The sequence below is a fragment of the Bos javanicus genome, chromosome 19 (assembly GCF_032452875.1).
Source record: "Bos javanicus breed banteng chromosome 19, ARS-OSU_banteng_1.0, whole genome shotgun sequence".
Classification (NCBI taxonomy): Eukaryota; Metazoa; Chordata; class Mammalia; order Artiodactyla; family Bovidae; genus Bos; species Bos javanicus.
In genome coordinates, this window is record NC_083886.1 from 36,525,753 (window position 1) to 36,661,471 (window position 135,719).

The window sequence follows — 135,719 nt, forward strand, 5'->3', positions numbered from 1 at the left end:
TGAAGCAGTGTGCCTGTGTGTGCCCTGTACGTGTCTATGTGCAGCGCTGCCTCCACCAGTCAGGGGCGTGGGGTGGACAGAAGCTTCAGCCCAGGCATCAAGCTGCTTGGAAAGCCTGGGACCATGCCATGAGTTGACAGGCAGGAGTGTGCTCATTTAGACACCAACCTGCACTACTGTTCAGCATTTTTCTTTACATCAACTTTTCTTTCAGACCTACTTGGTAAATTTTATGGATTTTGACTGGTAACACTGTATCTGAGCATTCACAAATTTTTGATGTTACATATATTTTACGTGTGTGCGTAGTCGCTCAGTCATGTCCGACTCTGTGAGTCCATGGACTGTAGCCCACCAGGCTCCTCTGTCCATGGGGATTCTCCAGGCAAGAATACTGGGGTGGGTAGCCTTTCCCTTCTCCAGGAGATCATTCCAACCCAGGGATCGAACCCAGGTCTCCTGCACTGCAGGCTGATTCTTTACCCTCTGAACCACTGGGGAAGCCCATATGTTTATACCAATATCTATATGATACATATATTCTCTGTATATTTATATATATTATACATATATTTTATATCAATATGAGCAACGAAACCTATATTTTATTAGCATTTAAACCTGAGAATACCAAACTATTCTATGCAGCTACATAGATAAACACAAGATTATGCAAACCATTCATCCTGTATCTCCCCAAACTGCCTGGCACACTTACATGCACCAAAGGTTCACACACACATTCCTGGAGGTGCAGACAGGCAAGACACTCCCTCTTTCCCCATCCCGTTAACAAGCCCTGTCTGCTTCCCAGACTGGGCAGTTTCAGCTCTGGACCCTCCTGCCTCCCCACCTAGGTGTTGCAGGGCTGTTCCTGCCACAGCAGTGACGGGAAGGGCTGCCCCGCCCTCATCCTGGGGTGCAAACAGCCAATGTGTGTCTCTGTCCAAAGTTCCCTTTATAAGGCCACCAGGGCCCTCATGACCTCACTTGAACTTGATCATGTCTGTCAACCTGCAAATAGTGTCGCGCTTAGAGGTTCTCAGGGTTGGACCTCAACCCTTGAGAATGGGGGATCGATACATCCTGCCCAAAACATGGTTCTTCCAGAGCCTGGCTCTGCTTCAGCTGTCTGAAGGCAGAGCTCTGACCTGCTGTTCAGGGGGCCCCCTGTGGCAATGGGGACGGCCTGGTGCAGCGTCTCCGGGCAGCCCTGCTGGATGCCGGCAGAGTCCTGGCACAGCTCTGAGCTGCACCAATGTGCTTGTGACATGAAAGTAGGCTTGTTCCAAAGGTGTGCAGACTCTCCTTCCCTCTGCAGCTCTCTGAACCCCGTCTGAAGCGGGGGGTTGGGGGGGAGTGGGAGCTGCTGAAAACACAGGGAAATGCATGCCTGACCTGACTATATAGCTTTCCACAGACAAAAATAATCTTTTGGTCATTTTTTCCACTGGTCTTTTGTGTAAGTTTACGTGGGGTTTTTTGGCATCCTCTCCCCCTTGCCTTTTTAAGACCGAGTTTCCTTGCTGGAAAGAAAATCTGAAACTTTAAGTACCATTTTATCCATGTTTTCTGTTTGATGGATCTGATTCCTGCTGCTTGCTGCAGCTCCAGCCCAGTTCCCGGGATACCAGTCCCCACTGGCCTCCCTGAGGCCACCCTGTCTCCCAGGCCCAGAGCTCAGCAAGCTCTTCTGAAAAGGTAGGGATGACAGAGTCTGCAGCGACTACTCAGCACTCACCCACTGTGGCCATACTTACTGTGGCTATAACCAGCAGGCCAGGATGAGGCAGTGGGTCAGCCTGGGCTCCAGGGATCCAGCTCTGACTGCCTGCCCCATTTCACTGTCTTTAGGTCCACCGTCTTTTTACTGAGATGTAACTGACAGGTAACACTGTGCAAGTTGATACATGACACATTTATACATTGGGATATGCTCTACATGGCGTCAGGAACACCTGGACCCCCGACCACAACCCTCCCAACCCCTGAGATGATCTCTCATGTGATACAGCGTCACAGCGTGTCAGTCTCACCCGAGAGTTCATGCCTTTAGCCAGCATCTCCCCCTTCCCCAATTCCAGCCCCAGGTGACCACCACTCTGCACTTTCTCTAAACACTGGTCTCTATGCTTACCCCTCTCTACATTTTTGAAAGAGCTATTTGCAACACACACCTTTACTTGATGTCAGTTAACCCACAAACAGACTCACTTCATTTGGCTGCCCCGTCTTCGTGTTGCTGTCCTGAAGCCCATGATACATCAGTATTATTTTTGCTTTAGAAACTCAGTACTTTAACAGTGATTAAAAATAAGAAAAACGACACCATGTATATTTACCTTCAAGTCTAGAAATCATTTTCTGTGTGCAGACCCAGGTCTGTCAGAAGAGCTTCCTTCAGCACTTCTTGTGCGAGTCTGCAGGTGATGAGTTTATTCAGTTTGAAAGTCTCTTTCATTTCTGAGATTTCTTCTGGGTAGATTCTGGGAAGCCAGTTTCTTCCTTTGAGCACCTCAGAGACATTGCTCCACTCTCTCTGGTTCCGTTTCTGATGAGACAGCTGCTAGAATTCCCACTTTTGTTTCTTTGCAATGTGTGCTTATAAATTCTGTTTTTTTAGCAGTTTGAAAATGTGTTCTGGAGTTTTCTGCTGTGGGCAGGTTTGTTACTTACCCTGCTTGGGGTTCTCTGAGAAAGCTTGCATCTGCATTTTTTTTGTTTTTCATTATACTGTCATCCCTTCAAACTGCTGGGTGCTGCCCCACACCGCAGGTACCCTGTTCTTTGGGGTTTTGCCCCATTCCTCTCTTTGGGTGGTCCCAGTGCCGCCTCCCTCGGCTGAGGCCCTTGTCATGCAGTGCCGTCACGTTTGTCAAGAGTGTCCTTCTTGTCACCATGATTGGGTCTCCTAGACGGTCCTTCCAAGCAGCTCCCCCCACTCCACTGAGGGCCCATCTGTTCCACACGGTTTCCGAGGGCCTTCAACACATTAACCCTCATGACTCAGAATCTCCGCCTGACAGTTTCAACATTCAGGTCATCGGACTCTGGCTCTGCTGCTCTGTCTCTTGGCAGGAAGCTGTTTTTACTTGCTCTTTTTGAGTCCTGTGCTTTTCTTACCGAACACCAGGTCTGTATACAACGCCAGAGACTGAGATATGAAGTTTCCATGCCTGGAACTGGCCAGCCTTTCTCTGCCCGGCCCTCAGTGAGGGGCTGAGTCGCTGCGTCACTGGCTGAGTTGGCTGGGTGGTTGTTCCTGTGTTCACCCTGGGGCCCCTGGCTTCACCCGCCCTCGGGGTCATGCTCTCGGGGGGAGTGGCTCCCCAGGTGCTGTGTGCCTTCCTGCCTCCCTCAACAGCGCACACTGTGTCACTCAGCGCTTCCTCCCATGGGGTCCTGTCTCAGCTGCTCACCACCCCACACCCGCCAGAGCAGGAGCCCTCCGCGTCCCGCCTGCTGGAGCCTCAGGGCCACACTGACCCCCAAGCTGACAACGTTCTGCAGACTGGTTTTGACTAGTTGCTACTTTAGTAACAGTGAACTAAATAAAGCGCGATGTTGGAAAAAATGTACAAGTGAACTTATTTACAAAACAGAAATAAGAGTCACGGATGTAGAAAAAAGGATAAACTGGGAGATTGGGACGGACATATACACACTCCTAGACAACTGAAAAGGACCTACTGTGAAGCACAGGGAACTCTACTCAATACTCTGCAATGGCCTACATGGAAAGGTAATCTAAGGAGAGTGGGTATGTTTATGTATAACTGATTCACTTTGCTGTGCAGCAGAAACCAGCATGACACTGTAAATCAGCCATACTCCAATAAAACAGCGAATAAGAATTTAAACAACTATAAACACATGAGAAACCCCCATACTCAAGGGCCCCCAATTTGGTGGCATTTCCAGGGTGTCCACGGTCTGAAGCAGAAGACAAGGTGCCACACCCCCACACCTCCTGTGTGAACCGGCAGCCCTGCTGACACGTTCGGGCGTTAAGTCCACCTGTCCACACTGGCAGCACATGGCTCCCAGTGAAAGCAGGACCTGCAGGAGCACAAGCGTGCTGCACCACCGAGCCTGAGGACGCATCAGGAGTCCAGCAGGAACCCCGGGGCACCAGCACAGGTGCCGCGAGCACACTGACCTCATCCCCCCCGAGGGTCCATCCCCCCCGAGGGTCCATCCTCCGCCACAGGAAGAGCCGCTGCTTGGGCCAAGCACCTGACGCGGACACAGAACCTCCGTCCCGGGAGGGATGAGCGCTCTGCACACACGAGGGTGAGTGTGCGGCAGTGGACACGCACGGGCAGCAGGCATGGCGGCTCCAGCATCCACACACACCCTGTGACCAGGGACCGAGGGGCATCCCAAAAGACCGCAACAAAGGGAAGTCCTCGCTCCAAGCAGAACTCTGAGTACTGTACCTGGTTACCCACCTTGTCAGGAACCAGACTGGCCCCAAGTACTGACCTATGTGGACTCCTGGGGCAGCGCCAACAGCTCGCTGGACAGTTAAAGACTCAGAAGGAACAGGATTAGAAGGCCAGCGACAGAAGATGTGAGTGGGGACAGACCTCAGGTCAGGAACAGATTGTGCTCACCAAGAAGCCTGACCAAGGACGCTCACCAGGTGGACAAAGCCACCTGTTCTGGGTGCCGATGGCTCACTGCCCCCACGCCATTGCTCCAAGGGCCCACAGACAAAGGGGCCATCAAAATGGGGTAGCGGGGGGATACTGGAACAGGCTCCACGGCAGGCCCCGGGCCCAGCTCACCAGTCACTCCTGTGGGATGCCTGCCCAGCCCGGCCCCTAAACCAGCTCTGAAGCCTGGAGGTCACCTCCCGTATCACAGCAGCAGGTGGCCACCTGCTGGCTGGGCGACTACACGGGGGGGTCAGCATCTGTCTTTGTGGGATGGACCCATCTTCTGGACTCAGCTCCGCCTGCCCTGCCTGTCCACACTCCCCAGGTCATGATGCTCCACGAGTCCGACCGCTGAAGGCACAACTTCCAGGACAACTTAACACTTTTAACCAGACCATGGTCAGAGCACACAGGTCCCGGGATGGAGGGCAACAGCCGGGGCAGGACTGGAACACTACAGCTTTGTACCAACAACCCCATTGTAGGTCTTCATTCCCGGCCTGGACAACGCTGGATTGAAGGTCTAAGACCCTGGGGGCAGTTTGGGGTGGGGGGGGCCTTTCTGCAGGGATACAGCAGTGGTCCTGGTTAACGTGGAGAGACTGTGGGTAAGGCACGGACGGCTACTCTGGAGCCCCGGGGACTTGCTGGCGCTTCCTGCTATTTCCACGTGAGGGAACTCAAGAAGCCTGCACCTCAGGCATCTTGAAAGGGATGCTTCGGAAATGAAGGGTCCACGGGCTGGAGGGGCCAGAGCCCATGACAAGCGCAGAGTCAAACAGCACTGACCAGGCCAGGGACCTTCTCTGCTGACTCACACCTGCCACCTGCTCAACCGCAGGGTGGCCTTCCCCACATCCCAGGTCCTGTGCTCAAAGTCTCCAAGGATTCCTGCATTTAAAGCCCCTCAGGTGACATTAAATTCAAAATCTGATGGACCACAAGGCCCTGAGCCCCAGGCTCCTCAAGTCGCCATCATGGCCAGGATGAGGAGATGCAAACATGGGCTTCCTGGCCCAAAGCAGGTTGGGGCTGAACAAATAAAGGGGCTCAGGAGGGCCTCGGCCGCAGAAATGGGAGACCACCAGCTTTCAGAATAAAATGTAGCTTTATTACGACACATGAAAGACTACAAGCCATTAGGGAGGAAAGGAGCCTAACAGTCCCTCAGAACAGCAAGGAAAGGGACATGGAGACATCCCCATGATAAAATCCACAGCACAATCACTGGCATCTTGTTCTTATGATTTGTTGTCAAAGTTATAGTAAATCAGTTACCTGAACTGTCAAAAGAATGGCAATTTGATACGATGGGAGCATCTACACTGAGCAAGCTACGACAGCACGAGTGTACACACTGCAGAAGGGCGAGTCCCAGGCGCGCTGGTGCAGGCAGGAGGGCCCCACTCCCCAACTCAGGACACCCCAGAGAGCGAGCCGCCGCCTCCCCGCGACGTGTCGACACAGCAGCCGACGTCTCAGAGACACAGTCACTTTGATACACGAGTGCAGGGGGAGGGGTCGCCCAGGAGTCCTCCGTGGTCCAGACGTCAATGCAAGTGGTTTTAAGAAACGGGAAACTGTTTCCAGCAGCTGCATTGGGAGCTGAGAGAAAGGACTCCCAAACGCAGCCTCTGTTCCTGACATCACGGCAGGACCTCGGCACAGCCGAAGCGTCACGCCCACCCCGCCTCCACCCCACGTGGCTCTAACAGTCAGGGGGCGATCTCGTCAGCAGACACAGAGCTAAGTGCTCAGAACAGCAGGCCAGAGGGAGTAAAGAGCATTAATCCGGATATAAAAATTCAAAAATAACATTTCGAAAAGAGAAACCTGGCTTCACTGTCTCCCCATCCAGGAGCTATGGACGTGAATGCAGGGCCCAGAAGGGGTGCAGGGAGGGACAGAGTGAGCCAACAGAAACCCAAAGCAGAACATCCACTCTGCCCCGACTTAACATGGAGGCCCCGGGCCCAGAGCTCCACAGTCACCTCCAGCCCAGGGCCCGGCCCGCGAGGCCTCTGTCCAGAGCCCTCAGAGCAGGCATAGTGCACGGGCCACGCAGGGTAGTTTCTGAGAACGGGCGCCCACCTGCATGTCTGATGATGCTCACGGCTGTTTCAAAATAAGCTTAACAACTTGTGTTCCTGAAATACAGAAACACAACTGAGTGACCCTGGCAGGCACTTGGGCCATATCCGCCGGGTATGATGACCCGGCCTAGGAACCCCAGCCAGCACCTTCCACCCTGCACAGCAACCACGCCGCTCCTGGACCTAAGCAGCTGATGAGCTGGACCCAGTCCACTGCCCGTTGGCTGAGAACTATGTGCACACCTTTACAGAGTGAAAAAACTTAACACCCTGTAACATGGGAAAAGTATGTGATACTCATATTTCCACGCTCCTATAAAGTTCTCCAGAACACAGCTACATCTGTCTATGTGTCAGCTATGAAAGAAACCACAGGGCCCACAAGCCGGGAGCACCCACCACCTGGCCCTCTGCAGAAAGCCCGCGGACCTAGCTGCAGGGGGATGTGTTCCTCTCCAGGAAGTAGCCCTCACAGTTCAGGACAGATGGGCTTGTCCCCGTCTCCAGGTTGGACCCTCTCAGAATGGACAATCTAAGTCAGGGTGTGGATAGACGGGTGCATCTGCTCCTTCAGCCCGTCCCACTGGCTCTGTGCCGGCAGTCTTTCCTGCTGCAACAGAAACAAGCAGAATGGAAAGCAGAGACCCCCAGCGTAGAACGCAGCAACACCCCCCCAACCCTGCAAGGCCCCCCGACGCCATCCAACATGTCCACTGCCCAGCAGCGACTGGGAGAGCTCGTGGGCCAGGTGGCCAGGAAGGAGACACGGGAGAGAAGCAGTGAAACCACTAGACACACTTGAGTTAAAGACAGAGACTGTACCCTGCCCAGCCCGCTCCTCACCCGTGGCTCTGACACAGACATGGAGGTCCCTGGGGATGAGGGGTGGGGGCAACCAAAGCAGCACCAGTGAAGAAGCAAGACCCACTCTCCAGAATCAAGGGAAAACGATCTAAGGTTCAGTCTGAACTCGGTAATTCATTCACATCACTATCACTGCATTCATGAAATTCACGATCATGGAGAAGAGAGAAAGAGAGAGAATAAGAAAACACCTATTTCTAGAAAACGGGGAGGTCCTTCCGCATGCAGGACAACGCTGGCATCTGCAGGACAGACAAGCTGGAGGCCGCGCAGGGCTGTCAGCTCCGCAGGCTCCGGGCCCTGGATCCACGCTACGCACACTCAAGACCCCAAATTCACCAAGAAAGAGATCGCGAGGGCGCGATCTCGACCCGCTCTGGAGCCTCCAGCCTGAAGCCGCTGGAACTCCAAGGGGCATGGGAGACATGCAGGCACTGTCTCCTTTGCCCCCAAGCCCTGGGCCAACCTCCTGCCAAGCGTCTGCACAGCGTGGCCCCGGGCGTGCGGGGGCTCCCGCAGGGCTACTCGTACTCCAGGAACTGCTTGTGGTAGAACAGCAAGTACCTGTGGAGGAGAAGGCAAGCTCACCTCCCACCCGGGGTGGCCATGGGGCACCTGTCCCTGCAGAGCTGAGGCCCCCAGCCCATGCCCCAGCCTGAGACCGCTCTCCCTTGGCTGGGGGTCCCTCTCTGAAGGATGCCTGCCCCAGGTTCCACCCACCCAGCCCTCTCAGGGCCACCACAGAATCTCAAGGCTGCCCTGCTGCCTGGAACTCCAAGCCCAAATGCTGTCAGGGTCACAGCAGGTCATCTGGGGCAGGAGCCTCCCAGATGGGCACAGGGGGAGCTGCCGTCAGGGGACCTTGGCCCTACAGGACGCACCCCTCGCTGTCCAGCACGTCCGCGATGCTGGCCTTGGTGATGATGGCGTCATCACATTTGAACCACTGGTCCTTGTGCTGTCGGATGAAGCTGGTGTAGTGGCCGCTCTCCAGGGTCCCCTGGTGGTTGACCACCGCAAACAACGAGTACCTGAGGGGATGGCAGCAGGGACACGGAGATCACTCAACCCTGTCACCACCCGGGACCACAGTCCCCACAGCAGCAGCCCAAGAATGAACGCTGACAGGGAAGGGTAAGGGGACAGGCCGCCTGGGAGACACTGGAGCGGCTGCAGCCTCCCTTCGGCCACCAGTAGGAAGGACGGGAAAGGAGGACAGGGCCTAGTCAAGGTGCCGGGAAGGTCAGGCTCTTGCAAAAGGAGGCCAGCTTAGATGCAGGTGGGGGGAGGCCCTGCCCTGACAGAGGAGTGCAGCACTATAGGAAGCCAGCCAGTGACCAGAAGACACACAGCCTGGCCACCCCCTCCCCATGGCCACACACACACACACACACACACACACACACACTCTCTCTCTCTCCCCCCCCCCCCCGCCCCGGGCAATGCAGGTGGGGCCTCCCTAAGGCCCAGGGCCAACTCTCACTCAAGACGCTGGCCCGCCCGCCAGGTGGAGCCACTCACTTGTTGTCATTGTTGAGACTGTCTGTCGGCTGCTGGTACTGTCCGTTCATCCTGCTCTCTTTGCTGTAAGGACAGCAGGACACTCAGCCTTGATCAAAATGTTAACTGATCACCCTCACCAGGGACTTGCGAGGCATGACTGTGTGGCTTCCACGTGTCTGGTTCTCCCAAAAACTCTGCCTCAGGCAGAGACGGCCCCAACTTACAGTGAGGAAACTGAGGCCCAGGCTGGCCAAGTGGACCATCCACACCAAGGCACAGAGCTGGAGTCAGCCAGGACCCACGGTTCCCCCAACCCATCCTGTCTCCCCACTCCACCCCTGGCCAGGGGGTCAGCCTCACTGGACCCTCCTGCGGCCTACATGGGCTCAGGTCTCTGCTGCTTCGACACCCCCCGGAGTCCTCCACCACAGCAGCCCTCGTCTGACACACTAGTAAGTGTCTGGGCATTTTGTGAAGGTAAATTTTAAGTGGTCCAGAAAACACAGACTTGAAAACAAAGCAAGTGACATCTGCAGCTGCAGAACCACCCTGCTGATTTGTATTCCACCCCAATGCCTGCGGCTGAAATGCTGCCTACGGGCAGATAGCCCAAGTCTGAGCCAGTGCTACAACAGCTAGTCGGGGGCCAGCCTCCCTCACACGGGGAGGGGTCAGGGGCTTCCATGACGTCAGGGCTCACTGGGGCCTCATCAGGGACCTGGCACCACCCCCGCCCGCCCGTGGACAGAGAACAAACCTGGAGGCCATGAAGGGGGTCATGTCCAGCTCCAGGGGGAAGGACACGTAGGTGGTGATCTTACGCCGGAGTTTGGCTGAGTGTTCAAACCGCTGCAGGAACGGAGGGATGGGGGAGATGGGTTAGGGCTCCTCCCACCGTGTCTCCGGGGCTTCTAACATGCCTTCCTGTGTTTTCTTAAGTGCCCTGCTTCTGCCCAGAGCCAGAGCTCAGAATCCACAGCACAAACCCCATGGGGCTTAGCCCCCCACCCCTGAAACAATGGGCCTGATGGCAGGTGTGGACGTGACACAGTGTCTGGCAGGAAAAACAGGGCCCACACCCCATGCCCTGTGCCCCCTGCCAGATAGGACGCTTCCCCACAAAACGGGACACTGGACCAGCAGCAAGGCAGGGCTGGGGTTCTGGGTTGTCTTACACCTTTAAAGGGTCACAAAGCGGAAGAGTAAGCAACAGAGACCATTAAGGAATGCCCAAGAAGAGCAAACACAGCAGCCCTGCTGCTCTTCTTTCTCAGCTCGTCACTCAGGACTCATGCTTGCTACTAGCCCCTCACAGAAGGCATGCTGACCCCAGGATTCGACCTCAGTGCAAAGGGTCTTTGCTTTTAAGTAAATCAGAAAACTTGGGGTGAGGATGGAAGAATTTGGAGGGGAGGAGGAGTAAACCCCTACCCACCCCTACCCAGAGTAACTTGCCCTGTTTCAGTTAAAGTAACTCCTTTCTGATTCACAGCAAACCTCCTGACAGCAGAGAGAACAGTCACTCACAGGAGGCACTGGCCTACGTGCTCCAGAGGCAAGGTGGGCACTGCACAGCCACCTCAGGCCCGGGGCGTGCTCAGGGGACTCACTTTGAGGTGGAAGCAGGCCACAATGGGCAGCTTCTTCATGGTGAGCTGCTTGGTGGACTCCTGGTAGCTATGGCAACCGCTGCATTTGATCTTGGCACTGCTTCCTAAGTGCTCCGGTCTGGTAAATCTGCAACATGTCAAAAACGTGTACTTTTAGTTAAAAAAGAAAATGAGAACACTAAAAAAAGAAAGAGAGAAAAGTTTTTTTTCATCACTTTCAGTGGGTTCATTTTGTTCCTAAACACATGCACAATTAAGGACGCTTTTTAAGGACGCTTATAAGCTTACAATGAAAAACAAAAAAGCTCCTTCTTCCTCTTCTCTATCATAAAGAATTCTCATCCTAAGTAATGATTTTCTAACTACTGTAAGACAGCAGCAGTCAAATTACTCCCTGAAAAGTGAAAACCAGCATTCACACAAAACTGTATGTGAGTGGTTACTAACTGCAGCTTTATTTGTAAGGGCCAAGAAAAACCTGGAAACAACACAAATGTCCTTCAGCAAATGAGTGGTTAATGCATGCACGCTGCAGAATACTACTGAGCACTTAAAAGGAAGCAACTGGTGATACACGCAACCTGGATAAACCTCCAGAGAATTAGGGTGAGTGGAAAAGTCAACCCTGAGAGATTACAATTCCACTGATACAACATTCTTAAAATGTGCCCCCTCAGCTCCTATGTGGGAACGTGGGGCCCGGGGAGGTTTGGCTTTCTCAGGATGCTCCCCAAGCAGCCACAAGAAGGGCCCCCCTGCCCATGAGGCGTGGCCACCTCACCTCCGCAGGCAGTCGGTGAGGGTCGTGGTTCCTGACACGTGGCTCTCCCCATTTACCACACTGCTCTCGCTTCCAGGGCTCAGCGGCCAGAAGGGCGTGGAAGAGCCAGGGAGGTCCAGGCTGATGTCCCAGAAGGGGTCGATGGTGGTGGAAACCCCACTAGGAGCAAGCAGGGGCACATGTGAGCAAGGATGGCTCTGTGGGCAGCAGAGCGACAAGGCCCCAGAATCCCTGGGCAGGGGGGGAGCACTTACTGGCACACCTGGCAGGTGACGTCAGACTGCAGCCCTCCTGTGAAAATCTGGTCTATGATACAGTTGCAGTGGTTGGGGTTGTTGGCCTTCTTTCCGTTATCGTCACCTGGGGAGACCACGGCTCTGTGACCCTGGGCCCCAAGGCAGCTTGCCATCAAGCCGCTGAGCCCAGGGACAGGGCTGGTCCCCTAGGGAAGGTTGCTGCAGGAGGACCTCGGTGGACCCGCAGTATGTTCCGTTTTCTCCCCTTGTTTCTCCCTAAGACCTTCCTGCCGTCTATCTGACACTAAATGTATCTCATGTCCAGTAACTGGTCCAGGAGCAGCCCTGTCCTCACCCCTGCTGGGCCCTCACTTTTGCAGCCCACACCCCTGCAGAGCCCACCCTGGAAGGTGCACCCCTGCAGAGCCCCTGGAAGGTGCACCCCTGCAGAGCCCCTGGAAAGTGCACCCCAGCAGCCCCACCCCTGCAGCCCCACCCTGGAAGGTGCACCCCCGCAGCTCCACCCTGGAAGGTGCACCCCGCAGCCCCACCTTTGCAGTGCCGGTGCAGGACATCCAGGGCTGCGATGAGGAACTCGTGTGCGTCCTGCTGCTCGTAGCCTGCCAGGTGCCGGGCGTGAGTCCACACGAGGTGCAGCAGTTTGTACGGGATGTGGGGGGAACGGTGCCCCGAGTAGAACTGTGCAGAGAGAAGGAGCGGCAGCCTCGTCAGGAGCAACACAGAGCCCCTACGTGCACACCCGACAATGAGTGGGCAGGTGGCCATCTCCTCTCCTTCTTGTGCAAACTGTGTTTTTACCTGGAGTCTGCACATAAGTTTTCTCCATTCCCACCATCCGTTTTCTAGAAATACATCAAAGTGATGAACTGTGGCAAACTTTCATCGAAACAGAGGAGGGCATGGCAACCCACTCCAATACTCTCGCCTGGGAATTCCACTGGCACAGGAGCCTGGTGGGCTACAGTCCATGGGTCCGCAAAAAGCTGGACACAATGAAGCCAGTAACACTTTTACTTTGGTCAAATGTGAATAAAAAGGTTTTTTGAAACACACGATCATACATATACACTAAAAGGTGACTTTTGTTCTGTGTAAATTGTACCCCCATAAACCGGAGCCTAAAGACCAACGTGACAAGATGAACTGACCACCACCAGTGCCTGAATGAGACCCCCACCAGACTGCTCCGGCCCAACGATACCACTCAGCTTGTTCACTCCTGTAACGCCAGCCACTGCTGGCAGGCTGCAGGAACATGGGCACTGGATGGGCCAGGGATCGGGAGACTTCTGAAAAGGGCCAGATGGTGAATAACTCCAGCACCGAAGTCAGGCAGGCTCCAGGCAGCCGGGGTGCACCAGGGAAATGAGAGGATGCAATCAAAGGCCTAGGGCCATCACCTGAAGACACCTGGGTCCTTGCAGGACCCTGTCCTGCATTCGGGCCCTGAGCCTGGAGGGTCAGCTTGCGAGCCCATCAGGGACAGAGACCTCTGGTGACACAGTCAGCAAGGCTGGCAACGAGACCCACCACCCTGTGGACAAAGCGGCAGGTGACGGATGGGGGCTGAGGGGGGCAAGGGGGCCAGCGTCCGCTGCTCACACCCCGTCTATGGCAGCAGTGAGCCTGAAAATGACACCGAGTCTCTCGGCTGGAGACCCCCTTGGGAAGAACACGTGGTTTCACAACAGGGGCGTATACGAGATGTCCACCGCAGGGGAGGTGACAGAACCCCCCTCCGCCCCCTCCCAGCCCCGCACCTCCTGGAACAGGGAGGACATCTCGCAGACCAGGCAGGAGCTGGGGCTCTGCATCTCACAGCGGTGCCGGTCGGACAGGAAGAAGTCGCGCAGCAGGGGCGTGTGCGTGAGCGCCTGCACGATGCAGTTCATGAAGCACGTGTTCCCCAGGTTGATGAGGCCGCGCAGACCTGGCGGCGGAGGGCTGGGTCAGCCAGCATTAGGACCCCACCAGCCCACGGCCCCACTCATGTGAGAACGGAGCTTCTGTCCAAGGCTTGTGCTCCTCTTACAAGAAAAGGCCCCGAGGGGTGCTGATCCCCAGCATTTGGCCCCTAACTTCAGCATCAACCATTCTGGCAGAATTGCCTGAAGGCCTCTGGTAACGAGGGAACAGGTCAGAGAGCAGTCTCCCCGACAAGCTGGCAGCCACACCGCGTCCCCTGCAGTCTCAGCAGGGCCAGGGAGACTGCTCACACTCACACCTGCTTCCTGAAGAGCCCCACCCGCGGGCTCTGCCCTGCTGGGCACACCCCTAAGGCCCCACCGGGCATGTGTCCACCCACCAATAGTGCAGTTGGACGTGATCTTCCGCCGCTTGGGGTTGTGTTTCAGCAGCTCGAGCTCCCGTTTGGTCGGCTCCCATGTTGAAAACTTCTCCCCGACACCTAAGCAGGAGGGTGCCGTTAGCTACACTGTGTGTGTGAACCAGTGTGGTGGTGGCAGTTTATTAGGCTGTGTTTCAAAGATGGGGCAATGTGGGGTTCTTCTAAGACCCTGTTCCAGACACTTAAAGGAGTTTCCTTCAGGGAATGTGCCGTGAGTAAGCCACGTTCCCGGAGGAGAGGAGAACAGAACCTGTTCAGAGCGGTGTCAGCAGTCCAGAGACCAGCATCTCCTCAGCCTTAATCCCTGAGTAGAGGGACCAGGGCTGAACCCCTTGTGGCAGTCGCAGGCCCGTGAGGACCCAGGCAAAAGCACAGGTCCAGGAAACTGTGGGCTCCGCACCTGCCTCCCTGGGTGCCCCCCCGAACTTGCAGGAGGTAGCAGGCAGGTATGGGGGCTCCTCCCCACTCCCCCTGACAGATGAGGGGCAGGGGATGCAGGCGAAGACACAACCAGGCTCACAGAGCTCCGGAAAACCAAACCTTGCATCTTCCAAGCTTTCCGCTGCTCCTCTTTGGCAAGGATTTCTATGTCTTTGTCATAAATGTAGTCCTGACACAAAAAGCAGTAGATACCTCCGTACATGAGCTCGATGGCTGAAAGAGAAGAAACAAAACTAATTAAAGATGGAAAGGTAATGCTTCAAGACACAAACACACATGTAAGCTTTCTAGGTAGCATTTCTCTAACCAGAAAATCCCACTATTACCAAAGGCTGTGCCCCCGCTTCAGACGTGTGTCCAAAGCAGGTGAGGCACGTGAATTCTCCCTGGAAGCTCCCTCAAGGGTTGAGCAATCTGAGGGAGAAAGAGGTGCCACGTCTGTACTCTACAAAGGACCCAACCCCTCGGTACCAGGACTCTCTGCCTTTCCTGTGAAACAAGGGAAACCTGCATTCCTATCAGCCCACAGAGACTCCCGGGACCAGAGCTCTGTGACCCGGGCGCCCAGCAGCCCTCACTGTGCCAGGATGCAGGCAGCACAGCCGCCAAGCAAACAACCTGGACCTGTGCCCAGGGCTTCCCAACACACACACACACACACACACACACACACACACACACACACTCTTCCGTAAAAATGTAAACCTGGCACATGCACACACACACACTCTTTCTCTCCTGTGAACATGTAAACCTGGAGCACCTTAAGTGGACACACACACACACACACACACACACTCTCTCTCTCTCTCTCCCATAAACATGTAAACCTGGAGCACCTGAGGTGCGTGCACGCGCACACACACTCTTACTCTCTCCCTCTTCTGTAAACGTGTAAACCTGAAGCACCTAAAGAGCACACACACACACACTCTTCAGTAAACCACGTTCTAACCAGCAATGGCCAGAATCTTGCTCCTGTTCTGTGCTTTTGTCTCTTGAAGCAAACTTCCTAAAACTGGCTCATTCTGGCAAAAGTAGAGGCAGAGCTTATCAAGCAGGCTGATAACATGAACAAATACCACGTTTCTAAAGTGACTTTTGTAGACAACACTGGGTTTCAGTAAGATTCTTCATAAAGTCTTTTAAGTGTAAAAGTGTTCCCACTTCTGCACAGCCCTCCTAACCACACAGACTCCCAGCCCACATGTGAGAGCCCTACATGGGTCTGGTCTGAGAGTCAGATTACACGACCCCTGTAACCACAGAGACTTGCAGCCCACATGTGAGACCCTACATGGTCTCATCTGAGAGTCAGATGGAATGAAGCACGAAGTTCTCTACCACACACCAGAGGATCCCACCCCCACCGTGACCATCAGCCCTTCTCTCCGGTCCCTCTGGGTGAGATCCCACTGCTGACTGCTGGCCCCACTGGGCGGCCACCCACCCACAGCCTGTGAAGCACCATCAGTGTCATCAGCTCTCCTTCGAAAAGGCCAGTTAACGCCTCGTCCTGGGCTGACCCCTCCCCTGCCTGGTTCAGGCTCTCAGCTAGAGATGAAGCATGACCTCTGGAAACGACTGAGTTCGAACGCCATCTCCACACAGGAAGACTGGGTCACAGGAAGCTGTGTTGTAGGAAAGGGTCTGTGGCCTGGACCTTGTGAAAGCGAGTTCCTTACAGGAATCCTCACCATCGTTTGACAGAAAACATAATCCTCAAGGAGAGAAAAACTTATTGACAGCAGTCAGAAAGTAAAGACTAGAGCAAAACTCAGCTTCATGTAACCCCACCTTGATGCCAGCACCTCCAGCCTCTCCATGAACAAACAAGCCAACCCCTCACAGACAGTGCTGAACTCACCCGGTGCCCCCAACCCCATAATGATACCAATAACCTAAAGCTGCATGGAAGGCCTTTGCAGATTTCTGCCTAATCTAACACCTAACCATGCTTTTCAGAGGGAAAGACAAGTCTCCGATGTTCCATTGCAGGAAATGCACTCTTCAGAGAAAGTCGTCCTTTAGGGTCACACTCTACATGACCTCAGGCAAGCGGGGCAGTAACACTTGTGGGCTCAGTTTCTCTCCCCTCCCCACAGGAGTTCCAAGGAGAGCACAGACCACTTCAGATAAGGGCAGACTCCTGGGAGAGCGGAAGGTCAAAGTCAAAGAAGCGAGTTGGGAAGATGACCCCAAAGCCCCGGAGGTGTGCATCAGGAGGGTCTTACCCAGGTTGTGCCTCTTGGACTTGGCGTGCTCATGAATGTGCTTCTTCGTGAAACAGCCGAAGAAGACACAGTGGAGGCAGGAGTGCAGCCGATTCAGGTGGAGGCCACACACATGACATACGCACGACTTCGCCTACAAGTCAGAAAAGAGAATTGGGAACCTGGGGTTCTCAGAGTCACGGGAGCAAGGTAATTCCAACAGGTACAGCTAGAGAGGAAGTGGAAGCCTAGGTTTTCTCTCAAGGTCTCCCCACCTAAAAGATCTTTTCCTTAATTTTGTCAATTGACCCAAAAGGCATGTAGGTCACTTAGCTCAGACTGGCTCCTCGAAAGAGGACTGAGGCCAGTATCAACCACCAACCCGAAGCCACTCAAGACCAAGCGTGTGAAGCTTCAGGAGCAGAAAAGGTCCTTCTGCATCCGAGGGCCCCTCCACCCCCAGGGCACCGGTAACCAGCACGCCATTTCAAGTTTGATATTCCAGGTTCCGAGACCACAGCAAATCTATAATCAATCAAGATGGATATGAATCAAAGCAATACACAAAAACAAGAAAAAGAATGGTTTGTGGGTGAGAACTATACCACAGAAACCCAAAGTTTTATAACCTCAGCAATCACGAGCACTGTGGTAAACAATTCTCTTCCACCCAAGCCTCCCAAGTGCCTCTCCCCCCCCAGCAGGAAGCCCTGCTCCAGGGCAATTCCACAGGAGTGGGAGACTCAAGGGAAAGACTTCTGAAATGTTGCAATACAAGAAATAGTACTTGTACCACCTATTTATTCTGCCAATGATCAATCTAAGGAATTAACTAATTCTAATTGTTCTCAGTAACACAAGGGAAGTTTTAAGTTATATAATGGTTACTTGGATGTGTAACAGTGAATGGTTCCCAGTAGCCTGGAAGTTTTCTTTTTATAAAAATACCCTTAGGAACAGACCCCTGGAATCTGTTTACTGCTCCCTATGGCTACAGATGTAAAGAAAAGATTAAAAGGTGTTCCTTGTTTTTATCACTCTGGATACATTAAATGCATGACCATGGTTTTATTAAAAAAAAAAAAAAAAACTCTTCTACGACCTTAATAAACAAAAAATCCAAGAAAAAACTCAAGAGCAGACTCAAAAAATTCAAGAAAAAACTCAAAACCAGCATGACTCTTAAAATATATCAGGTTAAGTACATAACTTTAACTCACTATTTCCCCTTAAAACACACAAAAGTTTTAAAAACAGATAAAAATTTAACTCCTGAATTTTAAATCCAAATCTGTGCCACCTGTTCTTTTGCAGCACCTCCCCAAAGAAAAATCTGCTGAAAGAAAAAAGGCATCAAGAATTTTAGCTACACAAACAGGGAACCACAAGAATTAAACACAGGCAGATGGGCTACAACAAGAAAGAAAGTGGTCACATCCTTAAACTATCAAGATCAGGGAAAGAAAGCCTGAGGTAACACAAACACAATTGACTAAGTCTTTTTCACACAAAAAAAGCCCATGCTCAGGACTCATTTTAAGGCCCTGATTCAGATTTTACAACTAGGGCTCCACTGGCAGGCAGTCCCAAGCATGAAATCCAGTTTCCGTAAACACCAAGGATTTGCCATATACCCCAGAGTAAACTACTCTTGGATTAACTGGTGCTCTGCAAATAAAAACAAACACAAACCGCACCTCTTACAAGCCACTGACTCCAGCCAACGCTGATGGGCCTGAGAAGGAATGGGAGCTGCTTTTGGAATTACCCGAGGAAATTCTGGCCCGATTTGAGCATAAAAATGAGTAACAAAAGGAATGGATTATACACCCAACAACAAAAAATACCCAAGTCCACTCTGCAATTATACCAATACACACACTGCACAGTCTTTTCATTGTGTTACATAAATGTAACAATGTTTCTAACACTAGGATCCCAACAGGACTGCAACAGCTGTGGGCCATCAACATTTCACAATGGTTCATTCATTAGTGCACAGGTACCCACAGGTCAGTACCTCAGTACTGACCACCTCAATCAGTCCTTAATTCACATTTCGATCACCTTCCCCACTGTCAATTCGGAGAAGGCAATGGCACCCCACTCCAGTACTCTTGCCTGGAAAATCCCATGGATGGAGGAGCCTGGTAGGCTGCAGTCCATGGGGTCTCGAAGAGTTGGACATGACTGAGCGACTTCACTTTCACTTTTCACTTTCATGCATTGGAGAAGGAAATTGGCAACCCACTCCAGTGTTCTTGCCTGGAAAATCCCATGGACAGAGGAGCCTGGTGGGGTGCCGTCTATGGGGTCGCACAGAGTCCGACACGACTGAAGCGACTTAGTAGCAGCAGCAGCTAGGGACCATCGGGTTCTCCTAGGACCTCATGCAACCTGCCCGTCCCACTTCATTCCCTAGAACTTGGAACAGGTGATGAAAGTGACTGACAGGCCCACTGCCGCAGGAGCTGCCAAGGTTAAGATGAGGCAGGTCAGCTCAGTCCCTAGAAACCAAGTTCCCTTATGTGTACCTCACCTCTGAACATCTGCTGGACACCTGCCCCCTTAAGTATGGGTGCTCAAGACAGTAGAACCTTCGGGAAAGACACAGCACCACTCCAGATCTTGCCAGAGGACCAAACTCAGGTCTGATGGAGCCTCTGATTTGGCTGCCAACTTACAGGAAATAGAACAAAACATGAAACCTAAGCCTGCAGCCAGCAAATCCAGACCCAGGAATGATCCTGGCAAAGCCTGGAGCTCTTCAGCAGGTCCCTGTGGGAATGAGAGGGGCGAGGAGACCGAGACACAACACCCACACCGGGACAGCACCCAGGGAGGATGGGCTGGCGGGGGCGGCGCTCTGACCCTGCATCGGCCGCACAAAGCACGGACCTTCACAAACAGGGCTCAGGATTCCCCCCAAACCTGGAACCACAGCTGTGAACCCTGAGAACACATCAGACAAATCCAAGTTGAGACACATCCTACAAAATACCTGATTAATATTCCAATACTCCTCAAAGCCACTGCGGTCATTAAAAGCAAACAAAAGGCAAACCTGAAAAACCATCACAATCCAGAGGAGCTGAGGGCGGAAAACAGGGGAGAGGAAAAGACAAAAGGACTTCCCTGGCGGCCCAGCGATTAGGACTCCACTGCAGGAGGTGCTTGTGGGAACTACGGTCCCACAGGCAGAGGCGACAGAGGAGCCTGCGGAGACACGGACTAAGTATCTCCTGAGACAGGACGAGAGAAAAACTAATCAGATCTGAATAAAGTATGATCTTTAGTTAATAATGATATATCAAGCTTGTGCATTAGTTGTAACACAATGTACCACAGAAATGTAAAAGCTTCACCATCAGCAAGATGTTAGGGATTGATTCAGGACCTCTCTGTATTATCATTTTTTAAAAAATATTCGCCTACATTTTGGTTTTCCTAAATAGATAATCATATCTGTAAACAACAAGATGTTTGTTTCAGCCCCAACTCCCAATTCTTTGTTCTCATATATCGTCTAGAACTTCCATTGTCACTACTGTTATTTAGCTGCTAAGTCGTGTCCAACTCTGCAACCCCCTGGACTGGGGCCCACCAGGCTCCTCTGTCCATGGGATTTCCCAGGCAAGAATGAATACTGGAGTTGCCATTTCCTTCTCCATCTGTATTATTTCTGGTAACTTTTCTGTAAATCTAAAATCTGAATCTAAAACTACTGTTATTAATCTGCATAGAACTAAACACACACACACACAAATGAGCAAAAGTGGAAAACAGGAAAATCAGGAATAAAGCTGTGGTTGTAGCCACGTGGGCAAGTGATTTTAACAATGAGTTAGTCTTGCTAGATGTTACCATATGGATAAACTGCAAAGGTTCTCTATTTTTCACAACAGCAGGTTAATCTACATTACTTCACAAGGAACAATGTTTTCATTTTAGATCTTTTACTTGGAACCGTCTGGCTCCTCGGAGAAGGCACTGGCACCTCCCTCCAGTACTCTTGCCTGGAAACTCCCATGGCCGGAGGAGCCCGGTAGGCTGCAGTCCATGGGGTCGAGAAGAGTCGGACACAACTGAGCGACTTCACTTTCCCTTTTCACTTTCATGCATTGGAGAAGGAAATGGCAACCCACTCCAGTGTTCTTGCCTGGAGAATCCCAGGGACGGGGGAGCCTGGTGGGCTGCCTTCTATGGGGTCACACAGAGTCGGACACGACTGAATCGACTTAGCAGCAGCAGCCTGTCTCCTGCTCCCTGTGAGTGCTGCAATGCTCAGGTGTATTAACCTGAAAGAACTAATTCATCAATAAATAAAGCACAAGTTAATTCCTCAAAGCAAGAAGTTCTGAAAAAGAAAACCTTATACCTAAAAGAATGGACATATCCAAAAAATGAACTAAAAAAACTGAAGGGACAGGAGACAGCTGTCTGCAGCATTCTCACCATCATCCAAGCGCCTGGTCGAAAAAGACTAGTCACTGCAGTCAGTAACACTGGACGTTTAACAGCTAAGTCTACCATCTATCTACCAGACGCTGTAAGCTGTAAGCTCCAGGTATTCTGTCTAAGCCAGTGACAGCACAACTGTTACTTTCCAAAGATGATTTCTACTAAAAAGTTCAAACATAAGAGATTCATTCAGATCTCAGACTCTAGAATTGAAGCAACACTGATTAAAAGAGGTGACCAGTAAGAACCCTAGAGTAAACCTTTTTCTAAAATACACGGTAAAGTAACACTGACTCAAGATAAATAAGACCATTTTCCATCTGAAATGCCTCCCTCAACCAAAGGCTTGAACCATGCTTCTAAAATACTGACTACCCAGAAACAAAAAGACAATGTCTCCAGCCCCTTTTCTCAAAAAACCTCTCAGATATTTCCAACCCAAATGATTAGGAATCCTGTCAGCAAACGTTGTACTGAGAAGACTTCAAAAGCGGTTTGTCATCCTCCAGATTACTGCCCAAACTACACCAGAATCAGCAATGGCCCAAGAGTGCTGATGCTTCCTCACCTGTGGTGAAGTATTTCAGTAAAAACACTTACTATGACTACAAAAAGGTCTGTGTTTTTTGAGGACAAGTTTCTGGAAAACTTCAGAATCACAGAAACAGTTCAAAAAGAGAGAAATGATTGCTTAAAAAACATTACCTGTCCCCCCCACCCCCAATGTCTACATGTTTAAACATAAAACAGACTGGGCTAACTCATAACCACCAGAGGAACTGAAAATCCCTGCTGTCCTCATTGCTGGCTTCCGTCTTCACATACGATTCCTCAAGCAGCAAGAACCACGCCAGAAAAGCAAAGCAGCACGGAGTCCTCAATTCTCAAATCTGATCGAGCCCACCAGGAGAAGCAGCAGAGTTTGGATACAGAAGTCATAACCCACCTCTACTTAAAGGACGGTTTGAACTCCTGTAGTTACACTATAGCTGAGACTTCAATGTAGCTTCTTTGAGCAACTTCAATGAAGTTTAACTTAGGTTGAAGTATTTTATAGGCAACTTTTCAGCGTTAAAACCAAACTACTAAGCCTGCACCTCTTCTGAGAAACCTTTGCAAATTACCAAACGTACATTACTGTTTCTCAAACCAAACTCCGCCTTGGCTGGGCCACCAGGATTCTAGAAGTGCACGGAGTCCCCAACATTCAGGGAATAATGGATGGAGGACACAAGGATTCACTGGCGGGATATGACCATAATGCAAGGCAGCACAACAGACTCGAGTTCTCAAAGAGGCTAATACCTCACTTCTTGTCTCTCTGCAGCTCAAGTTCTCACTATCGAGTAATACAGACGTGTGTCAACAATTTTCAAACTAAGCAATTAACATTAGAAGATTAATCCAAGTCACATGTAACAATAACAAAAAAAGTGAATCTTTCCTCAGGAAATTCGGCAAAGTTAACGAGGGGTTAAACTTGACTCCTTGAAGCGGTATTTAAAAATTACATATCTTAACCAACAACATAGAGCAGTAAGTAACAAGATTATCGCCTTTAGAACAGAATCAACCAAGTGATTTATTTTAAGGGCACACAACTCCATAAGCAAGAACCTCCTAGCACTCCCATCCTAGTAGAAGCCTGTTTTATCTCCGATTTCGGTTCATCCAAAGAGCCAGTTCTTCCCAACACCCACACTGATAAAAAGAAAGAAAACTGGTGCTTAACATTCCCTACGTGCTCAGCAGATGTTAGTTTTACCATAAAAAAATGTTATTCAAGGTGGACATTGCCTAACAGCGCCTGCCCTCGGGCTGCGAACTGCAAAATCGCCGTACACGAAACAACATACTTTCTTCAGGTAGGAAGAGGGAATAACGCCATTTTCTGATTTCCAAATAGCTAACAAGCCCAAAGGCAGGACACTGAGTACAGCTCCCTCGGGGAGGCGCCCGCGTCAGATAGGAAGCACGTCGGCCCCCCGTGCCGTCGGACAGGCCCCCTTTACACCGCTCCTGCGCAGCGACAGGTGAACTGCAAATCCCCTCATGCCAAGAGCAACGCGACTCGAAGCGCAGAGCCGGCGGCGCTCTGCATCCGCGCACACCTGGAGGGAGGGGCCGCATCCTGGAACGTCCCTGCGGATCTGGGCCGGGGGCGCCCCGCGCTGAAATGGGGGGGGGGGGCGTGTTGTGCACCCTGCGTCCCGAGGGCGCCCGGCGTTGAAATGGGGGGGGAGGGCGGGCGTCCTTGTGGACTCTGAGCCCCGCGCTGAAATTGGGCGGGGGGGGGGGGGTGCGTCTTGTGGACCCTGCGTCCCGAGGGCGCCCGGCGTTGAAATGGGGGGGGAGGGCGGGCGTCCTTGTGGACTCTCAGCCCCGCGCTGAAATGGGGGGAGGGCGTCCTTGTGGACTCTGAGCCCCGCGCTGAAATTGGGGGCGGGGGAGGGTGCGTCTTGTGGACCCTGCGTCCCGAGAGCGCCCGGCGTTGAAATGGGATGGGGGGGCCGGACGTCCTTGTGGACTCTCAGCCCCTCGCTGAAATGGGGAGAGGGCGTCCTTGTGGACTCTGCGCCCAGAGCTGAAATGAGTGGCGCGCGTCTCTGCACACGCCAGGCGCGTGGCGGCTGTACTCGAGTCCCCGGGACCCCGCCCGACCGCCAGTCCCCGGCCCAGCGACCCCCAAGTACCCGCCAGGACCGCGGAGAATTAGCACAGCGTAGGCGGCACAGGCCGCACCCTCCGCAGCTGCGTCCCCGCCCCGCCCCCACCGGAGGGTCCCCAGGACACGCCCCGAGCGGCGACGTCTGAGACCCTCCCCCTCCCACCCGGCAGCCCCGGGAAAGACCGCCCCCGACGCCCACCCCGCCCCCGCCGGGCGCAGGCGGCGGGGGAGGGGACGGCGGAGGCGCGACCCCCGCCTCGGAACCGCGCCGCCGGGGCGCACCTTCCGCTTGCGGGCCTCGGCCGAGCCGCTCCACACGAAGCACTGGTAGATGGCGCGCAGGTTCTGCTTCCAGTTGTCCACCTTGAAGCTGCCCAGGTGCGCGCAGCCCGGCGGCGTCACCACGAGCTCCGCGTCCATGGCCTCGCCGTCCGGCTCGGGCCGGGGCGCCGGCGGGGACGAGGACGACGCCAGCGCGGCGCGAGGCTGCAGGCGGCCCGGCTGACGGACGGGCCCGGGACAAAGCGGAGCAGAGCGACTGAGTGGCGGGCACCGCCCGCGAGGCGTTTGCGGGTCGCCGAGGCCCGGGCGGCGCTACGTCATCGCGGCCGGCGCGCGTGCGCTAGGCGCGCCCCTCCCCCACGGGCTGGCCCGGCGGGGTGGGGCTGCGGAGGCCCCGCCCCGTCCCCCAGCCATTGGTCGGCGGAGGAGACTTCTGACGGGAATTGGTGACTTCCCGCCGTCCGAGGAGGGGCGCGGGCGCAGGGGAGACGGGGCTGGTTTGCGCCAGCTGGACTGCCGCAGGGACTGGCGGGCAGGGGAGGGCGGGTGTTGGGCGGGGCCCGGTAGCGGTCCGCTGAGCCGGATCCGGGGAGTTCGTACTGGAGCGCCATATAGTCAGGGCTTCCGGTTAGGAAGCAGAGCATCACACACAAGCGGACTCGGTCCGGTTCGGCCCACGCGTCGCCATCCCGCCGGGCAGCACGTTCGCAGCCCGGGGATCGCGAGTCCCGCGACCTCCGAGCGATCCTGTCCACCTGCGGGCCGGCCCCGCTGGTATGGGAGTTCCGTGAGGGCAGGTGCGGGTTTCTTGGGGCCGGTCAAATGGCGCTCCGCGCCGGCCCGCATCCCGAGAGAAAAGACAGAAATAAAAGATGCTGTCTGGCAGCTAGAACTCGGGGCCCGGCGGCATGGGCCACCTGCCCGCCTCCTGCTCGGCGTCCTTTCTTCCAGCCTGTTGGACATTACGACACGCCCCCCCCCCCCCCCGACCTCCGACGCCGCAATCCTTCATCTCCTTTTACCCAAAGAACTTACTTTTTTAAAAAATTAACTATTTTCCTCAGTAGCACGAAAACTCCATGATGGTAATTATTTTTCTGTTTTATTAAAGTCTGTATCCAGCAGTGCCCACTGGTTATATCAGGTCTTCAAAAATAAATGTTTAATTGGCTAATTAACCCAAAGAAACTTTTATAGGAGAATCTAATGCAGTCATCCTCAGACTAAAACACGAGTGAAGGCACATTACGGATATGTTAAAGGAGTGTCAGTCTAAAAAAGGTGAACTCTGAAATTTTAAGTTAAGAATTACAAGTTCTATGGGATCTATCTCTATTGATGTTATGTATGATGAGTATTCCAGTATTGTTGTTCTTACAAATATGACTCGGTTTCAAGAATGTGCCCTTAGAATTCAGGCCCCCAGTATCAAGCACATTTTTTATGAATTTGGTCATCCAAACATGAGAGAATTTCTATGCTCTCTACTTGAATTGTAAGTAATGATTTCAAATGCCCTGTAATCAGAACAGCCTTATACATAAATAAAAGTAAAGCACAATAAATATCCTTGGAAAGCAGTTCCCAACTGAGTCACGGTTGACATTGTTTTAACACTTTTTTTTTTTTTCTAATGGGAAAAAAGCTGAGAACATGCTGCTACTACTGCTAAGTCGCTTCAGTCGTGTCCGATTCTGTGCGACACCATAGACGGCAGCGCACCAGGCTCTGCCGTCCCTGGGATTCTCCAGGTCAGAACGCTGGAGTGGGTTGCCGTTTCCTTCTCCAATGCAGGAAAGTGAAAAGTGAAAGTGAAGTCGCTCAGTCGTGCCCGACTCTCAGCGACCCCATGGACTGCAGCCTACCAGCCTCCTCCGCCGATGGGATTTTCCAGGCAAGAGTACTGGAGTGGGGTGCCATGCTAACTGACCATTAACAGGCAAATGAATGATTCAGTAAACTGTTGACTTTGTAGGGAACGCTATGCAGCTGTTAAAATGGATGACGTAGGTCTCTAAGTGCCTAGTATCAAAGCTGTGCTGTGCTCGGTCTGTCAGACGCCTCTGGCTCTGCGACCCCAAGGACTGCAGTGCGCCAGGCTTCTCTGGCCATGGGAGTTCCCAGGCAAGAATACTGAAGGGGATTGCCATTTCCTTCTCCAGAGGATCTTCACCCCTTAGATGGAACCTGCGTCTGCTGCACTGGCAGGCAGGTTCTTTACCACTGAGCCGTCTGGGAAGCTGATAATAACACTAATACGGAAATTATATAACATATATGAATAAAGCAAGCTGCAGAAAAATACAAGTAGTATGGTAATATTTATTGAAAAATAAGACTGTATGTAGGTGTATATTAAAGGGCTGGAAGAAACAAACAAACCCATCAGTCATAGTTAATATCTGGTGAGGGAGAACTTCACCTGTGATATTTGAGTTATTTTATAATAAGAATTGGAGAAGGCAATGGCACCCCGCCCCAGTACTCTTGCCTGGAAAATCCCATGGATGGAGGAGCCTGGTGGGCTGCAGTCCATGGGGTCGCTAAGAGTCGAACACAAATGAGCGACTTCACTTTCACTTTTCACTTTCATGCATTGGAGAAGGAAATGGCAACCAACTCCAGTGTTCTTGCCTGGAGAATCCCAGGGATGGGGGAGCCTGATGGGCTGTCTATGGGGTCGCACAGAGTCGGACACGACTGAAGTGACTCAGCATAATTAGAATTAATTATATATTATTTCATACTTAAAAATCACTAATGGGGCTTCCCTGATGGTCTAGTGGCTGACTCTGCTTCCAATGCAGAGGACTGAGGTCCATCTGTTGTTAGGGAACTAGATCTCACATGCCTGCAACTGAAAGATCCTGCCAAATAAATATTTTTTAATAATTTAAGGCATTTATTTTTAAAATGTAAACTAATAAATATGCATGTTTATTTTTTATCACATTTGTGTATATTAAATCAATTTTGGTTTTCTTGGTTGCTCTTTTCCTCAGCTATTTTAGATAGAAAAAGTGGTGGTGATTAATATCTTGAAATGTTAAAATTTCTCCAAATTATGTTATGAGTTTCTAACCATAATTGTGTTAATAAAGTCATTCCAAAAGTATTATTTGGTTTTCAGTTTGAAATTAGTACTGCCCACTATATTCAAACACTAAAACTGTGGTGTCAGGGGAAAAGTTTTTCTAGATGCTACTGTCAGCTTCTGTCCTGAGCAGTTTGAACGATCACAATTTCTTAATCAGCAGAGTTCATACTCTTCATCTAAACTCTCAAACCCATTGTTAAATAATAATCCTAGGAGAGTTGGACATTTCCTGTCATGCATGTGGGAAAAGGGAAGTGGCCAATGATCCTTGTGGTCAGATATAACAGATAAATCCTATTAAGAATACACAGATTTCAATTACAAGACTCCCCCAGAGCCACAAACTAGCAACTAATATAACCCTGTAGAAATAACATCCTTACTATAGGGTTTTTTTTTTTTTTTGCTTTTGCAGAATGTGGCAACAATTTCTAAAGATTCTGTGTTCAAATAACACTTGCAAGAAAAATTTATTTTAATCACAAACAAGTCATAGTCACTCCAGTCCCAATTTTGCATCAGAGGATGGGATCTTATGACCACTCTCAACTCACCATCCTATCAAACTAATTATTTTAAATTGTGATTATAACAAACTGTTTAAAGACTACATTATTTAAGATCGGTTATTTTAAATAGATTATTTTTAAAATATTTTATTATTTATTTGGCTGTGCCAGGTCTTGGTTGCAGCATGCAGGATCTTTGAACACCATTGTGGCTTGCAAGATCTTTAATTGCAGCGTGAGAACACTTACAGGCAGCATGTGGGATCTAGTTCCCTGACCAAGGCCACCTGCATTGGAAGCATGGAGTTCTAGTCATAGGATCACCAGGGAAGTCCCTAAATAGATTAATTTAAATACTTTATGGTGCAGTACATTCTCTTTAACACTTACATCTTCAATTCTTTCTGAAGCTCCCTTTGTTAACACGTAAGACTTCCAGTTTTTAAGGCTTGGCTCTGAAATAGTCTCCTACTCAACATCACATGCAAAGAACATATCTATAAAGTGCCTTTTTGCTGGCAGAAATGGAGCAAAGACTGAATATGGATCTTACTTAATACTGACATGAAACTGAGGAGTGTATTGAATTTTTCTTCTTTGAAATTAAGCTATCCTGCATTTAACTTTCTTTAGGAAAACATACACGATAGTAATAACCTCTTATATTTCTTGATACAACCATTTTACCATCCACACTTTTGTGTAATTGTCACAACAGCCCTGTGAAATAGGCATTAATTTCCCGTGAGGGGCCCTGTTTAGGCTCAGAGCTTTTGAGGCAGAACGAGGATTGGCAGTCTGGTTTTGTCAGCCTTTGAGGACTCGGTGATACAAATAGTAATGGCAACAACTAATGTTTATTGCATACTTACTCTGTACCTGTGCTTCCCAGGTGGGTCTAGTGGTAAAGAACCCGCCTGCCAGTGCAGGAGACACAAGAGACACAGGTTCAATCCCTGGGTAGGGAAGATCCCCTGGAGTAGGGCATGGCAACCCACTCTGGTATTCTTGCCTGGAGAATCCCATGGACAGAGGAGCCTGCCGAGGTACAGTCCATAGGGTCGCAAAGAGTTGGACACAACTGAAGCAACTTAGCACACACTCTGTACCAAGCAGTGTTCCATTAATATAAACACCCTCCTGACAGATCAATGAAGTGATTACGGAAACTAGCTCTATCTTAATCCTGATGGCACCACTCTTAAGCCTGCCACACCAAAATATGTTTATACTACAAAAAGTAAAAAGGTTTACATTTCTAAAATGCTTGGATTCTGAGACAGGCCAAGATAAAGAAGCCTCCCCAAATCCTTGAAGCACAAACACCAAAAACCTGGCATCTCAGACAAACCATGTCCTGATTTTAATAAGACAGGAATATCTGGTTTTCATAAAAAAGACTACACTACCCCATCAGATTTGATTGTATGTAATAATCTGAACTCTATACAATATCCCTGTTCATCCAGTTTTTCTGGAAACCAGACTTTGTATGCATTACATGAAAGTAATATATGCATTACTTTCACTCAGTGCTCAAATTTGTACACAAGGAGACTTCCCTGGTGATCCAGTGGTTGACTCCTCACTTCCTTTGCAAGGGGCATCGCAGATTTGATTCCTGGTCAGGGAACTAAGATCTTGCATTTCCCACATCGGCCAAAAAAACTACCTCGTACACAGGGTTTTTTCCTTCAACCATTATCATAGTCCCAGAAACTGAACACAGAACAGCTAGGTAACTTACCTGGGGTTGCCCAGCTAGAACAGGGAACTAGGCAATCTTTTCTCTAAGCCCACTCAGACCCTCTCTGCCACATTCCAGCCATTGCTTGACTGGTAAGCCCCTGCTTTTATTTTTTGGTTGCTCCATGAGGCTTGGAGAATCTTAGTTCCCCAACCAGGGATGGAACCCATGCAGTGGAAGCACAGAGTCCTAACCACTAGGAAGCCAGGGAAGTCCCTAGCTCCTACTTTTTTTTTCTAGCTCTGTCCTAGCCACTGGGAACGCAGAGGATAAAAAATGCAGTCACTGTCCATAGAAGTTTAGTTTTAAGTGGGGGCATCCGACAATTTGACAGGGGTTATCAGGCCTGGTGGAGACATGACAGAGGGGTGCACAGAGGCCAAACAGGTCCAGGTGATGGGCAGCTCACCCAGTCACAGAGGTCAGGGTGGGTCCCTGGGACCAAGTCTTCAAAAACAAATAGGATTATCCAGATAGGGAAAGACAGGGTGGGAGGAGCACCCATGAAAGCCATTCCAGTTATCTGTTTCTGTACGACAAATTCTCATGGTTAGCGGGGCTGGCCAGCATGTCCTCTCTCAGGATCTCTCATGGTTTCACAGAGGTGGCTGGCACTGGGTTCATCCTTGAAACATCGGATAGTTGACACCAGCTGGAGCTACAAATAGGGTTACCAGGAACTTTCATGCAGCCTGGATGTCCTCAGCTGGATTCCAAGAGTAAGCATCCTGAATGAACCAGGACAAAGCTATTCCACCTTCACCTGGAAGTGAATGGCCTCATTTTGCCAGTCACATGTCCTCCCAGGTTTGAGGGAAGAGTCTGCTTCTCTCTCTCTCTTTTTAATTGAAGGATAATTGCTTTACAGAATTTTGTTGTTTTCTGTCAAACATGAATCAACATGAATCCGCCAAGGTGAAGAGTCTGCTTCTCAGTGGTGGTTATATCGATGTCAGTTCATCAGAGGATGTAGGATGGGCAATATCTTTGTGGCCATTTTGGAAAATACAATCTGCTCAGAAGGTCTGTAAGAGGCCCAAGTACTGGAGAGACTATGCTGTGTCTCCTCCCACCACTGAAATGTAACCCAAATACAACTCTAGGCCACAATACAGGTGCATTGCGGTTCAGTAAAGTATTGGCTTTCCCATAATAACTCCTACTCCATCCTGGGGGTTGGGGGGATGGATATCAACCATCAAACACCTTATGTATTTTTTCCCTCACTTTCTTTTTTTTGGGGGATCCCTGCTTTGCTGGTGTTCAAACTACATGTTAAGTGCTCCAGTGTGGGGGAACAGTATTCCAGGTAGAAGGAGGGGCACAGGAAAAGACAAGAAGTAAAAGAGCATGGGTAAGTTCACTTGAGCGAGTGGAGACTGGAAGGTGAAGGGGGAGAGGTGATGGTGGGAGGCTGAGAAGGGGCAGATGATGAGGGCCTGGAGCACCAATGACAGCAGCATGCACTCCTCTGTTCTTGACATCCTGAGCACTTTTCATACAGTAACTCATTTAAGTCAACATTCCTGTGAGGTATGTTATATGAGTATTTCATCTTACAAATGAGGAAACTGGTTAAACAATTTCTTCAGGCCTATTCCACTAGTAGGAGGCAGAAATATGATTTAAGCCTAGGAAGTCGGGCCCCAGAACCTGTGCCTTTTAATACGATATATTTATTTATTTGGCTGCACAAGGTCTTACTTGTAGTTGGATCTTCGGTCTTCATTGTGGCATACAGGATCTTTTAGCTGCAGCACGTAGGATCTTTGACTGTGTGGATCACAATAAACTGGAAAATTCTGAAAGAGATGGGAATACCAGACCACCTGACCTGCCTCCTGAGAAACCTGTATGCAGGTCAGGAAGCAACAGTTAGAACTGGACATGGAACAACAGACTGGTTCCAAATAGGAAAAGGAGTACGTCAAGGCTGTATATTGTCACCCTGCTTATTTAACTTATATGTAGAGTACATCATGAGAAACACTGGGCTGGAAGAAGCACAAGCTGGAATCAAGATTGCCAGGAGAAATATCAATAACCTCAGATATGCAGATGACACACCCTTATGGCAGAAAGTGAAGAGCTAAAGAGCCTCTTGATGAAAGTGAAAAAGGAGAGTGAAAAAATTGGCTTAAAGCTCAAGATTCAGAAAACTAAGATCATGGCATCCAGTCCCATCTCTTCATGGCAAATAGATGGGGAAACAGTGGCTCACTTTATTTTTGGGGCTCCAAAATCACTGCAGATGGTGACTGCAGCCATTAAATTAAAAGATGCTTACTCCTTTGAAGGAAAGTTATAACCAACCTAGACAGCATACTAAAAAGCAGAGACATTATTCTGCCAACAAAGGTCCATCTAGTCAAAGCTATGGTTTTTCCAGTAGTCATATATGGATGTGAGAGCTAGACTATAAAGAAAGATGAGCGCAGAAGAATTGAAGCTTTTGAACTGTGGTATTGGAGAAGACTCTTGAGAGTCCCTTGGACTGCAAGGAGATCCAACCAGTCCATCCTAAAGGAGATTAGTCCTGAGTGTTCATTGGAAGGACTGATGTTGAAGCTGAAACTCTAACACTTTGGCCACCTGATGTGAAGAGTTGACTCATTTGAAAAGACCCTGATGCTGGGAAAGATTGAAGGCAGGAGAAGAAGGGGACAACAGAGGATGAGATGGTTGGATGGCATCACTGACTCAATGGACATGAGTTTGGGTAAACTCTGGGAGTTTGTGATGGACAGGGAGGCCTGGCATGCTGTGGTTCATGAGGTCGAAAAGAGCCGGACACAACTGAGTGACTGAACTGAACTGAAGTGTAGGATCTTTAGTTGTGGCATGTGGGATCTAGTTCCCTGACCAGGGATTCCCAGCCTCCTGCACTGGGAGCACAGAGTCTTAGCCACTGGACCACCAGGGAAGTCCCAGAACCTGCTCCTTTAACCACAATATTATATCACTAACCAACGGAATTTGCACTTCAGACTGAAAATGATAGGGAGTAATTTATTGAAAAATGAGACTTGATTATAACAAAAGCAGAAAATTTACACTGAAACCTCCTGGCCTAGTTTTGGAGGATATGGGAAGACTGACTCAAAGAAGAAATGTTCCATCTTTCACTTTTTTGGGGTGTACTGTACACAGTTGTAATACACAAACAATGAAGTGCACTAAACTTAAAGTACAGCTCGAAGGACTTTTCCATGTGTTCACTTGTACAACCAGCCCCGCATCAAGCTGGAAAGGAACTCCCACTCACAAGGCTCTCTCAAGACCCTCCCCACTTCTCTGGCCCTTGCCGCCTCCATCACATGCTCTTGGACTTCATGAAGTGACGCCCTGTGTGTCTGTGAAAGACCCCTGCCACCAGGTCGGCTGTTCACCCATGACCTGTGTTGTGCCCGTCACTGAACCCTGAGTAGGTAAGGCGTGAGATGGGGAGATTGAAGATTTCTGACGTGCTTTATTTGTGGGTGGCTGGGGCAGCAGCCAGGGACTTCCGCACGACCTTGTACAGCTCTGCAAACAAAAGTGGCAGCTCTCTGAAGAGTTATATGGTGGTGCGCAGGTGCCATACTCTCTACGAGTTCATCTGATACAATAGCATGCTAAGTCATTCTCTACAGGAAATGAGGTGGGAACCTGCCACCTACCGCCGCAATCTTGGTGTAGTGACACTTCTCTACATTCCACCCCTTCAGGGTCTCTTGCCTCACAATCCACCTGCAGTCCGTCTTCCACGATACCCCCTTGGTGAGTCACACCAGCCCCTGGGCCTGCACCCCACAACAACAGGAGAGGCTCAGCAGCCCACTACCAGGATGCCGGCTCTTCCACCAACGCACACTAAAGTCAACGCCAGGTGCTGGATGATCCGGTGCACAGCTCCTGCAGGGCGCCTCCAGGGAGCTGCTGTACTTTCTCCATTTCCTGCGTCATACCTTGCAGGCCCATTTTCACGTTCTTACAGTTACCTGGCATATACACACAACACTCAGCACCAACAGTGCACATATGCTGCCTTGAGCGACTGTTAGAAAATCTAGGGCCATTTAGTTCTGTAAAACCATTTTCCTCATTTGATATACTTCTTCATCTGACAGTGTTAGTGCTTGATGCATGTAATTCAAAGCACAGGCAATGTGCAATATACTATGGCCACTCCTTGGTGTACAAATAAGGCCAGTGGGTAATATCACCATGGTGTCCATTTCACCCTAAATCATGTATAGACCGTGTCCCAGTTGGCAGTGTGGTGTGGAAAGGTTGTATATACCAAGGAAGGCAGGTACAGCCGGCCTCATGTACATCACCCTGTTTAGTTCCTAGGCAAGTATGGTCATCCTTATGGCTCACATATCCACAAGGTCCCATGGGGAACAGGAACAACACTATTATTCGAATGATGCCCTTGGACGATGCTGATGTTAACACAGAGGGTTAGGGGAGGTCCAACCTGCTGGGCCAACCTGTCTCTCTTTTCCACACAAAGGAGACTATGGTTGGTACTTCAACACTTACAGCAGGTAGCCAGGAGAACCCGCCCCACGTCACATGATCCCCCGGGGTGGGATATATTCTGCCGCTTCTTCACATCCTGCACGGAAGAGCTCCTTGTGCCATTCCACTCAGCTGTCATTGAGTCTGGTCGAAAGAAGGTTAACTTCCAAGCCCAATTTGCCAGTGTCATGGGTTGGATTGCCTGGAAAATCCCATGGTGGCCCCAAAAAGCTGACAGATTTTGTACTTCTGCCTAAGTGTGGGTCCAATCTATGACTGGATTGCCATGACACACCTTTGGACAAGGGACAAAGACATTAAGAGTACCAACACAGGTAACTCGATTATTTAGTCAGACACAGGCAAGTTTCTTATCCTGGGAGAGAACAGTTCCTGGCATCAGGGACATATGCACAGTATATACCCTTGCAGGAATTTCCCCAATTTCCAAAGGTAAGGACACAGCCTTAACCTCAACTGTCTGGTCGCCATATCCATCAGGTCCTGCACTAGGGCCTGGAAACTGTCCAGATTTACCATAGATGAGGCTACATTCAGCACTGGTTTCAACCAAGGCCATTACTCTCTCTGTATGTTGGTCTAAGACCAGTGAACTGCAAGTTCTACATGGTGCCTCCAGTCCCCGCTTACTCCTTTTGGGCAAGAACCTTGGCCTAAGCCCTATTCAAATTGGAAACGGGCATCCAAAGAGGCATCCTTGGGTGCCATGTAATCTAACTGTACTGCCCGTGTCTCTTGCATGGCCATGTCCCACACTTGGTGAACTGTTGTTCTGGTCTCAGTTGCCTCCATAATTCTAGGAGCACAGCATTGGGCTGCTTATCAATTTTATTTCTGTCAACTCCCACTGCAAACAAATAGGCCCACATTTGCATCCGTATGACCCAGATGGGGCCGCTTTAGGGGTCTTCACATCACTGGTACCTTTTGCCTGACACTCTCCCTCTCCCCTCCACCTTTCCTAGACTTGCTATAATTGAGGCCACTTCACAGAGAGGGCACTCCACAGAGGGCACAAGAACTGAAGTCAGGGATCCAAAAGAGGTGGACAGGGCATTGTTCAAAATGGCATTTTGCATGCCGCTTGTAAATTGTTCATCATCCGAGCTCTTTGTGTTCAGGTTAAACACTCAGGTTCAGGTTAGACTGTTTCATGCCTAATTCCCTTATGACCTGAGTCAATTTGGCAAACGTATGCCATTTACTTAAACAGTATCTGGGAATTCCCACATTAGTCCGAACTGTTTGGATGGTTGGTCCATTCCATCAGGGAGCGTGTTTGGTTGAGAGGCCCCTGCATATGCTGCCTCGTGTTATTCAATCTCTGCTGCAATAAGGGGTCATAGATGCCAAACGCTCTATTTCATCCCCTGTGCAGATAATACTGTCTACCCCAGTGTCCCAGAATTATAGGAGCCATGACACTAGATGCCCCCCCTGCGTCTGTTGAATGCTCCACCCAAATAGAACAACTCTGCTTGAGTAATGGCTGATAGGTCATAAATTCAGTCATATTAGGGGCCCCCTGGGATGATTCCCCTTGAGCCAAAGGTTGTTTATGTTTCATCTTCTGCTGTACCTTGCTGTCTGAGGTGCTGGGTTCATCAAGGCCACACATCTTTTGCTCCAGCAAAAGTTCGTATACACTGTTCTAGCTCTTCCGCCTGTCTCTGCAACTCAAAACCTGTGCAGCATCATGTAGGGCATTGTCCATATTCACCTTCAAGGCAGTCAAGAATATCCAGCCCAAGGTGCCAGCGGCAGTACCTGCCGCTGTATCAAGTAAATGGGAACTCACGGCCTGCAACACTTTTTCAAGGGTAGTAGGCGTCCCGTCCTCTGGCTCCCAGCCTTCTAATGGGGCCCACGCCAGGAGGACCATGGCCACCTGGTACCACATGCTGAGTGGTGGCCACTGGCTTCCTCCATCCATTGAAGCCTCTGGCTCTCCTACCTGCTGGGAATCCTGCCAACTACACCAACTGTCATGCTGATCACTGAACCTCAGGTAGGTAAAGTGTGGGTTGGGAGGCTGGAAGAAGACTTCAGATATGCTTTATTTGTGGATGGCTGGTACAGCAGCCAGGGACTTCCTGTATACGAGAAGATAATGGCACCCCACTCCAGTACTCTTGCCTGGAAAATGCCATGGACGGAGGAGCCTGGTCTTATATAGCTCTGAGAACAAAAGTGGTGGCTCTCCAAAGGGTGATATAATGGTGTGCATGAGTTGTAATCTGCACGAGCTCATTTGTTACTTAAGTGTGTTGAGTCATTGCCTACAGGAAATGAATTTTGCAATAAGGAATTCATGATCTGAGCCATAGTCAGCTCCCAGTCTTGTTTTGGCTGACTGTATAGACCTTCTCCATCTTGGGCTGCAAAGAATATAATCAATCTGATTTCGGTATTGACTATCTGGTAACGTCCATGTATAGAGTCGTCTCTTGTGTTGTTGGAAGAGGGTGTTTGCTATGACCCATGCATTCTCTTGGCAAAACTCTGTTAGCCTTTGTACTGCTTCATTTTGTACTCTAAGACCAAACTTGCCTGTTACTCCAGATATCTCTTGACTTCCTACTTTTGTGTTCCAGTCCCTTATGATGAAAAGGACATCTTTTTTTGGTGTTATTTCTAGAAGGTCTTGTAGGTCATCACAGAACCATTCAACATCAGCTTCTTCAGCATTAGTGGTTGGGGCATAGGCTTGGATTACTGTGATGTTGAATGGTTTGCCTTGGAAATGAACAGAGATCATTGTGTCATTTTTGAGATTGCACACAAGTACTGCATTTCAGACTTTTTGTTAACTATGAGGGATTTCTTCTAAGGGGTTTTTGCCAACAGTAGTAAATATAATGGTCATCTGAATTTAATTTGCCCATTCCGGTCCACTTTAGTTCACTAATTTCTAAAATATTGATGTTCACTCTTACCATCTCCTGTTTGACCACGTCCAATTTACCTTGATTCATGGACCTAACATTCCAGGTTCCTATGCAATATTGTTCTTTACAGTACTGGACTTTACTTTCACCACCAGACACATCCACAACTGGGCATTATTTCCACCTTGGCTCAGCTTCTTCATTCCTTCTGAAGCTATTTCTCCACTCTTTTCCAGTAGCATATTGGAAACCTACCAACCTGGGGAGGTCATCTTTCAGTGTCAGATACTTTTGCCTTTTCATACTGTTCACAGGGTTCTCTCGGAGAAGATAATGGCACCCCACTCCAGTACTCTTGCTTGGAAAATCCCATGGATGGAGGAGCCTGGTAGGCTGCAGTCCATGGGGTCGCTAGGAGTCGGAAATGACTGAGCGACTTCACTTTCACTTTTCACTTTCATGCACTGGAGAAGGAAATGGCAAGCCACTCCAGTGTTCTTGCCTGGAGAATCCCAGGGATGGGGAAGCCTGGTGGGCTGCCGTTTCTGGGGTCGCACAGAGTCGGACACGACTGAAGAGACTTAGCAGCAGCAGCACAGGGTTCTCAAGGCAAGGTTGCTAAAGTGGTTTGTCATTCCCTTCTCCAGTGGACCACATTTTGTCAGAACTCCCCACCATGACCCACCTGTCTTGGGTGGCCCTACAAGGCATGGCTCATAGTTTCATTGAGTTAGGCAAGGTTATGATCCATGTGATTAGTTTGTTTAGTTTTCTGTGATTGTGGTTTTCATTCTGTCTGCCTTCTGATGGAAGAGGATAAGAAGCTTATGGAAACTTCCTGATGGGAAGGACTGGCTGTGGGGAAAACTGAGTCTTGCTCTGGTGGGCAGGGCCATGCTCAGTAAATCTTTAATCCAATTACTCCTTTAATCCAGAACAAGACCAGGAGCTGACTGTGGCTCAGATCATGAACTCCTTATAGCAAAATTCAGATTTAAATTGAAGTATGGAAAACCACTAGGCCATTCAGGTATGACCTAAATCAAATCCCTAATGATTATACAGGGGAAGTGACAAATAGATTCAAGGGACTAGACCTGATAGACAGAGTGCCTGAAGAACTATGGACGGAGGTTTGTAACACTGTACAGGAGGTGGTGATCAAAGCCATGCCCAAGAAAAAGAAATGCAAAAAGGCAAAATGGTTATCTGAGGAGGCCTTACAAATAGCTGAGAAAAGAAGAGAAATGAAAGGCAAAGGAGAAAAAGAAAGATATACTCATCTGAATGCAGATTTCCAAATAGCAAGGAGAAATAAGAAAGCCTCCCTCAGTGATCAATGCAAATACATAGAAGATAACAATAGAATGGGAAAGACTAGAGATCTCTTCAAGAAAATTAGAGATACCACGGGAATATTTCATACAAAGATGGGCACAATAAAGGACAGAAACAGTATAGACCTAACAGAAGCATAAGATATTAAGAACAGGTGGCAAGAATACACAGAACTATACAAAAGAGATCTTAAAGACTCAGATAACTATGATGGTATGATCACCCACCTAGAGCCAGACATCCTGGAGTGTAAAGTCAAGTGGGCCTTAGGAAGCATCACTATGAACAAAGTTAGTGGAGGTGATGGAATTCCAGGTGAGCTTTTTTCAGATCCTAAAAAATGATGCTGTGAAAGTGCTGCACTCAATATGCAAGCAAATTTGGAAAACTCAGCACTGGCCAGGACTGGAAAAGGTCAGTTTTCATTCCAGTCCCAAAGAAAAGCCATGCCAAATAATTTTCAAACTACCATACAATTGCACTCTCACATGCTAACAAAGTAATGCTCAGAATTCTCCAAGATAGGCTTTAACAGTATGTGAACTGAGAACTTTCAGATATTCAAGCTGGATTTACAAAGCAGAGGAACCAGAAATCAAATTGTCAACATCTGTTGGATCATAGAAAAAACAAGAAAATTCCAGAAAAAAATCTACTTCTGCTTTATTGACTATGCCAAAGCCTTGATTGTGTGGATCACAACAAACTGTGGAAAATTCTGAAAGAAATGGGAATACCAGACCACCTTACCTGCCTGAGAAATCTGTATGCAAGTCAAGAAATAACAAAACTGGACATGGAATGATGGACTGGTTCCAAATTGGGAAAGGAGTAGGTCAAGGCTGCATATTGTCACCCTGCTTATTTAACTTATATTCAGAGTACATCATGTGAAATGTTGGGCTGGATGAAGCACAAGCTGGAATCAAGATTGCGGGGAGAAATATCAATAACCTCAGATATACAGATGACACCACCCTTATGGCAGAAAGTGAAGAGGAACTAAGGAGCCTCTTGATGAAGATGAAAGAGGAGAGTGAAAAAGCTGGCTTCAAACTCAACATTCAAAAAATTAAGATCATGGCATCCAGTCCTATCACTTCATGGCAAATAGATGGGGGAACAATGGAAACAGTGACAAACTTTATTTTCTTTGGCTCTAAAATCACAGATGATGACTGCAGCCATGAAATTAAGAGATGCTTGCTCCTTGGAAGAAAAGCTATGACAAACCTAGACAGCATATTAAAAAGCAGAAACATTACTTTGCCAAGAAATGTCCATATTGTCAAAGCTATGGTTTTTCTAGTAGTCATGTATGGATATGAGTTAGACCATAAAGAAGGCTGAGCACTGAAGGATAGATGCTTTTGAACAGTGGTTTAGAGAAGACACTTAAAAATTCCTTGGACTGCAAGGAGGTCAAACTGTAACCGGAGGGAGAGAAACAGGGCACAACTTTTGAAAGAATGACATAGCCAAAGGACACAATTAGAATTAGAACCAATAAAATAAAATTAGAACCAATAAACCAATTAGAATCAAATGGGACCAAGATGGCAGACAAGATTAGACCCTGATCTTCAATCAGCAAGTGAAATGACACACCCAGAGGTGCCCTGACAGTTCCAAAGCACTGTCAAAAGACCAAGGAGTGGGCCGTGGCCCAAATCCTGGAAACCGCCACGTCTTCCCAAAAACAGTTGGAATAATCCTCCCACTCATTAGCATATGAAGTTACCCAGCCTATAAAAACTAACCATGCCATATTTGGCCGCTGCACTAGCCCTCTGTGATGGCCCACACTCTGTCTGTTGAGTGTGCTTCTCCGTGAATCTGAATAAATCCACTTCTTACCTTTGTCACTCACTATATTCTTTCTGTGATGAGACATCAAGAACCTGAGCATTCAGTTGCTGAGTCGTGTCTGACTCCTTGTGACCCCATGAGCCGCAGCATGCCAGGCCTCCCTGTCCATCACAAACTCCCAGAGTCCACCCAAACCCATGTCCATCGAGTCAGTGATGCCATCTGACCATCTCATACTCTGTCATCCCCTTCTCCTGTCCTCAATCTTTCCCAGAATCTTCACATCAGGTGGCCAAAGTATTGGAGTTTCAGCTTCAACATCAGTCCTTCCAATGAACATCTAGGACTGATCTCCTTTAGGATGGACTGGTTGAATCTTCTTACAGTCCAAGGGACTCTCAAGAGTCTTCTCCAACACCACAGTTCAAAAGCATCAATTCTTCAGCGCTTAGCTTTCTTTATAGGCCAACTCTCACATTCATATATGACCACTGGAAAAACCATAGCCTTGACTACTATTAGGCCCTGAAACCAGGTACTGTGGGTTTTGGCTAGGTTCAAGTCCTAGCCATGGGTGCAAGTCCCAAGCAGAGTTTTGGCTGGGTTCGGGGTCCCAAACTAGGTTTTGGATAGGTTTGTGTCCCAGCACATGGGTTCAAGTCCCACTCTGAGATAAACGGTTTCAAAACTAGTCAGTCCTAAAGGAAGTCGGTCCTGAATATTCATTGGGAAGACTGGTGGTGAAACTGAAGCTCCAATACTTCGGCCACCTTATGTGAAGAGGCCACTCATTAGAAAAGACCCTGATGCTGGGAAAGATTGAAGACAGGAGAAGGGCATGACAGAGGATGAGATGGTTGGTGTTGTCGTCTGGGTGCAGGTTGGAAAAGAATTTCCAGACATAAGACAGAATGAGAGGGAAATAAAGTTTATTAGCCTGGGAGAGGCTGTTAGAACAGTGGGCCAGCTCAAGGGAGAACAACGTTGAACAGGGGTCCTTAGCCCACCTTTATACCCAGGGTACAAGGAGTGGGATAGGGGTCTTGTGGGTCATTTGCTGATTGGAAGAGGCATGTATACTGGGTGGGGGAAAAGTAGGGCAAATACCTTCTCCCTATGGGGTAGAAGGAGAGACAGATTATACAGTTCCATTAATAGTTACAACATGGGGGAGGGTCTGGTTTTTCTGTTCCTACATTCCAAGACCCTACTTGGTTTTATCTGCTCTTTTGTCCTTGGGTCACCGCAGTTGGATGGCATCAGAGACTCAATGGACGTGAGTTTGAGAAAGTTCTGGGAGATAGTGAAAGACAGATAAGCCTGGCGTGCTGCAGTCCATGGGGTCGCAAAGAGTCGGACACAATTGTGCAACTGAACAACAACAGGAAATGAGGTGGAGCCTGACTGCCGCCATTTTGGTCCGGTAACGGTTCCCTATAACCGCCAACGGAGCCATCCACCCTTTCCGTCGATTTCCTGACAGCCCATTGAAAGATTATACCTCAACTGCCTGTTGGTGAATGATTTGGGCCGTTCCTGGGTTTGGGCGATTATGAGTGGGGTGGGCAGGCACGTAGCGGCACTTCTGTTGGTGGGTTACAGGGTAGGATACCCCTTTAGCACCAAATCCTGAGACTTGCCCATAGAAAACGGGAGCGAGACACCGACCCCCGAAAAGCCGGGCCCCTCCCTAGTTTCAGGGACCCATTGTCCCACCTCGTGGGTCGGGACCTCCTGTCTGTCACAGCCCCCAGCCGACGTGCCAGCAGGGGACGCCGGAAGTGGTCGCAGGCTGCTGACGTCCTACTGGCCCGCCTACCTGCGAAGCATTCTGGAAGTGCAGTCTCCTGTTGGCCAGAGTGACCTAGAGGGACGGGTGGTCTCTCGGCGATGCGGGCTGAGAAGGGCGATGTTTCTTTCCCCTACAGTGAGGGAAGGGGGTTTTGTGGGGATGAAGGAGCAGGAAGAAAGCAGCATCATCATGGCACTCAGTGCTGGGAGGGTCAGCCAACTGCCCTCAGCGCTTTCGGAGCCCTGGCCTCGGAGCCTGATTGGCCCGGTCGCAAGGAGACTTCTTGATTGACAGTTGAGAGCCCTGACAGAAGGGCCATTCCTGAGGGCCATCCGTGGATCCGGGCCTTTGCCCAGTCCTACGGTGCTTCCCCAACCTCCCACTCTGGTTTAGGTCTCTGGTGCTAGAACCCTTGCGAGTGCCCGCCCGGAGGGCCTCACTCTTTAGTTGGGGGGCAGGCTTTGAATCTCCCGGCTTTCAATGTCAGTTGAAAAAGAAAAGTGAGTAACTTGTGGGAATCAAAAATGCGACATCTGAGCAACAATAGCAGAAAACTGTATTGCATAGGGAGCTATATTCAGTATCCTGGGACTAATCATATTGGAACAGAATGTTAAAGTGTGTATGTGTATCACTGAATCACTTTGCAGTACAGCAGTAATTAACACAACATTTTAAATAGTCTATATCCTGGTGGCTCAGACCATAAGGAATCTGCCTGCAATGTGGGAAATGGGGGTTCGATCCCTGGGTTGGGAAGATCCTCTGGAGGAGGAAATGGCAACTCACTCCAGTATTCTTGCCTGGACAAAAGCATGGACAGAGGAGCCTGGTGGGCTACAGTCCATGGGGTTGCAAAAAATCAGACATGACTGAGCAACTAACACTTTCACTTTATACAACTTAAAAAATTAAGAACAAAACAAAAAAGAAAAATAACAGTGACATCCCATTCCCCAACAATTACCAGGAGGACGGAATCCATTTCACACAGAACCAGAAACCCAGAGGGAGGAAAGGAAATCAGAATTTAAGAGGATTCCAGGCTGCAAGCATGTTCTGGTCCCTCAGTTATGAGGCTTGCCACCCTCAGTCTGCATTCAGTAATACACCAGTTAACATTTGGACCCCAAAGTGCCTTACAACCTCAAAATAACTAACTACCGTCCATATTCCCTTTGTAGATTAGTAGTCCTGAGGCAGGAGGCAGATGAACTCCCAGGGTAAAGCAACTGGAGATTCATTCCCTCTGGACTGAAACTCTAAGACAGGAATAGCAGGACAATTAAGGGAGGAGGCTGGGCCATGCCCAGACCACGTATCTCTCATTACTGAAATCCAGAGACCTCCCCAACCACAAGTGGGCAGAAAGCCTCCGGACTGCAGGCCAAAGGGGGAGCAATGTCAGGGAACACCCAGATATGTTTGTGGTAGGATCCATTTTGGCTAAGAGATATGTGTGCTCACATGGAAGGATCCTGAGATATATCAAATACAGACTGTGAACCAGGCAAATCAAAATTATTGGCCAAAGGAAAACTGGAAGAAATGTCCCATATAAGTGATTCAAACTGCCAAGAGGGCACAACTCAGGGACCCTCTTTCTGAGTCTGCCCCTTGCCTATGCACATGTACTGTACTTTTTTTCCTCTTAGTAAACATTTTACTTGCTTCACTACTTTCTGTCTTTGTGGAAATTCTTTTCTGCAAAACCAAAGGGCCAGGGCACTTGTCCCTGATCACTGGTCTAGTGGCTAGGATCTGGGGCTTTCACTGACGTGACCCAGCTCAATTTCTGGTTGGGAACTCAAGCTTCGCTCCAAGCCCTTGCAGGCTGAGGCCACCCAAGATCAGTCTTGCTGCTAAGTCACTTCAGTCGTGTCCGACTCTGTGTGACCCCATAGAAGGCAGCCCACCAGGCTCCCCCGTCCCTGGGATTCTCCAGGCAAGAACACTGGAGTGGGTTGCCATTTCCTTCTCCAATGCATGAAAGTGAAAAGTGAAAGTGAAGTCGCTCAGTTGTGTCAGACCTTTAGCATGGACTGTAGCCCACCAGGCTCCTCCATCCATGGGATTTTCCAGGCAAGAGTACTGGAGTGGGGTGCCATTGCCTTCTCCGAGATCAGTCTTATGACTTCATAAATCAGAACCTGAATTACAAGGGGGGGCAATTAAGTATTCATAACCACAAATTTATGATGATGCTTCCAAGTTTCATGTCTTAGGACTTGCCTGGTGTTTCAGTGGCTAAGACTCCATGCTTCCAATGCAGGGGGCCTGGGTTCCATCCCTGCTCAGGGAACGAGATCCCACATGCTACAACTAAAGAATCCACATGTTGCAGTGAAGATCTTGTGTGCCACAAGATCCAGTGCAGCCAAATAAATATATTAAAAAATAAAGTTTTATATCATAAACTTTCCTCAATAAAAGGTTATTAATAGGAGGGGGAGAAAGGATAAATAGGCAGAGCACAGAGAGATTTTAAGGCAGTAAAAATATATTATAATCATGGATATACATCATTATACATTTGTCCAAACACTCAGAATATAGAACAAGAGTGGACCCTCAAGTAAAGTGAGCTCTTGGGGTGATTATGATGTGTCAGTGTTGTTTCATCCTTGGTAGAAAGTGTACCATCTGATGAGTGATGTTGATAATGGGGGAGGAAATGAATGTGTGGGTTCCCAGGTGGCTTAGTGGTAAAGAATCCACCTGCCAATGTAGGAGACGGAGGAGATGCGGGTTCGATCCCTGGGTTGGAAAGATCCCCTGGAAGAGGAAATGGCAACCCACTCCATTATTCTTGCCTGGGAAATCCCATGGTCAGAGAAGCCTGGTGGGCTACAGTCCACGGGGTCACAAAGAGTTGACCATGACTGAGCCACTGAGCACGCAATGCATGTGTAGGGGCAGGGAGTGTATGGGAAATCTACCCTCCCAAACTTCAATTTTTAAAAAGTCATTAAAAAGAAAAGGTTTTTAACACTTAATTTGTGCCCAAAAGGGTAAGGTAGAGAAACATAGTTCCTGCCCTCAAGAACCTGCCAGTTGGATTTCCCTGCTGGTCCAGTGCTTAAGAATCCACCCACCAACGTGGGCAAGGAAATGGGTTTGATCCCTAATCCAGGAAACTTCCACATGCCATGGAGCAACTAAGCCTGTGAGTCACAACTATTGAGCCCAAGGTCTAGAGCCCATGAGCTGCAACTACAGAGTCCATGTGCCTCGACTACTGAAGACCATGTGCCTAAGGCCTGTGCTCCTTATATTCTGCAGTTAGCTGTTACTATCCACAGTTTTATCTTTCACATCTAGGTCTACAATCTGTGGTGCCCTGTACCAGGTGTGAGGTCTTGTACAAAGGCCACAGATGCAGAGCTCCACGCCAAGGTCATCTCCGGAACTGACTAAGTCTCACTGTAACTGTTGCCCAGAACCCCCCTAGGCTTTACTGGCCACCTTCCTGACCCCATATTAGGTAAAAATACCCACCCAGGTACTCACCCTATAGTGCCTTAACCAATCACCTAATGCCACCCTTCCAGCAGGAATTTTTCTCTTGAGACTATAAAAATTGGCTACAAACCCATAAAAGGGGCTTCCCAAGTTCAGTGGTAAAGAATCCACCTACCAATGTAGGAGACGCAGGAGATGCAGGTTCATTCCCTGGGTTGGGAAGATACCTTGGAGGAGGAAAGGGCACCCCACTTCAGTATTCTAGCCTGGAAAATTCCATGGACAGAGAAGGCTAGTGGGCTACAGTCCTTGGGGTCCCCTAGAGTTGGACGCGACTAAGCACTACTAACCCATGAAAAGGGTCTTCTCTCCCAGATTCAGGATGTTGGCCCACTGTTCTAACAGGTCTCCTGCTCTAATAAACTCTATTCTACTCTCATTCTGTCTCATGTCTGGAAATTATTTTCCAACCCTTGCACAGACCATGACACAACCCATTTTGCATTTATTTTCTTGCATGAAGTAGGGGTTACGGTTCATCCCCCAACCCTGACAACCAATTCAACAGATCAAGCTCTTTTTCTTGCTAAGAACTTTCCTATTGCATTACTGGGACTCTTTTGTGAGAAAACACGTGACTACATACCCCAGGGTTTGTTTCTGGCCTCTCTCTTCTTTCCCATTGATCTTTTTATTTATCTTTCAGCCAATATGACACGGCTTTAATCACTAAGGGTTTATACTACCTAGCATACATTCTCCGGAGAAGGCAATGGCAACCCACTCCAGTACTCTTGCCTGGGAAATCCCATGGACGGAGGAGCCTGGTAGGCTACAGTCCATGGGGTCACGAAGAATTGGACAGGACTGAGCAACTTCACTTTCACTTTCATGCACTGGAGAAGGAAATGGTAACCAACTCCAGTATGCTTGCCTGGAGAATCCCAGGGACGGGAGTCTGCTGGGCTGCCGTCTATGGGGTCGCATAGAGCCGAACACGACTGAAGTGTCTTAGCAGCTTAGCAGCAGCATACATTCTCAAGACTTCCCAGGTGGCGCTAGTGGTAAAGAATACATCTGCCAATGCGGGAGACGCAAGAGAGACGACTCCATCCCTGGGTCGGGAAGATCCCCTGGAGAAGGAACTGGCAACCCGCTCCAGTATTCTTGCCTGGAGAATCCCAAGGACAGAGGAGCCTGGGCGCGCTACAGTCCATAGGGTCGCAAAGAGTCGGACACGAGTAAGCCGACTGAGCACACACATTCCCCAACTCTGTGTTCCCTTCCCTCCCTTGCCCCCACACCAGCAGAGTGCACGAAACTCACACCGTGACTTTCTTAATTTCCCTCCGGAATATGGAAGTAGGACCTGTACACCAGAGGACAATGTTCAGACCGCTCCCATCCCGCAGCGCCTCCCTGTGGCCTGAGGGGCGCACGCGCAGTCTCACGGCCGTGATTGGACAGAGCCATACCACCAGGCGAGGGAAAAATACGTCACTGGCGGGCTGTTGGCGTTGACGCGTCATGGTCTCCGCAGCAACCAGGTAGGGCTGCAAGCGGGGGAACTTCGGTGGCTACTGGGGTCCCGCTCTAAACTGAGGCGCGCGGCAGATCCCGGTTCGAGCGCGTCCCGCCCTCTTGAGGGGAACGAAGCGATGTGGAGGCTGAGCAGACGCGGAGGGGCGCCCGCGCCGGAGTTCGGGCTCGGCGGTTTTTTGGTGCAGAGCCTCGCCTTCGCTACTCTCTGAGCCTCGGTTTGAAAGTGAAAGTGAAAGTCGCTCAGTCAGACTCTTTGCGACCCCATGGACTATACAGTCCACGGAATTCTCCAGGCCTGAATACTGGGGTGGGTAGCCTTTCCCTTCTCCAAGGGATCTTCCCAACCCAGGGATCGAACCTAGTCTTCCGCATTGCAGGCGGATTCTTTACCACTGAGCCCCAAGGGAGCCTCGATTGGCTTGGCCACAAGTGGGTGTAGGCGGGCGGCTGATCCGGTTACCCAGGTTTCCCCGATTCCGCGCCAGGCATGGCCGGGGCTTGAGGCACACGGCCCGTGCAGAGTTAGGGCAGCAGGTACCCTTGTTCGGAGGCGGAGCGGGGTGGTGCCTGCTGCGCGCCCGCGGGACGGCCACGGCGTCTCTGGCTCTTGTGGCCCTTTCTCTGCCTTCGCCAAGTTGTGCGGCTTGGACTTGTGTTCTGATGTGCAGAATGCCCACCTATGAGTTTGTCGAGAAGCGTGATGAGATTGCACGTGGATGGTACACGATCCAGGAAGTGCTTTTGATATCTCCAACCCGTGTGTGTGGAAAACAGAGAAAGTTAGTTTTTAGATCTGAGGGAGGACGGAAACAAAGTTAAATGGGGTGTACTGAGGAAAGTGGAATGCCACAGGAAGGGTGAAACTGGTGACCCTGGGCTCTAGAACTGGAGGACACGGGAGCAAAGGGACATTTTGTCATTAATGCATGGAGTTTCCTACTAGGAAGGAACGGCAGTTGTCCTAAAGGCGAAAGCCGATTGTTCCAACTACATGTGGCACAGAACAGGCTCAACAAATGGTACCCATAGAACCCTATAGTTTGCTTTGCTGTAGTGGTTTGAGTTGACAAGTTACTTTTGAAATAACTTTTGACCTTCATATACGCGTGTGTTTAGTGAAAATAATCCTTGGTTCTCTTAATGGAATTACCAGGAAGTGCTTTTCACATCTTCCAACCTGTGTGTGGGGAAAACAGAGAAAGTCAGTTGTTAGAAAAGTGGCAGATAGAAAAAAGGATCCTCAACATGGTGATACAAGGATTGCTAAGTTGTGTCCGACTCTTCGTGACCCCATGAAGTGCAGCCGGCCAGGCTCCTCTGTCCATGGAATTTCCCAGGCAAGAATACTGGAATGGGTTTCCATTTCCTTCTCCAGGGGTTCTTACGGACACAGGAATAGAACACATTTTGCCTCCCGCATGGCAGGCGTATTCTTTACCACTAACCACCAGGGAAGCTGTGATTTAGGGATAGAATCAGCAAAAATGATCTAATTCTTAAGAAGGATAGGCAGGGAACTAACTTTTTTGAGAGCCCACCAGAATGACTGTGTGGATATCTCTTACTCCTAATGCAGGAGAGTGTAGTGAGTGGCATAACTGTACTCCAGACCGTTTTGGGTGCTGAGAGCACCCACAGCCAATAAATGAGGGAAGCAGGCTTTTAAAGCTAGGCTTCTGGACTTATCTGGTGGTCCAGTGGTTAAGAATCCACCTGCCAATGTAGGAGACTCGGGTTCAATCCCTGGTCCAGGAAGATTGCACATGCTGTAGAGCATCTAAGTCTATGAGCCACAATTAAGCCCCTTCGCCACAGCTGCTGAGCCCGAATTCTAGAGCCCATGCACTCCAACTGGAGAAGCCAGCAAAATGAGAAACCCACATACCACAACTAGAGAGTGACCCCTGCTTGCGGCAACTAGAGAAAGTCTGCACACAGCAACAAAGACCCAGCACAGCCAAAAATAAATAAATAATTAAAAAATAAGGCTAGGCTTCTATATAAAACATACTCATTCCAGTATAGGCATTGCTTTTGAAGAGGTCTTTGCTCAAGAATTTATATTTAAAGGTAATCTGAATTGTTGCCATAATACATCTTACCAGCCAGATGGAGGTTCCCAACTTTTTCTTAAGGCAATGAGGCTTCCATTTTCTCCTGTGGCTTATGTTGGGCGGGAGTGAGATGGAAGGAAGGAATAGGGTTGTGATTAGGCCTTGGTAAAGGGTGACCAGTGACACTGAGTGCTCCTTCTTGCTGGGATTCTCTTGGTGGCATTTTGCTATGCCCTGAAGCAACATGGTGAGATTTCCAGATTAACTGAAGTATATGTCATCCTAATAGGGCTTGCTTTAAAGGAAGGCATCCTAAAAATGGGTATACATGGAATTAGAGGACCATTTAGTTTAATCATTTTTCTTTGCAACATTTGGAGATTCTTTGGGATCATATATTTTGTTCTAGTTCAGTTCAGTTGCTCAGTTGTGTCCAATTCTTTGCAACCCCATGGACTGCAGCATGCCCGGTTTCTCTGTCCATAACCAACTCTTGGAGCTTACTCAAACTCATGTCCTTCGAGTGGGTGATACCATCCAACCATCTCATCCTCTGTTGTCCCCTTCTCCTCCTGCCATCAATCTCTCCTAGCATCAGGGTCTTTTCCAATAAGTCAGTTCTTCGCATCAGGTGGCCAGAGTTTCAGCTTCAGCATCAGTCCTTCCAATGAATATTCAGGACTGATCTCCTCTAGGGTGGACTGGTTGGATCTCCTTGCAGTCCAAGGGACTCTCAAGAGTTTTCAACACCACAGTTCAAAAGCATCAATTCTTTGGCACTCAGCTTTCTTTATGGTTCAACTCTTACATCCATACATGACTACTGGAAAAATCGTAGTTTGACTAGATGGACCTTTGTTGGCAGAATAATGTTTCTGCTTTTTAATATGCTGTCAGGTTGGTCATAGCTTCTCTTCAGGGAGCAAGCGTCTTTTAATTTCATGGCTGCAGTCACCATCTGCAGTGATTTTGGAGCCCAAAAAAATAAAGTCTCTCACTGTTTCCATTGTTTCCCCATCTATTTCCCATGAAGCGATGGGACCAGATGCCCTGATCTTAGTTTCCTGAATGTTGAGTTTTAAGCCAACTTTTTCACTCTCCTCCTTCACTTTCATCAAGAGGCTCTTTAGTTCTTCTTTGCTTTCTGCTATAAGGGTTGTGTCATCTGCGTATCTGAGGTTATTGATATTTCTCCCGGCAATCTTGATTCCAGCTTGTGCTTCATCCAGCCCAGCATTTTGCATGATGTACTCTGCATATAAGTTAAATAAGCAGGGTGACGGTATACAGCCTTGACATACTCCTTTTCCTATTTGGAACCAGTCTGTTGTTCCATGTTCAGTTCTAACTGTTGCTTCTTGACCTGTATATAGATTTCTCAGGAGGCAGGTCAGGTGGTCTGGTATTCCCATCTGTTGAAGAATTTTCCACAGTTTGTTGTGATCCACACAGTCAAAGGCTTTGGGGTAGTCAATAAAGCAGAAGTAGATGTTTTACTGGAATTTTCTTGCTTTTTTTGATGATCCAGTGGATGCTGGCAATTTGATTTCTGGTTCCTCTGCCTTTTCTAAATCCAGCTTGAACATCTGGAAGTTCACGGTTCATGTACTGTTGAAGCCTGGCTTGGAGAATTTGAGCATTACTTTGCTGGTGTGTGAGTACAATTGTGCGGTAGTTTGAACATTCTTTGGCATTGCCTTTCTTGAGGATTGGAATGAAATCACCTTTTCCAGTCCTGTGGCGACTGCTGAGTTTTCCAAATTTGCTGGCATATTGAGTGCAGCACTTTAACAGCATCATCTTTATTCCAGTACATTAATTAATAGGGTGGGTGGGGGTTTTTTACTGTAAAAAACACAGACTCTGGGGGAAAAAAAAACATTTAAACCATTGGCAAGGATCTTTGTTGTGATTTTTTTCTAGGTTGTAGATAGATTAGGGATCTAAGATCATGGCATCTGGTCCCATCACTTCATGGGAAATAGATGGGGAAACAGTGGAAACAGTGTCAGACTTTATTTTTGGGGGCTCCAAAATCACTGCAGATGGTGACTGCAGCCATTAAATTAAAAGACGCTTACTTCTTGGAAGGAAAGTTATGACCAACCTAGATAGCATATTCAAAAGCAGAGACATTACTTTGCCAACAAAAGTCCGTCTAGTCAAGGCTATGGTTTTTCCAGTGGTCATGTATGGATGTGAGAGTTGGACCATAAAGAAAGCTGAGTGCTAAAGTATTGATGCTTTTGAACTGTGGTGTTGGAGAAGACTCTTGAGAGTCCCTTGGACTGCAAGGAGATCCAACCAGTCCATTCTAAAGGAGATCAGTCCTGGGTGTTCTTTGGAAGGAATGATGCTAAAGCTGAAACTCCAATACTTTGGCCACCTGATGCGAAGAGTTGACTCATTGGAAAAGACTGTGATGCTGGGAGGGATTGGGGGCAGGAGGAGAAGGGGACGACAGAGGATGAGATGGCTGGATGGCATCACCAACTCTATGGACGTGAGTCTGAGTGAACTCCGGGAGTTGGTGATGGACAGGGAGGCCTGGTGTGCTTCGATTCATGGGGTCGCAAAGAGTCAGACACGATTGAGCAACTGAACTGAACTGAACTGAATGTGTGGCATATACTATGCCATGTAGTCAAAAAGAAAGTACGTTTTTAGTTCCATTTTTACAGATGAAGAAATTGAGACTTGGGGAAGTTAAATGGTGTGTCTAAAAAAGGAAGATCTAAGCGAAGATGGAAACAAAGTTAAATGGGGAGTTCTGGGGGATGTGGAATGCCACAGGAAGGGGGAAGCAGGTGACCCCGGGATGCTGGAGGACACTAGACCAAAGGGCCATTTTGTCATTAAGGTATGGAGTTTCCTACTAGAAAGGAAGAGCAGTTGTCCTAAAGGCGAAAACCTGTTGTTCTAACTGCATGTCCTGGACTGAGGTCAGCACTGCTGGACCAAGGTCCTTTAGGTTTTGAAGCCCAGGTTTGGAATTTCCTTCCCTGAAATAATGGATTCCTCACGTGCTTTGCTTTGAGAGAACCTGACGCTGTGCCCAGAGTCCAGGAAGTAAATATGTGATCACCTCACATCCTCCAAGAGGCTTGGTTCTATGCTGTTGCCGTTTAGTTGCTAGGTTGTGTCAGACCCTTTGAGACCCCATGGCCTGTAGTTCGTCAGATAGACAGATCTATTTCATGATTCTTTTAGATGATACATTCCTGTAGTATCATCTAAAAATATTTTTTTATTCTGTAACTTCCCTGGTGGTCCAGTGGCTGACTCTGCACTTCCAGTGCAGGGGGCCCAGGTTCAACCCCTGGTCAGGGAACTAGATCCCACATGCTGCAACTAAGTTCTCACACTGCAACTAAGAATTCTTCTTGCAGCAATGGAAGATCGAAGGTCCTGCGAGCTGCAACTAAGACCTGGTGCAGCCAAATAAATAAAAATAAATAAATATTTTTAAAGTATTTTTTATTCAGATTTGCAACTATATGTTTGCATTAGGGAGCTATAGTTGTGCCTGAGTCTAGAGCATGGAATGTGTTTTCCCTACCACATACACTCCTCTTTTTCTCCATTTTCTAAGAAAATAATATTTAATAGTCACCGAGAGTCTTAGTGCTATGCTAAGCAGTTATCGGATTATTCAGTCCTACAATAATCCTGTAAAGTAGGAATATTTATCTTCATTTATAGTGGAAGAAGTGAACTCAGGGATGGGAAGAAATTTATCCCTGAGATAGTAAGGGCAGAGTCAGTTTCATGTCACTCCGAAAGCTAGTGCTTATCTGTATATTTCATTCATCCCTTCACTCACACATATTTAAGGAACAGCTGGTTTGTACCAGCAGTTGCTGTATATTGGAGATACAATGATGGCCAAAGCAGATACAGCCCCTGTCCTCAAACAGCAACTTGGGTTGAAGTAGCAACTCATCAGCAATGAGTCTAGCATGGGAGACAGAACGGAAATAGAAAATGACCAATTAAACACTGACGGTGGTGGTGGTACCCACTGTGGGGACAGTAGAGGGGGCTGTGAGGATGTATAATGGGGCCACTGGCAGCAGCTGAGGTGAGGAAGGACAGGGTCAGCTTTCCTGAGCAGGTAGTATTCAGCTGAGACCTTAAGGACAGACTTGGAGTTCAGCTGAGCAAAGAGTGAAGAGAAGGAAGACCCACGTGAGACCCCAAGGGTCAGAGGGGCCATGTCTGGTCCTTATGGGCCAGCGGTAGAGAGTGCTTCCAAGGCAGACGCAGACGCAGCTTGGAGCTCATTTGAGCAATGCTGCGCCCCAGGGTGTATTTGTTTCCCTGGTAGCTCAGTTGGTAAAGAATCTGCCTGCAATGCAGGAGACCCTGGTTCAATTCCTGGGTTGGGAAGATCCGTTGGAGAAGGGATAGGCTACTCCCTCCAGTATTCTTGGGCTTCCCTTGTGGCTCAGCTGGTAAAGAATCCACCTGCAATGTGGGAGACCTGGGTTTGATTCCTGGGTTGGAAAGATCTGTTGGAGAAGGGAAAGGCTACCCACTCCAGGATTCTGGCTTGGAGTATAGTCCATGGGGTTGCAAAGATGTGGACACACCTGAGCAACTTTCACTTTCATATAATCAACTCCACAGACTGTGTCATTATTCCAGCTCCTGGTCTCCTCCTTCGGACATGGTTAGGCCTCTGGTTGCCTTGGCTGGGGGCGGGTGTCTGGAGGAGCAGAGACCTCAGTGTCGGTAACTTGTGTGGCAGAACTGATAAACAGGTATTGCCAGTGTTGTATTTCATCCTGTTTGTCTCTGGTTTGCAAAATTATTTAACATTTTTTAGTCTCATGATGGTCCAAGTCCTATGTTAGCTACCTAGGGTACAAACGTACATTTATTTGCCTTCCATTTAAGAGGCTACAGTTGTTCTATCAATATTACTCTTCAGATGTGTTTATTTACCACCTGCTGTGTGCTGAGCATTGTGCTAGGGACATAGCATGAGCAAACAGACATGGTCTCTGTCCTCCTGGAGTTTAAGGCCCCACTTGGGGCTGGAGGACAGAGAAGCAGGGGGAGTGAGTCAGGGAGATGGGGCTGGACAGGTAGGCAGGGGTCAGACCTTGCAGGCCTTACAGGTCGTGACAGTTGTCCAGGGCTTCTGCTCAGAATGGCGGGAGGCCATTGAAGAATCTCAGTCAGGAGAAGAGAACCAGCAGGTGTATTTATGAAAGATCACTCTAGCTCCTCCTTTGGTGGAGGTGGAAGTCATGGGTGTGAGAGCTATTTAAAAGGTAGGATCAGTGGTAATACGTTCATTCTGGGCTGAGACAGAAGAGGGAAGTTCAGGGCTGATTTGTTTTCTGACCTGTGTGCCTGAGATCAGAACCCAGAGGAAGGACTTAAGTTCAGTTTTGAGTAAGATGGCTTTGCAGTAATCCAGGTGGGGTGTCACACAGCATGTGGAATCTTAGCTCCCCAGCCAGGGATGGAACCTCTACCCCCTGCAGTGGAAACGTGAAGTCCTAAGCCCTGGGCTGCCAGGGAAGTAAGTCCCCACCTTTTCCTTATTGAGGGAGCTGTCAAAGTGGGACCAATGAAGTGGTCTAATGAGAATACAGTTTAGCTACATTTATGTTGAGGAAAGATAAAAATAAGATCTCCTGCCACCCTGGAAAATACCGTCCACAAATGTGGAGAAGAAAGTATTCTGTTATTGAACAGGCACTAACGGAAAGTGGGATGCAATATAGGTAGTCTGCTAATGAGAGGAGGAAACAGAGAACAAAGCCTTACCATTTACGGACCATTGCATACATAGTCTCAAGGCTAATGATAGTTTGTCTCCTTGTAAAAAGGTGAGACAGCACCATTTCCTGTCTGTGCTTTCATCCTAAATTCACCTGGTGATTGGGGTGGCCGTCTGTGCTATGATTCTGAAGGAAAAATAAAGCATCCTTAGTTTCTTATTTATTTATTTGGCTGCACTGGGTCTCCATTGCTGTGCCTGCACGTTCTCCAGTCGTGGCGGGCGAGAGCTACTCCCTAGCTGTGGTACGCTGGCTGCAGTAGTTGGGGCTCGTGGGCTCTAGAGCACAGGCTTAGCAGTCGTGCCCCATGGGCTCAGTTGCTCCATGGCATGTGGAATCGTCCCAGACCAGGGATCAAACCTGTGTCCCCTACACAGGCAGGCGGACTCTTAGCCACTGAACCATCAGGGAAGTTCATTTCTGGAAGAGGCTGAAACTAATTAGGTGAAGTTTGGTCACGTGGGCCTCAGTATCATTGACTCCATTTTGAGCATACTTTCTTGTTTTAACACCAGTTCTTTAACACCAGTCTCAAAGCATGAGACCTTTGGTAGGTAATGTTATGATTTTATGCAGAAATAAACCCTCCATTTGTCTGCTCCGCAAGCTTGTAAATATGGGGATGGAAAGTGATACTGAATGGCACTGTAAATTCTGCTCGGAAGCTAAGGAAATTCAATGGCCTCTCTTTTAGATTCTACCTGAGCTGTCCCTCCCGTCTTCTGAAGTTCAGGGTAACCTGAGACTTGGCTCCTAAACTGCTTACTGGAGATTCAGATCTGTTGATGGCAGCTGAAGTGATTGAGTATTGCTTACCAGTAGTTTGGATTCATTTGCTGTAATCAGCTCTTTTTTTTTTGGCTGAGCCATGTTCCATTTCTCTCATCAGGGACTGAACTTGCACCCCTGCGGTGGAAGTGCAGAGCCCCAACCACTGGACCGCCAGGAAAGTCCTCAATGAGTAATTTTTAAATTATGGTAATTTTTTTCAGACAGTGTTTCTCAAATGGTTACTCTTCAAAAAGTTTGTTTAGAATTTTTTTTTTAATATAACTTTGTAGGAAAATGTCTGTTATATTCATTGGTGTGTTGCATGTTGTAGAAGGGTCTCAGTTAATGAAAAAAGAGAAGGTTGATTCATTGTTCATTGGTGAATGAAAAGAGATAAGGAAATTTAACTACAGTTGACCCTTGAATAACATGGGTTTGAACTACAAAATCCATAGGTTTAGAATAGGCAGGTTATTAAACAAAGAATCAAAAAACAAAAACAAAAACAAAAAAACACCAGTAACTATACCAGTCTCCAAAAGGGAAAATCAGAATCTAGAGTTGCTGCAACATAGTATCAGAATGACACTGATGTAGTAGTATCAGTTGTAGTATCAATGTAGTATCAGTTGTTCAAAAAAAAGTTATAAGATTGAAAAAAACAAGAAAGTGTGACTTGAACTTAGGGGGTAAAAGCATTCCATGGACGCTGACCCTGAGTTGGCCCAAATGTTGGACTTAGAGGACAGAGACTCCAAAACAGCTCTTATAAATATGTTCAGATAACTAAAGGAAACCATGTTTAAAGAGTTAAATGGAAACATGATGACATTTATCCTACAAATACACAATCTGAATAAAGAGAGCGTATAAAAGAGAGCCAGGTACCAACTCTGGAGCTGAAAGGCACAATAACTGAAATGAAGAATGCTTTAGATGGACTCAGATGCTTTTGAACTGTGGTGTTGGAGAAGACTCTTGAGAGTCCCTTGGACTGCAAGGAGATCCAACCAGTCCATTCTGAAGGAGATCAGCCCTGGGATTTCTTTGGAAGGAATGATGCTAAAGCTGAAACTCCAGTACTTTGGCCACCTGATGCGAAGAGTTGACTCATTGGAAAAGACTGTGATGCTGGGAGGGATTGGGGGCAGGAGGAGAAGGGGATGACAGAGGATGAGATGGCTGGATGGCATCACTGACTCCATGGACGTGAGTCTGAGTGAACTCCGGGAGTTGGTAATGGACAGGGAGGCCTGGTGTGCTGTGATTCATGGGGTCGCAAAGAGTCAGACACAACTGAGCGACTGATCTGATCTGATCTGAGTAGCAGATTTGAGATGGCAGTCAAACTTGAGAAAGATCAGTAGAAATCATCCAATCTAAAGAGCAGAACAAAGGTGGAAGGCAAATTAAGAGAGCTGCAGATGCCCACAGGATATCAAGGATATCCACAGGATATGTCCACAGGATGTCCACAGGATATCAGGCTTTGGGAGTCCCAGAAGAACAGGAAAGAGAGAATGGGGTAGGAAAAAAGTATTTGAAGAAATAATCTCCTAATATCTCCAAATCTGATGAAAAATGTTGTATTAGTTTCCTATTGTTGCTGTAATAAGTTACCACAAACAGTAGCTTAAAACCCCACAAAGCTATTCTATTATAGTCTTGGTGGTCAGAAGTCCTAAAATCAAGGTGTCAGCAGGCCATGTTCCTTGTGTAGGCTCTGGAAGACGGTCTGTCCACTGGCCTCCCCCCGTCTCCAGGCCACCGGCATCAGTTGGCCCAGGGCCTCCTCACATCACTTCAACCTCTTGTTGCTCAGCATCTGTCGTATCTACTCTATGACTCAACCGTCCCCCCTCCCTGTGTGAGGACTCCTGTAATTATACTGGGCCAGATATATTCAGGATAATCTCCCCATCTCAAGGTCCTTAATTTCACTACATCTGAAAGTCCCTTTTACCTCATCAGTTGGGTAACATACTCATTGGTTCTGGAGGTCCGCATATGGAGTCCGCCCATCTTTGGGGTGAATTGTTCAGGTTACTATACACATTAATATACACATCCAAGAAGCCCACATTAAATATAAAGACACATATGGATGGAGAGTGAAGGGATAGAGAGAGCCATGCCAGCACTAATGAAATAGGAGTAGCTGTATTAATTTTAGAGAAGACTCCTGAGTAAGGACAGTGATCAGGAATAAAGAAGGACGTGGCATAATGATAAAGGGGTCAGTACTCCAAGATGACATGACATTCATGAATGTGTGTGTACGTAACATCAAAGCATCAAGCTACACGAGGCAAAAACCGATAGGACTCCAAAGAGAAATAGATGAATTAGCGTCACTGGAGACCTCAAATACCACTTATTGGAAATGGACAGATCCAGCAGGCAGAAAAGCAGCAAGGATGTCTTTGAACTCGATAGTACCATCAGTCACCTGAGTATCACTGACATCTGAGTCTGCTTCATCCCACAACAGTACATCATATATTCTTCTGAAGCTGGACCATGTTCTGGGCCATAAAAACACACCTTAACAGATTTAAAAGAATAGAAAACAGACTGTCTGCTCTGAGACCACAATGGGGCTAAAGTAGAAGTCAGTAACAGAAAGCTGGAAAATCCCCAAATACTTGCAGATGAAACAGTACATGTCTAAATAACACATGTCAACAAAGAAATCTTTAGAGAAACTTAACAATATTTTGAACTCAGGGAGCTCCCTGGCAGTCCAGTGGTTAGGCCTCGGTGCTTTTACTGCCGTGCCCCGGTTTCAGTCCCTGGTTGGGGAACTAAGATCTCACAGGTTGCACAGACTGGTGAAAAAAATTTGGGAGGGGGGAACTAAATAGAGATGAAAACACAGCTTATACACAACGTGGAGGAAGTAGTGAAAGCAGTGCTTAGACAGAACTGTATAGCATTGAATACACATATTAAACAAGAAGATCTGAATCAGCACTTTAAACTTCCACTTTAGGAAACTAGTGAAAGAGCAAATTAAATCCAAAGTAAGCAAAAAAAAATTACAGAAACTCGAGTGGGCCTGGGACAGTCAGGTGACCTGCTCTGTACTAACCTGGTCTCAGTTACCATCGAAGGTCCAAATCAAGGCCCACCCACCTTGCTGCCCATGAAGATGCCACTGCTGCTTGACATTGGCCAGTTTGTTCCTCTTGATGTTCTATTTGGTGGTATTTTGTAGCTAGCTTTACTTTACGAGGTTGATACTTAGAGTGTAGCTAATTATTCACTTTTCTAACCTTATTTTAGCAAAGTTGAGCATGAAGGAGAAATTATAGAAACGCTCGAAGAGAAACACACAGCAAACTCCCATATACCCACCAGGTGTCAATCCCAGTGTCAAAGGCATCGGTATTTTGTTACACTGGGAGCAAAGAAACTTAAATCTTGCATTTCCTGGTTCATAAATTTGATTTTAAAATGTGTTTTGCTTTCACCTTATTCTGTGGCTAAGCTTATTAATGTTAACATGACCAGAAAAAATTTGTTATTTAACAGTATATATTGACTTTCTGGTTTAAATGCAGTTTAAAAAGATAGCCTTTTTGTTGTTACATACTCTAACAATAAATGTGGTGAAAGCATAAAAGACATTTTTTATTTAAGGTTTTGTTTTGTTTTTTCTTTTAATATAAGCTCTGGACTTTGCCAAGTAATTTTTTCCAAGCCTGAAAAGGCTCTGAGTGAGAAATATGGGGGGAAATGGGTGTGGGGAAAAGTAAAGCTGCCCACAGTGTTTGTTGAGATAAACAGCTTGACTGATGGCCGCTGCGGCCCTGACCTTTGGCGACAGGGCTGTGTCCTTGGGGGGTGATTGGTGGGGTGCTGGAAATAGTGACAGGCCCGGCAAGGCTATTTTTAAGTGAAAGCTTAGCGCCTGGCTCTGGAAAACCCTCTCTGGTTACTCTGCTTCTTTAGTCCTTCCAGGATGGAGGGTCCTTTCCACATATTTTCTGGCATTAAAGTGAGGATGCTTCAAGTGGAAGCATTATAAAAACTGCCTCAGAGTAAAGGGCCTTTCATAGTTACATTTCACAATTATGTTTTCAGTTCTAAAAATAACTTGGAGTTGGAAATCAGAGTGAACCATCATCCTAAGTAAATTGTCTAAGAGAGAACAGTGGGGCAAGGCAAATCTATCCAAATCCATGAGGAAATTAATGTTAGAAGTTTTAAATTATCTGATTTCAGGCATGAACCTACTTGAAATTAGATAGCATTTAATGTTTTATCCTTTATGAGTGACATACTTAAATATTTTTTATTGTAATAAAATATACATAATTTAAATTTACATCGTTAACCATTTTTAAAGGTATAGTTCAGAGGTGCTAAATACGTTCATAATGTACTGCTATCCCCACCATCTATCTCCAGAATTCTTTTCATCTTGTAAAATGGAAACTTTGTACCCATTAAAACACAGCTCCCCATTTCCTTCCCTGCCCCCAGCGCCGGGCAACCCCCAGTTTTCTGCCCCTAAGGATTTGACGACTCTAAGTAGCTCATGTAAGTGGACTCATATAGCATTTGCTTTTGTGTCTGGCTTATTGCACTTAGCATAAACGTCTATAAGGTTCATCCGTGTTGTAGCATGTGTCAGAATTTGCTTCCTTTTCAAGCTGAATTGTGTGTATATATCCTGTTGTGTTCACATATCACGTTGCTTGGGTAGTCTCTGTGTTTTCTCTGTTGTGCATAATGCTGCTGTGAACATGGGGGCACAGGTATTTTTTCAAGACCCTGCTTTCAGTTCTTTTGCACGTGTATCCAGCAGTAGAATTGCTGGATCATATGATAATTCTATTTTTAATTGTTTTGAGGACGCTCCATAGTGTTTTTTTTTCAGTGGCAATACCATTTTACATTCTCACCCACGGTGCCTAAGGTTCTAATTTCTCCATATCCTCCCACTTTGCACTTTCTGGTTTTCTGATAGTAGTCATTCTAATGGGTGTGAGGTTGTATCTCATTGTATTCATAGTTATTATTTGCATTTTACTAATGACTAGTGATATTAAGCATCTTTTCATATACTTACTGGCTGTTTTTATATCTTCTTTAGAGAAATGTCTATTCAAGTCCTTTGCCCATTTTTGAATCAGGTTGTTTTGTTTCAAAGTTTAGGAGTTCTCTATATTAGATATTTGCTCTCTTATCAGATATATGATTTGAAAATATTTTCTGCCACCCTGTGGGTTACCTTTTTACTCTGTGAATAGTGTCTTTTAATGCACAACACATACATTTTCATGAACCAGTGTATCTAGGTTTTCTTTTGTTAGCTCTGCCTTTGGAGTCTTATCCAGGAAATCATTACCAAGTGCAATGTAAAATCAGCTTTTGCCTGTTTTCTTCTAAGAAATATGCTTTAGGTCTTACATTGAGGTCTCTGATCCTTCTTGAGTTTATTTTTGTACAAGGGTCCAAATTTGAACTTTTGCATGTGGATATACAGGGTTGTTTTTTTTTTTTTAATTTAATTTTTTGTTTTTGGCTGTGCCACACAGCATGAAGAGGGCATGAGATTGAGCTTGTGCCGCCTGCAGTAGAAGCATGAGGTCTTAACCACTGGACCACCAGGGAAGTCCTTGGATATCCAGTTTTCTCAGCGTCATTTGCTTAAAGGACTGTCCTTTCCCCATTGAATTGTCTTGATAGCCCTATCAAAAATGATTTGCCCATATATGCAAAGGTTTATTTCTGAGCTCTCTGTTCCATTGGTCTGTGTCTGTCTTTGTGCCAACACACTGCTTTGATTACTCTAGCTCTGTAGTAAGTTTTGATATTAGAAAGTGGTTCTTTCAGCTTTTTTGCTCTTTTCCAAGATTCTTTTGACTGTTCGGTTCCTTTGAGACTCCATGTGAATTCTGGGATGAGTTCTTCTTTTTCTGCAAAAGACACAATAGGGATTTTGATAGGGACTGAATTGAATCTGCAGATTGTTTTGATTAGGATTGGCATTTTAATAGTAATAAGTGCTCTACTTCATACACATGGGGTATGTTTCCATTTACTTATGTCTTGTTTAATTTCTTTCAGCAATACATTATAGTTTTCATTGTATAAGTCTTCACCTCCCAATGTGTTCTTAAGTATTTCATTCTTTTAGTTGTTATAGTAAGTGAAATTGTTTTCGTAAATTTTTTCAGACTGTTCATTTTTCATGTGTACAAATACAACTGATTTTGTGTGTGTGTGTTGACTTTGTGTCCTGCTGCTGAATTGATTTATTCTAACACATTTTATTTTACTTCAAATTTTTATGGATTTATTTGGCTGCACCAGGTCTTAGTTGTGGCAATGTTGTAGCCACGGGTTCTGGGAAACAAACTCACTCAGAAGGACAATGCAGATAGTGGAATGCAGTTTATTACACCGGCGGGCCCAAGGCAGAGTCTTCTCTTAGCCAAGGACCCCAACCAGTTTTTGTGAAAACCTTATATACCCTAAGTGTACGTGCTCAAACCCACCTCCCCAAATTCTCTGAAACTAGTCTGAACAAAGGAAAAGAAAGATACAATCAAAGTTAACCCCTTATTCGTTATTCGTATGCCTTAAACCTGTGATTCGTATGCCTTAAGCCTAGGTAGTTAACAGTGGACAATTATCAATAGGCCTGTGGTCATACCCTAATAAGCATAATAGAATCTATGATTCTATTTGGTTACACAGATAATTAGGGTATTCTTTTAGGTAATGGAGAGTCTAGGTACAAGCCCTGGGGCTCTTCCATCGGGGAGGGGGATCTGGTTTTCCAGTTGCTATGTCGTTTCCATAGATATCGGGCATATAGCTCAAAGTCCACAGTCTGGCCCAAGATGGAGTCCTGCTTTCAAGATAGAGCCTGTTCTGTCTGTTTCCTCCTTCAGCAAGTGGGACTTTTTAGTTGCAACATGTAGGAAGATGACGCAGTAGAAGGACGTGCACTCCTCTTCTCCTGCGAAAACTCAAAATTACAACTCACTGCTGAACATCCATTGACAGGAAAATGTTGGATTCCACCAAAAAAAGATATTTCTCATCCATGGGCAAAGGAGAATCCCCAAGAAGACGGAAGAAGGAGTGAAATCACGTTTAGAATCAAACCCCATACTCACCAGAGACGTTTGGAGGTCTCAAACAAAAAACCTTGTGTGCACCAGGACCCAGAGACCCCACAGAGACTGAGCCAGACCTGCCTCTGAGTGTCTCCTACGGAGGCATGGGTCAGCAGTGGCCTGTCGCGGGGACAGGGCCTCTGGCTGCAGCAGACCTGGGAGGCACTGCGTGTGACATAAATCCTTTTGGAGGAGGTGGCCATTAGCTGCACCATAGAGCCACTGAGCAGATGACCCACAAACTGGAGAACAATTATATGAAAGAAGTTCTTGCACTGTTGTGAAAGTTCTAGGACACACAACAGATTCCCCAACCTATGGATTGGGCAAAGGGACTGAGTACCCCCAGGGAATTTGACTTTGGAGGCAGTGGGATTTGATGACAGAACTTTCACAGGACTGGGGAAACACTCTTGGAGGGCATAAACAAAACCTTGTGCACACCAGGACCCAGGAGAAAGGAGCAGTGACCCACAAGAGACTGAGCCAGACTTGCCCGTGAGCATCCAGGAGTCTCCGGCAGAGGCGTGGGTCAGCAGTGGCCTGCCATGGGGTCAGGGGCACTGACTACAACAGTGCTGGCGTAAGTCCTTTTGACCCCTACCATGCTTGGCCTCAGACCAAACAACAGGAAAGGAACACAGCCCCTAGCATCAAAAGAAAATTGGATTAAAGATTTATTGATCATGGCCCCACCCATCACAACAAGACCCAGATTCCCCCACAGCTAGTCCCTCCCATCAGGAAGCTTCCACAAGCCTCTTATCCTTATCCATCAGAGGGCAGATAGAATGAAAACCATAATCACAGAAAACTAACCAGACTCATCACATGGACCACAGCCTTGTCTAACTCAATGAAACTATGAGCCATGCCCTGTAGGGCCACCCAAGACAGACGGGTCATGGTGGAGAGTTCTGACAAAACGTAGTCCACTGGAGAAGGGAATGGCAAACCACTTCAGCATTCTTGCCTTGAGAACCCCATGAACAGTATGAAAAGGCAAAAAGATGACACTGAAAGATGACCTCCCCAGGTTGGTAGGTGCCCAGTATGCTACTGGAAAAGAGTGGAGAAATAGCTCCAGAAGAAATGAAGAGGCTGAGCCAAAGTGGAAACAACACCCAGTCGTGGATGTATCTGGTGGTGAAAGTAAAGTCTGATGCTGTAAAGAACAATATTGCATAGGAACCTGGAATGTTAGGTCCATGAATCAAGGTAAATTGGAAGTCACACGGGAGATGGCAAGAGTAAACATCAACATTTTAGGAATCAGTGAACTAGAATGGACTGGAATGGGTGAATTAAATTCAGATGACCATTATATCTACTACTGTGGGCAAGAATCCCTTAGAAGAAATGGAGTAGCCCTCATAGTCAACAAGAGAGTCTGAAATGCAGTACTTGGGTGCAGTCTCAAAAATGACAGAATGGGCTGTAGCGGAGCCCTCTGGCTGTGTGTGTGTCTGTGGAGGATCCGGCGCCGAAGCTGCAGACGGTTTGCTGAGCCCGTTAGTGTTCCCTGCGGAGACTCAACGCCGGCGTCATGTCCCGGTACCTGCGCCCCCCCAACACGTCTCTCTTCGTGAGGAACGTGGCCGACGATACCAGGTCTGAAGATTTACGTCGGGAATTTGGTCGTTATGGTCCTATAGTTGATGTGTATGTTCCACTTGATTTCTACACTCGCCGTCCAAGAGGATTTGCATATGTTCAATTTGAGGATGTTCGTGATGCTGAAGATGCTTTACATAATTTGGACAGAAAGTGGATTTGTGGACGCCAAATTGAAATACAGTTTGCACAGGGGGATCGAAAGACTCCAAATCAGATGAAAGCCAAGGAAGGGAGGAATGTGTATAGTTCTTCGCACTATGATGATTATGACAGATACAGACGTTCTAGAAGCCGAAGTTATGACAGAAGAAGATCCAGGAGTCGGTCCTTCGATTACAACTATAGAAGATCTTATAGTCCTAGAAACAGTAGACCGACTGGAAGACCACGGCGTAGCAGAAGCCATTCCGACAATGATAGATTCAAACACCGAAATCGATCTTTTTCAAGATCTAAATCCAATTCAAGATCACGGTCCAAGTCCCAGCCCAAGAAAGAAATGAAGGCTAAATCATGTTCTAGGTCTGCATCTCACACCAAAACTAGAGGCACCTCTAAAACAGATTCCAAAACACATTATAAGTCTGGCTCAAGATATGAAAAGGAATCAAGGAAAAAAGAACCACCTAGATCCAAATCTCAGTCAAGATCACAGTCTAGGTCTAGGTCAAAATCTAGGTCAAGGTCTTGGACTAGTCCTAAGTCCAGTGGCCACTGATAGTATAAACCATGATATTTTTAGGCATGTATCATTCATTTACTCATAGTTTGGTTTACTTAAATTATCAGGAATACAATGTTGCAATGATGCTTTAAAAACACTTGTCAGTTTTCCCTGTACCAGGCAATGGTTATAATTAAAATGATACGCTGTTGAGAAGCCACTCTTAAGAGTCCAGTTTGTTTAATGTTATGGGCAGCTACCAATTCGTGGTGTCTCTGTATATTTTTGTAAAGATTCTCATTTTTTATGCTCGAAGTATTGGTGAAAAGATGTTGGTTGACCATAATTTGCAACATTGTCTTATTAAAAATAAACTTTCATATCCATATTTGGTAGAACTGTAAACCTAGAAATGTAGCTTGCTAATAAGATAGAATGAAAAAAAGTGAAGTTGTAGCCACAGTAAACACTGACGACCAGACACATTTAGGTTCAGGGTGGACCTTTTTGTCTTGTCCAGATGTCTAGGCCCGTGATGATAGTTTATGGCACAGTGTGGAGTAGTTCTTCTGTTAACCCCCACTGTCTTGGAACATGACAAGTGGGTTAAGTAGCATTTCCAGGCAGATTGTTTGAAACAAGGAGCCTTCACTTTCCTGGTTTCTATGAAGATTTGGAACCATACAAACGTCGGAAAAACTCACCTTAAAATTTGGGCAGGTTGATGGTGGCAGAAATAATTTTAAGGGGAAAAGAAAGCTCTTATGTAGTTACTTTAAGGAGCGTTGTTGACCATAATATTGCATAGTTTTCTTACTGCTGTTAAAAGCAAGTAAAGTGTTTCAAAGGAGGATTTGTTTGTGAGTGTGCATAGTGTAAGAGGACTGAATTTTGATGCTTAAAGCACTTGGTGTGTGCATTTGTATCAAAATGTGCCCATCTCTTTATGAAGGAAGCTTGTTCTTCACACCTCAGTTTAACGTGAGGCAAGTTAAAAAACAACACTCCCATTCTAAGTGATTCTCTGGTGCCATGAGATTTAAAATAACTTTGGAAAAAATTAATTTCAAGAAAGTCACATCTCTTTGAGTTTATGATTGATTATCAGTATAGTACCTGATAAAAACAAGAGAATAATACCCTACTCTTTATAAAAATTTCTAACATCTCTCTGTGATATCATGTGGGGGCAATAAAAAGTGACTTGGTATGTCCAGTTTCATTTCAGAGTAAAAGCTAGCATCTTTAAAATTTTAGATTGCTTGCTTACAGGCATAAGTAAGAAATGTTGTGGGGAAACTATCCCTTTTAGAGGATTACTTTTTTCAGTTTCGGTTTTAGAGATCTAGGCCTTGCCTGTAAAGAACAAAAGGTGGTTTTTAAATACTGTTTGTGGAATGTGTTTCAAGGATTGATTCTAGAACCTTTGTATATTTGATAGTATTTCTAACTCATTTCTTTACTGTTTGCAGTTAATGTTCATGTTCTGCTATGCAATCATTTATATGCACGTTTCTTTAATTTTTTTAGATTTTCCTGGATGTATAGTTTAAACAAAAAGTCTATTTAAAACTGTAGCAGTAGTTCGCAGTTCTAGAAAAGAGGAAAGTTGTGGGGTTAAACTTTGTATTTTCTTTCTTATAGAAGCTTCTAAAAAGGTATTTTTATATGTTCTTTTTAACAAATATTGTGTACAACCTTTAAAACATCAATGTTTGGATCAAAACAAGACCCAGCTTATTTTCTGCTTGCTGTAAATTAAGCAAACATGCTATAATAAAAACAAAATGAAGGAAAAAAAAAAAAATGACAGAATGATCCCTGTTAATTTCCAAGACAAACCATTCAATATCACAGTAATCCAAGTCTATGCCCCAACCACTGATGCTGAAGAAGCTGAAGTTGAATGGTTCTATGATGACCTACAAGACCTAGAACTCACACCAGAGCAGCAAGTTAAGAGATACCTGGATTAACAGGCAAATTTGGCCTTGGAGTACAATACGAAGCAGGGCAAGTCTAACAGAGTTTTGCCAAGAGGATGCACTGATCATAGCAAACACCCTCTTCCAACAACACAAGAGATGACTCTACACGTGGACAATGCTTTGGCCACCTGATGTGAAGAACTGACTCATTGGAAAAGATCCTGATGCTGGGAAAGATTGAAGGCAGGAGGAGAAGGGGACGACAGAGGATGAGATGGTTGGATGGTATCACCAACTCGATGGACATGAGTTTGAGTAAGCTCCGGGAGTTGGTGAGGGACAGGGAAGCCTGGCGTGCTACAGTCCATATGGTCACAGAGTCAGACACAACTGAGCGAGTGAACTGATGTAGGATCTAGCTCCCTGAACAGGAGTCGAATCCGGGCTCCCTGCATTGGGAGCATGGAGTCTTAGCCACTGGACCACCAGGGAAGCCTAACACATTTTAAAACACATTTTTTGTGTGTGTGTGTTATAGTCCTTAGGGTTTTCCACAAACAAGATCATATCGTCTGCAAACAAATAATTTTACTTCATCTTTTCCAATTTAGATGTCTTTTCTTTCTTTCTCCTGCCTAATTGCTCTGGCTAGAATTTTCAGTCTGTGTTGAATAGAGGTGGTGAAAGTCAGCATCCTTGCTTTGTTCCTGATCTTAGAAGAGAAGCTTTCATTCTTTTATCATTGAGTCCGATGTTTGATGGAGGTTTATTAGTATATGACTCTTAATTGTGTTAGTAGTTTCCTTCTATTCCTATTTGTTGAGTGCTTGCATCATGAAACAGTGTTAAATTTTATCAGATGCTTATTTCTTAATCAGATGCTTTTTCTGCATCAACTGAGACAATCATATGTTTTTCTTTCCTTCAGTTGATGTGGTGTATTTACCTTCATATGTTGAGCCAATCTTGCATCCCAGGAACAAACCCCACGTGGTTGGGATGTATAATCCTTTTACTATACTGCTAAATTCAGTTTGTTAGGGTTTTTTTGTTGAGGATTTTTGTGTCACTGTTCAAAAGGGATATTGGTCTGTAGTTTTCTTACAATGTTTTTTCTTGCTGGTCTCATGGAATGAGTTAGAAAGTGTTCTCTCCTAAAACTCGGGAGTTGCAGCTGGCAGCTGCCCTGGGGTGGGCTGTGTGCTGTGTGGCCAGCATGCCTGTTTGGGTGGTTTTGACTTTGAATCAAAGCTTCAGGTGAGGCTTGTCCACTAGACAGGCTACCTTATCACAAGTCTAGTCATTTAACTTTTGTTTCTTTTTTTATCGTCAGTCTGTCTGTCTGGGCTGTGAGCTCCATGAGGTCAGAACCTGTGTCTCACGGGTCCATCGCCCTACAGCCCTGGTCCGCCCAGCTCCTGGTGCAAATGGCAGCCGATACGCCATTGATGAATGGGTGGGCCAGAGCCATCCTGGAGCTGAGCTGAGAGGCTCTGCATGTGACATGTGGATGGAAAATAGAGAGCTTAGTCTTTTTGCTGAACGCCCTTCAAGATGGCTGCCTGTGTGAAGTTCCTGTCCGAAATCCTCCCTGGAAGTGCTTTTTTTCAGTCACTTTATGAGTCAGCAGGACATTAGCGTTTACAGAGTGCTGCCCACGTTGTTTCTCATTGGAATAGTCAGCCCCATTTTGTAAGTTAGCACAAGTTAGTTGCAGAGAGTAAATCTGCTCGCGTGTCAGGGACACAACAGGTGAACTTGAACTCCCCTCCCCAGCACCAGCTTGGTACTTTTTCTGCTTTACCACTGCAATGACTGCCTCCTGTGGTTTCTTTTGGGGTGATGGTACAGGTCTGGTGTGTGTTCTAGGAAGAGGGCAAGGTCACGTGGGCATCTTCTAGTAATACTAAATTCATTTTATAAAGCACATTGGAAACCAAAATTGTTTTTAGTGACATGGTGTCTGGGCAGTTATCGTTCAGTGTGGTTTTTAAAAACCGAAGGCAGACTTTGGCCTGTAATGAACAGTTAGCCTCCAGCATCCTGTGCTTGTGTCGGCCGTTCCCCCCTGCAGGGTCTGGAGCTGTGTCTGGCATCCCTCTTGCCACCTTCCCTGCCAGGCTGTGGGCAGTCGGTGCTCAGCGTCTTACTGCAGAGCAGTGCCCGCTTCAGCATGGTTGCTTTTCCAGGACGGAACGCCCCGGAGCTGGTCTGAAATACACTCAGGCCTTCCTCTTGGTTCTGTCTTCACTAATGCTGGCCTGCACTCCTTTAAACTGGGGGCCCTAAGGCTGTCATCTTAAAATACACCCCACAGGCCACCCGTCCGTGGCTCGTTCCAGCATTCCGGGGAGGGCCTGCTGACCTGAAGGTTTCCTCTGGCCTCCGGTCTGAGTCACTCAGCTTCGGGTCAAAAGACCAGAGAAGATTCGGTGTCGGGGCCTGCCACTGGTGAAGCGTCTGCCGCCTGAGGTAGGTTCTGTCTTGTCTTTCCTGTCGAAGATGGCCTTCGCTGCTGCTTCTCGTACGCTTAGGACCACAAAAGAGTGGCTTCACTCTGTTCTTACTTTCTGAAATTAGATATGTATTTTCAGATATGGGTCACAAGCATGACCTGTAGCTTAGGTCACCTTTAGCAGAACAGCTGTGTGGAACTAAATGTGGGCTGTGGGAACAGGAGCCTGACTCCTGTCGCTGCCAGGCCCCTCCTTGCCGTGTGGCCTCCGTGTCCTGCCGCCCGGTTGGAACCCCTCTCTACCCTTTCGCCCCATTTTCTTGTACTTAACATGGCACATTATTTCATGACTGACCCTGACAGACCTGAACTCATCATTATCTTTGACTTTGGAGGGTTCTCAGATCCCTGCCTTTGATTTTCAGATGTGGCTGTTAACGGTTTAATTTCTGTGTGTGGTTTTTGAGTGGATTCTAACAACCTGTTTTTATTGAAGTTTCAGTTTATTTTAGTTTTGTGATTGTTTGAGAGAAGAAAGTGATCTTAGGAGCAGATTCCATCTGTGAAATGCAGTGTAGGATTTTGACTGAAGGATAGAAAATGGAACAGATGGCATAAGCGGTGACAAGCCTACTTCAAGTTGATTCCTCGGAGCTCCAGACTGAGGTTCTGAAGGCCTGTCTGAAGAGCCTCATAGAGAGCAGGAGAGCAGTGCACACCCACGACCTTCCTGCCACCCGTAGGGGCTCTTCCACCTTCATACGCTTGACTTGGGCCTGAAAACACCGGCCGATCCTGGGCTCCTGCCTTGTCCTGGAGAGCCTGGGCGTGGCTCCCAGTGTGTGGTCGTGCTTCCATTGCTTCCAGTCCAGGGGACACCTGGCTGGTGCCTCCCCGCCTCCATCTCTCCACGTGCTTCCCATCCTGTCTGACTGCACCTCGTGCTATAAGCTCATCTCCAAACGCTGGGAATCGTGAGCAAGATTTTTTTCCCCACTCCTACCTTTTTTTTTTAACCTCCAGTCTTGTATTCCATTTATATCTACAACTAGCAGTTAAGCATTTGGATATAAAATGCAAAACATATAAACACATGTGCCACGTTAAACTGCCCCCCTCCCCGCCAATACACACCCTTTGGTTTATATAGGAGATTTCTTTCCTGATCAGGACATATGGCCAGCTGAGACTCAGTTCTTTTCTGCCCTTTTGCTCAGAAAAGGCCCAGACACCGCACCAAGGCTGTGGGGCTGAGTTACTTCTGTGGGAGTGAGACAGAAAGGAGTCGGCACAGCTGCCTCTGAGAGTCTGGGAGACCCAGGGGCCCATTCGTGTGGCCGTGTGCACGGCAGAGCAGAATTAAAGTTGGGAGATCTTTAAGAATTTGAGAAACTCCCAGAAAGAGGTGTGATTGTCAGTGTTTGCAGCCTCACCTGTTCAGGGAAGTGATGCTGAAATTGAACCTGACTCTAAAATAAGTGGCTTGCTCTGGGGTGTCCCTTTTCCCACCATCGTCCTGAGCTGCTGGGCGGAGTGGGTGCTGGTTTCTAGTTTACTTTACGTTCTGATTTTGAGACCTTGCCAGACTGAATGCAGGTGCACTCTCCTTACAGAAAGCGGGCTGAGAATGGACCCCCTTATCCTGGTGCCGTATTTGCCTCGGGCAGAGAGGTCCCCGGGGCCGGAAGACCTGGGCTGGCGGGCGATGTGTCAGGTGCTCCAGGAACACCAGATGTGTCCGAGACGGTGTGTGGCTCCTCTTCTTTTTATGTCCGAGGTGCTGCCTTGGGCTTGAGCAGGTGCATGGAGCTGCGTTTGTGTCAGTGGTGTGCTTTGCTGGGTGGGTTTATCTTCATCCTGCTCCTCCCTGGCCGTGAGAAGGGGGTGGACGGGACACTACAGTCCCCGTCTGCTCTCTCCTTGCTCTGTCAGCCTCCGTGACTGTTGTGGCAGCCACATTTTCTTTTTTTGTTTTTAAACTTTGATTTGGTGTTGTGTTAACTTCTGCTGTACAACAGAGTGACTCAGTTGTATATATATTTCTTCATATGCTTTTCCATCATAGTTTATCATAGGATATTGAACATAGTTTCCTGTGCCATACAAGTAGGACCTTGTTGCTCATTCATTCTATATATAGTAGTTTGCATCTGCTCTTTCCAAACTCCCAACCCTCCCCTCCTCCACCCTCTCTCCCCGTCGGCAACCAAGAGTCTGTTCTTTATGTCTGAGTCGTTTCTGTTTTATGGATGTGTTCGCTTGTGTCGTGTTTTAGATTCTACATGAGTGATATCATATGGCGTTTGTCTTTCTCTTTCTTACTTCACTCAGTATGATAATCTCTAAGTCCATCCATGCCGTTGCAAATGGCATTATTTCATTCTTTATGTGGCTGAATAGTATTCCATTGCATGTGTGTTTGTGTGTGTATGTATATACACCACATCTTCTGTATCCATTCATCTGTTGATGGACATCGAGGCTATTTCCAGGTCTTCTAAACAGTGCTGCTCTGAACCTAACGATGCACGTATCTTTCCAAATTATAGTTTTGTCTGGGTGTATGCCCAGGACTGGGATTGCTGGATCACATGGCAAATCTAGTTTTAGTTTTTTGAGGAACCTCCATACCGTTTTCCATACAGGCTGTACTAACTTACATTCCCACCAACAGTATAAGAGGGCTCCCTATTGGCCAGACCCTCTCCAACATTTACTGTTAGTCGTCTGACTGGAGAGAGTTGGCCCCTCACTGTGGTTTTCATTGGCATTTCTCTCATGATTAATGGTGATGACCGTCTTTCCATGGGCCTGTTACCCTTGAACGTCTTCTTTGGAGAAATGTCTATTTAGGTCTTCTCCCCATTTTTCGATTCGGTTGTTTGTTTGTTTTATTATTTACTTCTGTGAGCTGTTTATATATTTTGGAAATTAAGCCTTGTTGGTCACATCATTTGCAAATATTTTCTCCCAGTCTTTTCACTTTTTTTTTTTAGTCTTTTCATTTTGTTTGTGGTTTCCTTTGCTGTGCAAAAGCTTGTAAGTTTGATTAGGTCCCATTTGTTTATTTTTGCTTTTATTTTTATTTCTTTGGGACACTAACCTAAGAAAACATTGGTACCATTTATGTCAGAGAATGTTTTGCCTGTGTTTTCTTCAAGGTGTTTTATGGTGTCCTGTCTTATATTCGGGCTTCCCTGTAAGCTCAATTGGTAAAGAACCCACCTGCAATGCAGGAGACTCCAGTTCTATTCCTGGGTAAGGAAGATCCGCTGGAGAAGGGATAGGCTACCCAATCCGTATTCTTGGGCTTCCCTGTAGCTCAGCTGGTAAAGAATCCACCTGCAATGCAGGAGACCTGGTACAGTCCCTGGGCTGGGAAGATCCCCTGGAGAAAGGAAAAGCTACCCACTCCAGTATTCTGGCCTGGAGAATTCCATGGACAGTCCATGGGGTCACAAAGAGTCAGACACATCTGTAAGTCATTTTGAGTTTATTTTTGTGTATGGTGTGAGGGATGTGTTCTAACTTCATTGATTTACATGTGGCTGTTCAGGTTTTCCAGCACCACTTGCTGAACATACTTTTTTCCCCCATATTGTATGATCTTGCCTCCTGTGTTGAAGATTAATTGTCCATAGGTCTGTTTTTTTTAACTTTTATTTGCATTGATTTTTTGCGGCATTAATTCCCGAGCCATATGTTTTTGTTTCTTCAGTTTCTTCTGGGATAGCTTTTTCTTCTGTGCAACCTCCTCTTCTGGGTTAGGAACAATCTGTTCTTTTTCAGGAAGGATCATCTCAATGTGGCAGGGAGAGCTCACGTAGGGGTTGATCCGACCGTGAGCTCTGTAAGTCCTGCGCCGCATCTTGGGGGCTTTGTTCACCTGGATGTGCTCAATGACCAGAGAATCTACATCTAAGCCCTTAAGTTCAGCGTGACTCTCTGCATTTCTGCGCACGTGCAGCAACAATTCAGCACTCTTTTTGGGCCACCGACCCTGCGTCCAGCCCCGCTGTTTGGCCTGTGCACACCCAGCAGCTCCACCGTTGTAGCGACGGAATGGCACACATTGCTTCTTAAAAGTGACATCCTTCAGATACTTGGTGGCTTTTCGGATATGCATACCCTTTATGGCCTGGGCAGTTTTCACGAATGTTCTTAAAGTGAACACGAAGATTTGAACCTCTTGATTTGGATGATTTTGTGGGGTTTTCTGGGTCGAGTGAATAGTACACCATTTTTAGGGGTCACCTCAGGCTGCTTACTCGAAAAGGGTCTGTAGGTCTTTGAATTTATTTCTGGGCTCTGTGTTCTTTTCCTGTGATCCATGTGTCTATTTCTGTGCCAATACCATGCTGTTTCGATGACTGTAGCTTTGTAGTATTATCTGAAGGCTGGAAGTATTATCTTATGCGTCCTGCTGTGTTCTTTTTCTTCAGGATTGCTTTGGCAATTCTGGGTCTTTAATGGTTCCATATAAGATTTAGGATTATTTGTTATAGTTCTGTGAAAAATGTCATAGGTAAATTGATAGGAGTCACATTCAGTTCATTTTAGTTGCTCAGTCCTGTCCAACTCTTTGCGACCCCATGAATCGCAGCACACCAGGCCTCCCTGTCCATCACCAACTCCCGGAGTTCACTCAGACTCACGTCCATGGAGTCAGTGATGCCATCCAGCCATCTCATCCTCTGTCGTCCCCTTCTCCTCCTGCCCCCAATCCCTCCCAGCATCACAGTCTTTTCCAATGAGTCAACTCTTCGCATCAGGTGGCCAAAGTACTGGAGTTTCAGCTTTAGCATCATTCCTTCCAAAGAAATCCCAGGGCTGATCTCCTTCAGAATGGACTGGTTGGATCTCCTTGCAGTCCAAGGGACTCTCGAGTCTTCTCCAACACCACAGTTCAAAAGCATCAATTCTTCAGTGCTTAGCTTTATTCACAGTCCAACTCTCACATCCATACATGACCACAGGAAAACCATAGCCTTGACTAGACGGACCTTTGTTGTCAAAGTAATGTCTCTGCTTTTGAATATGCTGTCTAGGTTGGTCATAACTTTTCTTCCAAAGAGTAAGCGTCTTTTAATTTCATGACTGCAGTCACCATCTGCAGTGATTTTTGAGCCCCCCAAAATAAACTCTGACCCTGTTTCCACTGTTTCCCCATCTATTTCCCATGAAGTGATGGGACCAGATGCCATGATCTTTGTTTTCTGAATGTTGAGCTTTAAGCCAACTTTTTCACTCTCCACTTTCACTTTCATCAAGAGGCTTTTTAGTTCCTCTTCACTTTCTGCCATAAGGGTGGTGTCATCTGCATATCTGAGGTTATTGATATTTCTCCCAGCAATCTTGACTCCAGCTTGTGCTTCTTCCAGTCCAGAGTTTCTCATGATGTACTCTGCATATAAGTTAAATAAGCAGGGTGACAATATACAGCCTTGACGTACTCTTTTTCCTATTTGGAACCAGTCTGTTGTTCCATGTCCAGTTCTAACTGTTGCTTCCTGACCTGCATATAGGTTTCTCAAGAGGCAGGTCAGGTGGTCTGGCATTCCCATCTCTTTCAGAATTTTCCACAGTTTATTGTGATCCACACAGTCAAAGGCTTTGGCATAGTCAATACAGCAGAAATAGATGTTTTTCTGGAACTCTCTTGCTTTTTCCATGATCCAGCGGATGTTGGCAATTTGATCTCTGATTCCTCTGCCTTTTCTAAAACCAGCTTGAACATCAGGAAGTTCATGGTTCACATATTGCTGAAGCCTGGCTTGGAGAATTTTGAGCATTACTTTACTAGCGTGTGAGATGAGTGCAATTGTGCAGTAGTTTGAGCATTCTTTGGCATTGCCTTTCTTTGGGATTGGAATGAAAACTGACCTTTTCCAGTCCTGTGGCCACTGCTGAGTTTTCCAAATGTGCTGGCATATTGAGTGCAGCACTTTCACAGCATCATCTTTCAGGACTTGAAATAGCTCCACTGGAATTCCATCACCTCCACTAGCTTTGTTCGTAGTGATGCTTTCTAAGGCCCACTTGACTTCACATTCCAGGATGTCTGGCTCTAGGTCACTGATCACACCATCGTGATTATCTGGGTCGTGAAAATCTTTTTTGTACAGTTCTTCTGTGTATTCTTGCCATCTCTTCTTAATATCTTTTGCTTCTGTTAGGTCCATAACATTTCTGTCCTTTATCGAGCCCATCTTTGCATGAAATGTTCCCTTGGTATCTCTAATTTTCTTGAAGAGATCTCTAGTCTTTCCCATTCTGTTGTTTTCCTCTATTTCTTTGCATTGATCGCTGAGGAAGGCTTTCTTATCTCTTCTTGCTATTCTTTGGAACTCTGCATTCAAATGCTTATATCTTTCCTTTGCTCCTTTGCTTTTTGCTTCTCTTCTTCTCACAGCTATTTGTAAGGCCTCCCCAGACAGCCATTTTGCTTTTTTGCATTTCTTTTCCACGGGGATGGTCTTGATCCCTGTCTCCTGTACAATATCACGAACCTCATTCCATAGTTCATCAGGCACTCTGTCTATCAGATCTAGGCCCTTAAATCTATTTCTCACTTCCACTGTATAATCATAAGGGATTTGATTTAGGTCATACCTGAATGGTCTAGTGGTTTTCCCTACTTTCTTCAATTTAAGTCTGAATTTGGCAATAAGGAGTTCATGATCTGAGCCACAGTCAGCTCCTGGTCTTGTTTTTGCTGACTGTGTAGAGCTTCTCCATCTTTGGCTGCAAAGAATATAATCAATCTGATTTCAGTGTTGACCATCTGGTGATGTCCATGTGTAGAGTCTTCTCTTGTGTTGTTGGAAGAGGGTGTTTGTTATGATCAGTGCATTTTCTTGGCAAAACTCTATTAGTCTTTGCCGTGCTTCATTCTGTATTCCAAGGCCAAATTTGCCTGTTACTCCAGGTGTTTCTTGACTTCCTACTTTTGCATTTCAGTCCCCTATAATGAAAAGAACATCTTTCTTGGGTGTTAGTTCTAAAAGGTCTTGTAGGTCTTCGTAGAACCATTCAACTTCAGCTTCTTCAGCGGATTACTCTGATATTGAATGGTTTGCCTTGGAAACGAACAGAGATCATTTTGTCGTTTTTGAGATTACATCCAAGTACTGCATTTCGCACTCTTTTGTTGACCATGATGGCTACTCCATTTCTTCTGAGGGACTCCTGCCTGCAGTAGTAGATATAATGGTCATCTGAGTTAAATTCACCCATTCCAGTCCATTTCAGTTCGCTGATTCCTAGAATGTCAACATTCACTCTTGCCATCTCTTGTTTGACCACTTCCAATTTGCCTTGATTCATGGACCTGACATTCCAGGTTCCTATGCAATATTGCTCTTTACAGCATCAGACCTTGCTTCTATCACCAGTCACATCCACAGCTGGGTATTGTTTTTGCTTTGGCTCCATCCCTTCATTCTTTCTGGAGTTATTTCTCCACTGATCTCCCGTAGCATATTGGGCACCTACTGACCTGGGGAGTTCCTCTTTCAGTATCCTATCATTTTACCTTTTCATACTGTTCATGGGGTTCTCAAGGCAAGAATACTGAAGTGGTTTGCCATTCCCTTCTCCATTGGACCACATTCTGTCAGATCTCTCCCATTAAGTCTGTATATTAGTTTGGGTAGCATGGCCATTTTAACAATATTCTTCCAATTGAAGAACATAGGATATCTTTCCATTTCTATGAATTACCTTCTATTTCCTTTATTAATGTTTTATGGTTCTCAGCATATGTCTTCTACCTCCTTGGTCAGGTTTATTCCTGAGTATTTTATTTGTTTCATGCTATTTTTAAAGGGATTGCTTGTTCATTTCTGGTATTTCATTGTTAATATAAAGTGATGCAACCAATTTCTGTATGTTAATATTTAGTATTATTTGTTTATTTCTAAATTTTTGGCTGTGCTGGGTCTTCATCGTGGTGCAGGCTTTTGTCTAGTTGCGGTGAGCTGGGGCTGCGGTCTAGTTGCGGTATGTGAGCTTCTCATTGCAGTGGCTTCTCTCTTGTGGAGCACAGGCTCTAGGGAGCTTGGGTTTCAGTAGTTAGGGCACGTGGGCTCCATAGGTGCAGCTCCCGGGCTCTAGAGCAGAGGCTCAGCAGTTGTGGTGCATGGACTTAGTTGCTCCATGGCATGTGGAATCTTCCTGGACCAGGGATTGAACCTGTGTCCCTGTATTGGCAGGCAGATTCCTATCCACTGTGCCACTAGCGAAGTCTGGGATATGGGATTCTGTCTCTTTCTTCCTGTTTGTTACTTTAATTAAACCAGGAGGTTTATGAGTCATAAACATTAAATTATAGCAGTATTTGATGAGTTTCCTTTATTTCATAAACCAGAGACCCCTTCAGACAACCTTGGAGATCTGATTGCTGTGAAACCGATTCCTGGGCTTTCAGTTAGTGATGGGTGACGATGCTGCTGCTGGTGCCAGCCGTGTTCACTGAGCTCTTACCCTTGGCCAGGGACCGTACTCATACTTCTATGTGTTAATTCATCCTTCGCAACAAACCTGTTTTACAGACCTCGCTTTACAAACTCAGGTGCCAAGACCCCAGCGGAGTGGCCCCCACTCAGGCTGGTAAGAGGCCGAAGCCGGTTGTGCCAGCAGGGCGAGGGCTCGTCTTTGAGCCCCTGTGTTGCCACTGCCATGTGTTCGTTTTCTCCAGATGGTCTCGGAAACTCTGAATTTGGGAGGCAACAGGGCTGCGTGTTGGTGCTTGGTGCCTTACTTTTAGCCTTCAGTAAAGCCTGACATGGGCAGACTCCACAGGGCTGTGGTCTCTGGAAAGCTGAGCCTGTTGTCCTTCCATAGGCAGTGTCCCCACCTCCTGGGCTTCCTGGGCAGTGGCTGGGCCTGGGTCATTTGAGCCAAGCAGCGTGCTCCTTCTTGGGACCTACCTGGTATGAGGATCTTGGGTTGCCATGGGGATAAAGCTCTTCCCACACAGCCGTCCTGCTGGGTTGAAGTGTACCCACAGTCTTCGGGGCTGGGCCCTGTGAAGGCCCCCAGGCAGCACCCACAGATCCACGGGTGCCGGAGGTGCTCCTGCCTGCACTGAGCCTCTCTGAGAACTTCCCAGGTGCCAAACAAAGGGCCTTTAGGTCCTCGCCTTGCTTCTGGGGCTCAGCCCCACCTGAACGTTCAGTTGAGGGCAGGCATTGGTGCCAGTCATACCCAGGTAAAGAGCTAGGTGCTTTGGAAGCCATTTGGATTGCCAGGACATCCATGTGTGGGCTTGGCACAGTGTCAGGTAAGACGGGAATGTGCCCACTTAGCAGACAGTAGCTGGGGTGTTTCAGAAGTAGATTAAGTAGATTAAGTGGAGGTTGATAGGAAAGAGTCATTTTTGCAGATGTTTGTCCATGGATGTTAATTTTTTATGCTGATTAAGAATTTAGGTGTATGGGAAAGGCAGGTGAAAAGTTAATCTGAATACTGAAATAGCTTTGTTGACAGTTCCGATTGGAACAGAGCCTATAGCTTAGATCGGGATGGCCCTCGCAAACCTGGACGTCAGGGTCAGCACAGCACAGGCACACAGGTGGCCCGTGAGGGCTCCATGTGTTCCCGCCTTGGAGGCACCAGAGTGGGTGTGTCATGGGAAGGGGAGAAGCACATCCTTATATATGTGGGGCTGAGTGCTGAAGAATTGATGCTTTTCAACTGTGGCGTTGGAGAAAACTCTTTGAGAGTCCCTTGGACTGCAAGGAGATCAACCCAGTCAATCCTAAAGGAAATCAGTCCTGAATATTCATTGGAAGGACTGATGCTGAAGCTGAAACTCCAATACTTTGGTCACCTGATGTGAAGAACTGACTCATTGGAAAAGACCCTGATGCTGGGAAAGATTGAAGGCAGGAGGAGAAGGGGACAACAGAGGATGAGATAGTTGGATGGTATCACTGACTTGATGGACATGAGTTTGAGCAAGCTCCAGGAGTTTGTGATGGACAGGGAAGCCTGCTATGTTGCAGTCCTTGGGGTTGCAAAGAATCGGACACGACTGAGTGCCTGAACTGAACTGAAGGCTTGGGATTGGGCAGGGACACTGAAGTCATTCAGTCTGATGAATGATTGAAGTCCCTTCTGATTTGCAGCCCTTCTTCCCCGAGCCCCTAATCTCATGGTCCTGGAGGGCCTGGGGCCACCTTCTCTGGGCGGCACGCAAGGTACTGCTCCCCTCAACATGCCTTTAGCCCCATGTCTCCCCTCTGGGCATGGGGGTGTGGGGAGTGGGGGTGGTGAGTCCTGGAAGGAGTGGACATTTCTGAAGTGTGGACCGTGCACAGCTGTGTGCCCACTGCCAGGGCCTCCCGATTTTTGGGGGGACGTGGCTCACCAGTGACACTGGGCGGGCACAGGCCACAGTGTGCAGGGCCTCTGCTCCAGGCCTGCGCCTGGAGTCTGCGCCCGCATCTCAGAGGGTGCTCACCATGCTATGAGTCCCTTGGGGCATCCTGAGGCCCATGGCCACTAAGGACACCATCCAGGGGATGTCTCTTCTGAGAGGAGTGTAAGGATTGTATGGCTTCCTTTTTCCTTTTTTACAGAAAAACTTTTCTCATTTCACAAATACCAGGAATGGGAAATAATATTGGGTGGTATCAATTTCCCCGAAACAGGTTTCTGAGGGAGACTCCGGTGGGTGCTGACGCGCTCCAGGAGCGGGTCCTCAGCCACCCAGCTCAGTCTGTGATGCCAGCTTGTGTCCCTACAGAGAGGAAACTGGTTCTACCACGCTGAACGGTCCACACAGGGTGCGGGGCCTGGGGAGACTCTGCCGGGCTCAGAACTGAGACCCTGACGTGGGACCTGGGGTCTGTGTCAGACTCAGGGGCAGAGGGTGGCCAAGTCCCTGGCGTCCCCCCAGCTCGTCACTAATTTATGTGCTTTGTTCTTCCAGAAAGAGTCTGCTGAGGGCGCGGGTCATGGACTTCATCACCTCCACAGCCATTCTGCCCCTGCTCCTGGGCTGCGTGGGCCTCTTTAGCCTCTTCAAGCTGCTTCAGTGGCTGCGCATGAGGGCCTACGTCCGGAACGCCGTGGTGGTCATCACTGGCGCCACGTCAGGCCTGGGCCGAGGTGGGTCGTGGTGCAGTGCTGTTGGGGAGGGGCTGGGGACGTGGGTGCAGACATATGAGGTCAGTTGGTGACTGGGCAGCAAGGGCCTCCCTGTCCCTGGTCCAGGAGGAAAAGGCCGTGGGAGCATCAGGGCTGGAGGTGGCAGCCAGGGAGAAGGCCACACACGTGTCTGGGGCGGCCTCAGTGCCGGTCAGCGTGGAGACGGGTGTCTGTATGTGGTGGCACCCAGCTTCCCAGTTGTTGTTCAGTCGCTCCATTGTGTCCAACTCTTTGCAACCCCAAAGAGGTCCCCAGAGATGGACTGTAGCACGCCAGGCCTCCCTGTCCTTCACCGTCTTCCAATTTGCTCAAACTCATGTCCGTTGAATTGAATAATGTTTTTGCTTCTCTGAGGGTCTTTACTGGATTCATCCACATCCCTGGTTTAAGGCTCTGGGGTCACCTTCTCCTCGCTGCTCTTCACGGGGCCTCCAGCTGTATCCGGGCAGATCAGGACTGCATCAATGAGGCATCAGCTGTTCCTCAGCCGGTCTCCAGTTAAGCTTGGTTCTAGTCTGGTTCTAGGTCCACATGGAGCTTCTGGGTCCAAGACTGCCCTCAGCACAGTGTACCAGTGTAGGTGTGTCGGAATCCGCACGTGTGCCATGCCACCCTACATATTCCCCACGCTGGCGCTCAGTTCCGTGGAACAAGGCCGAGAGGCGCCCTGCGGTGGGGTACACCCGGCACCTTTGTGTCTCCCGCCATGTGCTGGGACAGATGATGGGAGGCAGGGTCCTCCCCTCAGGGAGCCCGGGTCCTACAGAGAGGAGGGACTTCTGCCCGTGTGTACCCCATGTGTTCCCCGCAGCCGGCAGGCACGGCACCCAGGTGTGTGCTGGCTCGGGCTCATCTCCCGAGTCCTCCATACACTCAGAGAAGGCGTGACTCCTGGGATCTGTAGGCAGAAACCCGAAGCCAAATGGAAGCCCGCGTCTCCTCTCCCTGGGGAGGCGGCAAGGTGGGCAGGACAGGTCCAGAGTAGCAGGGCTGTGCGGGAGCTGCAGGAACATGGGGGAGCAGATGAGGACTGGACTGCTGGTGGCCAGGGTGCCAGCAGGCTTCGGGGAGCGTGCGCCAGCATGGTGTTCAGGTGAGGTCTCGGGGGTAACCTGAGGTCTGTCATCAGATCTCCCGGCCCCAAGCCACAGCCAAGCCTCTGACCTTACTCAGCTCTAAATATAGATTCTTAATGGCCTCTGCTTCGCAGCAGAGAGAAGCGTTTTTTAACGTCCTTGAAGAGCGCCTGAGGGTTGGCTGTGCGGGAGAGGTGGGCTGCGGGGCCAGCATGTGCATGCGCAGGAGAGAGGCCGTCCTCTCTTCACCCCGTTTCCTCCTGCAGCACTGGGGCCTGTGTGTCCTTGTGTGACTGCTCTTCCTGCTGTTTCCTGGGTCCCATCAGAGGGCCAGGAAGCCGTGTGTGTCTCTTCCCCTCTGGCCTCAGTAGACACCCCTTGGCCACTGCCCATGGGTTGTGGGGAGGAGACCTCACCCACCCTTGTGGCTATGCCGTCGGCCACCTGGAGGCCTGGCAGACATGCCAGGTATTCAGACGGCCCTCTGTGTTCCTCCTGCTGTGTCTCCCGGCTTGTCCTGTGGATCACAGGATGCTGGGTGAAGGGACACAGCCTGGTTCTGCAGCTGTGAGCAGCTGGGGGGCTATAAGCCAGCAGGGCTAGAGGTCTGGGGACTGGCCAGCAGCCGAGATAAGTGTGCTCCCTCCACCCTTCTGCCTCACTGTATCAGCTTTTCTCCCCAGTCTGTTGTTTGCATCCCCGTCACTCCTGTACAAGCTCTAATTTCCTCCCTTTGTTTCGCTGCAAAGTGGATGACAGTCTCCAGAGCCGTGTGGACCCGTGTCCCCCACCTTACGTCTTGGTGGCAGCTCACAGAATGTCCACTATGGCGGTCAGGTCAGGATGAAACGGGATGAGGAAGCCAGCAGGGCTTTGGGAGTGGTAGGAAACTGGCCTCAGGAACGCTGAGGGTCTCTGTGAGAGCACCCCCAACCCCTACTCCACCCCACCCAAGGAGACTCAGCTGGGCTGTGACCCAAGCAGCCCACCCAGGGCCAGAGCAGGGGCTCGACTCAGTCTGGGTTTGAGCCCTTGGTCAGGATGGGGTTCAGGGAAGATGACACCACACGGCCTGAACCTCCTTCCAGAAAGCTCCACCTGGATCAGGGGAGCAAGTGAGACTGCACGAGGAGCTGTGTCTGGAAAGAGGGCATTGTCACCCGGAACCTCCTCCCTCCTTTCCTGAGGGACGCTGGCATTATGCCCTCACTTTGGCCGGGGAAGGATGTCGCCTGGACCCCAGAGCCTCCTCCATCCCTGGATCCGTGCCCCTCCTCTGAGCCCATAGCACCAAGACTCCACTTGACCGCTGGGCCCGGGACTCAGTCTGATACCTAGGGTGGCTGCATGGTCAGCTGGGGCGGTGGGGGCTGCACAGACCTGCTTGTGGGCACCTGAGTGAGGCCAGGCCTCCAGTGAGGAAAGGCTGTGGCCCTTTAAACCCCACGTTTCCATTTTTGCCAACATCCAGTTTTTAAATTTATTTTTTGGCCCTGCAGCATGGCATGGGGGATCTTAATTCCCCACCCAGGGATTGAACAGTCGCCCCCTGCAGTAGAAGTGGGGAGTCCTAATCAATGGACCACCAGGGATGTCCCTTGAGCAGTCTAAAAAGGCAGCTTAGAAACACACTTAGCCCTGGCTGGCACTTTCTGTCTGCCTGAGGCTGCTGTGACGCGCTCAGTCCTCACAAGAGGGAAGTGGAGGTGAGGAGGCCTCTCAAGGAGACTCAGTCCATCACAGGAAGTCTCGCTCACGTCCGTCCTCTTGACCTAGGGGCTTTGAGCTTTGCGGCAGTCACCACTCAGCCGTGTTTGGGGAATCACTCCTTGCTCCCGCCGCCCTTCCCATTGTGGTCTTGGGGTTCCCAGGTGACCCTGACTGGCCCAGTCCTGGTGATTCTGCCCCCTAACATGGCCCTTCCTTCGAATTCTGACACCAGAGCTTGGAGGGAACAGGTCAGAGGCCCCCTTGCGTGGCTGGGGAGTGGTGTCTGTGGGAACCCAGAGTTGTCTGCAGCCCCATCCCCTCTGTGGAGAGGCTGGGGGATGAAGTGGGGAAGGGACCTGCCAGCATTCAGAGAGCTGGGCTCCTGCTGCCTGGGACCCTGTGCAGCCTCCTGTACCCCCGTCTGGGCCGTTCAGCTCCTTCTCTGAATTCCTGAGCTGCCTGGAACCCTCCTAACAAGCCCGCTTTTTGTTTTGCCTCCAGAGAAGGCTGACGAAGACAGGTGCCCAGGCAGTTTTGGACTCTGCCCTGCCACGGTCTTAGTTGTCACCTGGATGCTCTAGTGACTCAGAGGAGCCTGGTCTCACCCCCCTGCCCCCGATCATTTTAAAATGATGTCCCCCTTATTGTCCCCCTGCTGTTCTTTAACCTCCTTGCAAGGCTGCCAGCCTCCGCACTTTGTCCTCACTGTGTGGAGAGGAAATGGCAACCCACTGTGGTATTCTTACCTGGAGAATCTCATGGACAGAGGAGCCTGGCAGGCTACAGTTCGTGGGGTCGCAGAGAGTTGGACACAACTGAGCAATGTAGTGTGCAGAGGGCATGTGTGTCTACGAGCCCTTGGGCCTGGGCAATCTCAGGAGGAACAGCCCTACAGGCTTCAGGTCTGGTGGGGGGGTCTCCCCACCCCCTCTCACCAGAGTCCTATGTGTCCACAGAAGTGCCCCTGGCAGATATGTGCCTGTTGTACTGAGGTGACAGCAACCACAGGCCTCGGTGCAGGGGTGCGGGGGAGGTGTTCTGGCGCTGCTGACTGTTGGGCGCGTCCCTTGCCTCACAGAGCTTCTTTGCAGTGACAGTGGGGATCCTGCTTACAGTGGGGGTCAGAGCTGAAGACTATGTTGGAAAATCCTGAGCCTGGTACCCAACAGTCTGTCCCCCGGCTTGAGCCTCCCTCCTGCCCATGGATGTGTCACAGCCCTGAACACGGCTCTGCGAGGGCCCTGACTCCCAGCCCCACACCCCTCCATGGTGGGGCTAGTACCGATGCCTGGGGAAGAAATGGCCTGCGGTTTGAGGCTGGGGAGCTGGGAGCTGAGCTGACGGGGCCGAAGGCCTGGGTCTCCCCAGACAACAGGCTGCTTTCTTGTCCCCTAGAATGTGCCAGAGTTTTTCATGCTGCTGGTGCTAGGCTGGTGCTCTGTGGCCGGAATGCTGAGGCCCTGGAGGAGCTCAGCCAAGAACTTGCTGCTTCCCGGGCTCCGGAGGTGAGTGAGCCTGGGGGACTTGCCTGGGGAAGAGGCACAGCCCGTCCTCTGCGGGTCTTCACAGCGCTTAGAGAGGTCTCTCTGTGAGTTCTCCCCATCACCCCCGGTCCCTATTCATCTCTTTTTGGTGGTGGGAGGTTGGCAATGACTTTTAACGTTTTATTTGTGGGGGAATACACATATTTATCATTTTAACCTCTTACAAGCTTATAGTTCAGTGATAGTAAGTGCATTCACCATGTTTGTAATGATTACCTGTCTGTCCCCAACAAAAATTGTGTTCCCACTTAAACAATCCACTTTTTCCTCTGCTTTCCAGTCCCTGGAAATGTCTTTCTGTGAATTTTGCCTGTTCTAGATGCCTCATAAAATTAAACTATTTGTCTTTCTACGAGTAGCCCTTTCTCTAAGCGTAATGTCTTCAGGGTTCATCTACGTTACAGATGTGTCCGAACTTCTTTCCTCTTTCTGATGGACTGGTATTCCATTGTGTGTACAGATGTTCCTCACTTGGTCTGTCCATTTTCTTGACGTACTGCAAGGCATCTCCACCTGTGGGCTATTGTGAATGATGCCGACGTGGACACAGGTGGACATGTGTCTGCTCCAGTCCCTGCTTTCAGCTGTTTTGGACACCCCACGAGTGGAATGGCAGGGTTTGTGGAGGTTTAGTTTGACCTTTTGAGGAACTGCAGACTGTTTTCCACTGCAGCTGCACCAAGTTACAGTCCCAGCAGCACTGCGCAAGGGCTCTGACTTCACATCTGGGCCAGCACATGTTGTTTTCTGTTTCTTAATTGTACTGTCCTAGGAGATCTAAGTGGAATCTCACTGTGGTTTGGACTTGCATTTCCCTAACTACAGGTGGTGCTGAGCATCTTTTCATGTGCTTATTTATATATCTCAATTGGGGAAATGTCAATTCAAGTCCTTTTCCTGATTTTTAATCAGGTTGTTTGTTGTGGAGGAGTTCTATGTATATTCTAGATACTGAGTGTATGTGCTCAGCCATGTCTGACTGTGATGCCATGGACTGTAGCCTGCCAGGTTCCTCTATCGATGGAATTTTCCAGGCAAGAATACTGGAGTGGGTTGCTATTTCCTTCACGGGATCTTCCTGACTTAGGGATCAAAACTGAGTCTCCTGTCTCCTGCATTGACAGGCGGGTTCTTAACCCTTGGACCACCAGAGAAGCCCTTGAGGCCATGTTTGTACATGGTGATAGATAAGATTCCAGCTTCATTCTTTTGCATGTGGATATCTAGTTTGCCCAGAGTTCCTTTCCCTCTTGAATGGCCTTGGCAACCTTGGCAAAAATCTAAATCTGAGGGTTTATTTCTGGACACTTTATTCTGTCCCACTGATCTATATGCCTGTCCTTATGTCAGTACCATGCTGTTTTAATCCGCATAGTTCAGTAGTAAGTTTCAAAGACTGGAAATGTGAATCTTCCAACTTTGCTCTTGTCTCCAAAATTGTTCTGCTATTCCTGAATAGCCACTGCACTTCTATATGGATTTTAGGATTGTTTTTTTTTTCCCTGACAAAAATGGCATTGAGATTTTGATAGGAATTGTGTGGAGTCCAGATCACTTTGGATAGTATTGTCACCTTAACAGTGTTAAGTCTTCCAATCCATGAACATGGGATGTCTTTCCATGTGTTTAAATTTTCATTTTTATCATGTGTCTTACCGCCTTCCATGTACAAATCTTTCACCTCTTTAGATTTATTCTTAAGGATTTAATTCTCTTAGCTGCTATTATAAATGGTCTTGCTCGCCTAATATCCTGTTCAGATTATTCATTGTTGGTATGTAGAAACACAGCTGAGTGTTTTGTATTTATCTTATATCCTGCAGCCAGGACAAGATGACACAGGTCGGCCATCAGAACAGCATCCACCATTGGAACACAGCCCCAGTGTTTGGGAGGCAGGGTCTTCCTTGGCTCCTGATGCTGCACGAGAAATGTGGGTTGCCTTTCTCACAGCTTCTCATCACAGGAACATGGTCACCACGGAGCTTATGGTTGAAATCAGGCAACATTTTCTATACTTTGGTGGCTGAGCAGACCCCCTGGAAGCTGCAAGTGTTCAGAGAGTTTGACCTCAGAGCTGAGTCACTGCCATTGAGCTGTCCAGGCAGAGGGCAACTCCTGCACGACCTCTCTGACTCCACACCCCTCCCTCATCTGCTTAGGCTCAGGGCATCATGAGTCAGAATGTCCACCAGTCGTTTTCTTCTTGCGATGTTCTTTACAGCCATAGTGTGTCAGTCTTCCCCATGAGACCATATGCTCTAGGACAGAAACGTGTCCGCCTTGCTTTTACCGTCTCCAGCATCGGGCACATCAGTTCAGTTCAGTCGCTCAATCGTGTCCAACTCTTTGTGACCCCATGAATCGCAGCACGCCAGGCCTCCTTGTCCATCACCAACTCCCAGAGTTCACTCAAACTCATGTCCATCGAGTCGGTGATGCCATCCAGCCATCTCATCTTCTGTCGTCCCCTTCAATCCCTCCCAGCATCAGGGTCTTTTCCAATGAGTCAACTCTTTGCATGAGGTGCCCAAAGTATTGGAGTTTCAGCTTCAGCATCAGTCCTTCCAATGAACACCCAGGACTGATCTCCTTCAGAATGGACTGGTTGGATCTCCTTGCAGTCCAAGGGACTCTCAAGAGCCTTCTCCAACACCACAGTTCAAAAGCATCAATTCTTCAGCACTCAGCTTTCTTCACAGTCCAACTCTCACATCCATACATGACCACTGGAAAAACGATAGCCTTCACTAGACGGACCTTTGTTGGCAAAGTAATATCTCTGCTTTTCAATATGCTGTCTAGGTTGGTCATAACTTTCCTTCCAAGGAGTAAGTGTCTTTTAATTTCATGGCTGCAATCACCATCTGCAGTGATTTTGGAGCCCAAAAAAATAAAGTCTGAGACTGTTTCCACTGTTTCCCCATCTATCTGCCATGAAGTGATGGAACCAGATGCCATGATCTTAGTTTTCTGAATGTTGAGCTTTAAGCCAACTTTTTCACTCTCCTCTTTCACTTTCATCAAGAGGCTCTTTAGTACTTCTTCACTTTCTGCCATAAGGGTGGTGTCATCTGCATATCTGAGGTTATTGATATTTCTCCCAGCAATGCAATCTTGATTCCAGCTTGTGCTTCTTCCAGCCCAGCGTTTCTCATGGTGTACTCTGCATATAAGTTAAATAAGCAGGGTGACAATATACAGCCTTGATGTACTCCTTTTCCTATTTGGAACCAGTCTGTTGTTCCATATCCAGTTCTGTGGCTTCCTGACCTGCATATAGGTTTCTCAAGAGGCAGGTCAGGTGGTCTGGTATTCCCATCTCTTTCAGAATTTTCCACAGTTTATTGTGATCCACATAGTCAAAAGCTTTGGCATAGTCAACAAAGCAGAAATAGATGTTTTTTGGGGACTCTCTTGCTTTTTCAATGATCCAGCGGATGTTGGCAATTTGATCTCTGGTTCCTCTGCCTTTTCTAAACCCAGCTTGAACATCAGGAAGTTCATGGTTCACATATTGCTGAAGCCTGGCTTGGAGAATTTTGAGCATTACTTTACTAGCGTGTGAGATGAGTGCAATTGTGCGGTAGTTTGAGCATTCTTTGGCATTACCTTTCTTTGGGACTGGAATGAAAACTGACCTTTTCCAGTCCTGTGGCCACTGCTGAGTTTTCCAAATGTGCTGGCATATTGAGTGCAGCACTTTCACAGCATCATCTTTCAGGATTTGAAATAGCTCCACTGGAATTCCATCACCTCCACTAGCTTTGTTCGTAGTGATGCTTTCTAAGGCCCACTTGACTTCACATTCCAGGATGTCTGGCTCTAGGTGAGTGGTCATACCATCATGATTATCTGGGTCGTGAAGCTCTTTTTTGTATAGTTCTTCTGTGTATTCTTGCCACCTCTTATATTTTCTGCTTCTGTTAGGTCCATAGCATTTCTGTCCTTTATCGAGCCCATCTTTGCATGGAATGTTCCCTTGGTATCTCTAATTTTCTTGAAGAGATCTCTAGTCTTTCCCATTCTGTTGTTTTCCTCTATTTCTTTGCATTGATCGCAAGGAAGGCTTTCTTATCTCTTCTTGCTATTCTTTGGAACTCTGCATTCAGATGCTTATATCTTTCCTTTTCTCCTTTGCTTTTCACTTCTTTTCACAGCTATTTGTAAGGCCTCCTCAGACAGCCATTTTGCTTTTTTGGACACATAGGAGTGCATAAAAATGTTTTGTGAATAAACTGACTTGGCCTGAGAGGCATAGCAGCTCTGTAACATGGGACAGTGTACAGCATCCTGCTGGCCCAGGGCGGAGGGGACCCTGCTCACCTCGTCTGTGACCCCTGCCCACAGTGCTGCCCAGGTCAGGTGTGAGCATGACGGGCAGGCCACGTTCTTCAGGGAAGTGCTGCAGCCTGTCCTTCACGCTAGGCTGCCCCCACGATGAGGAGCCAGGCCAGACCATCACTCTGAAGGTACCTTTGGCTTCTGTCGCACTTGACCAGGTGCAGACACACAAGCCTTGCACGGTGACCTTCGACCTCGCAGACCCTGGGGCCATAGCAGGGGCTGCCTCCGAGATCCTGCAGTGCTTTGGCCACGTGGACGTGCTCATCAATAATGCCGGGATCAGCTACCGAGGCGCCATTGTGGACACCAGCCCAGACGTGGACAAGAGAGTGATGGAGACAAACTACTTTGGGCCAGTAGCTCTGACAAAGGGTAAGGCCTTGGGTCAGAAGGGAGAAGTGCCAGGCAGGTTGGCATGGTTTCCATTTCCTGTGGACCTGTTGTCTTATCCACTCCACCCTGGGGTCAGTGCTGCCCTTGCGACTCGGGGTTGGCTTTTCTGGGCCTGGGCCTGCGCTGTGTTGTTGCCTCCATGTCCCACTGGGTTTGGCGACCTACCGGGTGCAGGCAGAGCACAGCAGAGGCAGTGATGTCCTGCCACGGTTCTCACAGCAGGGCACAGGGGGCCGAGCACTCTCAGACGTGGCCCTCCCCGGGCTCTCCACGTGAGCGACGGTGACCTCTGCCCTCTCCCCACAGCGCTCCTGCCTGCCATGATCAGAAGGCGCCAGGGCCACGTGGTTGCGATCAGCAGCATCCAGGGCAAGATCAGCCTGCCTTTCCGATCCGCGTGTGAGTGCTCCCTCCCCCCCGGTCAGGCGCTTCTGCCCAGACTCCTCCTGCCCACACGCCCATTGTTTACTCTTGTTGTGAAGACAGCAGGCTCCCGGTCCAGAATTCAGACATGAGAGGGGCACTCAGCACAGAGCGTGTGGGGACCTGAGAGGCGTGTGCCTGAGCAGAAGCCTGGGCTCAGTCCCAGCCACGCTCCTCACGCCACGTGTGACCGCATACCAGGCCCCTCCCAGCGCCACCACCACCATCAGCCCACAGGTGCTGCCCCTCCATCCGGTTACTGCACACACCTCCAGAGTTCTCCTGCATGTGATGAGACGTGCAGCGCTGGGGCCCTTATGTGCAGCTCTGTGCTTCCATCATCCTGCTTGACAGTCTTTCCACTCGGCTCCCTACTTGCTGAATGGATGGGCGTCACGTAACTCAGGGGTTGACTTGATGCCTGAGGGAACTGCCTTCCTCAGTGGCCAGCAGCAGGGATGTGCTGTGTGCCACGTCCTCCAGTGTTTTTCTCTCTGGGCACTCACTCACTGTGAGGGTTTCAGTAAGATTAGTTCCAGAAAGTGGGAATGCTGCCAGCTCGACCTCAGTTTAGACTCACCTGCCATTGTGCACAGCTGTGCCAGGATGGTGGGACTGCACCATCACAGGGCACCAGCAGGCAGATTCTACTTTTGTTTAATGTTATAAGTAATGTCACAATTACCTCTAAACTGTCCTGGTAAGTGCGTTCCTTGGTTCACCGTCTGCAAGGAAACACTCTGTTGTAACCGAGCCCCCCACCCGCAGATGCCTGAGGCAGCTCCAAGGAGGGGTATGTGGAGGAGAGGGGGCATGGAGGGGAGAGGGCTTGTGGAGGGGAGGGGCAAAGCCTGGCGAAGACAGCCACATGGCACCCTCAGCTGGACGGGGAGCCCGTCAGAACTGGATGCAGCCCAGCGCTCCTTCTGGTGCGTGTGTCCAAGGTCAGCTGTGGGGCTCATGAGTCCACACCAGCTCCCTCACCCCTGCGGCCACACTCAGGACGCCCTGACACGCCCAGGGATGCCGTGTCCATACTTGTCCTGGCCTGGTGGGTGGCTTCCTCAGGAAACGTGTGGGCGTCACAGCTGACAGCAGGGGCCACACCAGGCATTCGGGGGCGGGGGGCGGTGCACAGTGCTCTTTGTACTGAGTTGCTTCTAGACATCACTGGATTTGGTCTTTCTGAATTTTATCCTCCTCTTAGCTGTGACTGCATAGGTCACACTTGGTCTGGAAGTTTCATAACCCCCAGGCTGGACAAGGTGGTGCCTCCTAGGCACACTGGCCAACCCACAGGCAGTGGGCTCCCCAGTCGTGAAGTGGGGTGTGGGCGGGGCTTTGTCCCCTCGGGCTGTTGTGAGGCCAGGTGGGAGGATCCAGGAGGTGAGCACGTGGAGCTCTAGCACATGGAGCTCTGGGGACTCTTCCACACTAGAGACTGCCCCGTGGGAACTGACAGACAGACGTGAGGCCTGGCATGGGTTTGCACACATGCTGCCATGCAGCCAGGGAGTATCCCTGGACATTTTCAGTGATGAAAGTTGAAACAACGCTGAGCCTGTTCTGTGGCTATGACCCTGAGTCACACAGCAGGCACCCAGCTAGCCTTCCACACAGAGAGAACCCTGAGCCTGAGTAACACGGACCATAGGAGCAACCTGTGGCCATGTCCTCATCTGTGCAGGGACCTGGCCGACATGAGACACCAGTGGCCTGGCCCCTCTGAGGAACTGCGCTGGGAGGTGTGAGGAGGACTTTCACTTTCTTAGTTTCTTCTGAACTATCTGAATGTTTTACACAGTAGACTTTTTTAACTTTATAGATTAAATTCACACTTAGAACTTGCAGGAGCAAGAATGCCCAGGAACCTTTGACCATACGTGCTGTGTCGTGTTCTGTGTGAGTGAGTGCGTGTACATAAGACGCACAGGGTATATTCCCTGAACCGGAGTGGGAGACCTGATGCCCCCCCGTTCAGGGTCCTGACCAGCATCATCCTACTCTCCCTGGTCACCAACCTTTGCAGACGCGGCCTCCAAGCACGCAACCCAGGCCTTCTTCGACTGTCTGCGGGCTGAGGTGGAGCAGCATGACATCGAGGTGACGGTCATCAGTCCTGGCTACATCCACACCAATCTCTCCCTTAATGCAGTCACAGCCGACGGGTCCAAGTATGGAGGTGAGGCCCCAGCGTGCGTTCCTCTGTGAAAGCTCCCTGATGATCTTGCAGTTTTCATTCAGAGTATCAGTTTAAACCACCTGACGTTGTGAGGTCGGTCATATATACTGATGACTGACCTGAGCACCAACCATCTCTACCCTGAACCCTGCAGGCTGGAGGAAGTTGTGGGAACAGGCCCACAACAGGGCTGGGGGGAGCCCTCTGCTGAGATGCTGACAGGACTCCTGCTAGCCCACTGTTAGTGCTAAAGTGACCAGGCCGGGTCTCTTCCCGTGAGGTTCCCCTGCAGTGTTGGGGGGACAAGACTTCAGGGGTAGGCAGAGGCCAAAGACAGCACAGAGCTGACCTGCAGTCACTAGTGGCCCGATCGGCAAGGCCCAGCCAGCAGGTGGGGCCAACCAGGACCAGCTGGCTTTTGCCTCCCCAGCTGGTGGACCCACATGAGCTGCCTTCCTGCGCTTGCTCGGGGCCTGCCTCCTGGGACATGCTCCTGGGAGTATGCTGGGTGTTCAGCAGGGGCCTTCTGGCCAAGCCTGAACCAAGACCACCTATGCCCAGGACAGCAGCCCCCTCATTCAGCAAGGCAGCAGAAGCCGTACAGAAGCACGGGGCTGGGTAGGTTCATAGGCATTTATTCCCAGGATGGCGGCCACACCCCATGACTTGTGGCATCTAGTTCCCTGACAGGGATTGCACCCATGCCTCCAGCACTGGAAACACAGTCTTAACCACTGCACCACCAGGGAAGTCCCAAGCATCTTTTTTAAAAATTCCCTCTGTGGCATTTAAAAACGAGCAGCCACCAGAAACCTACTGTTCTGTGTTGATGGTGGAGAGGAAGCCGGGCACCACCGTGGCTGCGGGTGGCCTCCCCTCTGCCTGCTGTTCCTGCTTTGTGGGCACAGTTTGCCAGTGATAAGGGAAAAAGTAACATCCTGTGCCCCTGCATTGACCTCTGGTCCACAAAACAAACCAAGGCTTCCTTCCTGCCTGCCACCCTGATACACCCAAGACAGGGGCCCTGCCACCTGCCTCACTCCTCTCCAGCCAGCGTGCTCTGCAGCCCTCCCACCCACCTGGCCCCCTGCATGGCCCACTGCCCTGGCACAGCACCCTTAGTCACTGGTTGCCCCAACTGGCTGAAATGCCCCAGGTCAGGGAGTGAGGGAGCATCTGCTGGGCACCCCCTGGCTATGCACCGTAGTTCTGAGCTGTCCACCTCCCTCCTTGGACTGCAAGGACAGTCACTGCACCTGCTGGCCAAGCCCCTGGGAGAGCTCCCTGGGGGACCAAGTGTCCAGAGTTGGCTCAGGCTTCTGCCCCCAAACTCAGTGAGTTTCCTGTTCCATTTCAGTGATGGATGAGACCACGGCCCAGGGCCGAAGTCCTGTGCAGGTGGCCCAAGACATCCTGGCTGCTCTGGGGAAGAAGAAGAAGGATGTGGTGCTGGCCGACCCGATGCCTTCCCTGGCTGTTTATCTTCGAACTCTGGCTCCTGGGCTCTTCTTCAGACTCATGGCCTCCCGGGCCAGGAAGGAACGGAAGTCCAAGCACAGTTAGTGCCTGTCCTGGTGGGCAGGTGGGGCAGTCGCTGCTCCACGGGGACTGTGTTGGACTTCTGCCTCATGGGTGGGGAAGGAGGGAGACACGCTTCCCCTGCAGACCCCTGGCCAGGCCTGCTGGCGGGGGACGGGAACTAAGAGGACGTCTGGGAACCAGGAAGGGTGAAGGACAGCTTCCTCCAGGTGGAGGGACATGAAATAAAGGAAGGAGCCTGGGATCTGTGGTCCCTGAGGGCAGGCAGAACCACGCCTCTTTCGTACCTCAGCCCCTGCATCTTAGGGTCAGAAGACACCCTCACGTCACCTGAACCTGGTTCTCAGGGAGGAGGCAGCGGCCTTCACACTGTTTACGGGACCCCCACTGTCTTGGTCAACACAGCAAATGGTCAGCATGTGACTGGCCTCCCCGTTGTTCAGTGCATGGGAGCTGCCCTCCTGCACCAGGCTTGTTTCAGTGACAGCTTCTGCTCAGCTGCCCTGAGGTGGCTGCTGTTTGTCTGCCTCTGGCCACCTCCCCCCAGTCTGGTCTGCAGGCAGAGCCAGGCTCCCTTTCCAGATCTGGCCCCCACCCCGTTCCAACCCCACAGGCTCAGGTGGGTGGTGGGCGCTGCGTGGTGGACACGAGGTCCAGACCACTGCCAGGTTACCTGTGGACCATATGCCACCCAGCTCTCCCAGGCCTCTTGGAATTAAGTCAGAGTTTCTCTAACTGTTCTAAAATCTTTGGCTCTCCCCTGGTAAACAAATGGCCCCGTCGCCCCAAGCACCCCTTCTCACTCTGGTATCTGACCTTCCCGAGGGACTCTCTGAAACTCCAGGTGTCACTCACACATGTGCCCTCAGTGGGACCTGAGCAGAGTCTTGGGCTGGCAGGGCCCCCTCTGGTGGAAGACGAGGGGAGTCTTCCCTCAGCCTGGGGCAGCAGGTTGAACTCAGGGTCCACAGCAGGACAGCCTTGATGCTTAAAAAAAAAACACAGGCGTTAGTTTGTTCTCCTAAATCAGAACCTGGACAAGAGACCCCAGGCCCCAGCTCTCTGGGCAAACTCAGCAGAGACTCAGAGACTGGCAGGCCTGGCCTTGCCCCGCCTCACCCGAGCAGCCCCGGGCAGTGCTCCTTGAACCAAGGCCCAGGTGAGACATGAGGCTCCTCCAGGAGGGGCTGGGCCTGCCGGGTGAGAGGCTTATTCTCGCTGCAAGTGGTGCCCACTCCTGCTGCCTGCACACTCCCACCAGGGCCGTCACGAGGCAGCAGACACCTGGAGCTGAAATTCTCATCATTTTAATGGTCACTAGCCTCTGGCTGGCTCTGGATGGTACAGTTAAATGACACACTTAACGACCCCCAAGCGCGTCCACACCCCCTCCGGAGCCTCGCTTCCATCACATCCTGCTGCCCAGTGGGACTTCCACAGCCGCAGGCCCCTTGGTGGTGGAAATCCACGTCTTAGTGTGACGAGCTGAGAAAACCCTTGGTGCGCTTGTCACCTGTTATTTCTTTAAAATAACAGCTGTGACGCCAGATGCCTCCCCAGCCTGGCCGCCGCGCGGCGCAGCGCGGTCATACCGCGCAGAGCTCGTAGATCTTCTTGACACAGTACACCAGGGCCGCCAGCGCTATCGTGTTGTGCAGTCTCTTTCTGTGCAAGTCGTCCTTCCGGACCAGCACCACTGGGGTGGACGAGGTGAGTGTGTGCAGGGGCAGGCGGGACAGTCTGTAGGCGTCGTACTCCACCTGGTACTTGCAGCAGGGGTCGAACTGCCAGGAGATGCCGTAGAGGGTGCAGCAGGCCAGGCTCAGCACGCCTGCGGGCAGGGAGATGTAGTGGGAGTAATCCAGGGGCAGCGCCAGCGGGGTGAAGAGGCAGGCGGTGCCCGCCAGCACGGTGGTCTTGTGCAGGCAGTTGCCCACGGTGATCCAGCGGGCCGTCTCGTCGCCGATGCGGGTGGGCTCGATCACGATGTACTTGTACTGGGCTTCCAGGGCCTGCTCCAGCTCATACTCAAACTGGTCTTGGGCGTTCTCCCCGTTGTAGATCTCGTGTACAATGTAACAGTCTGTGGCCGACAGGCTCACCCTTAGGAAGGAGAGATGAGGAGAAAAAGGGGACAGTTAAGCACTGGTGGCTGCTCTGTGACCCAGAGATACAGAGGCAAGCCTCCCACCACCCCGCACATACCCAAAGGCCACTGGGAACAGGGCTCAGCTTCCCAGTCAGCGACCGTGCACATCAGGACCAGGGAAGGCGTGTGGAGTGAGGTCACCCCAGAATCTCCATGGTCAGTGTTTCCTTTGAAGCGGGAAACAGTTGTGTGTTCAGGGCAGCAGAGGCCGACTGTCAGGCAGAGCTCTGGGAGGATGGAGGGGCGATGGGGAGCTGACCGCTGGTGCCCCTCTGGTCATGCTCCCCGGGGATGTGGTGGGAAAAGCTACCCAAGCAAACAAGTGCGCACACTCAGGAGGCAGAGCTTCCTTCCAGGTGGATGGACAGTGGGCCTGATGCTCTCCTGAGGCTGCAGGGGGAGGGTGAGGAGGTGCCACCAGGCTCTGGGAGTTAGGCAGGGGGTCTCTTTATCCTGGAATAGTTAACTGTAACTAAGCTGGGCTCGGGGAAGCCCCTCAATGAAGTCACAGGCCCCCATGAAACTGTGTGTGTGGGAAACAGTCGTCCCCTGGGGATGGGACACTCCCAGGCACTGGCTACAGGGTCCAGTTAGCAGGGCAGCCTTTCTAGGTAGTTAATGAGCTGAACCACCGACATCAATGAACCTGGAAGAGACGGTCTTCCTCTGGGGCGTTGCTGGAGTCTCCCCATTTCGTTTTTTAACTCAGAAAGGAGACAGGCTCCAGGTGGGACTCAGTTCCTTAGCAGACAAGCAAACCTATGAGGCATGACCTCAGTCTCAGAGGAGCCATCCTGGCCTGGGATCTCCTTTGTGCTCTCAAGTTCATAATCGAGCCAGTCAGCCAGGCAGCGGGAGAGGAGCTCGTGGAGGGCGGGGCGGGGTCTGTACACCCTGGTGACCCACAGAGGGGGTTCTGGGGGTAAGGCCTTGCTGTCGGAATCCAAGTGGAACTTTCTGGCCACTGAGTCCCTCTGCAGCACTGAGAGCCAGACGCAGGGACAAGGTCGGGATTACAGAGCATTCTTGCCCAAACCCTGATCTACCTGAGTGCAGTGCTCTGCTTGCCTGGCAGACTGTGGCCACCCCAAGCGCAGTGACAAGACAGGCCCAACAGGAAAGCATCAGTTGAACAGATTGCTCCATCTCGGGGGCATGTCAGTGGGCAGGCCCCACCCTCACCTGATTGCTCACCCAGCCCTTCCCAGCTCCCTGGCCTTCACCTCTCTGGCTGAGCTAGCACCCACCCTGGAGGAAGGCTTCCCTGGCTCCTCCCACAGACATGATGGGCAAGGCCATCCCCACTGACTGGTGCGTGTGCCACAGGTCCCTCCAGGCTCCTGGCTCAGCCCAGACAGGACAGAGAGCAACAGTCAGTGGACAGGGGCAGTCAGGACGGCCCGGTTGAGGGAGTGTGGACCAGGCGATCACCCGCTGTGGCCGCCTGGAGCCCCCAGGTCTTCCTGTGGACTCCTGTCCATCATCACGAACCAACCCTCCCAGGGGCCCTCTCACACAGCAGGCTGGGAGCCAGCCCCGAAGGCATGCCATCCTGGGCTCACCACTACTTCTGCTTCAGAAGTCAAACCTCTTTACCCTCAGGAGAGGACAGACTGCAACACCCAGAGAAACAGGTCCAGTGCAGGGATGGGGACAAGTACAAGATCCACACAGACCTACAAGAGCCGCTCACTCAGAGGACCCACCCCGTGGTCAGCACCCACACCCTCAGCTGGGGTGCCCTCCACCCTGCCTAGACCCCCAGATCCAGCTAGTCCCCCAGCTGACAGAGACTACTGCTTCAGAAGCCAGGGGCCATGGTCACCAAGCCTGGTTACCCCAGTGCCCACTGCAGGCAGCCTGCTGTGTTTCTGGGTCAAAAGTAACCCAACTAAGGAAAGAACACACTTAGAGGGTTACCTTGAATCATCTCAGCATCACCAGCCAACTTGAACCCTGTACACAAAGGCAAATTAAAAACGACAACAATAGCTAACTGGGATCCTTTGAGCCTTACTAAGGGACTATATTTTTTCATTTTGTTGAAGGTGAAAAATGAACAGTAAGAGAACACAGTAAAAGGAGTCCATATTAAAAAACAAATCTGAGAGCAGGCTGATAATGGAAAAGCCTTCAAAGTAAAGTGAAAAAGTCAAGCATAGAACAGTGTTTGCAGCTGGCCATCTTCAGTGCATTTCTGTAAGAGTTAAACGCTTGCTTCTACACGCACAGAATGCTTCTGAGCAGATGCAAGACCTGAGACTTAGCAGGAGAGCGGCTCCAGGAAGAAAAGGAGCCAATTTTACTACATGATTGGGAACCCTCTGAATCCAGTAGGTTTTGTGGAACTAATGGGATTGGCCAGTGCACAGCATGGCCTGCCAGGCGCCTGCTGCTTCGGGGTCAGGGGCTGATTATCTTGCTTCCAGCCAGTTGGTCTCCCCTCTCCTCATCTGAATCAGCCCCGGCAGCACCCAGGAAACAGTCATCAAAGGCATCCTGGGGCCCCCACGAAGAACCCATAGGACAGACCCCACACCATCACAAAGCCAGTTTCAAAGGAACCTGGGATTACAGGAACCTCAGGCATGGAACCCCCAAAGTCTGGAGACTCCTCCCAAAGTCAGGGTTGCACAACAATGTTCAAAGCAGTACTGTCTGGTGAGAGCAGAAGACCCCTTACAAGAGCAGAGAAAGAGACACATACATAATCAGAAGCACACAGAGCCAAGTAAGTGTCTTACACATACACACACACACATGTCGTCATGGAGATGATGGAGGGTTTAGGAGTGAGGTGGTTGCTGTCTGCAGGGAGGGACGTGTGGCCAGGGAAATGCTAGCACTTGGTTTATTGATCTTTTCTAAATTATGGTAAAATACATTAACAGGAAATTTAGTCTCTTAACCAGTTTAAGTATATAGTTCGGTAAGGTTAAGTACACTCACACTGTTGGGCAACCAATCTCCAGAACTTCTTTGTCCTGCAAAACTAAAACTCTGTCCCCATTAAACCACAACTCCCATGCTGCCCTTCTGCTGTCTGTCCATGAATCTGACTGATCCAGGGCCTCGTATAGGTGGAACCACGTGATACTTCTTTTAGCAGCTGGCTTATTCCACTTGGCATAATATCCTTGTGGCTCATCCACATCGCAGCATGTGTCAGGATTTCCTTCATTTTCCCTTGTATGTAGAGACCGCATTCTGTTACCGATCCACGGTTGACCACATTCTGTTACCGATCCATGGTTGACGGGTAGGTTTCACCTTCTAGCTGCCGTGAACATAGGTGTAAAAATATGTCTGAGTCCCTGCTTTTAATTATTGTGGATATATACTTAGAAATGGAATTGCTGGATCATATGGTAGCTCTATTTTTAATTTTCTGAGAAACTTCCACACTGCCATAGTGGCCGCACCAATTTACACTCCCATCAACAGTGCACAAGAGTTCTCTTTTCTCTGCATCCCTGCCAACACTTTTGTTTTCCGTGTTTTTCAATAATAGCTCTACAGTGGGTGTGAGGTGGCATCTCATGGTAGTTCTGATTTGTGCTTCCTACATAACAGCTTTTACTGAAATAGGTTCACCAACTTCCACCGCACAAGTCAGTGGCTCGACTGACTTAAGTGTCACTGAGTTAACACACAATCAGTTTTAGAGCCTCTTCCTCATCTGAGAGAGTAACCCCACTGCTCCCCATCCCCCATGACCCCCTTTCCTGGCAATCACCAGCCGACTTCCCAACTCCATACCTGCCTCTTCTGGGCGTTTGGTAGGAAGGCATCGCAGGGCACATGTGCTGGGGCTGCTTTCTTCCTTCAGCCTCATGCCTCCAGGGCCCATGCCTCCAGGGCCCCACAAGTTTGTAACTTTTCACATGTTAGAGAGGTACTTTTGATGGATTTAACATACAATTTTGATAACTCCAAGACAAGATACCTGCTGGAAAGCATTAAAGATGATGTATGAGAAAGGCCAATCATGGCCTTTCTTTGGATGGTGGCTCAACAGGTATTTTTTTTTTAATTTTATTTTTCTTCATAGTTTTCTGTACTTTTCAAAAACAAAAAATAAATACACATTTCTTTTATAATGATAAAGTTTTATAAACTTTTTCTTAAACCAGTAGCTTTGTATCTCTTGGGGTAGAGGAGACCAGATAGGCCAAGGCCTCCAGCTGAGGGGAAGGAACCCCTCCTGCTCCAGCAACTTCCTGGGCCCCACAAAGAGGCCTCCACTCCCGGGGCCAAGGTGGTCTCACAGTCTTGTGGTCTGTGTCCCTGTTCCACTAAAGTGGCCACTGGCCCTGAAACCCATCTTTTCTGGTCATGCTGGAGCCAGGTGAACTGAACCAGGACAGGGAACTGCATTAGGGACCTTTTCTGGAGTGACCCTGGGCTCCTGTACTCAGCTCAAACACAGAAGGAGGTGATGCAAAGCTCCTTGAAGGCTGTGACTATCTTCATCACAGTCACCCTCTGCCCCTGCCCCAGGCCTCAAAGTGCCAGGTTCCTAACAGACTTAGGGAAAGTACTTTGGAAGGGAGTGACGAGGGCTTCCTGGGTGGTCCAGTGATTAGGAATCTACCTCTTAATGCAAGGTCCTGGTCTGGGAGGATCCCACATGTGTGGGGCAACTAAGCTGGTGCACCAACTACTGAGCCTGCGCTGGAACCTGTGCTCCCCAGCAAGAGATGCCACTACAGTGAGAAGACCACGAGAAGCAACTAGAGAAAGCCAGCATGCAGCAACGAAGACCCAGCACAGCAAAAAAAAAGAGTGACAAGGGGAGAAAATTACAGTAATTAGCGCATCTGTGGCTGAAAAACTTAAATTATTGTAAAAATTAAACTAATATATTGTTAAAAACTATTAACGAAGTTGCTTCCCACCCAGGAAGTATGGGGTCATGTGACCACACCAGGCAGTGGCCTTCACCAACCCTCCCCTCCCCCACCTCCCTGGGGTCTAGGAAAACCCACTTTTGGCAAACCCCAAATCACTTCCTCAGGAGCCAAGGAAATCAGTAAAATCCTATGCTGTGGACTCAAAGGCCAGTTTGGGACTTCCTAGGTGGTTCAGTGGTTAAGTATCCACCTCCCAGTACAGGGCACACAGGTTTAAGTCCTGGTTTGGGAAGATCCCACATATGCGTTGCTGATGGGAATGTTGGAGCAGCCACTGTGGCAAATGTGTGGAAGTTCCTCAAAAAATAGAGCTACCATATGATCCAGCAATCCTGCTTCTAGGTATAGATCCAAAATAATTAAAAGCAGGACTCAAACTCAAACATACTTTTGCACCCATGTTCACAGCAGAATCAGTCACAACAGAAGCGCCAAGGAAGCCAAGGAAAAGCAGCGACTGAGCCCATGTGCCTCAACTAGAGAGGCAGGCCACATAACTCAAGGAAGGAGTCTGTGTTCCACAACCAAGACCTGATGCGGTCAAAAATAAACACTAAAAAAAAAAGGGGGGGGGCTTCTCTGGTAGTCCAGTGGTTAAGACTTCGCCTTCCAATGCAGGCAATCTGGGTTTGATCCCTGGTAGGGGAACTAAGATCCCACATGCCTCATGGCCAAGAAAACAAAACAAAACATAAAACAGAAGCAATTTTGTAATAAATTCAATAAAGACTTTAAAATGGTCCAGACCAACAGCTTCTACTGGAAGCCTAGGGATTCTCTTAAAAAAAATTAAAAAAATTAACACAACATTGTAAATCAACTATACTTCAATAAAACAAACTTTTAAAACACGCAAGCGGCTCTCATTCTTTTCTTCCATCCCTCTCTTATCCTGGTCTAGACCATCGCTGACTTTTCTGTTCTCTATCTTCACCATCCAGTACATGAGCCACAAGCCATGGTTGGCTACTGAGCATTTGCAATGTGAGTACTGTGGCTGAGGAGCTGAAGTTTTCACTTTAATTTAGATCTAATTGCTGCAAATGACAAGTGGGCACTGAATTAACACAGCTCTAGACTCAAGAACCCATACACTGTGCCTTCTAAACCGGACAGCCACCAACACACAGATGACAGCAGCAACTCCTGCCAACCGTCGGGCACCAAGCAGGGCCTTCAAGCACAAGGCAGGCTTTGGAGTTTGCAGCCACGGGCAAATCTGGAACGCCTGCCCAAAGCATTGCTCTGCTCCAGCCAATGCCCCAAACCAGACCATGTTTCCTAGAGTGTCAGCATAAACCAGATTCCAACGAAGGGTGTGAGACAACTTGGGAAAGTGGTCTTACAGTGTAGAGCTGAAATCTGAGTCAGCATGAATGTGACATGGAACGAAGTCATTTAAGAGCGCCATGAACAGCCTACTGTAGCCACAGAGCCTCCAGTCTGCCTGGGCTTCAGTCTATGCTGTGGGCAGTTAATCCGCCTGCCCCACCCCAAAGTCCTCCCACCCACTGAGCAGGAATGGAGGTGTGCCTGGGCGGGTTAGGTTTCCACCCCTGCTCAGCATGCAGCTCAGGGAAACCAGGCCCAAGCAAACGCTCCTCCAGAAGAGCAAACAGAGGGGTCCCACAGCCACACCACGTTATCTAGGAGGAGGGCAGATGGTGCCACCCAAACCACAAAACTAGACGCCCCATTCTTGGCTGACACACAACATATGCACGTACAAGCAGAGCCTGCTTGTTCAGGCCGAAGGGTGTAGTGGAAACACTTAAGGAGACCAGGCATGTAACTGAGATGAGTCAAGCTGTCAGGTAGGAATGATGAGCACCTGCTCTGACCAAAGAGAGCCAATGAGAGCTTTCCAAGGGGACTTTAATGTAAAGTCTTTCCATTTACAAGCACTGATAACTTAAATTCTCTTAAAAACTGAGGGTCAGAGTCGAGGACTAGATTCAGCCTTTGGGATCCTGGTTTGCAAACTCAATTTTGAATTAACACTTGTCTTAAACGAAAGAGAACGCGCCCCCCCCCCCCCCCGCCCATTTAATTTCTTAGATCAGTAAAGGCTTCTGTTTTGCTGGCACGGCCCTGTATGAAGTCTGGGTCTCCCCATTTGGCCCTTTCTGTTGTTTCTATCCAGTAAGGTGATCACCTCCTTAACTTTTTATGGTACGATCTAAGAAATGCCGGGTGGGAGTTGGAAATACAAAAGTACCTCCTGGCCACTTACTGCTGCTTCTTCAAGGAAGAGGAAGTGCAGAAGAGACAAGGCTGGATAACTCTGGGCTCAAGAATAAAATGCAAGCTAGAGGGTTCTATCAACACAACTAACCTCAGCTGGTAAAGAATCTGCCTGCAATGCAGGAGACCCGGGTTCGATCCCTAGATCGGGGAAGGAAATGGCAACCTACTCCAGTATTCTTGCCTGGAAATAATCCCATGGACAAAGGAGCCTGGCAGGCTACAGTCCATGGGGTCGCAACAGTGGGACACGACTTAGCGAACTAAACCACAACCAAACAGAAGGCGACCGCAAAGAGTAGGTGGTGCAAACGATCAAAGAAAAAGAATAACGCAGAGTAGTTGGGAGAAAAGGCGCGGGGTGGGGGGGTGGGAAATACAACTTTTCTGTTTAACAGTCCTCACTGGGGGAAAAAACAAAACACCACGGAGATCCTGCCGATTTCCGCCGCACCAGCCCACTAGTTACAGAAGGGTCAGGACAGTACAAAGCGTGTGACTCTACCAGTACCTCTCCTTTCCCAAACTTCTGGTGCCTCAACAGCTTCTACTAAGCTGAAACTGTTTTCCAGAAGCAAAAACTGTAAATTCAACACGAAACGACAACTACTCCAATCTCATCTAAAAATGAATCCTTTACATCCAGATCCACCTCGGAAGAATCAAGCCCCCGGTTCCCTACTCACGCACATTTGTTAGGGAAGGTCACTGCAAAGGACTTCCACAGCAGGGGCGCTCACGGAGACGCCTCCAAAGTCCCAAGGATCACCCCTGGGGGAAAGCGGTCAGCTCCCCGCCCAGAGCAACAGCGCGGAAAGCTGAGGCCCCTCGGTACCCGTGCGGTCCGTCCCGTCCGGCCCGCACCGGCTCCCTGAGAAAGCTTCCCCTTCTCCGTCCCGAGAACCACTCCTCGCTGCAGCTTGGAGAAGACCACGCGCGCGGCCAGGCGGGCGGGGGCTCCAGCGCCGCTCGGCTCGCTGCATACAGGCGGGTCCCGCCGCGGCCCGGCAGTGCCCAGCCAGCCATCACCCCTCCCCGAGCCGCCCGCTGAGACCGCGTCGACCGGAACTGAGACCCCGCGCGCCAGTGGGCGGACCGGGGCGAACCCCGGGGCGGAGGCGGGGACTGCGCTGCAGTCCAAAGAGCCCCGCCGGTTTCCCGCCCTAAACCGCTCGCGGGGAGCAGCCCGGGCCTCACCTCTCTCGAGCGCCGCCACCGCCGCTGCCCGGGCCGAGACGCCTCCTTCCCCACGCGGCCATCTTGGAGACTCTCCGCTCGCGAACGCCTCGCGCCGGGCGGCCTCGCGACACCGCACGGGCGGGAGGGAGATGTAGTCCAGCTGCCTTCCCGGACGGCGCTCAAGGCGGGGGCCCGGCCCCGCGAGACTACAAAGTCCACAATGCACAGCGCTCCGGAAAGCCCGCCCCGCGGCCGCCTGGGAACGCGGGCTCAGACTGGCGGCGCTGAGGGTCCACTTCCGGACTAGACTTCGCCCGGCCGCAAGTGCTTCGAGATCTTCGACCGCTGAGGTCACCGAAGGGCCACTGCCAGTCATCCCCCAAATACTCGGGAGGCAAAAGAGACGAGGTCCCCGCCGCCGCGGAGTCCCTGCTGCCAGACTGTTGGCCGAGTGGGTCTGGAAGCGGAGAAGGGGGGGAACGTAAAGCGCGATGGCTGCAGAGACGGCCGCGCGCATGTCCCAGCCGCGTCCGGCCGCGGTAGCGAGGACACAGCCCCACTCTAGGGCGTCTTCGAAGGCGGTTGCTGGCTCCTCACCCCCATGGCGGGAGCCCTGCCTGGACGCTGCCGAGTTGGGAGTGCAGACGGAGCCCAGTGACTCCTGCCCGCTGTCCCTTTCGAGTGGGGGCTGATCTGGGGGCCCCTCGCAGCTCTGGAACGTATAGTCCCTTCTCTTGCTTCCGACCGACAGCCTTGGTAGACATATTAATTAGACCTATGAGAGTTTGAGCAACTCTCCTGTCGAAATTTGCTACGAGTTCAGAGACGGGAGAACCACGGCGCTTGCTCACAGGCTTCGGGGCTGGTGGAACTTGCTGAGCCAGGGCCGGAGGGCTCTTTGGTGTAGGTGCAGCTCCTGTCCTTGAGGATTCCCCAGGATTTCCTTCCGGTTCACAATCTACAATAGTCTTAAATGTCAAATCCTCTTACAAGCTCTCAGTACCTACAAGATGCAACTCAGGCTCCTTAGCGCAACCCAGAAGCCCGGCCGAAATAGATCGCACCCCACTCCAGCTTCAGCTACCTCCCTTTCCTGCCTAAAGCTGGCCAGGTTAGCAGATACAGAGAGTGCGAGTTCAACCACAGACGGTCCGTGCTGTGCCTAAAATGCCTTTCTCTCCCCACCAACCGCCCCTCAGCAGTACCCGCTCTTCAGTTGGGTCACAGGTCCACCTCCAGATGCCAGCACTACTAGAGACAGATGAACGATGACCACATTGTCTTGTGGTTAGTCTGTTTTCTCTAGTTTGCTGATTCAGAGGGTTTCCTGGGGTTCTAGAACAGCTGGGTTTTAAGTGTGGATCTCCATCTGGGACTGCGTATTTAACCGCTGTTTCTTTGCCTCCTGGTCTGTAACCTTGGAGTGATACTAGCTAGCACCTCTCCTAAGACCAATATGAGTATTACATAAGGTGACACCTGAGGAACTCAGCACACAAGTAACAATCAACTGACTTAAGTCAGGACAAGCCCTGTTCTAAAAAATTGAGTGACTTTTATCTTCACATCAGCCCGATGAAAGTGATACTGTTATTATCAACATTCTCATTTTGCGAATGAGAAAAACCTACCTGATTCACTCTCTGACCTCATGTGCCAGGATTTGAGCCCAAGCTGTCTGGTTGCCGAGATTTTGCTCCTTATGGTACCGCTCTGGAAGAATCAGGCTGGGGTCTAGTGCACAGAGGAAAGTGCTCAGAAGCTGTGGACCTGGGATCCTCTCCCTGCACTTGCACTTAACTTCTAACAGGCCATTTGCCTCAGCCTGCTAACTTGAGCAGAGACCCCTCAGAATGTCACCTCTGGTTCACTGCTAATGCACAGATACCCGGAAGCATCACAGTCAGGTTTCCCTCAGTAACAGCTCCCACTGAGGGCACAATCTGAATGGCTGAAGTTGGAATCCCTGTAGGCCCCCAGGGACCACTGACTGGTGGCAAAGAGGTAGCCTACAGGGCAGATGGGTTCTAGCTGGTCTGGCACTCAGAAATCATGTGCCACTTCCCTTACCTTTTCTTTATTCTTTTTTTTTTTTTTCATTCTTCATTTTTTAAAGGATGTATTTCTTTATATATATATAACTGGAAAAGGTAAGTTTTCATTCCAGTCCCAAAGAAATGCCAAAGAACGTTCAAACTACCGGACAAGTGCATTCATCTCACATGCTAGCAAAGTAATGCTCAAAATTCTGCAAGCTAGGCTTCAATAGTACATGAACAGAGAAATTCCATATGTTCAAGCTGGATTTTTAAAAGGCAGAGGAACCACAGATCAAATTGCCAACATCCCTATGATCACAGAAAAAGCAAGAGAATTCCAGAAAAATATCTGCTTAACGGACTATGGCTGAAGCCTTTGACTGTGTGGATCACAACAAACTGGAGAATTCTTTGAGATGGGAATACCAGACCACCTTACCAGCCTCCTGAGAAATCTGTATGCAGGTCAAGAAGCAATAGTTAGAACTGTACATGAAACAGCAGACTGATGGCTGATTCCAAATTGGAAAAGGAGTGCATCAAGGCTATATATTGTCACCTTGCTTATTTAACTTCTATGTAAAGTACATCATGAGAAATGCTGGGCTGGATGAAGCACAAGCTGGAATAAGGATTGCTGGGAGAAATATCAGTAACCTCAGATATGCAGATAATACCACCCTTATGGAAGAAAGTGAAAAGGAACTAAAGAGCCAGTTGATGAAGGTTAAAGAGTAAAAAAACTGGCTTAAAGCTCAACATTCAAAAAATGAAGATCATGGCATCCGGTCCCATCACTTCATGGCAAATAAATGAGGAAACAATGGAAACAGTGAGAGATTTTATTTTCTTGGGCTCCAAAATCACTGCAGATGGTGAGTGAAATTAAAAGATGTTTGCTCTTTGGTGACAAACCTAGACAACGTTTTAAAAAGAAGAGACATTACTTTGCCAACAAAGGTCCGTCTATTCAAAGCTATGGCTTTTCCAGTAGTCATGTATGGATGTGAGAGTTGGACCACAAAGAAGGCTGAGCGCCAAAGAAGTGATGCTTTTGAACTGTGGTGTTGAAGACTTGAGAGTCCCTTAGACTGCAAAGAGATTGAACCAGTCTATCATAAAGGAAATCAGTCCTGAATACTCATTGGAAGGACTGATGCTGAAGCTGAAGCTCCAATACTTTGACCACCCGATGTGACTCATTGGAAAAGACCCTGATGCTGGGAAAGACTGAAGTCAGGAGGAGAAGGGGATGACAGAGGATGAGATGGTTGGATGGCATCACCAACTTGATGGACATAAGATTGAGCAAGCTCCAGGAGATAGTGAAGGACAGGGAAGCCTGGTGTGCTGCAGTTCATGGGGTCGCAGAGTCAGACATGACTGAGCAACTGAATAACAACAACAATATGTACATACATATATATAATTTTGTTTATTTTTGGCTGTGCTGGGTCTTCATTGCTGTGAGGACTTTTTCTAGTTGTGGCGAGTGGCAGCTACTCTCTAGTTGCAGTGCGAGCTTCTCATTGTGATGGCTTCTCGTTGCAGAGCACAGGCTATAGGGCACATGGGCTTAAGTAGTTATGGTTCTTGGGCTCTAGTTGTGGCACATGGACTTCGCTGCTCCACAGCATGTGGGATCTTCCTGGATCAGGGATCGAACCTTATCTCCTGCATTGGTGGCAGATTCTTTACCAGTGAGCCATTCATTCTTATAGCAAGTAATTACCATGTGCACGCTCAGTGCCAGGTACTCTTAGGCACTAGAGTCACACTAGTAAGACAAACACTTCCTGGTCTGGGACTTCCCTGGTGGTCCAGTGGTTAATACTCTGCAATTCTAATGCAGGGTTTTGATCCCTGGTCAGGGAACTAAGATTCCTCATGCCCTGCAGTTGGTCTCAAGAGTTTCCAGTCCAATGGGATTAACAACTATTTCCAGAGTGATAATAAATTAAGCAGAATGATGTAATAGATGACTTGGAGGTTACAGGTAGTTAGGGGTCTTTTCAAGAGATGGCATTTGCATGGGGCCTGGAGGAGGAGTGTGCAAGGAAGAGCTGGGGACAAAGCGCTGTGACCCAGTAACGTGACTAGGGTGACAGGAGAGATACTGGGTTTGCCTTTGGTTAGTCATTTCCTCTCTGAATATCACCTTTCTCAACTGTAAATGGAGCAGTCAGTGTCTAATTAGGGGAAAAAAACCCACCCTTGGTATTTTAAACAGAATGGATTTAATACAGGGCATTGTTTGTGTGAAGTGTTGGGCAGGCCAACTGAATCACTATCTTGAACACCTGAAACTTATTTAATTGTATAGTAACCATACCTCAGTTTAAAAAAACAAAACTGCTTTCTTTTACCCAGAGACCAAGAGCTGTGTGTGCTGGTCTTTCCTGCCATCTAACTCCTGGGCTTGAACCACCCAGGTTCACCTTGCCAGCCAGGCTGCCTTGAGGGGACCCTGCCTCATGCTGTGAGCAAAGAGCCCTCCCCAAGTCCAGATCGCAGCGGGCTTGTGCTGTCTTCTTCCCATCCAAGCCTCAGCACGCAGGCTCCTTGTTTGTATGCCTAGAACCTGTCCCCAGCGTCCTCCACAGCAGGTCCCATCCCACCTGTGCCACAGATAGACACAGTCAGCTGTGGGGATGGCAGCTCTGCAGGCTAGAGGGGCCTCAGGCCCCTGAGCTGCTGCTTGGAGGAAATCCTGCTGACACGTATGTGGGCAGGAAAGTGAGCAGACTCCCAAGAGGTGGCTGCGGGGACACCAGAGGGGGAGGACCAGTCAAGCGGGGGCATGCAGCACCCAACACCCACCCACCCCAGAGCCACCTGGCTGCTGGCTCCTGCCCTCCTTTCTCCCACTGGGACTTCGCTGAGCCTGTCCTGTCCCTGCCCCTCCGTTTCATTCAGGTTCGGGGTGGAAAGTAACATGGGTTTTACTTCTAGACCCCAGGCTGCTGTAGGGCAGTTGCTGGGCATGTCCCTACATATCACCCTGCAAGGGCCCCACCACAGTTCATGGACATGGGGGGGGCGGGCAGGAACCGGGTATGGGTCCTGTTGGCCTCACCTTTCTGTAGCCTCCTGACCCCCCACCCCCAGCCTCCAGTTCCCAATACCTGGTTTCTCACGGAGCTGCTATGGAAGCCAAGCTGGTCATGACCACAGAGGGCCCCCCAGGGGACCTAGAGGAACATGCTTCACCCGGGGACCTAGAGGAACATGCTTCACCCTGGAGTCCTCGGGCTCCAGGCTCCATGCAGGCGGCTCTCCATCCTGTGTCCTAAGTGCTGCTGGCCCTGGCCTGCCTGAGTACTCTGCCTCCCCCGCTGGACAGAAGCCCGGAGAGGGTTCCTGGGGGGAGAGGGGCAGATGACATGACGTGACATTCTCCTCCTGGCCCCCCTGTCCAGCTGCTCCCAGCGAGGGGAGCCTGGTGCTGGAGGCCTGACCGTGACCTCGGTCAGAGGGGCCTGTGCCTGGGAGGAGGCACAGGCGCAGCCAGCAGACCTCCGGATCCTGATGCCACCTGCACCTCTCAGGGCCTCGCTTCCCTGCCAGTGAGGATGCATGAGTCCGGACACCTGCCAAGTCTGCCCTTCTCGCTCCTCCCACTCCCAAGGGCTTCCAACCCCGGGAGCCTGGCTGCCCTGGGGGTAGAGCAGAGGCGAGGGAGGCGAGCACCCCTGCCCTTCCAGAAGCAGTCCTAGAGCCACACTGGGTCACACCTTTTATTGAAATGTCATGCACTCCGTCTGGAGACCAGCCCTGGCCCAGACGCCACCTGCAGCAGGTCCTGAGTGGGAAAGGCACATGGGTGGCCGCCTGTCTCAACTGGGTGAGACCTACCAAATGGCCCTGGCAGGAGAGCATGTGACCATGGGGCCATCTGCTGGGGGCCTGATAGGTCTCTGAGCTTTCCCGTTCCCTGCTGGCGGCACACAAACTGGTCCACATGACCTGCCTCCTGAGTGAGGGTTCCCCAAGTTCCCTGGGATGGGTGGGGTGGGAGGGCGAGGCTGAGACGTCACACAGTCGGGCTAGCACCGGCAGTGTCAGGATTGGGAGTGCTGGTGGAGGGGACTGGGCTTCCGGGGTTGGGTCTGCAGCACACCCACCCAATTGGGGGAGTTGGCCGTTGCTGCTGTCAAGGGCCGTAGTGAGAGCAGCGGCATTTTGTAAGGCAGCCTGAGGCAAGGGGGCCCAGTTTGCACCTGCAGAAACGGGATGAGCTGTCCCTGGCCCAGTGCCACAGGGCCCTGGGGACCCTGTACATCCCTGGTTCAAGTCCTAAGTGCTGTGTGTGCCAGTCAGGTAGCCAGTCACCCGCTGGGAGAACACAGGTGCAGGCTGGGGCATGGTGGGCCCCCTTGTGCCACCCCGCCCTCCGGTCCCTCCACATGCAACTTGCCCTGGGGTCCCCTGTGCCACTGTTGCAGGACACCCTCCCACGGACAATGCCTCCTGGAACCAGGTCGCCTCGCCCAGAAGGCCGCAAAGGCATCAGCACCAGCTCTCTGAGCTACTGGAGAGTTTTCATGACGGAGTCTGTGCTTGAACATGGGAGTGTGGATGGGGAGGGGGTGATGCTGGAGAGGGAAATGGCCCACAGCCTGGGCTGCCCAACAGTCCACCCTCATGCCTACTACCTACTCTGTCTTACGCAGCACCAGGAGGGCACATGTGTGGCCTCGGAGGGGCTTCCCCCAAAGCTCTTTGCAAACACAGCCAGGGGCACAGAGGGAAGGGGAGGGTGTCCTGCAACCTCTAAGGAATTCCTGGATGCCAGAGGAGGGCTGGGCGCTGGGAAGGATGTGGGGGCCGAGGACAGTGACTCAGGGCTGCCAGGCCTTTGGATACACGTAGATGGAGCTGTCCCCACTGCTTGGTGAGACGTATATAGGTGGGAGCACCCTGGAGAGTACTGCCGAGGTCAGACAGGGAGGGGTCACTGGGGCAAGCAGTCCACCCCAGCCAGTGGCCTGGAGGGGCTGTGTCATCCCAGGGGTTCACTGTTAACTCACATCTCAGCCCCAGAGGGACGGGACTCCTGAGCTGCCCTCTGGCCCCACAGGGGAGCAGGCGTGAATTCGGCCCTTGTGGGGAGCAGGACACAGGAGGCTATACTCTGAGCCTCAACGAGCCCCCAAAAGGAAGTCCCCAAAAAGGCAGGCCCCACAGAACAAAGGTGCTGGGGTGCTCCCCAAGCTGTTCCCAGGAAGGCAGTCTGGGAGGGGCCTCAGACTCCTGATGGGCCATAGCTTGCAGGAAAGGAAGGACGCTCTGACGTGTGGCGTTTGCACAGGAAATCCCTCCGAACTGCTTCTTCCTCTGTGGTCTGTGAAGGACAGCTTTCCCACCCCAGCTCAAGGGTCCTCTTTGAGAAAGCTCACCCACAATGAGGGGCAGGGATCCCCAAGACACTCAGATGCAAAGGGGAGGGCGGGCATGGGGGTGGGGTGGAGGGAGAGGACCACTGTCCTGCAGGGCGGGTTGCCAAGGAGACACCAGCCACGCGCATGTGCATGTGCGTATGTAAAGGAGACACCAGCTGTGTGTGTGTGAGCCTGAGCCTGGACTGGCACCCAGCCCATTCCTGGCCCTGCTCATCAGGGAGGGCTCCCGTGGTTGTAGCCATCTCCTGCACCAGGCACACAGTCAAGAGCAGGGGCAGCATGGGGGCCACCTCGCTTGGCCCAATGGCCCTGGAAGTTGGCACACACAGTTCCTTATTGCTCCTCATCTGGGGAGCGGACCCCCTGCTGCCCCTCACAGAGCACGGAGCAGCAGGGGGACCCGGCACGGCCAGAGGGACGCCCCCACCCACACGTTCTGATCTCGACTGCAGGCCCTCACGCCGTCTGCAGAGCGGGAACAGCCGGGCCCTGCTTCGCCATGGCAGCTGGACCATGGCCCATCCTTGGCCAGCCGCCTTCCAGAGCCACAGACGAGTGTCCTTACAAAAATAACTCTGAGTCTGTCCCCCGTGGGGACCAGGATTCCTGAGAGCACACGGAGGCCAGGGCAAAGCCTGGGGGTCCGATAGGCGGGCTCGAGCCCTGTGGAGCCAGGGCTATGGCTGCAGGCGCTCCAGGTACTGCGGTAGAGGGTTCTCCTTGACGAACTTCTGGATGTACCAGCACGTGACATGGGCTCTCAGGTCCTCCTCCACCACAAAGTCCAGAGCGGCCTGGCAGCCAGGCAGAGAGAAGAGCGGTCAGAGCCCCAGTCCCTCACACTCCAGGCTTTCCCTTGGGTCTGCGATGGAGGCAGAGGTGCTGTCACCACTCCTGTTACACCTGGCAAACCCGGACAGACTGATAAACTGCCTGAGGGACATGGCAGGGAAGCGAGGGGGCCAGGGTCAGACCGGCCCCAGGAGAACCCTCTTCTCCACTCATTCTTCACTGGATGCCTCCTCCAGGAAGCCACCCCTGTGGGCTGGATCAGGGCACCTGGGGCTCCCTCTGCTCCCAGCAGAGGTCGCCCAGTGTTCACAGGGATCCCAAGGCCAGCAGTAGGAGCGGTCAGCCTGCAGTTGTCAACCCAGTGGGTCTGGAACCACCTGATCACTCAGCACCCCACACACCTGACCCCCGGTTTCAGCCTGAGACCCTCTGGTGACAGGATTCCAATCTCTTCTCCCATTCTGCGAATGAACTGGGGGCTACAGGTTAAGCGCCCTCGTGCCCAACAGATTCCCACCCCACTCCTGTTACCCAGGGCTCCTTATTGGTAACAGGATGGCCCCACAGACCAGCACAGAGCTGCTCCTGAAAAGGGGAGAGGGGCAGTGGAGACTGCAGGGCGGGGCCCCGAACAGCTTTTAGGGGACTCACGGCCACCCTCACACTTGGTGCCAGGCTCGGCCCCCCGCAGAGTTCACTGGGCACCTACCATCCATGCACACTGGGTCCCAGCAGTGAGCTCCCCACATAAAGCAGGCATCCGGGTCCCTGGGGGCCCGGCCTGGGAGGTGGGGGCGTAGAGGTGAAAGGGGGGTAGGTGGCAGCTGCAGCCCATGGGAGGGCAGGGCCTGGCCACCACTGGGCCTGGTCTCCTCTGAATGCGGTCAGCCTCCATGCCCTACCTTGGCCAGGTGCTTGGCGATGCCGCGCCCGCGGTAGGCGTCAGGGACCTCTGTGTGCTGTAGGTCCACGATCCGCTTGCCCACATACTCATAGAGCAGGACTGCCCGGTCGTGACATCCTGTGGGGAGGCGGTGGGCAGGTGAGGCCCTGAACCAGCAGGGAGGCCTGGGGGAAGGGTCAGGGGTTCGGTGCTGGGCTGCAGTGCTGGGTCTGGAATCACCTCTCCGTGCCTCAGTTCCTCATCCACAAAGCATGGATATAACAGAGCACTCCTCAGGACAGTGTCTGGAGGGTTAGCGTGCTTAGAACAGCGTCCAGAACACACCGAGCCCCATGTGGGCCTTTTCTGCTACCATCAAGCTTAGCATCCCAGGGCTCCCACTGCTCCCCAAGGCCCAGCTCTCTGCACCCCCACTGGAGCACCTGCCCAGTGCTATGGGAGCCCAAGGCCCAATATTGGATGTAGAACAGGACTCAGCAAGTTGCCAACTAGACCAGAGCCTGAACAGACCAGAGAGCTGGACCACCCGCTAGACCCTGGGGAAGGTCAGAAGCAGCAGAACCAGCGTCCGCAGGAAAGTGACCAGGCCCAGGAGGCACAGGCAACTGACCTTCACACCCTCTCAGGCCTGGTGCACCAGTCTGCCCCAGTCCCCTGCTGGAGAAACACTTAGCTGGAGTTCCAGCCTCTCAGCCAGCGTGTCTGTCCATCCAACCACATGCTCACCCACCCTTCTGCCCCCTTGACAAAAGTTCACTGAGCCCATCCGTGGCACTTCTCAGGAGCTGGGGACATGGCCACGAACAAGCCAGGCCAAGGTGCTTGGGGTCCTTCTCGCACGTGTCTCAGACGCCAGTCTGAGCCTTTGGCAGGCCCGTGGGCAGAACTTTCAATATCTTCCTGGAATCTGACCACTGTTCACACGTCCACCAGCCCCTGCACCCGCCGTGAAAGCAGAGTCAGACCCCGCCCATCCCCAGCTCAGCAGCCTCCCTGCGGCCCCTCAGGTCCACCTGCCTCAGCCAGCTGCTCCCTCTTCCTGGCACCTCCCCCAGAGTCCCCAGGGCTGGGTCCTCACTATTTGAGGTTAGCCCATGTGTCACCCCAGCATTTCAGGCCCTGGATCTGGGGGTCAGGCAAAAGCCTGAGCACCCATGTCCTCTCATACCCCATGTCAGCAAGACCCGTCCACGCTTCCTTCAGCAAGCACCGAGGAACTGGGCTTTCACCCCATCTGCTCATGCTGCCTGCCCCCAGGCAGCCTGAGGGAGCCCATGACATCTGATCCACCCTCTGCTCAGGACCCTCCCAGGCACCCACCTCACCCAGTCAAGACCAAGTTCTCATAATGCCTTCCACAGCCCCGCATCACCTGCCTCCATGCCTCTTGATGTCCCCTGTCCTGTGGCCTGGCTCCGTTTCTCCCCTCTCTGCTGCTCCCGGTACACACCAGGCACCCCAGGGCCTTTGCACTTGCCGCCACTTCCACAAGGAGCACTCTTGCCACCGTAGCTCCCTTCTTGGCCTCCTTCTTGGGTAGCCCTCCTGGACACCTGACTCTAAACAACAGCCCTTGGGACTTCCCTGGTGGTCCAGTGGTTAAGACTCTATGCTTCCACTGCAGGGGGCAGGGTTTGATCCCTGGTTGGGGAACTGAGATCCCACATGCCATGCAGTGTGGCCAAAAAAACAAAAACAAAAAGCACCGGCATTTTCCCAACACCCCAACCTTACTTCTCACAGGTCTTGTTCTTCGGGACAGTCTATGCTTTATTGTCCACTGACCCTCAGATGGTTGAGCCCCCAGCACTTACAACAATGTGTGGCACATAGTAAGCACTCGAGAAGCACTTGTGGCATGAATCCTAGTTCTTCTACCTCCAAGGTGCAAGACTGCAGGCATGTTGGTAACTCTCCTTGCCTCAGCCTCCTCCTCTGTAAAATGGGCAGAGCAGCCCCTCCACCAACACTGCCAGCAGATAAAATAACTGACTCCAGTGCGAGGGGCATGCCGGGAACCCAAGGACTGAATGGACAGCTGCTCTTTTCTCCCCAGACCTGGAATGTGCTGGGGACTCACCAGCCTAGCTCTGCCAGGGGATGGGTGGCACACACCTGCGCTAGGAGCCACAGGGCTGCTCCACCTTTCAGCCTCAGTGTCCACCTCTCTCAATGGGCACAGTGAGCTGGCTTCCAGGGCCTGGCTGCAAGTCACCATGGCAGGCCATTCCCCTCCCCAGCTGAGGCAGGGTGGGGGCCTGGGCACAGAGGAGCCCTCGGCCCACCCCTATACACACCCAGACCATTTTGGGCCTGGATGCACAGTCTGGTCTTGCAGACTGGTGAGAAATTGCCCAGGGATCCTGGTCCACTTTAGAGTCAGCCATCTGAGCAGGAGGCGACAGACGGGGCAAGTTTACAAAGGCAGCTGGGCTCATCCAGTCCTGACCCCAGCCAACTCAAGAGGGTGTCCCTAATGGCTGTACTCATTAGGAAAAGAAAGAAGGAACACCCCCAAGGGTCCCCTTTTTCTTCTTTCTCTGAGTGTTGAGGGTCTCCTGAGCACCCACAAGGAAATCAGAGGCCTCTCAGGAGCCTTGAAAAGCCAGGGGGTCTCTTGGAATGAGAGTAGCGGGGGAGCCCTGAGAGTCAAGGCCAGGTGCGCCAGGGTGGGCACCACAATGGAGAAGAGGAAGGAAAAGGTGTTTGAGTTCTGGCCTGCGGGGGCCTCAGCTTACTCTTCTGAACACAGGGTGGTGATGGCCACGTCGAGAGTGTTGTAACAGACGTGTGTTGGGGCCGGGTTCAAAGACGAACACAGCCAAATGGGGTCTGAGAAGGTCCCAGCCAGACCCTCCAAGCGCAGGTGGGAGGAGTCAGCCCAGACAAGACCCTATTCGAGTTCTGCCCCTCCCCCCACTGCCTGACCTCAGGAAGCCTCGCCCTTCCCTCCTCAGACAAGGGCACAGTGGCCCATACGGGCCCATCCAGCTTGGGCACTACCACAGAAGGCCCAGCTGGGAGGGAGGAAAAAGTTATTAACAGAGAGGGATGGGATGCAAGGAATTCAACCCTCCATTTCACAATCAGGCGGAGGGGGCGTGGACTAGTAAGCGGTGGAGCTTGACTTCGCTTTGGTTTAAAAAGTAATGCCCAATGATTTCCCTGGTGTTCCAGTGCGATCCCAATGCAAGGCTCCCGGTTGGTCAAGGAACTAGATCCCACAGGCCACAACTAAAAAATCAAAAATGCCGCGACTAGGAGTTCGCATGCTGCAACTAAGATCCTGCCAGCAAAAAAAAAAAAAGAAAAAATCAGTAATGCCCAGTCCGTGTCCTCCAGCACTGACTACCCGCCGCAGGCGCTGTTCTGAACCTCACTCTTACTGGGGCATCCAGTTCTTCCCACCATCCAGGAGTTAATCCAACTGTAGAGGCGAGAAACGGGCGCACAGAGATGAGGCAAGTTGGCCAAGCCCCGAAGCCGCCGGGGTCTGAAGGAGACACCGTCCCTCCCCGTCCCCGCCCCGCCCCGCCCCTGACGGGCCGAAGCCCCTCAGTCCGTCAGCCCCCGGTCGGTCTAGCAGGGTCTTCCAGCCCCCTCTGCGCAAAAAAGCGAAGGTTCGCAGGGGCAGCCAGAAGCCACTCAACACCGGGAATGGGGAAATGGCGGGACACCCGCTCCCCGGGACCTCGGCAGGATCCCGGAAAACAGCCGGGCCAAGCAGGTGCGGGTTCCCCCGGGCCGAGGCGGGACCGGAGCCGCCCGGTGCCTGCCTCCGCCGCCCCCGGGCTCGCGCCGCCCCGGGCGCCCGCCCCCACCTGGCCCGCGAGTGCGCCCCCGGCCCCGCGACGCGCAGACAAAAGGCGGGGGCGGGCGGGCCCGGCGTTACCGTTGAGCCGGACGGTGAACTGGCGGCGCCGACGGTCGTGCTCCACGCGGATGGGGCAGCCCTGCTCCGGCGCGCCCGGCGACTCTGCTGCCGGCGACTGCGCCATGGGCGCTCGGACCCGGGCCAGGGGCGCGCGGCGGGCTCGGTGGGCGGCGCGCGGAGCCGCACTGGGGTCGACCGCAGGCGGCGGCGCGGAAATTGACACTCGGCGGCGGCCGCAGCAACAAAAAGGGGGGAGCAGGAAATCAGCTGTGCGGTCACGTGCGGCGCGCGACCAGTGGGCGCGCAGCCGCTCTGTTTTGATACATTCCGTTCGCCTCTTAAAGGCGCAGCGTCGCGCACAGCTCCGTGCCAGGGCCCTTGGGCTTCTGGCCCCGACCCGCAGGAGACTCTGGGGCACCCCCACGGACCCTGTCTCAAACACACGTTTCGACCTGTAGGGCAGTTCTAACCGTCCCCTCGCAGCCACCACTTACTCAGCGCTTGCTGTGTGCCTGCGCGCAGCAAAGCCCCGGAAGCTGCAGGAAGCGCTTCTGAAGCCGGGAAATAGGTGCGCTTGACCCAGGCGCCTGGGGGAGACTTGCAAGGGTCACACACCGCTGGAACGATTGTCCCGAGAAGCCTGGCTTGGGATCTGGTGCAATGCCACCTCTAACTCCAGAAACAAATGCGGGAAGCGCCTTGGAGATTCCTGGACCCACTCACTGGGAGGGGGGAAATTGAGTCCCAAGAGGGCCAGGGACTTGCTTGAGGACACACAGGACTCTGGGTGGGTGAGTGGGGAACAGACTACATTTTTGAAACGGGACGGGACAACACCTCCCCCCCACCCCCGCACCAACTGCTCGGACCCACCGAGTCACATGACTACAGGTTTTATTAGTTTGCTGGTGAAGGCGTGAGTATGACGTAATTCCCACGTGACCACCGCCCAATGTAAGATGCCCATCATTTGTGTTTCCCCCTCCAGCCATTGCCCCACCCCGTGAGTAATTTGCTTTTCCTAAAACTTCATATAAACAATATCATATAGTATGCCCTTTCAGAATTCAGTGTTGTTTTTTTTTTATAAAACATTTTGTGTGAGATTAATCCACGTTGTTGAGTGTATCTTTTTCATGACCGAGTAGTAGTCCACCGGATGCATATTCCACAATGTATTTATCTGCCTACTGTTGATGGGCGTTTGGGTTGATTTTGGATTTTGACTGTTATGATTACACATGCGGTGACCATTCTTGAACATGGCACTTTTCAAAGGTGGCTGAGTCTTAGGACCATGAGTTTTATGAGGACTAGCCAGACCTTTTCCAAAGTGGCTACCTCATTTTACACTCCTGCCAATAATTCTGAGTGTTCCTTTGGTGTCACCAGTCTCTAGTTCTAGCCGTTCTGGTGCACATGATGTGGTGGCTCACAGGCATCAGTATACCTTTCCCTGATGACCCGTGATGCTGAACCTTCTTCATCTACTTCTTGGCCCTTTTCGGTATCTATTTTTGTGGGTATTTTTTTTTAAATTGGAGTTCTTTTTGTCTAGTTATGAGTCTTTTGTCAGATATATTTATTGAGAATATCCTATCCTAGCAGACAATTTTTTGTTTTAAAGAAAAACATGTGTATTATATCACAGAGTTTGGAAACAAAACAGGGTTGAAGAATGAGTCATCATTTACAAGGAAATAGAAAAGGATCCTGAGATCAGAGAGGGCTTTGACTTGAGCTGAATCAGGGCTGACTGCAATCCTGAAGGAGATGTAACCTTGTGTATATCTCAGGAGACTTCTTTGTCTCCAAAGAACTTGAGTGGTGTGTGGAAGCCATACAGGCTTCTGGAAATCCCATCACCCGGCTGTGCCATTTTCCATTCTGGGCCTTTGCATGTGCACTTCCCTCGGAAAGTCCTCGGCGAAGCTCCCCTGCCAGCCCGGGGCCAGGGGAGATTCCAGGCAGGGCCAAGTGCACACCAGGTCCACCGTGAGAGCCCAAGATCCTCCCTGTTTTTGATTCCTTTCTTTCTTCTGTGATTTTAAATGTCTGTTATCTTGTTGGAGTCTTTATGCTATGCTAAGTCACTTCAGTCACGTCCAACTCTGTGGGACCCCATAGACGGCAGCCCACCAGGCTCCCCTGTCCCTGGGATTCTCCAGGCAAGAACACTGGAGTGGCTTGCCATTTCCTTCTCCAATGCATGAAAGTGAAAAGTGAAAGTGAAGTCACTCAGTCATGTCCGAGTCTTAACGACCCCATGGACTGCAGCCCACCAGGCTCCTCCATCCATGGGAGTTTCCAGGCAAGAGTACTGGAGTGGGGTGCCATGGCCTTCTCATTGCAGAAATCCTTTGTGGAACAAGGCAGTGGATCAATAAAAGAATGAGGCAAGAAATTGATGTTTACAGAGTTGAAAAGGCTTGTCTATCTTTCGACCCCAAAGCACACTGGTCGTGGAGGAGCATCTGGGACGGGCTACTGAATGAACCTGTGACCCCCACCCCAAAGTTAGAAAGCAGAATTGGGTCCCAGAAATCTTGGGTGGATGGGCTCTGGGTCCGGAAAGCCCTAACGACCAAGGCTGAGCAGGGCCACGCTGAGACTGGGTTCCAAGTATGTGAGCAGCCACTGTGTGTGGGTCACTGTCCTAGGGGTACCCAGTGAACAAACAGACCGAACTCCTTGCTCTTCAGGAGGGACATTCTAGGGGAGGGAGACACCAAGCCAAGAAGGAAACAGAGACTAAGAGTTTGGAGCCTCAGTGTGGGGAGGGGTGAGTAGGTACCTTGGGAAGCTTCAGACGGAATTGAGGACCTCAAGCAATTGTGGCTCATTCAGTGAAAGACTTGAAGGAGATGAGGGAGCCCAGTCCAGGCAGAGAGAACAGCCAGTGCAAAGACCCTGTGATGGGTTTAAACCCCTGAGGCCACATGGGGTCTTCAGCTTTCATTCTGAGTCAGAAGGGGCTACTGGAGGATTTTAAGCAGATCAAGGATCTTAGGTTTTTGTTTGTTTGTTTCTTAATATTTGAAAATTTCAAACCTGTGTGTAAATAGAATTATAAAATGAAGCCCAGCACACCCACCATGGCTGAAGTTTTTGTTTCTGTGTTTTTTCTTTTATTAAAAAAACATTTAACGTAGTGTTTTGTGGTGGTGGTTGTTGTTTAGTCAAGCTGTGTCTGACTCTTTGCGACCCCCATGGACTATAGCCCTCCAGGCTCCTCTTCCACGTACTCCTCTTGCCAGAATTCCCAGGCAAGAATACTGAAGTGGGTTGCCATTCCCTTCTCCAGGAGATCTTCCCTTGTTTCCTGCATTGGCAGGTGGATTCTTTACCACTGAGCCACCAGGGAAAGCCCAAGGTAGTGTTTACATACAGTAAAAATGATCCCTTTCAGCATGTAGTGTTTTTTGTTTTAATCATTTATTTATTTTTGGCTGCACTTGGTTTTCATTGCTTTGCGCGGGCTTTCTCGAGTTGCAGCCAGCAGGGGCTACTCTTCACTGAGGTACGCAGGCTTCTCAATGCAGTGATTTCCCTTGTTGCTGAGCCCAGGCTGCAGGCACTTGGGCTACAGAAGTTGTAGCACAAACCCATTCCAGTGTTCTTGCCTGGAGAATCCCAAGGACGGCGGAGCCTGGTGGGCTGCTGCCTATGGGGTCGCACAGAGTCGGACACGACTGAAGCGACTTAGCAGCAGCAGCAGCAGTTGCCGCACGTGGGCTCCGTAGTTGTGGCTTGAGTGCCCTAGAGTGGGCAGTAGTTTTGTGGCGCATGGGCTTAGTTGCTCCAAGGTATTAGCATATGGTTTTGACAAAAGCGTACTCCCTGCAGCTGCCATCACAACCCATTTATAAAGCAGTTTTATGACCCCCTCAAGCCCCCAGCCCTCCCCTTCCAACTCTCCCCAACTCGACCTGTTTTCTATCCCCAGATAGAACTGCATGGTGATCCTTCCAAAGGGGGCTGCAGGAGGTCTGTTCCACTGTTTCAAGGCTCCTGCCCACCACGTGGGTGTGGACTGTGCAAGGGAGGCAGGAGGCTGAGGACCAGCCTGAGCTGCCAGTTCTCATAGAAACCCAACAAGAACAGTTGCACAGATGAGTTGTAGCAGCTGGCCGTGGGTCCCACCATTGGTTCGTGGCAGAGTCCATTTCAAACCCAACTATTCTCTGCTCCATCCCAAATGTGAGTGGCTCTCCATGGGCCCCCAGTGGGCTCTGTGGACACCGGAAGGTGCTCTGACCCCACTAGGGCCAGGGGCCACCAGCACCAGGGAGGCAGCCAAGCTTGACCTCAGAATCCTAGAGGCCAGCCCCAGCAGCTTCAGGTGCCTGGGGGCCCCGCTGCATGCAGTGCAGGTGGCGGGAGGGTTCAGCGCCCACACCACCCTGCATCCTGGGCTCCAGTGACCAGAGGGGACTGAGGCTGCATGGCAAGTCGGAGAAGACACACATTTAGAATTTGCACTGGTGGATCCAGAGCCTCGCTCTTAAGGGGTCAGAATAATGTCATCAAGTGTCTGATGTCCTGTGGCAGCTCTGCTGTGAACCTCAGGGGCCCTCCACCCCCACCCTCTGGCAGCCCCAGGCCTGTGTGGAAGGTGCGGGTGGTGAAGTTGGATGCCCGTGCTGACCCTCAGGCCCACATCCTCCCCAGGGAGTCCCACCGTGCTTGTCTGGCCCGGCACCACCACCCGGGGATGGCTCCTCTCCCATTCTTCCTGCCTGAGTGGACGCACGAGGGGGCTGATTTACAGTCTTCAGAATAAGCAGGGAAACACCCAGGAGACCGAGCCCCTCGCAACCCACCGGGTCCTGCCGGGTGACCCTGATTCTACACCCAGAACTTGGCCAACAAGGCACTGAAGCTGTTGGCATGAGCTCTTTACACACAGGAAGAGTGTTCTCTTTCAACACAGATGGGCTCATGTTCACCGTTTTGTACTCGTTCTACCGATTTAATAAAATACTATGAGCAAGTTCCTTAGGAAACCACAGAATCATTCTTTTTTTATGCTTTGAGTTTTTCTTTTCCCGTCTTTAATTTTTTTTATTTATTTATTTTGGCTGCGCAGGGTCTTCGTTGCTTCGAGGGGGCTACTCTCTAGCTACTGGGTGCGGGCTTCTCATTGCAGTGCCTTCTCTTGTGGAGCACGGCGGGCTCTGCAGCGGGGGGCCTTCAGCTCCTGGTCTCCAGAGCAGACTTCACAGTTGTGGCGCCCGTGCTTAGTTGCACAGAGACATGCGGGATCTTCTCAGACGGGATCAGACACGTGTTCCCTGCATTGTGGATTCCCAACCACTGGACCACCAGGGAAGTCCCACAGAATCATTCTTTAAGGATATTCCTATGGTTAAGTTTTGATTATGTAATATTTGATGTTTCCAAAAGTAAAATAAGCCCCAGGGCCCACTCCACCTCCTCCTCCCACTTTCCCGGTCCTTTCCCATCTCCCAGAGGAAAACATCCTCACTTTGTGGATTTTCCTGGTTTCCCATACATAAACCCACTAAATGCAAATGTATATTCTTTCTTCTCCTTGCCATTTAACCCCAAAGTGAAGCCTGTCACTGAGCCACAGGGACCCAGTGACAGTCAGTGCCCGGTGCACGGTAGGTGGACACCATGACGACATTAGCAGATGACGAGGCCCTGGCAATGCCCCCCCCCCCCCCACCCCCACAACCCCGGGCTCCTGAGTCATTTCTAAATACAGCCTCTGTCGCCGCTGAGACTTCCTTAAGGAGACAATGACCCTCTGACGCCCCACGCTGGGCCGTCGCAGTGGGTGCCAAGGCTCTCACTGCACTGAGTGCCCCTGGGCAGGGTCTCAGTTCCTCTCCCTCCTGCCTGACGAGCCGGGGTCCCTCGGGGGAGGGCACTAGGCTGCCTGAGCTTCTCCTGGGCGGGAGGTGGCAGAGCCAGGACTCAAACAGGGTGAGGCTGAGACCAAAGCTGAACTTGCAGGTGAAGGAAGAACCGAGACCACTCAAGGCCCTGAGATCCTCTGGGGAAGATGGGGGTGGAGAGTGCAGTGGGCACAGGGAGCTGGGCCAGGTGCCAGGTAGGAGGGGGCAGTGTGGACTGAGGCGGAGTGGGGTGTCCTGTCCTGCCCCCTCCATCTGACGGGTCATGTAGGAAACCCGTCCCAGATCTGATTTTCCAGTAGGAGCTGGAAACCAAAATAAAGTGAGGTCTCCTGTGGCTTAAATGATGGCAAGTGATTAAATACACAGTTACACGTAGCTGTTGCTACTCTTACTGGGGAGAGAGACAGAGGATCTGGCAGATAAAGTCCATCAGCATGTTCATTGCAGGATTCTAGACATTTTTCTGGAGATATAAATTTTTCAAAAATAAAAAATTGCAGGGGAACTTCCCTGGTGGTCCAGCGGTTAAGACTGTGTGCTTCTGAGGCAGGGGTGTGGATTTGACCTTCATCAGGGGGCGCAGACCCCACATGCTGTGTGGCAAAAAAAATGCAAAAAAAACACACAAAAACGTGGGGCAGAAGAGATAAAATCAAATAGAATATGGGAATATTGGTCAGATCCTGGTTTGAAAAAAATCAGCTGTAAAAGGTACGTGGGGCTAATGAGGTATTTGAATTTGGCCTGAGTGTCAGCTGCCTGTGGAATGATGGCTTTTGTCCCAGATGGGATAATCGTCTTGTGCTTGCGAAGAGAAGGTTTCTGTTCTCTGGGGACACACGCTGACGGGTAGGAGAAGAAGGTTATGCCAGTGACCCTCAGGAAACAGTGGGATCCTATGGAGTCACCTTTTAGGTCTGGCGCCTTGGACTCAACCGCCTTGGGGTGCATCGTCTTGTTCCTGCTCCTTGGTCTCTGAGCAGCCTCCCATTGACAGATCGACCGCCTTTGTCTGTCCATTTGCAAGTCCACGGGCACTTGGGGCCTTTCCAGGATTTAGTTAAATAAAGCTGCTCTTAGTACTTGCACACAGGTTTCTCACGTGTGTCAATGTAGGTTTTCACATGTCTTGCGAGTAGAACGGCTGGGTCGTAGGCAGGTATAGGTTTGATTTTATAGGAGACTGCCAACCTGTTTGTAGCAGATGTAAGCTTTTATATACAGGATGGGTAAGCAACTAGGCTCTACTGTAGAGCACAGGGAACTATATTCAATATTCTATGATATGGGACTGCTCTGAGGGTCCATTGGTTAAGAATTTGCCTTTCTATGCAGGGGACTTGGGTTTGATCCCTGGTCAGAGAACTAAGATCCCACATGCCACAGAGCAACTAAGCCCGTGAGCGGCGACTAGAAAATCCATGTGCCGTAAAGAAAGATCTCACGCAAAGGAAGATCTTAGCTGCAACTAAGACTCAAGGCAGCCAAGTAAACAAATAAATAAATATTTTAAAAAATTATTTTAAAAATCGGTGCTATACCATAGTCCATGGGGTCTCACAGAATTGGATACAACAGAGCATGTATGTACAATATGAGAAGAATATGAGAAAAATAATACATATACATGTACAACTGAATCACTTTGCTGTACAGCAGTAATTAACACAACACTGTAAATCAACTGCACTTCAATTCTTAAAAATCTGTGTATAAGAAAACCCTTAGCCATCCTAACAGGTGCACAGTGGACACTCTGCATGGTCTCAGCTTGCAAGCCCTGGTGACTGGTGATGAGAGCGTCGCTCCATGGGCTTGTTTGCCGTCTGGATAGCTTCCTCGTGAGGTGTCTGCTCAGGTCTTTTGCACACTTTTTATTGGGTTGTTTGTTTTCTTATGATTGAGTCGTAAGAATTCTTTGTATATTCTGGGTACAAGCCCTGTATCAGAGATGTGTTTTGAAAATATTTTCTCCCAGGGCTGTTTTGAGGATTAAATGACATTATAAACATTAAGTCAGTGGGTTGTTGTTTAGCTGCTGGGTTGCATCCCACTCTTTGGCAACTCCATTGTAGCCCACCAGACTTCTCTGTCAGTGGGATTTCCTAGGAAAGAATACTGGAGTGGGTTGCCATTTCCTCCTCCAAGGGATCTTCCTGACCCAGGATCAACCCGCATCTCCTTCCGGGCAGGGAGATTCGTTACCACGGAGCTACCTGGGAAGCCCAAGTCAGTGGGTAGTCTTACCATTATGAGTCTTTTTACTACTGCTGCGTATCATTCTGTTTTGTCCCTCAACAGAACAAGACCTCACGTGTCTGCACCCGGAGCTCCCCATGGCACCTGCACGGAGGCTGCCCACACCTACCCCCAGGTCCCCATTGCTGGAACTCCCCTGGGTGGGGGCAGCCTCTGCTGGAGCCCAGGACATCTGGGTTGTTTGTTGTTTACATGTTCACTTATCAAAACCACCCAGCTGGCCCTGGCTGCCCGGCTGGGCCCAGAGGAGGCCCCAGAGGTGGCCTCGCCCTCCTGCTTTGCCCGCAGGACACAGCCACGTCCCTGCAACCCCCAGTCCATGCTCCTAGTGCCAGGTGGGCCTGCACAGACATGTCCCCTCGTTCGTGCTTCATGGTGGCACCCAGAATCCAAGCCCTGTCTGCCAGACAGCTGAGGCTAGAGGCGGTGGTGTGGCCACCCAGAGCCCACCACCCACCACCCAGAAGACCCTGGCTCTAGTGCCCGACTGGGTAGTCTGCAGCACTGGCACTCAGCAGATGCCCCTCAGGCTGAGGACGAGTGGAGGCAGACAGGGGCTCCTGAGCACAGGGCTCTGAGTGGATGATCTCCCTCCAGGGAGTAGCTGTTATGGTCCCATTTTACAGATGAGGAAACTGAGGCTGAGGGAGCCCAGGTTACTCACTGAAGAAATCAGTGTCCCTATAACCTGAGTGCTTGCCTGCTGGGCCAAGCTGAACCTGTGGCCTCTGTCCCCTCTGTGGGGTCTGCCCCAACTGGGTGGGGGTGGCATGCACCTCACTGATGATACCCACTGGAAGTCGGCTATGGCACCCCCACTTCGCCCATGACTCCCCCACTTCCCTTCTGCCTTCAAGCTCATTGTGACATCCCTGTCTTTGCACCCTTATCTGTGCGGGGCTGCTTCCCTGCTCCCTTCCCACCCAAGGACCACCACCACCCCCCCCACCCCATTCAGCAGAGCCTCCAGTGGACGTGGCTGACTCACAGCCTTTGCTGGCCCCGAGGTGTGGAGGGTGATGTGGTCAGATCTGGCTACATGGAGGAGCATGTTCCTTTTTCTGGCCCCCTTGGGACTGTCTTCCTTGAAACACTCATGTGGGTGGGACATGGTGTTTACACGGCAAACAGTGCAGAAGACTGGGAGGCACCCAAATGCCTTCAGCAGGGACCACCGAGCGCCTTGTGGGAGAGTCACCCGGTGGACACTGTTGGCAGCTGTGGTGAGGATGTCTGCTGTCCCCAGGCTGAGCTGGAAGGACACCCATGGCCTCTGAGTCACAAAGGGACAGTGTGCGGAGAACAGAGGCTGCCTGCCTGAAGGTGCACACTGGCCACGCTTCTGGGGGTGAGGAACAGAGCTGGGGACACTGTTCACTCCACATCTTATCACTGCTTGAATTTCAAACTGCAATTTCTCCCTCCTCCGGAGGCTGCCTCTGGTTCCATTCCCTGAAATGCCTATTTTGAATAACCTGGGGGTTGGGGGAGGGCGCCCTTTTCTAAACTTGCTCCCCATAAGTTCTAGGGCAGCACCTCCCACCAGTCCTTCCCTTGTGGCCTTGGGCACCCCCGAGGGAGGGGCCTGGTGTCCAGCTCAAAACCCTAGACAGCCACTGAGTTGATGCCTGGCCTGCCCCTCCCTGGCCTCAGGAGGGGGCTGGTTTCACAGCCCAGACTCACTGGGCTCTGAATGTGTGCCAGGCACCTCTGATCCTCACCCTGACTTTTAAAAGTGAAGACCATTAAAACCCCCACTTTACAGAGGATGAGACTGAAGCTCAAAGCAGTTCTGAAGTCCTTTAATTAGCCGGAGGCAGAGGAGCAGGAGTCCTGTCTGTGCGGCTCCTGGCAGCTATTAGAGGGTGCGGCTCCTCCCCGTGGGGCGGCGGAAGCCCCTCAGCTTGGAGGTGCCTTTCTCCTGTCCTGGGTGACTTGGGCCCCAAAGATGCCCCGGCCTGGGACTGAGGGCTCCCACCTCGTGGGTTGAGGGCAGCACAGCCCTTTCAGGAGGCCAGGGGAGGGAGCAGTAATTCCACCTGGAGCAGCTGGGAGGGCTTCCTGGGGGAGGTGGTGCTGGCACTCAGCCTGGGAGGATGAAGTAGCCATCAGATCTTCAGTCCAGCGTGTTCCCTACTAAGCTCACTATCTTCTCTTCCCACACCTACTGCCCTGCCCCGTTTTATCTCTTGATTGGCACCCTCCTCCAGGGCCTGGAGGCGGCCTCCTGCCTCATCCTCTCCCTTCTTCCCACTAGCCACTCAGGCCTCTGAATCTTTCTCAGACCCTGTCCCCACCTTCCTGCCCCTCCTGGACTTGCTCCTGCCTCCTCCCTGGAGGAGGAAGTCCCTTCTGGGGTCTTCCTGACACCCTGGGAAGTATGGTAGGTAGCTCTGTGAATGGCCACTGCCCTTGGCAAGCTGCAGAAGGGGTTTTGAAAGGAGGTTTTGAAAAATGGCTGCAATTCTCATTCCACTCACTGTGGGGCGGCCTCAGTGTCTCGGCCCCTTAAAACCAGGCCAGTTGCTTTGGCCAGTAGAGTCAGGCAGACGCACCACCAGCAGGAAGGGCTACGCAGCTTCCAGCCTCTGCCCACTCCCTGTGCGGAAGCCCTGAACAGGGGCAGAGGCTGTGTGGAGGGGCTCCAGCCCACTGCATCCCCGCAGGGCCCAGCCCTGGAGTCCTCCTGGCCCAGGGGCCAGACTTGGAAAGGAACGGAAACAAAGACTCTCTGAAGGAATCCAGCAGAGGCCCCAGACATGGTGGGACAGAGACAGCGTCAGAAAACAGTTATTCCACACCAATGGTTTAGGGTTGTCAGGCAGCAGGACACAAGCATAGGGGGATTTTGTGACCCTCCCCATCTCTGATGTCGTTCCTTTCTCAACCTGTTTCTGCTAGGACCTGTGAGAGGCTGGGGCCTGCCAAAGTGGCACTGGCTTGGAACTCAGCCTGTTGGGGCCAATGTGAGGAAAGCAGGAGAGACTCCATCTTGTCTGTCATCCCTCTTAAAGACAGGATGTGAACTGGGCCTGAACCCTGCCCAATAGTGAGGAAACCAATGCTAATAAAAACCAGGTCTCCTGGAGACTTCCCTCCCTACAGACGGCAAACGGAGATAGTTGAGATCAGGCTGCCCCTGTTAGATTAACCATTCCCCCCCCCCACCCCCCCCCCGCCTTGATGTATAATCATTGTTCTCCGCCTTTAACCTTAATCGTTTGTTCTAGCACCTACTTGTAAAACTCAATCATACACAACACAGAGGTTGCTAACATGTAACCAGTCATGTAGTGGGGGAGGGGGGATATAAAACTGGGCCTCTCAGAAACACTAGGGTCTTTGTTGGGAACTGATTCCCCTTGGACCTGCTGGCGTAATAAACTGTACTCCACTGTCCTGAATATCCTCCGAGGTGCGTTTTGCGACTCCGGATTCCACAAGCCCAGGGTCAAATCCTAGAGCCACTGTTTACCCTTTCCCTGTAAAACTATGGGACTGGATTAGAATCAGGGGACACTGGCCATGACCATCTTCCCCCCACCCCCCACCCAAACCACTACGTATACTCAACCCCTGATATCACTGGAGTAGAGTCTTGAGTCACTAGGTGTGGTCAAGTCTTTTGAGGATCAGTTTGGGTAATCCAGGAAGGCTGCATTGTAAGAGGCAGGATTTGGTTGCAAAGAATAGCCAGAGTTAAAAACAATCATGCCATTTTGCTTGGTTACATTAAAATATCAAAGTAATATAAGAATTGACTTTATTAGCATATTAAAGGAGAAGGCAATGGCACCCCACTCCAGTACTCTTGCCTGGAAAATCCCATGGGCAGAGGAGCCTAGTAGGCTGCAGTCCATGGGATCGCAAAGAGTCGGACACAACTGAGAGATTTCACTTTCACTTTTCACTTTCATGCATTGGAGAAGGAAATGGCAACCCACTCCAGTGTTCTTGCCTTGAGAATCCCAGGGACGGGGAGGCCTGGTGGGCTGCTGTCTATGGGGTCACACAGAGTCAGACATGACTGAAGTGACTTAGCAGCAGCAGCAGCATATTAAAATACTATATATTTAATTTAGATTAAAAGTAGCATGGTGGAGAGTAATTGCTGTGGCTCAGATGGTAAAGAATCTGCCTGCAATGCAGAAAACCTGGATTCAATCCCTGGGTAGGGAAGATCCCCTGGAGTAGGAAATGGCAACCCACTCCAATATTCTTGCCCGGAGAATTCCATGGACAGAGGAGCCTGGCGGGCTACAGACCATGGGATGGCAATGAGTCAGACACCACTGACCGACTAACACTTTCACACTTTCAAAAGTACATAATTCCTGCAGCAGTGTTAGACAAGAAAAGCATAAAGAAAATAATCACATTCCTTGTGAAATTAGGCCCAGAAATCACTATGGCTGGCCTGGAATACTTCCTACCTTCCCACCTTGCAACTCGGACCAGGCTGCAACTTTGGGCAAATGCTCCCCATGGTTCAAACAAGGCACAGACCAGCTGGCAGAAGCAGGCATTCTCACCAGCCGGAGGAGGCCAGGCATGGGGCATGTGGTCCCTGAGGAGGTGCTGCTGTGCTGCCCTCCTCCCCTGATGCTGCAGAGCTGCCAACAGCAAGGTCATCATGCAGTTGGTGCCCTGGTTGTCACAAAGCAGCCCAAGGGTGCCAGCTCCAGTACCCCTCCCACAACCTCTGGGCTCGCCCCAAGCATAGTAGCCTCCAGACCCAGGTTGGTGGGAGTCTTTGCTTAGGAGGGCTTGTCCGAGAAGCTGGACATCTCAAGGGCATTAGAAACAGTACGAGTGCAGGGCCTGGGCAGCCGGAGGGGAGTGCGCTGGTGGAAAAAAGTCGACATTTATAGCATTTTCCGCTGCAGAGCACTTGTCACAATGCCCCATGGAGCACCATGCTGGACAGATCTGGGGCTTGACTGGGAGTCTGATGGCTGCTTGGCCTGGATTCCTCCCCCCCCCACCAGCCCCCACAGACTGCTTGCTGGCCTTGTGCCCACCTGACCCGCGCCCCACTCAGGCTCCACTGGAAACCAGGCTGTGGGCAGAAGGGCGGCGCCAGGCGTGGCCGCAGGGCCAGCACCACAGAGGCTGTGGGAGGGCGTCTGGTCTGCAGGGCTCTGGGGAGACTTGTATCTTTGTTCCTGAGGTGAGGCTGGCAGGCTGGACAGTCCAGATATTCTAAAAATATTCCATTTTTGGCTTTCCACGACCTAGGCCTGATGACCTCCGAGCCTCAGGCTCTCACTCCCCGATCCTCCTCTCTTGCTCAAGCTCTGCTCCAGACACGCTGGCCTTTAAGTGCTGCTTTGAGTTGATTTCCAATTCTCCTAGAAGCCATCCAGGCACATAGAAGTCAGACGGCATTGCAAGAACCATCTGGAGAGCAGGAATATCTATGGACAAACAGGAACTGTTTGAGCACCTACTGTATACTGGGCTCTAGGTGCTGGGGGTGCAGCAGAGACCTCAACACATGCTCCTTCAGCTGACATTCTTGTGGGACTGTTTCCAACCCTCATAGCCCCCTTACTTCTCAGTCACATGCTTGTTTTAAGTGTGAGACAGTGTCTGACGCTTCCTACTGCAGACAAAGACTTAGTCCCTTACACACGGATCCCTGCACTTCCCCTCCCCCCGTGCCCACTCTCTTTTCAGATACATTAGCATTTGGTGCTTTGGTTTACATACTGTGATTATGTAAATATTGTTCACAGCTGAGCTGTGCAGTAGTTTATGACTACACTTTCTATTTTGTGTTGTTTTTCCGGGAATTAATCATTGACTTGTTTTCTTCTTACATCCCTCTGGGCACTCAAGGGGTCCTTTCAACCTGGGACTCATGGCCTTCAGTTCTGGGAAGTTGGAGGGCATAACTGCTCTTTTACAAACTCTTAGCTTATTTTGTTTTCATCCTTACCTGTACACCCACCCTCAGTGGGACCTGGTGTCTCCCAGGCTGCCGTGTCCAAGGGGACATCTGTATTGGTGTATTGGTATTGGTGTTCGTATTGTATTGGTGTCTGGCCTCAGATTGGCTTCCTCCCCTGCAGACATTAATTTCACCTTCCTCCACTCTACTAAGTTGGTTACCATTTTTCTATTCATTTGATAGCTTCAAAAATTTTGTAGATTCTGTCCCTGTCATTGACTTTCCTATTCTCTTTGCTCTTGTGAGTTTGTGTTTTATAGTTGTTAAGTTGCTAAGTCCTGTTTGACTTTTTGTGACTCTATGGACTGTAGCATGCCAGGCTCCTCTGCCCTCCACTATCTCCCAGAGTTTGCTTAAACTCATGTCCGTTGAGTCGGTGATGCTTTCCAACCATCTCATCCTCTGCTGTCCCCTTCTCTTCCTGCATTCAATCTTTCTCAGCATCAGGGTCTTTTCTAATGAGTCAGCTCTTCGCATCAGGTGGTCCAAGTATTGGAACTTCAGCTTCAGCATTGGTCCTTCCAATGAATATTCAGGACTGATTTCCTTTATGATAGACTGGTTTGATCTCTGTGCAGTCCAAGGGACTCTCAAGAGTCTTCTCCAACACCATAGTTCAAAAGCATCACTTCTTTGGTGCTCAGCCTTCTTTATAATGGTCCAACTCTCACATCCGCAGATGACTACTGGAAAAAACCGTAGGTTTGACTATACGGACCTTTGTCAGCAAAGTGATGTCTCTGCTTTTTAATATGCTGTCTAGGTTTGTCATAGCTTTCCTTCTAAGGAGCAAGCATCTTTTAATTTCATGGCTACAGTCACCATCCACAGTGATTTTGGAGCCAAAGAAAATAATATGTGATTACTTCCACTTTTTCCCTTTCTATTTGCCATGAAGTTATGGGACCGGATGCCATGATCCTTGTTTTTTTTTTTTTTCAAATGTTGAGTTTCAAGCTAGCTTTTGCACTCTCTTCTTTCACTCTCATCAAGAGGCTTTATAGTTTGTACCTTAAAGTTTTCTTAGTTTACTATTATTTTAGTGGGGATTTAGGAGGGAAGGGAGAAAAATATCCTGGTTCAGTTCATGGTTAACTAGGTAGGAGTCCCCCTCATCTTGTCTCTGAGCCTCCGCTGTGTGCCATAGAATAACTTAAGTTGGCCCCTACATCCAGTTTCACATAACTTTTTTTGGTCACCCAAGTTTGAGCTCAGAAGACACCTCCTCCAAGAAGGCCTCCTTGGCCACCCATCTAATGAAGCCACCCTGTCATGTTGCCCTGCTTACTTCGTTTTTAGTTCTTATCACTATTTGAAATTATTTTATAGATTTACTTTCACTGTTGTATTTGTTTTTTTTTTTCAGTCTCCTCCAGAAGGCTTGCTCCATGAAGGCAGGGGCCCTTTCTGTCTTGTTTACTGTTCCTTCAGCACCTAACATGGTATCAGGCACAGATAGATGCTCAGGAAATATGTGTTGGACAGATGGATGGAGTTGAGCCTGGGATCTCCAAGAAGCAACTTCAGCATAACTTAAGGAAGAAGCTGGTAATGGTCAGAGTTTGCTGGGCTTGGAAGATACTGCCAGTGAGAAGGTGAGACCCTCATGGAGGTGGAGGGTGAGGTCAGGCCTGGGGATGGCTGACAGGGGACACAAGAAGGATGTGATCACTTCCAAGGCCTGACTGAGACCGGTGATTGGCGTAAGGTCACTCAGCTACTTCCTGGTGGAGCCAGGACTCCCCTCAGATCAGAAAACGGCCCTTTGCAGACAGATACTGGGATATGTCTGGTAGTGGCATCAGCCCAGTCTGGACACAGTTCTTTCTCTCTTCCCCCTGGTCCTGAGATCTTGGGCGTGTGGCTTGACTCTGTTTGCTGTACTTCTCCCCCAAACCATGGGATAAGAACAGCTCTCAGGTTATGGGCTCTATGTTGAGCCTGCTAGTAAAATGCCTGGTACATAGCAGGTTGTTCCTGATCAAGGCTAAATGCCTGACTTCATCCTTCCTGGTGGTGGGACCTGGGCCAGATGCTTGAAGCCTTGAGCCTAAGTTTCCTCTTCTGTGGGATGAAGGTCTGTCCACACTGGCCTTGCCAGGTCACGTGAAATCTTGGACTTCGAGTGCAATGCCTGTCAGTGAAACTTTGTCCCTGCCTCCTGGGCATGAAGTGCTACACATAAGGACTTGGGGACAGACAGGCTCCAGGCCAGGGCTCCCAGGATGCTCAGAGGCCCCTGGCACCTGGAAGGTTCCTGGGGGGATGCCTTGGGTATCTGTGAAGCCCTGCAGGGTCCTGGGCAGGACAGACCACAGGGCTCAGTCAGAAGCAAAGTGCTTGGCATCTTCCCAGAAAGCCGTGGCAGGAGTTTGGGGCGATGTGATTTGCCCAGAAGGGTGTCGCAAACTGCTTTAATGGGGGCTTGGGCAGGGGAAACTCTATCTCCCTCTGGCCGTTGCAACAGCAGCTCTGCCACTACTAGCCGCCTCCGCCCCTCTCTGAGCCTCTGTTTCTCGTCTGATATACAGAGATGATGGTGGCAGCGTGCACCTTGCTGCAGTACTGTGGGCCTTCCTCCTTTCCACATGCGTTTATGGTGCACCTGTGGTGTGATGGGGACACTGCAGTGACCAGAGCAGTCATGCCTCCATGCAGCTTGATTATGGTGAGTCCACAAAATGGTGCGCTTCGAGGGATTAGCCCATAGTAAGACTTGCTGTTTTTCTCATAGAGCCACCTAACTGGTGTGAATTCACCATTGATACTCAAGAGTGATGACAGCTTAGATAGAGCAGGTGAGCTCCTGCACCCCCACCCACGACCTTTCCTCCTGTGTAGACTGCAGCATCCAGGCCTGACCCTGAATAAGAGGCTCCCATCTCCTTCCAGGCTCAAGGGTAACTACTTCCAGCCCTAAAGCACCATCTCTAGCCAGAAAGAATTCAGCCCCCACCTTGGAGCAGCTTGATTTGCTGGAGATGCAGGTGGGGTTGCAGCCACTGGCAGAGCTGGGGTCCCTCGGAGGCTGTGTCAGGGAGAGCCTCCCCTCCCTGTTTCAGAACTGGGCCTTGAGGGGTAGGAATGAGTCAGGTGGAAAAGGCAGGGAAGGGCATTCCCAGTTGAGGGAACAGCCTTTGGAAAGGAAGGTTCAGGGAGGAGAGCTGGGGCTGGGAGATCCCTGGGGAGGTTCTCTGCTGAGTGTCTGGGCTTGGCCAGCTCTGTTTTGTAAGGCTCTCTGGCTGCTGCGGAGGAACTGGGGACAGGAAGCAAGGGGAGGGGGGCAGAGGAGGTCCTGGCAGTGTCCAGGGCTCCACAGAGTGACCAGCTGAGGTCCAGCCACCATGCCAGGACTTGCCACCAGAGGGCACTGTGGGCGCAAACTGAGGATGCCCTGCGGCATCAGGGCTGTGTGTGTGCGTGTGTGTGTGTGTGTGTGTGTGTGTGAGTGTGTCTGCGAGTGTGCCTAGATGTGCGTGTGGATGGTGCCTGTGAACGTGCCTGAGCCTGAGTGGTCGCTCCGCGGACAGGTAGACGCTTGTGCATCCCGCTGTGCTCACGCTGTCTGCATGTGTTTCTGGGGCGTGTGCCCTTGCGAGTGGAAGGGGGCCGAGGGCGTGAGTGAGCATGTGCAGGGGGCCTGCCTCTAGGCCTTTGCACACGCTGTTCCCTTCCCTGGGGTGCTCTTCCCTCCCCTCCCTCCCCTCCTGAGGCTGCAGTGAGGCTCTTCCTCCGTCTCTAAAATCACAGCCCCGCCCCCAGACGCTCGCCAGTCCCCTCCCTCCTTTACCGGGAACACATCCCCTGGCGACTGTAATTTAATTTGGCCATTTCGCTTGTGAGGTTCGCTCAAGAGTCACCTCCCGGCGGGCCGCCACCTTGGGTTCAGCCATCCTCTCTCCAGCCCCACCCCCCACCCTGAACCCATCTCCGGGCCCACATCCTGATCTGGCTACACCCCTTTCCCTGAGTCCACATGGAAGGGTGTTGGGGACTTATTTTCTGCTACAGGCACCCTGTCCAAAGTCCCTCCTGGCTTCTGAGTGGTCGGGGAAACCCAACTTCACTGTGCTGTTTAGAGGCAGAGGGAGGCCAACAGACATGGCAGCAACCAGGGAGTTCTGTGTCCAAGCTGGGCTCTCACAGGTGGTCCCCTGAGCAGCTCCAACCCTCTGTTTCTGGCTTCTCTGCCTGATGAGCTCCTCCTGGTTTTTAAAGGCCCGTCTCAAAGTTACCTCCTCTGAGGAGCCTTCCTGACCTCACCCAGGTGGAGGCTGGCACCTTGTTCACGTGTCTATTTATAGCAACCCACATGGAGTTTTGTGATTCTCCGGCTGTCTGTCAGGCTCCCTGACTAAGCGTCACCTCCTGCAATGGCAGGCCTCGTCTGAGTCATAGGTGCCATAGGAGCAGGCTGGGTTGGGACAGGAGTTGCTTCCAGTGTCT

The 135,719-nt window shown here is 50.2% G+C and overlaps 6 protein-coding genes and 2 long non-coding RNA genes across 15 annotated transcripts; 2 read left to right on the forward strand and 6 right to left on the reverse strand.

The window, feature by feature from the left end:
* Nucleotides 1-5,750: 5,750 nt before the first annotated feature.
* USP22 (ubiquitin specific peptidase 22) lies at nucleotides 5,751-24,511 on the reverse strand. The gene is made up of 13 exons (XM_061391299.1): nucleotides 24,182-24,511; nucleotides 16,792-16,924; nucleotides 14,657-14,770; nucleotides 14,075-14,176; nucleotides 13,530-13,699; nucleotides 12,300-12,447; nucleotides 11,767-11,872; nucleotides 11,513-11,671; nucleotides 10,732-10,858; nucleotides 9,879-9,970; nucleotides 9,140-9,202; nucleotides 8,500-8,649; nucleotides 5,751-8,182 (listed from the first exon to the last, which is right to left on the reverse strand). The coding sequence occupies exons 1-13, from the start codon at nucleotides 24,317-24,319 to the stop codon at nucleotides 8,140-8,142; spliced, it is 1,545 nt and encodes a 514-aa protein (XP_061247283.1). The 5' UTR covers nucleotides 24,320-24,511; the 3' UTR covers nucleotides 5,751-8,139.
* A 12,301-nt stretch (nucleotides 24,512-36,812) lies between these two features.
* LOC133232199 (uncharacterized) lies at nucleotides 36,813-46,811 on the reverse strand. Its single transcript, XR_009731338.1, has 3 exons — nucleotides 46,677-46,811; nucleotides 41,916-42,018; nucleotides 36,813-41,467 (listed from the first exon to the last, which is right to left on the reverse strand). It is a non-coding gene; the product is annotated as an uncharacterized LOC133232199 (long non-coding RNA).
* On the forward strand, nucleotides 46,804-93,950 carry DHRS7B (dehydrogenase/reductase 7B). Of its 5 annotated transcripts, none has more exons than XM_061391304.1 (8): nucleotides 46,859-46,897; nucleotides 50,524-50,600; nucleotides 80,249-80,427; nucleotides 84,648-84,757; nucleotides 89,299-89,515; nucleotides 89,843-89,935; nucleotides 91,989-92,141; nucleotides 93,499-93,950. In XM_061391304.1, the coding sequence occupies exons 3-8, from the start codon at nucleotides 80,274-80,276 to the stop codon at nucleotides 93,702-93,704; spliced, it is 933 nt and encodes a 310-aa protein (XP_061247288.1). In that variant the 5' UTR covers nucleotides 46,859-46,897; nucleotides 50,524-50,600; nucleotides 80,249-80,273; the 3' UTR covers nucleotides 93,705-93,950. The 5 variants fall into 5 exon arrangements, with proteins under 5 accessions (XP_061247284.1, XP_061247288.1, XP_061247285.1 ...); XM_061391301.1 differs by lacking the exon at nucleotides 50,524-50,600 and adding an exon at nucleotides 79,443-79,514 and having other exon boundaries at nucleotides 46,875-46,897; XM_061391300.1 differs by lacking the exon at nucleotides 50,524-50,600 and having other exon boundaries at nucleotides 46,804-46,897.
* LOC133232200 (uncharacterized) lies at nucleotides 60,932-69,299 on the reverse strand. The gene is made up of 2 exons (XR_009731339.1): nucleotides 69,223-69,299; nucleotides 60,932-61,439 (listed from the first exon to the last, which is right to left on the reverse strand). It is a non-coding gene; the product is annotated as an uncharacterized LOC133232200 (long non-coding RNA).
* On the forward strand, nucleotides 64,097-65,072 carry LOC133232195 (serine/arginine-rich splicing factor 10-like). The gene has a single exon (XM_061391308.1). The coding sequence runs from the start codon at nucleotides 64,195-64,197 to the stop codon at nucleotides 64,981-64,983; it is 789 nt and encodes a 262-aa protein (XP_061247292.1). The 5' UTR covers nucleotides 64,097-64,194; the 3' UTR covers nucleotides 64,984-65,072.
* On the reverse strand, nucleotides 72,289-73,547 carry LOC133232197 (large ribosomal subunit protein uL22-like). The gene has a single exon (XM_061391313.1). It carries the CDS (start codon nucleotides 73,436-73,438, stop codon nucleotides 72,965-72,967), a length of 474 nt encoding a protein of 157 aa, XP_061247297.1. The 5' UTR covers nucleotides 73,439-73,547; the 3' UTR covers nucleotides 72,289-72,964.
* A 1,021-nt stretch (nucleotides 93,951-94,971) lies between the features above and the next one.
* TMEM11 (transmembrane protein 11) lies at nucleotides 94,972-107,667 on the reverse strand. Of its 4 annotated transcripts, none has more exons than XM_061391309.1 (3): nucleotides 104,184-107,667; nucleotides 95,886-96,056; nucleotides 94,972-95,783 (listed from the first exon to the last, which is right to left on the reverse strand). In XM_061391309.1, exons 1-3 carry the CDS (start codon nucleotides 104,680-104,682, stop codon nucleotides 95,779-95,781), a joined length of 675 nt encoding a protein of 224 aa, XP_061247293.1. In that variant the 5' UTR covers nucleotides 104,683-107,667; the 3' UTR covers nucleotides 94,972-95,778. The 4 variants fall into 4 exon arrangements, with proteins under 4 accessions (XP_061247293.1, XP_061247295.1, XP_061247296.1 ...); XM_061391310.1 differs by having other exon boundaries at nucleotides 95,694-95,783; nucleotides 95,886-95,996; XM_061391311.1 differs by lacking the exon at nucleotides 95,886-96,056 and having other exon boundaries at nucleotides 104,184-104,290.
* Nucleotides 107,668-109,927: 2,260 nt separating this feature from the next.
* Nucleotides 109,928-117,424, reverse strand: NATD1 (N-acetyltransferase domain containing 1). The gene is made up of 3 exons (XM_061391314.1): nucleotides 117,195-117,424; nucleotides 113,301-113,419; nucleotides 109,928-112,400 (listed from the first exon to the last, which is right to left on the reverse strand). Exons 1-3 carry the CDS (start codon nucleotides 117,298-117,300, stop codon nucleotides 112,284-112,286), a joined length of 342 nt encoding a protein of 113 aa, XP_061247298.1. The 5' UTR covers nucleotides 117,301-117,424; the 3' UTR covers nucleotides 109,928-112,283.
* Nucleotides 117,425-135,719: the final 18,295 nt, after the last annotated feature.

What these genes read in the sequence shown, in the direction of transcription:
- TMEM11 (XM_061391309.1), bottom strand. Translation starts at nt 104,682, where the DNA reads ATGCGCGCGGCCGTCTCTGCAGCCATCGCGCTTTACGTTCCCCCCCTT. An exon ending in GGTGGCGGCGCTCGAGAGAG is followed by an intron (nt 96,057 to 104,183) that starts GTGAGGCCCGGG and finishes CCATCCTCCCAG; the next exon opens with AGCTCTGCCTGACAGTCGGC.
- NATD1 (XM_061391314.1), bottom strand. Translation starts at nt 117,300, where the DNA reads ATGGCGCAGTCGCCGGCAGCAGAGTCGCCGGGCGCGCCGGAGCAGGGC. An exon ending in GTTCACCGTCCGGCTCAACG is followed by an intron (nt 113,420 to 117,194) that starts GTAACGCCGGGC and finishes GCCTCCCCACAG; the next exon opens with GATGTCACGACCGGGCAGTC. An exon ending in TCGCCAAGCACCTGGCCAAG is followed by an intron (nt 112,401 to 113,300) that starts GTAGGGCATGGA and finishes CCTGGCTGCCAG; the next exon opens with GCCGCTCTGGACTTTGTGGT.
- DHRS7B (XM_061391300.1), top strand. Translation starts at nt 46,878, where the DNA reads ATGGTCTCCGCAGCAACCAG. An exon ending in CTGCTTCCCGGGCTCCGGAG is followed by an intron (nt 84,758 to 89,298) that starts GTGAGTGAGCCT and finishes GCACTTGACCAG; the next exon opens with GTGCAGACACACAAGCCTTG. An exon ending in GCCAGTAGCTCTGACAAAGG is followed by an intron (nt 89,516 to 89,842) that starts GTAAGGCCTTGG and finishes CTCTCCCCACAG; the next exon opens with CGCTCCTGCCTGCCATGATC.
- LOC133232195 (XM_061391308.1), top strand. Translation starts at nt 64,195, where the DNA reads ATGTCCCGGTACCTGCGCCCCCCCAACACGTCTCTCTTCGTGAGGAAC.
- USP22 (XM_061391299.1), bottom strand. Translation starts at nt 24,319, where the DNA reads ATGGACGCGGAGCTCGTGGTGACGCCGCCGGGCTGCGCGCACCTGGGC. An exon ending in GAAAGCTTGGAAGATGCAAG is followed by an intron (nt 14,177 to 14,656) that starts GTTTGGTTTTCC and finishes CCTCCTGCTTAG; the next exon opens with GTGTCGGGGAGAAGTTTTCA. An exon ending in TGGCCTGCTTCCACCTCAAA is followed by an intron (nt 9,971 to 10,731) that starts GTGAGTCCCCTG and finishes CCGTTCCTGCAG; the next exon opens with CGGTTTGAACACTCAGCCAA.
- LOC133232197 (XM_061391313.1), bottom strand. Translation starts at nt 73,438, where the DNA reads ATGCATATCCGAAAAGCCACCAAGTATCTGAAGGATGTCACTTTTAAG.